This window comes from Cebidichthys violaceus, unplaced genomic scaffold (assembly GCF_023349555.1).
Source record: "Cebidichthys violaceus isolate CVI_PGR_0920_01 unplaced genomic scaffold, fCebVio1.0.p SCAF_22, whole genome shotgun sequence".
Taxonomy (NCBI): Eukaryota; Metazoa; Chordata; class Actinopteri; order Perciformes; family Stichaeidae; genus Cebidichthys; species Cebidichthys violaceus.
The window spans coordinates 2,604,554-2,747,778 of record NW_027176395.1 but is presented as its reverse complement, the minus strand read 5'-3'; the positions used below and the strand labels follow the sequence as shown (position 1 = coordinate 2,747,778).

The 143,225-nt window shown below is 42.7% G+C and overlaps 7 protein-coding genes, 4 long non-coding RNA genes and 2 gene segments (V, D, J or C); 9 read left to right on the top strand and 4 right to left on the bottom strand.

The window, feature by feature from the left end:
- The first annotated feature begins 1,260 nt into the window (after positions 1-1,260).
- On the top strand, positions 1,261-2,315 carry LOC137877608 (uncharacterized). Its single transcript, XR_011103559.1, has 3 exons — positions 1,261-1,326; positions 1,479-1,910; positions 2,025-2,315. It is a non-coding gene; the product is annotated as an uncharacterized lncRNA (long non-coding RNA).
- An 888-nt stretch (positions 2,316-3,203) lies between these two features.
- LOC137877610 (uncharacterized) lies at positions 3,204-4,233 on the top strand. The gene is made up of 3 exons (XR_011103561.1): positions 3,204-3,250; positions 3,394-3,828; positions 3,943-4,233. It is a non-coding gene; the product is annotated as an uncharacterized lncRNA (long non-coding RNA).
- A 904-nt stretch (positions 4,234-5,137) lies between these two features.
- Positions 5,138-6,263, top strand: LOC137877609 (uncharacterized). Its single transcript, XR_011103560.1, has 3 exons — positions 5,138-5,184; positions 5,328-5,801; positions 5,900-6,263. It is a non-coding gene; the product is annotated as an uncharacterized lncRNA (long non-coding RNA).
- A 2,831-nt stretch (positions 6,264-9,094) lies between these two features.
- On the top strand, positions 9,095-19,516 carry LOC137877606 (T cell receptor beta chain MC.7.G5-like). Its single transcript, XM_068717612.1, has 7 exons — positions 9,095-9,167; positions 9,311-9,614; positions 15,839-15,915; positions 18,454-18,810; positions 18,920-18,940; positions 19,040-19,146; positions 19,323-19,516. Exons 1-7 carry the CDS (start codon positions 9,122-9,124, stop codon positions 19,347-19,349), a joined length of 939 nt encoding a protein of 312 aa, XP_068573713.1. The 5' UTR covers positions 9,095-9,121; the 3' UTR covers positions 19,350-19,516.
- Positions 19,517-48,410: 28,894 nt separating this feature from the next.
- LOC137877611 (uncharacterized) lies at positions 48,411-49,472 on the top strand. Its single transcript, XR_011103562.1, has 3 exons — positions 48,411-48,482; positions 48,635-49,066; positions 49,182-49,472. It is a non-coding gene; the product is annotated as an uncharacterized lncRNA (long non-coding RNA).
- Positions 49,473-54,559: 5,087 nt separating this feature from the next.
- On the top strand, positions 54,560-55,302 carry LOC137877945 (T cell receptor alpha variable 8-6-like). The segment is given in 2 exon segments: positions 54,560-54,719; positions 54,998-55,302. Coding segments are annotated over 2 exon segments (465 nt in total).
- Positions 55,303-56,252: 950 nt separating this feature from the next.
- LOC137877607 (T-cell receptor beta-2 chain C region-like) lies at positions 56,253-69,764 on the top strand. The segment is given in 8 exon segments: positions 56,253-56,293; positions 56,439-56,735; positions 57,633-57,641; positions 65,256-65,315; positions 68,639-69,001; positions 69,108-69,134; positions 69,234-69,340; positions 69,459-69,764. Coding segments are annotated over 8 exon segments (921 nt in total).
- A 3,097-nt stretch (positions 69,765-72,861) lies between these two features.
- Positions 72,862-95,119, bottom strand: paplna (papilin a, proteoglycan-like sulfated glycoprotein). The gene is made up of 27 exons (XM_068718050.1): positions 94,860-95,119; positions 92,554-92,616; positions 92,233-92,336; positions 89,112-89,172; positions 88,876-88,978; positions 88,571-88,701; positions 86,786-86,909; positions 86,538-86,618; positions 86,246-86,418; positions 85,235-85,358; positions 84,984-85,110; positions 83,138-83,342; positions 82,198-82,374; positions 81,907-82,057; positions 81,691-81,771; positions 80,402-80,597; positions 80,090-80,174; positions 79,846-79,972; positions 78,741-79,266; positions 76,770-76,928; positions 76,526-76,653; positions 75,335-75,389; positions 75,000-75,146; positions 74,603-74,730; positions 74,292-74,400; positions 74,009-74,184; positions 72,862-73,594 (listed from the first exon to the last, which is right to left on the bottom strand). The coding sequence occupies exons 2-27, from the start codon at positions 92,608-92,610 to the stop codon at positions 73,434-73,436; spliced, it is 3,696 nt and encodes a 1,231-aa protein (XP_068574151.1). The 5' UTR covers positions 92,611-92,616; positions 94,860-95,119; the 3' UTR covers positions 72,862-73,433.
- A 4,459-nt stretch (positions 95,120-99,578) lies between these two features.
- psen1 (presenilin 1) lies at positions 99,579-117,987 on the bottom strand. Of its 3 annotated transcripts, XM_068717608.1 has the most exons (12): positions 117,901-117,987; positions 114,969-115,069; positions 112,135-112,220; positions 108,830-109,224; positions 108,260-108,401; positions 107,494-107,561; positions 107,179-107,399; positions 106,183-106,281; positions 102,934-103,029; positions 102,674-102,844; positions 101,857-101,975; positions 99,579-101,633 (listed from the first exon to the last, which is right to left on the bottom strand). In XM_068717608.1, the coding sequence occupies exons 3-12, from the start codon at positions 112,168-112,170 to the stop codon at positions 101,478-101,480; spliced, it is 1,503 nt and encodes a 500-aa protein (XP_068573709.1). In that variant the 5' UTR covers positions 112,171-112,220; positions 114,969-115,069; positions 117,901-117,987; the 3' UTR covers positions 99,579-101,477. The 3 variants fall into 3 exon arrangements, with proteins under 3 accessions (XP_068573709.1, XP_068573711.1, XP_068573708.1); XM_068717610.1 differs by lacking the exons at positions 114,969-115,069; positions 117,901-117,987 and adding an exon at positions 112,756-112,888; XM_068717607.1 differs by lacking the exons at positions 114,969-115,069; positions 117,901-117,987 and adding an exon at positions 112,760-112,888.
- LOC137877605 (enhancer of rudimentary homolog) lies at positions 113,105-115,858 on the top strand. Its single transcript, XM_068717611.1, has 4 exons — positions 113,105-113,185; positions 113,859-113,946; positions 114,611-114,731; positions 115,589-115,858. The coding sequence occupies exons 1-4, from the start codon at positions 113,183-113,185 to the stop codon at positions 115,689-115,691; spliced, it is 315 nt and encodes a 104-aa protein (XP_068573712.1). The 5' UTR covers positions 113,105-113,182; the 3' UTR covers positions 115,692-115,858.
- On the top strand, positions 117,480-130,525 carry si:ch211-168d23.3 (BRD4-interacting chromatin-remodeling complex-associated protein). Of its 5 annotated transcripts, none has more exons than XM_068717605.1 (14): positions 117,480-117,573; positions 118,614-118,796; positions 119,634-119,679; positions 119,893-119,935; positions 120,166-120,231; positions 120,462-121,979; positions 123,020-123,253; positions 124,375-124,978; positions 125,101-125,234; positions 125,707-125,768; positions 126,945-127,093; positions 127,556-127,650; positions 127,804-127,906; positions 128,963-130,525. In XM_068717605.1, the coding sequence occupies exons 3-14, from the start codon at positions 119,639-119,641 to the stop codon at positions 129,682-129,684; spliced, it is 3,771 nt and encodes a 1,256-aa protein (XP_068573706.1). In that variant the 5' UTR covers positions 117,480-117,573; positions 118,614-118,796; positions 119,634-119,638; the 3' UTR covers positions 129,685-130,525. The 5 variants fall into 5 exon arrangements, with proteins under 5 accessions (XP_068573706.1, XP_068573705.1, XP_068573703.1 ...); XM_068717604.1 differs by having other exon boundaries at positions 118,614-118,800; positions 127,807-127,906; XM_068717602.1 differs by having other exon boundaries at positions 118,614-118,800.
- Positions 130,526-133,611: 3,086 nt separating this feature from the next.
- Positions 133,612-140,294, bottom strand: exd2 (exonuclease 3'-5' domain containing 2). Its single transcript, XM_068718063.1, has 10 exons — positions 140,063-140,294; positions 138,952-139,022; positions 138,423-138,856; positions 137,925-138,181; positions 137,621-137,747; positions 137,065-137,378; positions 136,734-136,840; positions 136,412-136,547; positions 135,703-136,071; positions 133,612-135,013 (listed from the first exon to the last, which is right to left on the bottom strand). The coding sequence occupies exons 3-10, from the start codon at positions 138,813-138,815 to the stop codon at positions 134,797-134,799; spliced, it is 1,920 nt and encodes a 639-aa protein (XP_068574164.1). The 5' UTR covers positions 138,816-138,856; positions 138,952-139,022; positions 140,063-140,294; the 3' UTR covers positions 133,612-134,796.
- A 1,635-nt stretch (positions 140,295-141,929) lies between these two features.
- numb (NUMB endocytic adaptor protein) overlaps positions 141,930-143,225 on the bottom strand; it is a 28,744-nt gene continuing 27,448 nt past the window's right edge. For all 3 annotated transcript variants that reach the window (XM_068717921.1, XM_068717922.1, XM_068717923.1), the window contains one exon: positions 141,930-143,018. In XM_068717921.1, the coding sequence (XP_068574022.1) occupies positions 142,270-143,018 (749 nt within the window). In that variant the 3' untranslated portion in view covers positions 141,930-142,269. The remainder of the gene's footprint in view (positions 143,019-143,225) is intronic.

Genomic DNA, 143,225 nt, shown 5'->3' with positions numbered 1-143,225 from the left:
TTGACTGTCACCATGGCGACAACAACTACCCCTACATGCTTTGATACCGGCACCAGTCAGCAGCCATGGAGCTGATCGGACTGCTTCATTATGAAAACTCAAACCTGGAGAAGAACTTTGAAGCCCGTTTCAACATCACGGGCCACTCAAAGGGCCGAGCTCAGCTAGTGGTCTCCAACGTGAACCCAGCAGACAGCGGCGAGTACTTCTGTGCAGCGAGTCAGCACAGTGGTACAACTCTCTCTGGCTCCTTCACAAAAAGCTGGTGAACCAGAGTATCAGACATGCAGCTGCATCCAACCTAAGCTGCTCCGTAAAGACAGCAGCGTACTTCAGCCGCCATAAAAGTGATGAGGGAGACAAGCAACGGCGTACGAATCCAACAGGAGATCGACTGAACACTGACGTAGAGATCACAAACACAGCTGCTCCCTAATGCTAATGAGTGTCGTCGACTCTTTCCGCTATTCAACACGGCAGAAACTATGATGTCATTTCCTCCACACAGAAGTGTTGGCTCTTTGTCTTGTCATTAATTTCCCCTTCAAACATTAAATGATTCCAGACCTTGACTTTCTTCATGCTTTGGGCTGCAGGTAAAGTTAATATCTATACAAAATAAAAACTTCCACTCATCAATTTTGTGATGAATAAAAAAAAATAGGTAAAGATATAACAATGATTGAAGTGTTTCAGCAGATATGGTTGTGATGCTGGTAACAGCATCACAACCATAACAGTTTCTCAGTCTCTGCTGATCCCTCAGTGGACCCACTGCATCTCCAGTCTTCCCAGCGGTTCTGCAGAAAAGCACCGCTGCCAGAATGACACCGATTATGAATATCTGTTCAAATCTGGTTTTTCGGGCAGCGGAGTGGAAGGAGAAGCTCTGACGATAACCAGCGTTCAGAAGACAGACGAGGCTGTTCATCTGAGAGTCAACCACACTGTGGAGGAGATCATATCAGTGACTTTAACTATAGATGTTAAAGTTAAATCAAATGGAAGTGAGGAAGGTGAAAGAAAGGATATAATGAATAACCTGCTCTAAAGAAAGTAATACAAATGTATTATTGATCGTGTGCTTCAAAAATCTACCTCTGTGTTTTGATGAAAAGCGATGACCTGCAGTTGTGCAAATGACTGTCCTGAATAGATTCCACCAACAGGTGGAGGTACAGCACCTGGCATGGAGCTGTTAGAGGATACAGTGATGCGCCAACAGACGCCTTCCCTCATTACTCTGACAAGTACTTTACTCACAGTAGTGTCTGACGATGGTGGCGCCTGTGCACACATTGGGGTTTCTCTCCATCTGCTTTTCATGTAAGATCTCAAATTTGATCAAGAATCTGACAGGGGAACTTGTTTAAATTGCTAAAAATCATGTTGCATAAATGATATAGATACTTTATGGTCTTTTTGTCTGTTGCTGCCATTACAGTTCCGTCCAAAAAAAAATCTGCTTTTCTCCACAGGTCAGGTGAGCGCCGTTACATTTCAACAATCTCCTCCTCAGATAGTGGAGGAGAGCACTGAGGTCCAGATTAAGTGCAGCCATGATGATACTAACCTTCCATTAATGCTCTGGTACCAGCAAAGACAGGACACTATGTCCATGACCCTCATTGGGTACGGATACGTGAACAGCCCAAACTACGAGGGTCAGTTTGAAGAACAATTCAAGCTGACAAGAGAAGACACAGTGAAAGGAGCTCTGATCGTACTCAAAGCAAACCCGTCAACCTCGGCTGTTTATTTCTGCGCTGCTAGTACACAGTGATGTGGTTTGATGCCACTCCCTCACTAAAAACCCTCTTCACATGAGTGTGTGTCTCTTTACAGACTCTCACTGAAGGACGGGAGGATGTCTCCAACTGTGATCGGATTTCTCCTCATCTTGCTTCCATGTAATGTAATTAGCTGCAAGAGTAGCAAAAGAAATACGGCAAATATGTGAATGATTTTTTCCACTGTGGCTTCTGTATCAACTGCTTTTTTAAATCTGTGTTTTTTCCCCACAGATCATGCAGAGAGTGTGACGTTTGAGCCATCTCATCCCAGAATAGTCAACGACACAGCCGCCGTAGAAATCAAATGCAAACATAATGACAGTAATCTTAATGTAATGCTCTGGTACCAGCAAACACAGAGCGGTCTGATCCATTTAATTGGATACAGCTACACTGGCAGTGACCCCAACTATGAGAAGCAGTTTGAACATCGGTTCAAGATGACAAGACAAGACGTCCAAACAGGAGCTCTGATTGTTCCCAGTGTGAATCTATCAGACTCTGCTGTGTATTTCTGCGCTGCCAGAACACAGTGATGTGGTTTAATGTCAGCCCCTCACTAAAAACCCTGCTCTCTGTTTCTCTCTCTCATGTTCTCACGTTTAAGATCCTGAGAGGAAGGCTGCATTACAGATACATGACCTCTGACATAAACAACAGACCGATTTTAAAACCGACTGAAAACAATAATATGCTTTCTCACAGTCAGACTTTCTCAAAGAATCATGAAAGTGAGATGGATTTGATGATTGCAACATGCAGGCAAAAATGTAATTCATTTCATCAGACAAAATCAATTTCTGATTCCCACAATTTATACAAAGCAGCTGCTGCAACTTACAAAAAAATAGCTGACAATAAATAAAAACAACAAATGAATCTTCAAGAAAGTGAACAGACCAGATGTTGAAAATAAATTGTGAGTTTTAGTGAACACCATTCTTGGTGATGTTAAATCATGTTAAGAAATGAAAAGCAAAGCAGTAACAACCTAAACAAACACCAGTTCAGCCTCAACACACTCGATACAATGTATTCATATTTCACCAAATCAACAGCATGAAAGGATCATAAAAATACCAAACAACCAAAAGAAAAGCTCAGTGAAAAATAAATCAATTGAAAGAGTCCCAAGAAGTGAAAAGCAGAAAGCTAGCCAGCGTAGCCAAATGCACTGAGGAAGTCAAGACATAAATTAAATTAAATTTGACCTGATGATGGTGCTAGACTCATTTCTACACGTCATACTGTGGAACAAGATGCAGAAGCAACAGGAAGTAAAGAAAATACTACTGTATTTGTATGTACACACACACACACACACACACACACACACACACACACACACGCCCTCTTTCACCATGAGCCTAATTTTACTCTCAGGGAAATCCTTTTCTCACATCAGTGCTTGATGATGTCTTCATGTATGCTGATCTTTTTCTTCATCTGTTCTCACTGTAAGATCTCGTCCTGACTGACATAAAAGTAGTCACTATTTATATTAATATTTATATAACATGCTAAACAATCAAGATAAAAATACTTTCTTGTTTTGTTTTTTAGCATCATTAACATTTTCTAAATCTGCTTTTCTCCACAGGTCAGGTGAGCGCCGTTACATTTCAACAATCTCCTCCCCAGATAGTGGAGGAGAGCACTGAGGTCCAGATTAAGTGCAGCCATGATGATACTAACCTTGTAGTAATGTTCTGGTACCAGCAAAGACAGGACACTATGTCCATGACCCTCATTGGGTACGGATACGGGACCAGCCCCCCAAACTACGAGGGTCAGTTTGAAGAACAATTCAAGCTGACAAGAGAAGACACAGTGAAAGGAGCTCTGATCGTACTCAAAGCAAACCCGTCAACCTCGGCTGTTTATTTCTGCGCTGCTAGTACACAGTGATGTGGTTTGATGCCACTCCCTCACTAAAAACCCTCTTCACATGAGTGTGTGTCTCTTTACAGACTCTCACTGAAGGACGGGAGGATGTCTCCAACTGTGATCGGATTTCTCCTCATCTTGCTTCCATGTAATGTAATTAGCTGCAAAAGTAGCAAAAGAAATCCGGCAACTATATGAATGATTTTTTTCACTGTGGCTTCTGTATCAACTGCTTTTTTAAATCTGTGTTTTTTCCCCACAGATCATGCAGAGAGTGTGACGTTTGAGCCATCTCATCCCAGAATAGTCAACAACACAGCCGCCGTAGAAATTAAATGCAAACATAATGACAGTAATCTTAATGTAATGCTCTGGTACCAGCAAACACAGAGCGGTCTGATCCATTTAATTGGATACAGCTACACTGGCAGTGACCCCAACTATGAGAAGCAGTTTGAACATCGGTTCAAGATGACAAGACAAGACGTCCAAACAGGAGCTCTGATTGTTCCCAGTGTGAATCTATCAGACTCTGCTGTGTATTTCTGCGCTGCCAGAACACAGTGATGTGGTTTAATGTCAGCCCCTCACTAAAAACCCTGCTCTCTGTTTCTCTCTCTCATGTTCTCACGTTTAAGATCCTGAGAGGAAGGCTGCATTACAGATACATGACCTCTGACATAAACAACAGACCGATTTTAAAACCGACTGAAAACAATAATATGCTTTCTCACAGTCAGACTTTCTCAAAGAATCATGAAAGTGAGATGGATTTGATGATTGCAACATGCAGGCAAAAATGTAATTCATTTCATCAGACAAAATCAATTTCTGATTCCCACAATTTATACAAAGCAGCTGCTGCAACTTACAAAAAAATAGCTGACAATAAATAAAAATAACAAATGAGTCTTCAAGAAAGTGAACAGACCAGATGTTGAAAATAAATTGTGAGTTTTAGTGAACACCATTCTTGGTGATGTTAAATCATGTTATGAAATGAAAAGCAAAGCAGTAACAACCTCAACAAACACCAGTTCAGCCTCAACACACTCGATACAATGTATTCATATTTCACCAAATCAACAGCATGAAAGGATCATAAAAATACCAAACAACCAAAAGAAAAGCTCAGTGAAAAATAAATCAATTGAAAGAGTCCCAAGAAGTGAAAAGCAGAAAGCTAGCCAGCGTAGCCAAATGCACTGAGGAAGTCAAGACATAAATTAAATTAAATTTGACCTGATGATGGTGCTAGACTCATTTCTACACGTCATACTGTGGAACAAGATGCAGAAGCAACAGGAAGTAAAGAAAATACTACTGTATTTGTATGTACACACACACACACACACACACACACACACACACACACACACACACACACACACACACGCCCTCTTTCACCATGAGCCTAATTTTACTCTCAGGGAAATCCTTTTCTCACATCAGTGCTTGATGATGTCTTCATGTATGCTGATCTTTTTCTTCATCTGTTCTCACTGTAAGATCTCGTCCTGACTGACATAAAAGTAGTCACTATTTATATTAATATTTATATAACATGCTAAACAATCAAGATAAAAATACTTTCTTGTTTTGTTTTTTAGCATCATTAACATTTTCTAAATCTGCTTTTCTCCACAGGTCAGGTGAGCGCCGTTACATTTCAACAATCTCCTCCCCAGATAGTGGAGGAGAGCACTGAGGTCCAGATTAAGTGCAGCCATGATGATACTAACCTTGTAGTAATGTTCTGGTACCAGCAAAGACAGGACACTATGTCCATGACCCTCATTGGGTACGGATACGTGAACAGCCCAAACTACGAGGGTCAGTTTGAAGAACAATTCAAGCTGACAAGAGAAGACACAGTGAAAGGAGCTCTGATCGTACTCAAAGCAAACCCGTCAACCTCGGCTGTTTATTTCTGCGCTGCTAGTACACAGTGATGTGGTTTGATGCCACTCCCTCACTAAAAACCCTCTTCTTGCTCCTGCACACACGAGAGGTGGCGTCTCTCTTAAAGCACCATTGGAGGAAGCTGTGTTCCTCCTGCTACAGCATTAACCTGAAGGATGGCACCAGTTGTGATCGCATTTCTTCTCATCTTGCTTCAATGTAAATCATTTAGCTGCAACACAACAATATATGAATGATTTTTTCACTGTGGCTTCTGTATCAACTGCTTTTTTAAATCTGTGTGTTTTTCCCCACAGATCATGCAGAGAGTGTGACGTTTGAGCCATCTCATCCCAGAATAGTCAACGACACAGCCGCCGTAGAAATTAAATGCAAACATAATGACAGCAGTCTTAATCTAATGCTCTGGTACCAGCAAACACAGAGCGGTCTGATCCATTTAATTGGATACAGCTACACTGGCAGTGACCCCAACTATGAGAAGCAGTTTGAACATCGGTTCAAGATGACAAGACAAGACGTCCAAACAGGAGCTCTGATTGTTCCCAGTGTGAATCTATCAGACTCTGCTGTGTATTTCTGCGCTGCCAGAACACAGTGATGTGGTTTAATGTCAGCCCCTCACTAAAAACCCTGCTCTCTGTTTCTCTCTCTGATGTTCTCACGTTTAAGATCCTGAGAGGAAGGCTGCATTACAGATACATGACCTCTGACATAAACAACAGACCGATTTTAAAACCGACTGAAAACAATAATATGCTTTCTCACAGTCAGACTTTCTCAAAGAATCATGAAAGTGAGATGGATTTGATGATTGCAACATGCAGGCAAAAATGTAATTCATTTCATCAGACAAAATCAATTTCTGATTCCCACAATTTATACAAAGCAGCTGCTGCAACTTACAAAAAAATAGCTGACAATAAATAAAAACAACAAATGAATCTTCAAGAAAGTGAACAGACCAGATGTTGAAAATAAATTGTGAGTTTTAGTGAACACCATTCTTGGCACAGACAGGTCATGTTAAATCATGTTATGAAATGAAAAGCAAAGCAGTAACAACCTAAACAAACACCAGTTCAGCCTCAACACACTCGATACAATGTATTCATATTTCACCAAATCAACAGCATGAAAGGATCATAAAAATACCAAACAACCAAAAGAAAAGCTCAGTGAAAAATAAATCAATTGAAAGAGTCCCAAGAAGTGAAAAGCAGAAAGCTAGCCAGCGTAGCCAAATGCACTGAGGAAGTCAAGACATAAATTAAATTAAATTTGACCTGATGATGGTGCTAGACTCATTTCTACACGTCATACTGTGGAACAAGATGCAGAAGCAACAGGAAGTAAAGAAAATACTACTGTATTTGTATGTACACACACACACACACACACACACACACACACACACACACAAACACACACACACACACACACACACACGCCCTCTTTCACCATGAGCCTAATTTTACTCTCAGGGAAATACTTTTCTCACATCAGTGCTTGATGATGTCTTCATGTATGCTGATCTTTTTCTTCATCTGTTCTCACTGTAAGATCTCGTCCTGACTGACATAAAAGTAGTCACTATTTATATTAATATTTATATAACATGCTAAACAATCAAGATAAAAATACTTTCTTGTTTTGTTTTTTTTAGCATCATTAACATTTTCTAAATCTGATTTTCTCCACAGGTCAGGTGAGCGCCGTTACATTTCAACAATCTCCTCCCCAGATAGTGGAGGAGAGCACTGAGGTCCAGATTAAGTGCAGCCATGATGATGCTAACCTTCAATCAATGCTCTGGTACCAGCAAAGACAGGACACTATGTCCATGACCCTCATTGGGTACGGATACGTGAACAGCCCCCCAAACTACGAGGGTCAGTTTGAAGAACAATTCAAGCTGACAAGAGAAGACACAGTGAAAGGAGCTCTGATCGTACTCAAAGCAAACCCGTCAACCTCGGCTGTTTATTTCTGCGCTGCTAGTACACAGTGATGTGGTTTGATGCCACTCCCTCACTAAAAACCCTCTTCTTGCTCCTGCACACACGAGAGGTGGCGTCTCTCTTAAAGCACCATTGGAGGAAGCTGTGTTCCTCCTGCTACAGCATTAACCTGAAGGATGGCACCAGTTGTGATCGCATTTCTTCTCATCTTGCTTCAATGTAAATCATTTAGCTGCAACACAACAATATATGAATGATTTTTTCACTGTGGCTTCTGCATCAACTGCTTTTTTTAAATCTGTGTTTTTCCCCACAGATCATGCAGAGAGTGTGACGTTTGAGCCATCTCATCCCAGAATAGTCAACGACACAGCCGCCGTAGAAATTAAATGCAAACATAATGACAGTAATCTTAATTTAATGCTCTGGTACCAGCAAACACAGAGCGGTCTGATCCATTTAATTGGATACAGCTACACTGGCAGTGTCCCCAACTTTGAGAAGCAGTTTGAACATCGGTTCAAGATGACAAGACAAGACGTCCAAACAGGAGCTCTGATTGTTCCCAGTGTGAATCTATCAGACTCTGCTGTGTATTTCTGCGCTGCCAGAACACAGTGATGTGGTTTAATGTCAGCCCCTCACTAAAAACCCTGCTCTCTGTTTCTCTCTCTCATGTTCTCACGTTTAAGATCCTGAGAGGAAGGCTGCATTACAGATACATGACCTCTGACATAAACAACAGACCGATTTTAAAACCGACTGAAAACAATAATATGCTTTCTCACAGTCAGACTTTCTCAAAGAATCATGAAAGTGAGATGGATTTGATGATTGCAACATGCAGGCAAAAATGTAATTCATTTCATCAGACAAAATCAATTTCTGATTCTCACAATTTATACAAAGCAGCTGCTGCAATTTACAAAAAAAAAATAGCTGACAATAAATAAAAATAACAAATGAGTCTTCAAGAAAGTGAACAGACCAGATGTTGAAAATAAAGAGTGAGTTTTAGTGAACACCATTCTTGGTGATGTTAAATCATGTTAAGAAATGAAAAGCAAAGCAGTAACAACCTAAACAAACACCAGTTCAGCCTCAACACACTCGATACAATGTATTCATATTTCACCAAATCAACAGCATGAAAGGATCATAAAAATACCAAACAACCAAAAGAAAAGCTCAGTGAAAAATAAATCAATTGAAAGAGTCCCAAGAAGTGAAAAGCAGAAAGCTAGCCAGCGTAGCCAAATGCACTGAGGAAGTCAAGACATAAATTAAATTAAATTTGACCTGATGATGGTGCTAGACTCATTTCTACACGTCATACTGTGGAACAAGATGCAGAAGCAACAGGAAGTAAAGAAAATACTACTGTATTTGTATGTACACACACACACACACACACACACACACACACACACACACACACACACACACACACACACACACACACACACACACACACACACACACACACACACACACGCCCTCTTTCACCCTGAGCCTAACTTTACTCTCAGGGAAATACTTTTCTCACATCAGTGCTTGATGATGTCTTCATGTATGCTGATCTTTTTCTTCATCTGTTCTCACTGTAAGATCTCGTCCTGACTGACATAAAAGTAGTCACTATTTATATTAATAATTATATAACATGCTAAACAATCAAGATAATAATACTTTCTTGTTTTGTTTTTTAGCATCATTGACATTTTATAAATCTGCTTTTCTCCACAGGTCAGGTGAGCGCCATTACATTTCAACAATCTCCTCCCCAGATAGTGGAGGAGAGCACTGAGGTCCAGATTAAGTGCAGCCATAATGATACTAGCCTTCTAACAATGCTCTGGTACCAGCAAAGACAGGACACTATGTCCATGACCCTCATTGGGTACGGATACGGGACCAGCCCCCCAAACTACGAGGGTCAGTTTGAAGAACAATTCAAGCTGACAAGAGAAGACACAGTGAAAGGAGCTCTGATCGTACTCAAAGCAAACCCGTCAACCTCGGCTGTTTATTTCTGCGCTGCTAGTACACAGTGATGTGGTTTGATGCCACTCCCTCACTAAAAACCCTCTTCTTGCTCCTGCACACACGAGAGGTGGCGTCTCTCTTAAAGCACCATTGGAGGAAGCTGTGTTCCTCCTGCTACAGCATTAACCTGAAGGATGGCACCAGTTGTGATCGCATTTCTTCTCATCTTGCTTCAATGTAAATCATTTAGCTGCAACACAACAATATATGAATGATTTTTTCACTGTGGCTTCTGTATCAACTGCTTTTTTAAATCTGTGTTTTTCCCCACAGATCATGCAGAGAGTGTGACGTTTGAGCCATCTCATCCCAGAATAGTCAACGACACAGCCGCCGTAGAAATTAAATGCAAACATAATGACAGCAGTCTTAATCTAATGCTCTGGTACCAGCAAACACAGAGCGGTCTGATTCATTTAATTGGATACAGCTACACTGGCAGTGACCCCAACTATGAGAAGCAGTTTGAACATCGGTTCAAGATGACAAGACAAGACGTCCAAACAGGAGCTCTGATTGTTCCCAGTGTGAATCTATCAGACTCTGCTGTGTATTTCTGCGCTGCCAGAACACAGTGATGTGGTTTAATGTCAGCCCCTCACTAAAAACCCTGCTCTCTGTTTCTCTCTCTGATGTTCTCATGATCATGAGAGTGACAGTTGACTCAGTAGCTCTCAGTATGAAGGAGATACATTTGCATAAGTATACAAAACAAACAAAAGTTATAAACTAAGCAAATAAGCAAACTTAAACATACATGTAAAAAGGCATAAGTAAGAACTATGCACTGTGTAGGCCTATAAAGGTCATTTGTTCTACACCTGCACTGGACTATTATTTACATATTGCACAGTGTGTGTTAAATTATAACATTCATCTATAGAGCGATCTAATATTTTCGTATTGCAGTGCCAAACCATCACCATTCAAGCCAAATAAAAATGATGTTCAGCAAATCCACAATCATTGTCAATTCCAATACAAATGTTGCACGTAGATCGACAACAGCGACCTCTAAGGGCGACAATTTGCAGCTTTAGATCGGCCCAGCAACTGTTAGCTCAGCCACGTGTTAGTTAAACCAAGAATACAAAGACAGTAAACAAAGTCCAAACATCAACTCACGTGTCAGCACAAGAAACAAAGGCTTACCTTTGGCCAAGTCTGTGAGGAGAGAAGCGACAGGAGAACTGACTCACACTAACTGTAGAACATGTTTATGGCGGACTCTTTGGCGGCTTAATACACTAAATGATTCCTTAATTGGTTCTGTTGAGAAGTGGACGGCCAGCGTGGCGGAACAGAGTGGGCGGGGCAAAGTCAGTGTAAAAAAACCCGCCTAATCAGGATTGACCAATGACGTTCCACCAAGGCCCACAGGTGTGTTCATCGAGCCTCATTCATGCCATACACCAGAAAGATGCACATTAAAGCAAAGTTAAGAAATAATTGTTCACATTATCAATCAATGCACAATTTACAACGCAGTCGATCCTCATGTTGAAGAAGCTGGAAGTGAAAAATGTTTGGCATTTTTTCTTGATCATTAAATCAAAAATGCTCCTTTTGATTAATTGTTTTAGCTACAATTGTTACATTCAAACTATTTGACTATATAATAGCAGTTAAAGATGGAGCTGAACTATCTATTAATGTAAGATAGAACTTAATTTATCCGGAGGGAATTTGTTATAAAACAGTTGCTGTACAAAGTAGGAAAATATTTTAAAAATTACATTAAATATGCACAATAAATAAAACAATATTTTCATTATCAAATAGTCTGTAATTTATTTTTTCGCTTCATTAATTGTCAATTTCGTACCGACAGTCGAAAACATGAAGCTATTTAACTATGATACAGCACTGAAAAATAGTAAATATGAATCAATTATCAAAATAGTTGTCAGTTAATTTTCTGTCGATCAATAAACAGAGAAGTTGAATGTTTCAGCACAAATAAAATCATGTTTAAACATTCTTTTATGTTTATCAAATAGATTCCTGGAGAATCGTCGCTACATTATCTTAAACAAAAGTACAACACAAGAGATTAGAGCACATAAGACAAGAAAATATTGTTTATTGTTTGTGATAAATTCATGATTTAAAAAGCATTTATACATTCCAGTTTATCTTAGCACTGAGCAGAGAAGCACCACCCTACCATAAATACTATCAACAAAATGCGTCTCAGTTTTAAAGGTAGAATGTACATTGATGAAGATGTTCTGAATACCGTTTCAGATGCTGACAAAACAAAGTACTGGCAACCTCAGTCTAAAAGCACAAGACAGCCTCCAAAGTCTCATTTCATAACCACTGATTGGGAATAACAGTCAGTCCCAATTATGTCATGTGATCACGTGACCTCGTGGTATATGTGTGCCGAACAGAGTGATGCGTGACTCATTCAGCTGGGAGGAGGCTCATCGCCGACACGTTTACCACAGTCCTTTATCTGTCGCTTCTCTTACACTCAGGTGGGTTTTGTGTGTTAACTCACTATGGATGTGCTCACTAACACACACTTCCCACCCGTCGTATATTTCTGGGAGTTCACAGTTCTGTAGGTCGAGGTGAGGCACAGTAAAAACATCATCCTTCGTTGTGCCGCAGGTCTCACGGTTGTTGTTCTTCAGTCCGGAGATCAGACGTCCCACCCGGGACTCACGGTGAACTTTGAGTGCAACATGGGTCCAGGGTTGAGCATGGGCAGCCAAACCATGTCGTGGTACCGACAAACCCACCACGGAGGTCCACTGGAGTTCCTCACCAAAGAGCACGACCGAACCGCGGGGCGCTTCCAGTCGTCCATCGACGCTCCCAAAAACAGCTTCTCTCTCAACATCACTGAGCTGCTCCTGAATGACAGCAGCACCTACTACTGTGCTGCCAGTCACAGTGATGCACGCGGGCCAGACAGTCATACACAAATCTGTGTGGGTGGCTGTCACAGACGGCTCACAGGCAGGAAGGAGCTGTGGCTTGTTTGGTTTTTTCTATTAAATTAGTGGAACAATAAAGAAAAAAAGAGCAACTGATCCAGTAGGGCAGGGTACGGCACACTGGGGCTACTTTATGTATGCATACAGTATAAGGGCTGCATGATATGAGGAAAATATTAAAGAACGTTGTTGAATATCGTGATAATGATAAATAAACAGATCTTAAAGTCTTCTCAGTTCTGCCTTCTTCAAACTGCTAAAAGGCAACAATTTGCTTGTTGAATTAAAAAATATAAAAAGGGAATTCATTTCCAACATCTTTTTAAACAAATTGATCTGAACACAAAAGGAACCAATACAAATAAAAACAACGACAGTGACATATTAAAGTGCAGATGAGTGCAATCATTGAGTGTGTATTGAGAAAGTTGACATTGGATGGCGAACTAATGCATGACTCATCATTATTTCCTCATGTAAAATCCATGACACCAGTTTGTTTCTCTTGAATACGTATTATTATATATGTGATAATAAGAGAGGAGTTCAGGAACTCTGAACCTGCAGTTGCTGCTCCGTGTCCACTAGAAGCCTGAGGCTCTGTATGAACCTGTGAAACAACATGAATGAGTTCCTGGTGAAAAGGGGAGGATCAGAGCATATTTCAGAAGTTGTGATTGTAGCAGGACGGCGAGTTACACCTGCAGCCGGTCCGCCTGATAGAAGGCAATAGAGTCCGATTTTATTTACTCTGAACAACAATAAAATCACTGCAACAATGACACGCTTCTGGGTTGCAGTTCTAATCTTCTTGAGTAAGAACATTTAAATTAAGTTAAATGAAAACTGTTTTTGTTTTTTTTAGTTATGGTTTGTTTACTTCTCTTTTTTCTTGTTTTCCAGATTCCTCCTTCTGTGTAAAAATTCAGCAGCCTCCATCTTTATTCAGCCGTGAAGGAGACCCGGCTGTAACTTTGCAGTGTGAACAAGATACCGCGGATAATTACTACATGTACTGGTACAGACAAGGCAGCAGTGGGAGAATACAGCTGGTGACATTTTCTCACGGCAAAGACACGGGGAGCATTGAAGCTCCTTTCAACGACTCCAAGTACACCATGTCCAGGCCTGCGCTGCTTCGCTCCTCTCTGCAGATCCACCCTGTTGAGGCCGGAGACTCAGCTGTGTTTTACTGTGCCTCCAGTGCAGCACAATGGTTCAGGAAGCCTGAGCAGCTCCACAAAAACCTCAAGAAGAAACCAGGAAGAGAGGACAGGGAGGAGGGATGAACGAGGAGGGTTAATGTCTGTAGCAGCATGACAGGCGACTTACATCAATGTGACAAGAATATAATGAAGGGGAACATCAGCCAGAAATGAAAACAGCATGAGAAACTCCACTAGTTGATGAAAGGTATAAGGAACCGCCTCTCCACAGATCAGTGACGTTCCTGCAACACCACAAAGCTGATCAGCTCAGATAAATGAGCAGGTGTTCACATTTTAAGGCTTGTACATCCCGCACCAACACCGTTTTCCTCTACAGTGTCTCATCTGTGTCGCTCTGTGCTCAAGTCTACACTCTCATATTATACACATCTGTGTGCAGCTTATCAAGTAGAGGTTATCGCGCACTGACCTCTACAGGGTCCGTGTGGGATTGCACTGAGACGCGGTCGTTAAAAGCGAGGTCATCACAGAACGTAGAAGGGGAGGTCGGTGTTGTTATAGTCAGCTGCTCGTGATGACTTTCAGCATGGTTACGTTCATTATTTCTCATTTATTGGTTTATTTGATAAGGGACAGTTCACATTCATAAAAACATTGCTGTAAATGTGCCAGAGTTAAAGCCAAGAGGCTATTTTTTTTCATCTGTCGTCCCAAAGCAGATGTTACAAAGTAAACCTAAAAGCAGAATAGAAGTTATGCAATATTGACCCTTTACAATGCGTGCAGAAACAATGAAAGAAGTGAGAACATTAATATAAGTAGTATCATCATTCAGGAGACTCTTATACTACTAACAAGACATGCAACACACACAAAGCAAATACAATGAGGGACAACTATGTTGAATAGAAACATGGACTAAAGACAGGATTATGCTAAATTGTTAGACACTAAAAAACTTCCATGTTAAGTAGAATTAAAGGGACACAAACCATTATTGATATTCATGTAGTTTAATGATACTATTAATTAAAGGTCAGGTTTTTTAGGGAGTGATACAACACAGTGAACAGACCCATGCTACATGTCATAGCATTTAAGCTAAATGTTATCTGCAAAGATTGTCCTTAGAGTAAAGTAAGAATTATCTGTAGGTTCATCACGACAAAGTGACACTTTTCACATTACACAATGTTCCTCAGTAAATCCTCTACGTAAATGTGCGTCTCCTCAGCTCACTGGTTCCTGGGTGGATGAAGAGGTGTGACCAGCAGAGACGTCACTCCCTCTGAACACCTCCAAACAAACAAAGACCAGTTTCCCTCTTCCTTCCCAGCGCTCTTGCTTCTTTTCTTAGCCTCCCCAGAAATAGCAGCAGTCAGGGTTGGAGGCCGCTCAGCCGCCAGTCAGCCCGACCCGAACAGCTGCTCTCTCACACGGAGAGAGATGGAGGCTGAGATACGGAGACGCTGGGTGGGGGAAGGAGAGAGGAGGGAACGAAAGAGACTTCAGGTTTTTGTGTGATGCTTTTTCACCGTGGGGACAGGGGGCCACGGTGATACAATCCTATAGAGCCGCTGTACAAAAACCTCCTCCCATTGACGCCCATTGTGTAGACTGCTACATGCTACCTGGGACACTTGGAAGAGCAGAAAAATCAAGAATCTGAAGGTGTGTAAGCTGTCAGGACACACTGGAACTGGAAAGTCAACATTAATTGAAAAATTGGTTGAAAATGAGCTTAAAAAAAACAAGTTTTAAATCATATGTGGAGCACTGGGATGCTTCTTTTATTCATCCTGACAAAAGCAAGATATTTGGACATTATGAAGCTCATCCTGCATGTTGAAGCCTTCTTCATCCTCTGGATTATTACACTGTGCTTCACCATGAGGGTTATGGAACGTTTTGAGACTTTTTGGTAGAGGAGACATTCAGTGTGACACTGGATCTGAAGCTTACTTTGGAAAGGGAACAAAACTCACTGTTTTGGGTAAGTAGCATCTGTCACTGCTGCAGTTCACTGGTACAAACTCACAATAGTTGAAATGTCGGTTTGAAAGTGAAGACACTAAACTGTTGTTGTTAAAAGCTGAAATATTGAGCTGAAGTGAAAACACTGTGACCTACAATGATCCTGCTTACTTTGGCCAAGGAACCAAACTGACTGTTCTCGGTAAATACTTCAGTTTATTACTGAGTTGTGTTAAATGTCACATTGCTGTGGAGTCTTAGTATAAACAGAAGTATTGGTAAAAACCTTCCAAAGATAATTGTGGTAGAGAAAGACTCAGGAGTTTCATGCTCAGTATTTCTGCACTGTGACAATGCAAAAGAGGCTTACTTTGGAAAAGGAACCAAACTGACTGTTCTGGGTGAGTCAAGGATGGTTCAGATGGAACCAATGTAATAACATGTGTCATTGGGGTCATGCATTAAGAAATACATTATTATTAATGTACCTTTTAGTTCAAGTTCAGCTCAGTGGTTTTTGATGTTAAGCTTCACCGCTGTGCCAATTCTGAAGCTTATTTCGGCCAGGGAACTAAACTGACTGTTCTCGGTAAGTAAGACTTGTAATACAATAAAGAACATTTGAAAGCAAATAAATTCAAAGACGCAGAGTAAAAGCAGCATGTTGTGCTGTTTTGAGCACTGATCAAGCTCACTGTGACTCTGGTAGTGGTGAAGCTTTCTTCGGTGGAGGAACTAAGTTAACAGTTTTAGGTAAGAAATATACTTTCTATATACAGTCGTTGATAAAGTCTACGGCCAGACAGCGGAACAAATGTAACAAGCTCTGTAATTGGAGTCGTTCCTAAACAAACTTTATGTACCCGACCTTCTGTTCGGAGCTTTTTGCTCCTGAGCTTAAACACTGTGTCAGTACGAAGCCTATTTCGGTCAGGGAACTAAACTAACTGTTCTCGGTAAGTAAACCGTCAAGGTAAGAAAACATTCAAAGTTCATTAAATACTGCTCAGGTAGGATATTGCTGATGTGTCTTGGATACTGTTAATTCACTCTAAAGCTCGACTGACTCCTAACAAGCAGAGATTAAACCATGATTATTGCTGTTCCTGGTATAAATCATCCTAAAATAGTCACAAATGCATGTAGATGTTTAAGAGGTGAAGGTCAGTAGAGGAACATTTGACTCTTTTGCAAACTAAAGTAGATTAAATTCTTGAAGTTGTCAAAGAGGGACAGCGTTGGAATAGTGGCTCAGATAAAGAGGCAGCTGGAAGAGGTTTTGTATCAGTGGAAAGTCTCTGTGCTCCTACACCGAGGCTTACTTTGGAGCTGGAACTAAACTCACCGTTTTAGGTAAGAAAACCTGCACAGAAACGTCCCAGACGAGACGACTATCGGCCTGTTTGTGTGTTAAGATTATAGTCAATACTAAGATTTGATTCAATAGACATATTTGATAGTAGTGAACAAAAGTGTACAAAGTGTAAAATGTGAAAGAAGTTATCTTAGTAAGTTAGTCTGTGCCAGTAGAAACCAGCGTTGTCTATGTTCTCCAGTAAACGTACAGCAGCAAGAAAACATTTGGCTCTACGCCCAGATTATTCCTCTAAAGCCAGTTCTTATCAGCGCTGTGAAACACTGTGAGTTCACAGTCGGAGGCTTACTTTGGAGCTGGAACTAAACTCACCGTTCTAGGTAAGACAGTTAGAATGATTTGATATATACAGACGTATCCTATCAAAAGATATCACAGAGAATGATATCAAAATAAATTTGCTACCAGTTATGTTTGTTTAATCTCATGCTCTTAAATGGACCTTAAATTAGCAGTTCAATAATATTGAGATTTCATTTGGTGGAAGCCTTTCTCTTAAGTTTTGTGCACACAGTTAAACGTTTTTAGCTAAGCTGAAGAAAAGAAAAAAGAGCACAAAGTCAGTGGACAGCGTTCAGCGCTGAAGCCTGAGCAGTTTTTCTTGTATAGCCTCGTATCAGTGTGAACTACGACCCTGCTTACTTTGGCAGTGGCACCAGACTGACGGTGTTGGGTAAGAAAATGACAAAAATAAAATAAAATGACATGTATAAATGTTTGTTCCTGAGCTTCATTGATCCTAAATCTGCTGATTTACTGAGTAAATAATGTTAAGTATTGTATTCAGTGACTGCTGTGTAGGTTTGTTGTCAAAAGTGCCAAAGAAAATGTAAAAATCGACGCAATACGATAAATCTCTCAATTGTACAGCAGAAAAAAAGTTGCATTAGCTCCAGACGCCTACTTTGTTAGGTTAAGTCATTAGTGACTAAACCTTTTGCACTAAAAGTATCCTCGACAGCCAACATTGTCTCACTCATACAACAGTGCTTCTTTACTTGGTCAAGAAGTAAACGGAAAAAAAAAAAAGAGTATTTTTTTGAATATCTGTGACATACATGGTGATTGTTGTACTGTATGTGTACTTGTTGGCAAAAGAAAACCAGCCAAGCTAAGTTTAATCAGCTGCTGTAGTCAGTTTTTCACACGCCAGTCAGCGGTGTGCTCCAGCAGCTTGCCTGCTTATTTCGGAGAGGGAACCAAACTGACAGTTCTTGGTAAGATAATAAAGAATTGTTCATTGCTTCGAAGAGAACAAAAACAGCCATGTTGTTACTGTTGTTGTTAGATGTAAGATGTTTCAGGTTTCTCTTTGGATCTGCAGGACTTTGACCGTGCAGCTTTAATTTAGTGTTTCATGTCCTTTTGTCCTTGCAGAACCAGGAATTAATATCACCGCACCAACAGTCCAAGTGCTTCCACCTTCACCAAAGGAGTGGGAGAATAAAGACAGGAACGACAACACAAAGAAGAACAAGACCATTGTTTGTGTGGCCACTGGATTCTACCCAGACCATGTCAGTGTAGACTGGAAGATCGACAGGAAGAATGTCACCGACGGTGTGGCAACCGACAGCGCTGCCCTCCGGAAAAACGAGTCTTACATAATCACCAGCAGGCTGAGGGTCCCTTTCAAATACTGGTTCACACTCAACAAAGAGTTCACCTGCACCGTCAGCTTCTTCAATGGGACGCATAATGAACTTTATTCAGACTCAGTCTATGGGGTAGAAGGTAGGTTTCATTTGAAACTCAGAAATGACCTCAACATGTTCTCTTTGCAACTGGAACTACATCAACAACCATCTGTGTAACGCTTTTCTTCTTCTTCTTCTTCCATCAGCTAAAGGAGTCCTGACAAGAGGTACGTATCATTCTGTGTTTCTGAACACCTCACTGCCTCACTATTCAGAGTCCTGTTTGGTCTTTGAATCGTGTCACTAAATGTTTGAACTTTCTGCAGAGAAATATTTGAAGATCACACAGAATGCCAAACTCTCCTACGCTGTTCTCATCTTCAAGAGCAGCATCTATGGAGCCTTCGTGGTGTTCTTGGTGTGGAAGCTTCAGGTTTGTTCCACATGATCTCCATGTTGTTTCCCGTCCCTTCACCTTTTATCCAAACATGCACACATTCTATTATTCGTCCTGTAAAAACAGGCTTTGTACATTTTAATATGTGAATGAAGGAGTAATAAGAAAGAGCTTGTGACGTTATGACATTGTGTCCTTTCTGTCGGTTGCAGAGTTCAGCCGGGAAGCAGAAGGACTGAGAGCGGAGCTGAAGCCTGAACGGACTTCATCTTTCTGTAAATAGAATTTATCGATGTATTTGCACAGCTTTTTATGTCACAGCATATTTGCGTTCATAAAGAAATTAGCCAATAATATGTTCCTAACATCTTGATTTTCTTCTCAATAAAAAGTACGTCAGATTGAATGACTTATTGATTTTGATCTATATTTGTCCAAAAAAAAATGACGATCAAGTTTACATACAGTATCAATCTAAATCAGAAAAGTTTACGCAATAACCTTCATTTCAGTGTAAACTTTTACACGAGCAGATCTTAGGATTAAGCAGATCTATATCGACATCAGTCAGTCGCTCCAAACTGTGCTGATGTGCAGCTGTGCTGCTCTCACATCTCCTCAGACACCGATCATCACTTTTTCCACAAATGGTTTGAGATATTTTTAGCCGAACGACCTTTTCTGCCTCTTTTCTGAGAAATCCGTTATTTCTCATCTACATAATGTTGAAACGTCTCAGCTCAGGGAAACTTCAAAAGCAGCTTCATTTGAGTCATGACCTTTTCCAACAAGCAAACAGAGAGGTGACTTCAGTCTCCGGTTACATTTACTTCATCAATTAAATGGACAAATTGATTTTCTAGAAATCATTTGACTTTATCAAAGTCGTAGATCTAGTGAGAGAAGCTTCTGAGGGTTTACGTTCTCTTCATGAATAAAGAAGTTGTTCTTTTAGTTGAAACACGTTCAGCAGGAACGTGAATGTGAGAGTGCGAGTCGACCACACGACAACAGGAAGTCAACGTCCTCCTCTGACAGCAGAAGGAGGTCAGAGCTGTTGTTGGTGAGGGAGACAAAGCGGAGCTTGAAACCCTGCAGAGGAGCAGAGAGCGACAGCAGAGGAGAGGATGTGGTCACAGAGCAGCCTGCACATCGCCCTCTGTGCCGAGAAACGACGAAGGTGCAAACCTCCACTTCACCGCAACCTCCGGCTCTCAGAGCGCAGCTGCACCTCTGCACCGACACCCCCCCCCCCCTCACTGCAAAGCTAGTCTCTGAGCAAACAGCTGGAAAAAAAACTCCATTTCTATGTCAACTGAAGCTACAGAATGAACATAAGTGTGTGTTATATCTGTTACAACAGCTGTTTGCTTCTGTTTACAACAATCTGGTGCAGAAATATGCATTTGAACCTTTTTGCTTTGCAGTAGATTAGAGATGTGAAATACAGACTAAATTACCAGAAAAAAACCCTAAATAATTAAAAAACTAACTGTGTTTCAAAGTCAACCCCTCTACAAATCATCTTCATATGAATCACTACAATAAGACACAATAGAACATATTTGAAGCATAACACGGCATCATTTACAAGAGGCTTCTGTCTAAATACACATATTATATATATATATATATATATATATATATATATATATATATATATATATTTCTTTTTTTTTACCGGTTAAACTGAGGAAGAACACGTTTGACTTTCTCCACTTGTTTCCTTGTTTAATCAGGTCACATAAACAGGAAGCGGTGTGTGTGACGATGCAACAGAAACATGGTGTGTGTGACGATGCAACAGAAACATGGTGTGTGTGACGATGCAACAGAAACATGGTGTGTGTGACGATGCAACAGAAACATGGTGTGTGTGACGATGCAACAGAAACATGGTGTGTGTGACGATGCAACAGAAACATGGTGTGTGTGACGATGCAACAGAAACATGGTGTGTGTGACATCTGTGAGCCGGATAATTATATCTCCTCCTGCAAAGCCTGAACTTTAGAAGCTGCTGCTTTCCATCCGTTAGTTAGAAAATAGGATTTCACACTCAAAAAAAGCAAAAGCACCAGTGAATTTAAAGACTCTGACCTCATGGGTTCATAATAAAAGCTATAAACCAGATTTGAATCTTCTGGGTTTCTTTAATATTGTCTATAAACACAATAGTGATAATTAAGTCGATCAAAACAAAAACGTTTGATGACATTTTAGTAATAAAGTATTTTTTTAGAAAAGATTTCAAAAAAATATAATCATAGTGGTCTGAAGTTTGCAAAGAAAAAAGGTGTGCACATATTTGCATGAGGGTTAAGTGCTGAAATATAGAATAACAATAAAAACATCTGAATATGTAAAATAGCTTTAATGAAATAATACAAAATTATAAAGTTGAACAAACACACACACACACACACACACACACACACACACACACACACACACACACATTTATATATATAATCTCTATATGTGTGACATCCTCAACTGACACTGATCGTCTGGCACACCTGGTATTATCAGCAGTAGATTAGAGCAAAAGCAGAACTTTAAACAGCCACCATGCCTCTGTCATGATACACAGTAACCACATCTGTACTTTAGGAAGTTTAAATACGAGGCAGGAAGGTCTCTCTTTAAGGTGGATGTTAACTTCTATGACTGGAAAGATGATGTGTAGTACAGGAGATTCAAACTTGATTAAACAGGTGTTAGATTTTGGTGATTTAACTGGTTTGTTTATACACTTCAGCAACTAAACACAGCAGAATGAGACATTTCATTCGTCATGGTGAACAACCCTTTGTAGTGCAAACCGAACATCAAGTCATGTGTGGGATTCATGCAGTAATTCAAGCATAAACTGGTTTTGTATAAAGGTTTTTTATTATAATATAATGACATAAAAGCTGAATAATACAGAGTTAAAATAAAAAAAACAGAATCAGTGAAACGTCAGAATACTGAGGTTGAGGTCGTACGGCAGATTATGGAGAAGAGTCACATGATTTACATCGTGTTTAGTAACGTGAACGATAAATCTTTATGATTCTACAGAAGACAGAACAGGTCCACTAGACGCAGTGAATAACTTCATGTGAAAGATGGCTGATGTTGGTTTTATCACATTTAATAGACTTCAGAACTTTACTCCAAAATCTCTTCAGCATCATACCATCAGTTCACGTTTCACAATTATTCACAGTTAATTCAATATTCATCAGTTTCTGTATGTCCAGGAGGAAGTGAACCTCTCACACTCACACAGTTTTATACTGAGGTATGCAGACATACAGGGACATATTTAGTGATATACAAAGAATGCATTGTCTCTTTGTCCAACATGTGAAGCAACAGACTGAAGGGAGACATCTGCTGGACAAACCTGGAACACACAAGTCACAGCTTTAACGCCATCGAAGGTACAAACCAGGGAGCCTGACTTTACAGTGAATCACAATCAGACATAAGAGCAGAATAAGAATCTTACTTTATGATTGCATCAAGTCAGCAGCTGTACATATAATAAGATAATCTGCAGGTCATATCCAGAGAGTAAGAGATCCAACTGTCTATTGTTTTAGAAGACAATACAATAGAATTCCTTTATCATCACTGCACAAAGTACAACCAGTAATCAAAACAAAGAAGAATACAAATGTATACGAAATACATATTTGCTGAGTTCTGATGAATTGAAGAAAACATAAATCAAGCGATGCATTTTAAGTTTCATGCGACACAAGTTACTATCAGCAATCGTTTCTGCAGCAGCAGGGGGAGACATGCCTCAACAAACAAAACAAGGAGAACAACTTCCACTGGAATGAACATCATCAGCCTCACTGTTAATCCCTTGTGATAAAGTCAGCTGTGGTGTAATACCATGTCGTGTTAATACTAGGCAATCGAGATGCTCCAAATCTGGTATTATGCACCTTTAAGAGCGAATCTGTTGCCAGTGAGATCAACTCTTCACAAAACATAACTCGTGATCACATTCTTTGGTACGAACAAGATGAACGCAGGCCTCCAAAGCTCTTGTCTACATATACATATACATATATATATACATATATATACATATACATATATATATATATATACATATACATATACATATACATATATATATATACATATATATACATATACATATATATATATATATATACATATATATATATACATATATATATATATATATATACATATATATATATACATATATATATATATATATATATATATATATATATATAATAACACTGTATGATATATATATATATATATATATACATATATATATATATATATATATATATATATATATATATACATATATATATATATATATATATATATATATATAATAACACTGTATGATATATATATATATATATACGTATATATATATATATATATATATATATATATATACACACATATATATATATATATATATATATATATACGTATACGTATATATATATATATATATATACGTATATATATATATATACATGTATATATATCATACAGTGTTATTACTGTTAACATAACGTGAAGCGACTGAAATGGAGAACAAGACAACACTCGATTTGAAAGGTTGAAAAAGAAAATGCATTTAAGAGCATTTCAAACCCTTTGATAAGAAAATAAACAATAACTTCTAGTACACTCACGTTTGGTTTTATCTGTTTGCAGCCGACTACAGTTTTCATTATTGATTCACAATCAATTATTCATGTTGTTGATGTTAAAGATAAGTGAAAATCTGCAATCATCAATCTCCAGAGCCCAAAGCAACACCTTTAATTAATCTGCAGGTTTTACAAAGCAGATCTATTCACACCAAACATATTGAAGTTAAGCAGATAACAAACAGCAGAAAGTCCTCACAGTGGACGTGTGGCTTTTTTTTGTTCTTGATAAAAGAATACTCTTTTGATCAACTTATTAATAAAATAAGAAATTGATTTCCAGGAGGAAGTTGCCATAAAATAATCACAATCTCCTCCATGTCTCCTCCCCTCTAGGTTGATCCCATAACATCTGTTCAGTCTGTCAGTCGCTGCAGAGACGGAGGACGACAACGACATCATGATCAGGAACAGCGACAGGATCACTCTGCTGCTTCTCTGCCTCTCCTGTAGGCTTCACTTCAAACCGTTTGCCAAATGTCAAATCTCTTGTTGCCACTCCTGTGTTCTCACAGCGTTTTCTCTTTAAATGCAGGTCGTTCCCTGAGCACTGACGTTCATCAGACTCCGTCGTCGATATTAGGGAGTCCTCATGTTCCAGCGACAATCAGCTGCAGCCATTCAGTCAGTTCATTCAATGTAATATTGTGGTACCAGCAGCCGATGGGTGACTCTAGCCTGAAACTCATCGGACACCTTCTGTATACGAGCCCAACCATCGAGGATCAATTCTCCACTCAGCATTTCAATCTGACTGGAGACGGCTCATCAAAATCTCAACTTCAAGTGCTGAAACTCAGACAGCCTGAAGACAGCGGCGTGTATTTCTGTGCAGCTAGTAGACACAGTGACTCAAAGTCACTCCAGCTTCTACAAAAACCCGCTCTGATAATCAGCCACATAAATTCACTCTGAAGACGAGCGCACCTGCATCTAACTGCAGCCTGTGGCAGGAAACCAACACCAATATCATCAGGATATATAGGTACACTGTTCATATACACTGATGAAGACTCCTCCTCCTCCTCCTCCTCCTCCTCCTTTACCTCCAGGCAGCTCAGTTCAGTTTGCACTGATCATAGTTTCGTTAGGATCATGATTAGACTTCTCGTACATTTAGCAGCTCTGCCGTTCTGTTTAACAGGTAATATCACATTAACTCATGAAGAATTTGACCTAAATATTTCCACGTTTATTCTTTAAGCTCATAAAGTTTATTTTCTCCACTAAAGCTGTGTGATTGAAATGTGTCTTGCAGAACTCTCAAAGAACAGTGTTCATCAGAGTCCCGGTGCTGCGATCAAACATCCTGGAGAAGAGGTCCAGATGAAGTGCAGCCATTCAAACACTGATTTTGATATGATCCAGTGGTACAAACAGTCTGCTGGGGAGAATGACATGGTCCTAGTCGGCTATGTACGATTCTCTTCTGCAGTCGTTGAGGCTCAATTCAAAGACTCGTACAATGTGAGCGGTAACGGGGGAAGTCTGGCACGTCTTGATATTCCAAAGTTGAGTCGCTCAGAGGACGGAGCGGTGTATTTCTGTGCTGCCAGTAGAGCACAGTGCTGCACCAACCCTGTGTCTGTGACAAAAACCCTCTGTGACACGACGACACCGAGACGAACGACAAGTAAACCGCACTGTGAGAGAATCACTAAAACATGTGATCATGTAAAGTTAGTAGCCTGGTATGTGAAGTAATAATAAGGGATATATATGTATGTATGTATGTATGTGTTTAATAGCTGCACAATATGATGTGATCTACAAGGGTTAAAAAAGGCTTTTTCCATTTCATCTCTACTTTCAAAGAAAAGTTCGGAATATTTTCTCATTTTATTAAGAACTTCAGTGCAAAATGAACATAACGGTTTATAAAAAAAGGAAAAAAAATTCCGACACCACAGACTAATATGCAGAGTGATCAGATTAAAACAATAGTTTGACTTAACAATACTGGTGCATTACTATGAACAGAATTGTTATCAATTCAGATTGATTTGTTTTTAGTTTAAATGATAATTAATCGGTTAGTTAATGGGTGGAGGGCTATAAAAAGCTAAATTAACCGAAACTCAAATCCCTAATCACGATATCTCAAAATATGATTTCATCCTGATACGATCATGTAGTCAAACATGTATTAAACATATACTTTATTATTATTTTCAGGTCTTTGTTATGTGTCACTATTAATATTGCTATTTATTGCTTGATATTTGGTGAGCGTTTTAGAAACCAAACGTTGACTATTGTTACTGTTCCAGTAGGTGGCGCTGGAGCTTCAGAAATACTCTTCAGTTGGACACAAGCGGCACTATGACACATACACAGTATATGATGGAGCGGGTGTAGATTTGATTGTAGTGTTGATTCAGCTCATTGATACTCACGTTCACCATTCAGTAATACCACTTCATCTTCAGTTTGATTTGATCTTTTCTTTTCTAGGTGGTTTACAGCAAAGCACAGTGATTGTAGTTTCCTTCTAATTCAAATAAAAACGACGCTCGTCATCAGAACCTACGGTTATAAATTACACCTTGTACAAACCCCTCCCACCCAGCTGCGTGTTCTGAGGAGCTTTCGTCTTTGCCAGTTAATGTACAGTGATGCTTCTTCATCACTTCCTTTCCCTCTTCTGACCTCACAGTCAGCTCAGTGGTGTGAGATCACAGAGACTTGCATCTGAAAAGCTCTCATACACAGTCTGACATGTCATGAAAAGGGTTTTGAGTATCTCTATTTTAAAAATGATCTGCTTTCTCCTCTTCTCTTGTCTTGCAGGTAAAACGCCTTTTCAAATAGAATTGGCAGATATGTGGGTGGAAATATTGCGTTCCCTCATAATCATTACGTATTGATGATTGTTCTCCATTCTTGTCTTCGTCCAGGTGGTTGTCTGGGTCTAGACGTCCGTCAGTCTGCCTCTGATCTCATCACTAAACCTGGGGACAAGGTGCAGATCTTCTGCAGCCATGATAAGACTGACTACAGGGTGATGCTCTGGTACCAGAGGTCACCTGGAGACACAGCTATGAAACTCATTGGATATTTGTACTTCAAAGACGTCACAATGGAAGAGCCATATAAAGAAGATTTTAACTTCACTGGAGATTTGGGAGGAAGTACAGCAAAGAATGGCTCTCTAATAGTCAAAGTTAAACAAGAGCACAGTGCAGTTTACTACTGTGCAGCAAGAGAAGCACACTGACAAAAACCTCTGAACTTTACAAAAACTCTGCAGCATCTTTTCTCATCCGTGGTTTATAATAAGACATGGAATAAACTGCTCCCAGACACCTGCTTTTGCGGTTGCACTTTGGTTTGATGCAATCACATCATCAATAGCTGATACAACTGTGTTTCTCTTTTACTGCTTTAATCTATTTTAACGAGGCATTTTACTGCAGTAAAAATCATCATCTGATGAAATCTGTCAAAAGCAGAACATCTTTTGTGGGGCAATCCTGTTCAAGAAACAGCATATATATTTAAATTGATATGCAAATACATGAAGTCACTCCTCCTTTCTACATCCTGTTTACTTCCTGATTAAAGGCGACTCAGTTTAGAGAGAAAGCACCGACAACGAGAGCCTGTCACAACTTTCACTAATACTGCATTTCATCCGTGACTTTAGAGTGACTCACGCTCCATGTCAGATATCTCTACATGATGATGAGATTTCTCTTTGGCTTCATCCTCTCAGGTAACAACTGACTCGTATCGAAGTAAGATGTCCTCTACTTCTAAAAGCAACAATCTGTCCAATTCTGTTTACAGCAGGTCTTTCTCTGGGGGTTCAGGTCCATCAGACGCCCTCTGCTCTCATCAGAGAGGCTGGTGATGACGCGCAGCTCGTCTGCAGCCACGGACAGTCAGACTACACCGTGATGCTGTGGTACCAGCAGCCACATGGAGACAAGGCTCTGAAACTCATCGGATATGTGGAATACAGCAGAATATACCACGAAGAATCGTACGGAGAGCATTTCAACATCACTGGAGATTTAAGTCAAAATACGGCAAAGAACGGCTCTCTGTTCATAGTGAACCTGAGCGAGTACGAGCACAGCGCAGCGTACTACTGTGCAGCTCGGTATGCACGTTGAGGCAGATCTCCTTTCAACTACACACAAAACTAAACGGTCCTTCGTCAACTGTGGTTTGGAGAAGTTACGAAAAAAGACCTCCGCCAGCCCCCTGCAGTCAAGTTTGGTGTCATGTGATTTCTACCTCACTTCCTCATGTCTCTGCTGGGGGTTTTCCCCCACATTCAGTCTAGTCATACAGCCATAACCTTCATCATCATCATCATCCTTTTTACAGAGAATTCCATCTGCATGGGACAAAGAACTAAAATGTTTTGCTTACTACTTTCTTGTCATCTTATAGGTAATGTAAACGGATCTCCGGATCAACAAGTGTGTAGTTTTATATTCAAAGCAGATAAACTGAGGTTGTGTCTCTTTTTGCAGGTCTTTCTCTGGGGGTCCAGGTCCATCAGTCTCCCTCCGCTCTCTTCAGAGAGGCTGCTGATGACGCGCAGCTCGCCTGCAGCCACGGACAAGCCGACTACAGAGTGATGCTGTGGTACCAGAAGTCACCCGGAGACAACGCGATGAAGCTCATCGGATACGGATATGCGCAGTTCACGAATGACAGCGTGGAAGAGCCGTTTAGAAAGCATTTCAGATTAGCCGGAGATTTGAGCGGAGACAAAACAAAAAACGGTTCGCTTTCCATAATCAATCTAAAAGCACGTGAACACACCGCAACGTACTTCTGTGCAGCCAGTCAGGCACAGTGCATCAAACATCCACCTGCTCTTGACAAAAACCTCTTTACCACTCGATGTGGGTTCAAGAGGACATCATGTCCCCCATGTGATTATTTGAGTTTTTGCTTTGTTTTGACAACTTTTCACACTTTTTTTTTGACGTTTATTATCTGTTATGATTAAGATCCCTTTGTTTCAGACAAATGAGCAGCTTGTCATTAATTCTTCATACTCAGCAGCAGCGACACTCGTCGACAGAGCTTCCATCAAACCTTTCTGGATCAAACCTACAAAAAGTATTTTAGTCCGCACAGCTAAAGCCTTAAATATTCTCAGCTAGTGGTCTCCAAGTCATCAGTACTGAAGAAATATTTGCTACTCGGCTGAAAGGAAACCATAATTCAACAAAAGCAAAAACCCTTCATAATAATACATTTTAAACATTTGAGTTTTCCTGCCTTTCAGGAAAAGTCACACTGACTGAATGAAAGAAAGTTTCTCGATGTCAACTTATTCTGACTTTCTCTACATCACTTCCTGTCCCTCCTTCTGATCCACAAAGCTCAGAGACTCCAGCTGGTTCTTCACACTCAACATGATGCCGTCTCCTGTCGTCGTTTCCATCATCGCCGTGTTCTGGATTAAAGGTATTGCACATTCATGGCATTTAATCAAAGTAACCCTAACATTATAATCCACCAGTCATTGATTGACTATTTCTTACTGCTGTTTTTCCCAGTAGTTTAATCCACTTAACACTGTTCCTCCATCTCTTTACAGGAGTTTACCTCAGCAAAGAAAAACAAGTGTTTCAGACTCCAACTGAACAGTTTTGGAAACCAAATGATGAGGTCACCCTGAGCCTCACACATGAAATCCCGAGCTATGACACTATTCTCTGGTATCAGCGCTCAGCAGGAGACACTTCCCTGAAGCTCATTGCCAACGTTTATTTTAAAACTCCTACGGTTGAGACAGCGTTTAAAAGCCGCTTTAAAGTGAGTGGAGATGGAGAGAAAACAGCTCATCTTCACCTCCTGAACCTCAGTCACCCTGAAGACAGCGGAGAATATTTTGGAGCAGCCAGTAGGCACAGTAATGAAGACAGTGACGCTCTCATACAAAAACCTCCATAATGATCCAGCAGATATCATCACACCAACAGGAAACCAGAGAAACCATGTGACACTGTCTCAAACTGCTGAAAGATGCCTTCATTTGAACTGGTATTTTCCTGTACTGAAGAGAGGTAGAAATGAAGTAGAAAGAGATCATAATAACACAGATCATGATGATACATATATTTACAAAATGTAATAATAATGTAATATAAGCCATCAACTTTCACAGTCACACATAAAGGTCTTTAACTGCTCCACCGTGAAGATAAATCTATTGAACTGCAGAACAACTTTTGTTTCTAGACTAATTCTACTGTTAACATTTAAGCTCCCACATTTTGTTTCTTGTTGACTTCGCCTTGTTTTCCTGATGCGAGTTACAATAAGGCTGCTTTTCAGTTGGTCTGTATCAAGGAAAGAAAGTCACACATTTTGAGTTCTGCTCTGTTCACTGTTCACATCATAAAATGTCTAAATATGGTCCGAGTGAAAAATGATTAACTATAAGTATGTTGTTTTCCACCGACTACTCAATTGATCAGCAGTTGGTAACTCGAACAAACAAAGAGGTGTAAACAGGAAGTGTACCTGGACACACAGAGTCTGCTGAAGCTCAAATCAGTATAATTAATATAATTAAGAACGCCGAGTGAAGAACAGCAGGGTCCTGACAAACAGACTCAACCAACAGGTGGAGGCACAGCACATGATATGAAGCTTTTATCATGAGGATGTGACGATGAATTAACACACACACACACACACACACACACACACACACACACACACACACACACACACACACACACACACACACACACACACACACACACACACACACACACACCGCTCTGTGTGACGATGATGTATTGACCGTCACGGTTCATCTCAGGTCTTTGTTATCTTGTTTCCTGTCATAAGGTGGCACTGCAGTACGTCTGTGGTGTGTAGAGGCAGTTCACGGAATATTATGCAATACACCACCTCCCAACAAAACACATGTTTCCTGATGGGAGGGCCTACAGAGATATTCAATAAAAACGGCAGACACAGTGATAAAGAACACAGTACCAACAACACAGATGTTCAGTCATAAAACAAGATGATCACTGTCTTCTGCATAGCCCTTAATGTCATAGTGGTGTCAGGTAATTCTCACAGGTTCATCATCTTTTACTTTTACATTTATGAGGACCGTGACTGTAAATCGTTTTTTGTTGATGCGGTTTCCACAGGTTCCTCTCTCAGCGAGCAGGTCCACCAGAGTCCAGCCGACATGTTCAACAAACCTGAAGAAACGGCCACAATCAGCTGTTCACACAGTATTCAGAACTACAATCGAATCCTCTGGTACAAGCAGCTCAACAATATGCAGCTCCAGTTCCTGGGCTACATGATTGCAACTTCTGGAAACCCAGAGGCTGGACTGAATGTGAAGATAGAAGGGAGTGCAAATAAAGACCAGACCTGCACATTAACAGTTGAAGGACTCAGCCTGAACAGCAGTGCCGTCTACTTCTGTGCTGCCAGTCAGCACAGTGCTGCAGGTTCCCCTCACTCCAATACAAAAACTCTCCTTTATCTGTCTGACTGACAAACATGTTGAGTCTCCTGAACACCTGCAGACAGCCGACATCTAAACCAAGCCTTTGAACATTTTATTTTACACGATTTTGACCCCATCTGATTTCATGTTTTAGGCCCAAAGCTCAACAATATATATATTTGTTGCAATCCTATCATGTGCAGAACATAATGTTTGTGATATCGTCATGTTATATTATGACTGATGGGGCCTGAAACTACAGACAGCTGCAAAGCCACACATCCAAACCACTGTGCTTCCTGCAGTCTGCCTCAGTTCTACCTCTCAGTAAAAACAAAACATCTTTATCAAGAATTTAATATTGATAATAAATTAAAATATAAATTATAATTTTAAAGATCATCACAACATACATGACGTCATAAATCAGTCTGTGTTGGCCTTGTCAGTGTTGCTGATCTGACTTACAGGAGCCGTTCATGACAGTGATGACCTGTAGGGGGACTCTACCTCAGTACCACTAATCCTCCCATCTGTACCTCTACTGTTACTAGACTACTGACAGTGTGACTGCAGTGACACTCACACCTACAGCTCTTCATGTCTCTGTAGCTACAGGAGACTCAGAGACACAGAACATGGATGTTCTCATCAAACGAGACCTCCTCGTATGGTCAGTCTGTCTGCTGTGGACTTCAGGTGATTTTACAATAAAATCAACTGTTAATAATTACAACTTGACGTTAAATTAAATCTCACTATAACTGTTGTTTTGTTGGAAGTGATTTACGATAACAGTGCAATACAGAAAGAGTGAAAGAGTATAATTGGTAACTATTATACACACAGGTCTTATTGATGGGAGCGATGTCACCCAGACTGCGTTGCTGTGGAAACACAAGGGTGACAACGCAACAATGAGCTGCAGTCATACAAAGGGTAGCGGCTACTTCCAGATGTACTGGTACAGACAGCTGCCAGGAGAAACCATGAAACTAATCGTGTTCACAACAACGGGCAACACAGATCACGATTTTGGAAATTTCACGAAAGACAAATTTTCAGCCACCAAGCCTGACGCTCACAGCGGGACGTTCACGGTGAAGAACCTGCAGCCAGGAGATAAAGGCTTGTACTTCTGCGCTGTGAGTGAACACAGTGATACAGATGCTCTCAATAGCTGAACAAAAACCCCAGTGCACTGAAAACATAGCTGTCACAGTGATCTCATGTGCTGTAGGGGGACCTCGAGGACCACAAATACTCCCAGTGACACTCTGATTCACCGTGTGGGTTTTGATACAGCAGCTAACGGGATCAGAGAACGTCACAGGAGATGATGACGCTCCCTCCTGCAACATGTGCTTGTGTCCACAGGTGCTGAGCTGAAAGGACCTGACAATACAGCTGATAGTGGATCTCACATTTAAACGTCTTCATGATGTTTCTGGTCTTTATATTGTGTTTCCTTCATCTGCCGGGGAATGAGTGTGAGTATTCCAAACAAACGGAGTGAGACGCTGCCCTGTTAATAACTTTCAGATTTGAAAATAGGATCTGCTCTTTCACCACAGGTTCCTCTCTCAGCGAGCAGGTCCACCAGACTCCAGCCGACATGTTCAACAAACCTGAAGAAACGGCCACAATCAGCTGTTCACACAGTATTCAGAACTACGATCGAATCCTCTGGTACAAGCTGCTCAACAATATGCAGCTCCAGCTCCTGGGCTACATGATTGCAAGTTCTGGAAACCCAGAGGCTGGACTGGGTGTGAAGATAGAAGGGAGTGCAAATAAAGACCAGACCTGCACATTAACAGTTGAAGGACTCAGGCTGAACAGCAGTGGTGTGTATTTCTGTGCTGCCAGTCAGCACAGTGCTGCAGGTTCCCCTCACTCCAATACAAAAACTCTCCTTTATCTGTCTGACTGACAAACATGTTGAGTCTCCTGAACACCTGCAGACAGCCGACATCTAAACCAAGCCTTTGAACATTTTATTTTACACGATTTTGACCCCATCTGATTTCATGTTTTAGGCCCAAAGCTCAACAATATATATATTTGTTGCAATCCTATCATGTGCAGAACATAATGTTTGTGATATCGTCATGTTATATTATGACTGATGGGGCCTGAAACTACAGACAGCTGCAAAGCCACACATCCAAACCACTGTGCTTCCTGCAGTCTGCCTCAGTTCTACCTCTCAGTAAAAACAAAACATCTTTATCAAGAATTTAATATTGATAATAAATTAAAATATAAATTATAATTTTAAAGATCATCACAACATACATGACGTCATAAATCAGTCTGTGTTGGCCTTGTCAGTGTTGCTGATCTGACTTACAGGAGCCGTTCATGACAGTGATGACCTGTAGGGGGACTCTACCTCAGTACCACTAATCCTCCCATCTGTACCTCTACTGTTACTAGACTACTGACAGTGTGACTGCAGTGACACTCACACCTACAGCTCTTCATGTCTCTGTAGCTACAGGAGACTCAGAGACACAGAACATGGATGTTATCATCAAACGAGACCTCCTCGTATGGTCAGTCTGTCTGCTGTGGACTTCAGGTGATTTTACAATAAAATCAACTGTTAATAATTACAACTTGATGTTAAATTAAATCTCACTATAACTGTTGTTTTGTTGGAAGTGATTTATAACAGTGCAATACAGAAAGAGTGAAAGAGTATAATTTGTAACTATTATACACACAGGTCTTATTGATGGGAGCGATGTCACCCAGACGGCGTTGCTGTGGAAACACAAGGGTGACAACGCAACAATGAGCTGCAGTCACACAAAGGGTGGCACCTACTACCAGATGTACTGGTACAGACAGCTGCCAGGAGAAACCATGAAACTAATCGTGTTCACAACAACGGTTAACACAGATCACGATTTTGGAAATTTCAGCAAAGACAAATTTTCAGCCACCAAGCCTGACGCTCACAGCGGGACGTTCACGGTGAAGAACCTGCAGCCAGGAGATAAAGGCTTGTACTTCTGTGCTGTGAGTGAACACAGTGATACAGATGCTCTCAATAGCTGAACAAAAACCCCAGTGCACTGAAAACATAGCTGTCACAGTGATCTCATGTGCTGTAGGGGGACCTCGAGGACCACAAATACTCCCAGTGACACTCTGATTCACCGTGTGGGTCTTTAATACAGCAGCTATCAGAAGAAGTCACACACTGAAGAGACACTCCCACCTGCAGCTCTTCATATATCTCTGTCACCACACTGACAGACATGCGAGACTCTGACTTCCACAACATGGACGTTATAACGCATGGACTCGTCACATTTTTAATATCTCTAATCTGGATGAAATGATTTGACACAGACACATGTGGAAGCTGAATACAAACCTCAGTGCACCGTTGACACATCTGTTAGTGAGTCTATTTATCAGCTGTACTGTAGGAGGACCTCCAGCACAACCACTGAACATCATACAGTACAGAGACACTCCCTGCTGTAGCCTCTCACATCTGTAACGTCACACAGACTGACAGTGACTCTGGTCTCTGAGTTCATTTGGTTCAGAACACGATCATGATCACAGCTGGTCTGATCCACCTCTCTGCAGCTCTGCTCTGGATTCTAGGTACTGTACATTATGAGGAGAAGCTGTTACTGTATCTCTACATTCATGCTCATGATTGCATGTTGTTGTTGGTGGTCCTGTAACATGACATGTGATGTTTTTTTACCCTCACAGGTCTGTCTGATGGGAGTGATGTCACCCAGACCCCTCTGCTGTGGAGGGTGGAGGGTCAGTCTGCCACGATGAACTGCAGTCACACTAAGGACATCTCATACCGAGAGATGTACTGGTTCAGACAGCTGCCAGGAGAGGGAATGAGGCAGATAGTTTTCACGACTCCAAGTCCTCCACATAAGTATGAAAGCGGCTTCAGCGAGGACAAATTTCCCGCAACAAAGAGCGACGCTCAGACTGGATCTCTGACAGTGGAGAAGCTGCTGCCTGAGGACAGGGGAGTGTATTTCTGTGCTGTGAGTCAACACAGTGATGCAGGTGACTTAGACAGCTGCACAAGTACTCATGTGAATAGAAGAGGAGTGTTTCTTCAATGCTCTACAGAGGGAGCTCTGGACTAACACCGAGGCTGAACACTGTTACTATCACTGCACCTAAAGACTTTGTTAGCATTGTATTATTAGGAGCTAATTCAACATGTGGCCGCTAAATGTTTTTTTACAGAATTGATAATGTCCTAGTGAACATAACACCACATGTAAATTATCGTAAATATCGTCACGAGTGACTTGAAAAGCTGTCTAGCTCACCATCATGGTTGAGAAGTGAAAAATAAAGCCTACTTTAAAAAATACAGGAATTATCACGAAAGAAATAAGTAACTCACACAATGTATATTATATATATTTATTCACCTTTTACGTATGCATGGATACCTTTTGATTTTTATTATTATCTTAATTGTGAAGAATTTAATGTTAAAAAGCAATGTTAGTGTGTTTAATAATCACTCCTAGTGGTGGATATAATGTTATAACATGTTTGTTTGGAAAAGTGTTAAATCATAAAAGTATAATCATTCTATGTATCAAACTATAAAATACAGTTACTGAATGTTTTGAGGGAAAGAGAGAGACCTTTGAGACAGGCTTTTCAGATCCGAAAACAACTGTATGATAATGAGATGAGTTTGGTGAGCTGACTTCAGGAATGTGGGGTGTTAACAGTGGGGGAAGGAGATGTATTGATCAAACAGAGATGTAGATGAAGACAGCCCTAAGAAAACATGGGGGTCGGGTACATGCTGTTTTATGAGGAGGAGGACAGGTCGGACCAGAGGACACTATTCAGACATTATGCGGATCACTTAGACCAATGGAGAGCATTGTCCGAGGACAGGAGGAGACAATCGGATTCCAGCCAATCACAAAGCTGATAATGGACTTTTGAAAGTAAACTACTGACTTTTGGGTATAAAAACATTGTTCGGAGAGATGTTGTTCAGTTCTTGGCGATCCTCTTTACTGTAAACTGGCGTTTGTAGGCCGGTAGGGGGGGAGAGTCTTTGAACTCGGTTTCGCGATTCCTTACTGTCGACAGTGTAATTCAGTTTGTAACTGTCTTTTAGCATTTGTGAATTATAAATACTTTTTCATGGTAAGCCGGATCCAGCTGATTTTTCTTAGCGTGACTTCGTTGCTCAAACAACAACGAAAGAGCGAGAGGTCCGCGGCCTCCTGCGAGCAGAAGTCCCACTTCACCACATAATTAAGATTGTTAGATTTGTTTGTGTGCTATCTGTGACAAACATAATGTTAAGTGATTCCAGTATGTTCAAGTGTCATTTCAAATGTTTTTATTCATATTTTGATGATTAAAAAAAAGATCTTATTGTGATAATATTTAAATTTTGACCCAGGCCGACTCTGTACTCTAACTGAACATGTTCCCTGACAAATCCTTCATTAACTTTTCAATTCGTTTCAATTCCAATAAACATTCAAACCTATACCTACATTTGGGCTGGGTGGGAATGGAGAGTGCTGGAAAAGCGCAATGTCAAAAATAAAATAAATAAAGATAAAAAGTTGATTCTTGACAATGGAAAAAACAGACTCAAGGTCCACTAACTGGACCCTCGGTACCAAAGACCATGAGATATGGGTCAAAGCTCCAGAATCAGCTATTAAGTAACATTGAGTTAAGATTATTATGTCAAACTTCATGTCATCATTCCTTATTACTAAAATAATTTAAACATTGCCAAATATGTATATAAAACTGTTCATAAGAATGCAATTAATACAAGCCAACATCAGAACAACACAACAACAATCAGAGATTTGTGATTCTAATGAACCATGTTAATGTATGATAAATGTATGAAGAGGCATAAATATGAAATAAATATGAAATGTGTTTGGCATTGGTGACGTTTTTAAATGCAGGAGTCATACAGGCCAATATTTTGAATTATTACCAACATTTCTTACCTTCATACATACTATGTAAATACAGTATTTGTGCTTTGTTCATGTGATCAGACTGACTTTGATAAAATTGAGTGCTTCCCTCCATTAAAGCCAAACGTCTGCTGTACTTCCAACACACACACACACACACACACACACACACACACACACACACACCGCTCTGTGTGACGATGATGTATTGACCGTCACGGTTCATCTCAGGTCTTTGTTATCTTGTTTCCTGTCATAAGGTGGCACTGCAGTACGTCTGTGGTGTGTAGAGGCAGTTCACGGAATATTATGCAACACACCACCTCCCAACAAAACACATGTTTCCTGATGGGAGGGCCTACAGAGATATTCAGTCAAAACGGCAGACACAGTGATAAAGAACACAGTACCAACAACACAGATGTTCAGTCATAAAACAAGATGATCACTGTCTTCTGCATAGCCCTTAATGTCATAATGGTGTCAGGTAATTCTCACAGGTTCATCATCTTTTACTTTTACATTTATGAGGACCGTGACTGTAAATAGTTTTTTGTTGATGCGGTTTCCACAGGTTCCTCTCTCAGCGAGCAGGTCCACCAGAGTCCAGCCGACATGTTCAACAAACCTGAAGAAACGGCCACAATCAGCTGTTCACACAGTAATCAGAACTACAATCAAATCCTCTGGTACAAGCAGCTCAACAATATGCAGCTCCAGCTCCTGGGCTACATGTATGCAGGTTCTGGAAACCCAGAGGCTGGACTGAATGTGAAGATAGAAGGGGGTGCAAATAAAGACCAGACCTGCACATTAACAGTTGAAGGACTCAGGCTGAACAGCAGTGCCGTCTACTTCTGTGCTGCTAGGTTACACAGTGCTGCAGATCACTGCTCCTCAGTACAAAAACCTCCTCCTCACACATCGCTTCTTCTCACAGCTGTGCTCCTTCCTCACTACATCTACACTCAGATCTTTACACTGAACCGGGCCCAGTGTTGTGTAAAGTCAGTCGACAATTCGTTATATGCGCAATGGCACCGCCCACTAATGACTTGGGAGGGTTTACTCAAAAGGAGGAGGTATGAAATTATGAAAGTATAACTGCTTCAGTCATTGCAAGATCAAATTGGGGGCTCTTATTTATTTAGATCTAATATTCTGCAATATCACCAAACATCCAGAAAAAACACAAAATGTACATCGTCTTCCTTTGCTTTGCTTTTAGATCTTTTCTGGTGTCAGGTAACGCACTAATCATTTATTCACAATGTGTTTACGTTCGCTTGTGCTGTTTTTTTGCACCGTTTCACATTTTATATGATTCCATTTCACCACAGGTTCCTCTCTCAGCGACCAGGTCCACCAGACTCCAGCCGACATGTTCAACAAACCCGAAGAAACGGCCACAATCAGCTGTTCACACAGTATTCAGGGCTACGATCGAATCCTCTGGTACAAACAGTCGAGAGATAAAAAACTGCAGTTCCTGGGGTACATTTTTAAAACCAGTGGAAACCCAGAGGCTGGACTGAATGTGACGATGGATGGGAGCGCTGATAAAGACCAGACCTGCACATTAACAGTTGAAGGACTCAGCCTGAACAGCAGTGCTGTCTACTTCTGTGCTGCCAGTCAGCACAGTGCTGCAGGTTCCCCTCACTCCAATACAAAAACTCTCCTTTATCTGTCTGACTGACAAACATGTTGAGTCTCCTGAACACCTGCAGACAGCCGACATCTAAACCAAGCCTTTGAACATTTTATTTTACACAATTTTGACCCCATCTGATTTCATGTTTTAGGCCCAAAGCTCAACAATATACATATTTGTTGCAATCCTATCATGTGCAGAACATAATGTTTGTGATATCGTCATGTTATATTATGACTGATGGGGCCTGAAACTACAGACAGCTGCAAAGCCACACATCCAAACCACTGTGCTTCCTGCAGTCTGCCTCAGTTCTACCTCTCAGTAAAAACAAAACATCTTTATCAAGAATTTAATTATCAGACTTCATAGTAAAATGTACTTTACTGCCATGCCGGTACAGACATATATTCTATTTTAAAGATCATCACAACATACATGACGTCATAAATCAGTCTGTGTTGGCCTTGTCAGTGTTGCTGATCTGACTTACAGGAGCCGTTCATGACAGTGATGACCTGTAGGGGGACTCTACCTCAGTACCACTAATCCTCCCATCTGTACCTCTACTGTTACTAGACTACTGACAGTGTGACTGCAGTGACACTCACACCTACAGCTCTTCATGTCTCTGTAGCTACAGGAGACTCAGAGACACAGAACATGGATGTTATCATCAAACGAGACCTCCTCGTATGGTCAGTCTGTCTGCTGTGGACTTCAGGTGATTTTACAATAAAATCAACTGTTAATAATTACAACTTGACGTTAAATGAAATCTCACTATAACTGTTGTTTTGTTGGAAGTGATTTACGAGAACAGTGCAATACAGAAAGAGTGAAATTGGTAACTATTATACACACAGGTCTTATTGATGGGAGCGATGTCACCCAGACTGCGTTGCTGTGGAAACACAAGGGTGACAACGCAACAATGAGCTGCAGTCATACAAAGGGTAGCAGCTACTTCCAGATGTACTGGTACAGACAGCTGCCAGGAGAAACCATGAAACTAATCGTGTTCACAACAACGGGCAACACAGATCACGATTTTGGAAATTTCAGCAAAGACAAATTTTCAGCCACCAAGCCTAACGCTCACAGCGGGACGTTCACGGTGAAGAACCTGCAGCCAGGAGATAAAGGCTTGTACTTCTGCGCTGTGAGTGAACACAGTGATACAGATGCTCTCAATAGCTGAACAAAAACCCCAGTGCACTGAAAACATAGCTGTCACAGTGATCTCATGTGCTGTAGGGGGACCTCGAGGACCACAAATACTCCCAGTGACACTCTGATTCACCGTGTGGGTTTTGATACAGCAGCTAACGGGATCAGAGAACGTCACAGGAGATGATGACGCTCCCTCCTGCAACATGTGCTTGTGTCCACAGGTGCTGAGCTGAAAGGACCTGACAATACAGCTGATAGTGGAGTCTCACATTTAAACGTCTTCATGATGTTTCTGGTCTTTATATTGTGTTTCCTTCATCTGCCGGGGAATGAGTGTGAGTATTCCAAACAAACGGAGTGAGACGCTGCCCTGTTAATAACTTCAGATTTGAAAATAGGATCTGCTCTTTTTCCACAGGTTCCTCTCTCAGCGAGCAGGTCCACCAGACTCCAGCCGACATGTTCAACAAACCTGAAGAAACGGCCACAATCAGCTGTTCACACAGTAATCAGAACTACGATCGAATCCTCTGGTACAAGCAGCTCAACAATATGCAGCTCCAGTTCCTGGGCTACATGTTTGCAACTTCTGGAAACCCAGAGGCTGGACTGGGTGTGAAGATAGAAGGGGGTGCAAATAAAGACCAGACCTGCACATTAACAGTTGAAGGACTCAGGCTGAACAGCAGTGCTGTCTACTTCTGTGCTGCTAGTTTACACAGTGCTGCAGATCACTGCTCCTCAGTACAAAAACCTCCTCCTCACACAATGCTTCTTCTCACAGCTGTGCTCCTTCCTCACTACATCTACACTCAGATCTTTACACTGAACCGGGCCCAGTGTTGTGTAAAGTCAGTCGACAATTTGTTATATGCACAATGACACCGCCCACTGATGACTTGGGAGGGTTTACTCAAAAGGAGGAGGTATGAAATTATGAAAGTATAACTGCTTCAGTCATTGCAAGAACAAATTGGGGGCTCTTATTTATTTAGATCTAATATTCTGCAATATCACCAAACATCCAGAAAAAACACAAAATGTACATCGTCTTCCTTTGCTTTGCTTTTAGATCTTTTCTGGTGTCAGGTAACGCACTAATCATTTATTCACAATGTGTTTACGTTCGCTTGTGCTGTTTTTTTGCACCGTTTCACATTTTATATGATTCCATTTCACCACAGGTTCCTCTCTCAGCGAGCAGGTCCACCAGACTCCAGCCGACATGTTCAACAAACCTGAAGAAACGGCCACAATCAGCTGTTCACACAGTATTCAGAGCTACGATCAAATCCTCTGGTACAAGCAGCTCAACAATATGCAGCTCCAGCTCCTGGGCTACATGTATGCAACTTCTGGAAACCCAGAGGCTGGACTGGGTGTGAAGATAGAAGGGAGTGCAAATAAAGACCAGACCTGCACATTAACAGTTGAAGGACTCCGGCTGAACAGCAGTGCTGTCTACTTCTGTGCTGCTAGTTTACACAGTGCTGCAGATCACTGCTCCTCAGTACAAAAACCTTCTCCTCACACGTTCTTTTATCTCCGTATTAAAGCTCACAGCCCTGTGCACCTGTGTTGCTTCCTCTAATAAGGTGGCGGTATATCCGAGTGCTGTTGTAGTTGACATGATGGGTATAATGTGAAGAGGATGAGGAAGCACTAGGACACCTGATGACTTCTTGTCTATTTTCTGAGAGGAGGGTTTACTCCTTATTAACACAATAATGATTTCAGCATCATCAAATTATTTCAACAAAATCTGTTCATCCATTTGCTTATGTAATGTGTACAGCCAGTCTCACATACTGCTGCTTATTTAGCGTTCTTGGTATATTTTGGATTCATTTCGTTCCTCAGTGGTTCTGCTCATGTTGTATTTTGTCCAATGCTTTGTTGACCCTCCACAGGTTCCTCTCTTGGTGACAAATTCAACCAGACTTCAGCTGACATGTACGGCAAACTGAGAAACATTAAAAAAAAAATAAAATTAACTGTTCACACAGCATCAACAACCACAACCAAATCCTGGCAAACAACTAAAACTAGAAATCCTCATCATCATTTCCATCTCTGTATTACAGCTCTGTGCACCTGGAATAAACCAGTCTAACTCTAACGTTGGTCTTTCTTCTGATTGAGATCAGAGAACATAATGGGAGGTCCTTTAACCTGCCACTATAAAAAGAGAGTCATCATGTCTGCCGTGGCTGCTTCTCATGCTAACAGCATCACTACGATGACTCAAGCTCTCATCACATTTGTGGTCTCGTCTCTGTTGCTTCAAGGTACAAGAACACAAATGAACATGTTTGTACGGTGTTGTAATGGTTTATTGGTATCTGGTGTAATTACTACCATGGACCTGTGGGCTGATGGAGACATACTGTGTTTATGCGGCTGACTATTAAACGGGGATGATTGTCTTTCCGTGACAGTGGAGCCAAGTCAAATATTTGTATGTTTTTAGCTGGTTTTGCATACATGCGATTCATAAAGCAAACTATTCAAAAAAATACAGAAAAAGGAAATTCTGACTAAAATGTTTCACCCTGTAAATTACTAAAAATGTCAAATGAAATTTTTGTATTTTCTCCACACAGGTCACTGCCAGGATGTGACCCAATACCCTGAAATCAACTGGAGTTATGTTTCCGAATCTGCAGAGATGAACTGCAGCCACACCAAAGACGCCAGTCACACCCAGATGTACTGGTACAGACAGCGTCCAGGAGAGACCATGACCCTCGTGGTCTACACAGCTTTCGGTGGACAGCCGGACTATGGGGGGCTCCCTCAAACCAAATACTCGGCCGTCAAAGACAGCATAGCGAACGGGGCTCTTATTGTGAAAGACCTGCAGCTCGAGGACGGCGGTGTGTATTTCTGTGCCGTCAGCAAACACAGTGATGTGAGAAGTAAAAGCAGCTGAACAAAAACTGGTTGCCAATACATTCAAGTGTATCAGAAACCAAATGTTGAATTTGATATCATTCCAGTAGGTGGAGCTGGAGCTGCAGAAATACTCATTCAACACTGTGAGACTTAATGTAGCGGGTTGACAGAGGAGGGCATTGATAAAAGAGTCCATGGTAAACTGTGTAAGTCAGGTTTCTAAAGCCACTCAAGTGTTCTGTGCTCATTCAGACAGGAGGTCAACATGCCAACATTATTCCATTTATCTTGGATCATCGGTAATCTCTTCATTCCTCCAGGAATAATCATGGTATCCATAGTTCCCACCCGGTTTACTCATCCTCTTTCTTCCTAGGTGTTTGTCTGAGCGTTAAAGTCGACCAGACTCCTCCAGAACTTCTCAGAAGACCCGGAGACAAAGTCCAGCTGGTCTGCAGCCATGAAAAGACAGACTACACACAGATGTACTGGTACCAGAAGTCCCCCAGAGACCGAGCTCTGAAACGCATCGGACATGTGTATTACAGCACCATAGAACAGGAGGAGTCCTTCAAAGAACATTTCAATATCACCGGAGATATGAGTGGAGAACGAGCGAAGAACGGTTCTCTGTTCATAGACAAGCTAAAGGCCCCCCGAGCACAATGCAGTGTATTACTGTGCAGCTAGCTACGCACACTGACTGCAGGGCCCCTCTACGCTATACAAAAACTCTGAACCAACTTTAATCAACATTTATGGCTTTGAATAGGAAACCTGAGCAGACCCCTCCCAGCCAGCTGCTCTTGGTCTGATGCCGTCGTCTCTGCCAGTGATGCTGCCTCATCTTTACTTCCCTTTTCAGACCTCAGTAGAGGAATCAGTTCGATCTCTGTCGCTCACAGCAACAGTCATCTGAACATCAGCTCCTTAAACTTCTAAAACTCTTTGAGAAACACTTTGGATAATCTATTTAAAGGCTTTTGAGTAACTGCTTTAATTCAAAATGATCGCTTTTCTTTTTTTGTGTTGCCTAACAGGTACAAACTAGTTCAAATACAATTGGCTCTTATAAAGGTGACGAAGACTTCGTCTTTTTAAAATGCATAACCTATCACGATGCACCGTTTCCTTCTTTGTCCAGGTGGTTGTCTGGGTCTAGACGTCCGTCAGTCTCCCTCTGATCTCATCACCAAACCTGGGGACAAGGTGCAGATCCTTTGCAGCCATGATAAGACTGACTACAGGGTGATGCTCTGGTACCAGCGGTCACCTGGAGACACAGCTCTGAAACTCATGGGATATTTGAATTTCCAAGCTGTTCAAATGGAGGTGCCATATAAAGATAAACATTTCAATATATCTGGAGATTTGGGCGGGAATGCGGAAAAGAACGGCTTTCTAACCATCCGAGACATTGGACTTGAGCAGGGTGCAGTTTACTACTGTGCAGCTAGCAAAGCACACTGACAAAAAAAACTTCTGAACATTACAAAAACTCTACACAACGTTATCAGAGAAGCTCCCAAACACCTGCTTTTGTGGTTGTACTTTGGTTTGATGCAATCACATCAACAATAACTACTGTCAATCTGTTTCTACCTTATTGCTTCAGTTTAATTAGGTGTGTTATTTATAAAAAAAAAAAAAAACAGGAAATAATTCTATAATATCAACTTACTGAGAAACCACTATCATCAGAGGCTGTCCTCCAGCCTTTACACAAGACAACATGTTCTCTTTTCTGCCACCAGGAGTCGCACAAACATTCTTATCAATACACAGTGTTGGTTAAGTAACCATAACCTGTTACACACATGAGTTTATCTGTCACATTGTTTGTTTTGCAGCCAACCAATTAATCTATTTTGCATTGCAGTGTGTAGACTGTTAGCTCCACAAGCCACAGAAATATAAAGATGATTCTTTACTCAGAGGGAAACTCCTCCCAGTGAGCTGCTTTTACTTTGAAGTTCTCATGTTTGCCAACTAGTGCAGTCAGTGATGGTGTTTCTTCATCACTTCCTTCTCCTCTTTAAACCTCAGTCCTCTCAGAAGAGCCATCAGTAGATTCTCATCACAAACAGTAACAATCAGTGTGATCAGAAACTGACGTCTACAATCTCTTCACACATTTTGGATGTGATCTAAAAACATGTGTCAAGCCACATGTTCTAGATGTAATCTATAGACTTGATATCCTCTATATTAACAAAGATACAATTATCTGCCTTCTAGTTCTCTCCATTTCCTCTAAAATCTCATCTGAAATTAAACAAATTGTCTCATGAATGTGATTTGAAGTTAGCTCATGAAGGAGATTTTGAAGGGCTTTAATTTTGAAATGCGACATCAGAATGTCCTGGTTCTCTCTGAGTGACACCTTGAGATGGTCTGTTATTAACCTGCGTTAAAGTTAAATGATGTTGTAACTATGCACCATTTCCTCTAAAATCAAATCTGAAATTAGACTAATTGTCTCATGAATGGGATTTGAAGCTAGCTCATGAATGAGATTTTGAATTGTGCATAGTTACAAAATCATTTCACCTCAGGTTAATAGCAGACCACCTCAAGGTGTCACTCAGACAGAACCAGGACATTCTGATGTAGCATTTCAAAATTAAAGGCTGTCTGTCAGGTAATAAACTATTTTGAATATGGAAAAGGTTTTAACTTTACTTTTCCATCTATCCTAATGTAAATAACATCTCTTTCTCTTCCCAGGTGGTTGTCTGGGTCCTGATGTCCGTCAGACTCCCTCTGATCTCATCAGTTACTTTCACAGGTTCCTCCTCCTCCTGTTGTTCAGGGAACGACAAAGAGGAGGATCTCTCCTCCTAAAACACAGACAGGCTGAATGAAGTGATGATCTACGCTCTGACTTCCTCTACATCACTTCCTGTCCCTCCTTCTGATCCACGAAGCTCTGCAGAGAGACCCGTTGGTTCTTCACACTCAACATGATGCCGTCTCATCTTGTTGTTACCGTCATCACTGTGTTCTGGATTAAAGGTATTGTACAGTCATGAAGACACTTTTTCTTCTTCATTTGGAATTAACTCTCAAAAAAATGTTAATGTTTTTTTCCAATAAATAAACTATAATCAATTCCCAGTGCACAATGATTCAATACCGTCTTCATCTCTTTACAGGAGTTTACCTCAGCAAAGAAAAACAAGTGTTTCAGACTCCAACTGAACAGTTTTGGAAACCAAATGATGAGGTCACCCTGAGCCTCACACATGAAATCCCGACCTATGACACTATTCTCTGGTATCAGCGCTCAGCAGGAGACACTTCCCTGAAGCTCATTGCCTACGTTAATTATAAAACTCTTACGGTTGAGACAGCGTTTAAAAGCCGCTTTAAAGTGAGTGGAGATGGAGAGAAAACAGCTCATCTTCACCTCCTGAACCTCAGTCACCCTGAAGACAGCGGAGAATATTTTGGAGCAGCCAGTAGGCACAGTAATGAAGACAGTGACGCTCTCATACAAAAACCTCCATAATGATCCAGCAGATATCATCACACCAACAGGAAACCAGGGAAACCATGTGACACTGTCTCAAACTGCTGCAAAATGCCTGTGATGAAGGTTAATTCATTCAAATATTTTAGGGTTCCCTTTACTATGTGCAGTAAGAAGCAAAAGTTAAAGAGAGAAATATCCCAGCCATTGATTAATGTCATCTTCTGCTGATCAGCTCTCTCTATTCTACAAATGAAGATTTCATATAATATAGATTTTTCACCATCATAAGAGTGTTTTACTGGATTCCCTCAGGTCATCTCTGCATGAATGACATGAAGATAGCGGTAAGCTCCTCCTTCCTCATTACAAAACGTACAATAAAAAGGCAGATTTCACACTCATGTATTTCCATTGATGCCTCTGCATGTCTCTGCTTAAGTCACAGCTAAGATTTGAGTCTCCACAGAGAACATTAGGCTTGTGAGGATTGTTCAAAATGCTCGTCTTTTGGTTCTTTTCTCTGTCTTTGCTCTCAGGTAAGAGTCATAAGAAGTTTGTAATTCCTCATGACACCAACACAACCTTTCTGTTCACCTTCACTTTGTTTCTTTTTGTACTCCAGACATTGTGATACCATCACTTTTAATCCAACAATCACCAGCAAATCTTTTGACGAAACCTGAACAAGAAGAAGCCCGTCTTGACTGTCACCATGGCGACAACAACTACCCCTACATGCTTTGGTACCGGCACCGGTCAGCAGCCATGGAGCTGATCGGACTGCTTCATTATGAAAACTCAAACCTGGAGAAGAACTTTGAAGCCCGTTTCAACATCACGGGCCACTCAAAGGGCCGAGCTCAGCTAGTGGTCTCCAACGTGAACCCAGCAGACAGCGGCGAGTACTTCTGTGCAGCGAGTCAGCACAGTGGTACAACTCTCTCTGGCTCCTTCACAAAAAGCTGGTGAACCAGAGTATCAGACATGCAGCTGCATCCAACCTAAGCTGCTCCGTAAAGACAGCGGCGTACTTCAGCCGCCATAAAAGTGATGAGGGAGACAAGCAACGGCGTACGAATCCAACAGGAGATCGACTGAACACTGACGTAGAGATCACAAACACAGCTGCTCCCTAATGCTAATGAGTGTCGTCGACTCTTTCCGCTATTCAACACGGCAGAAACTATGATGTCATTTCCTCCACACAGAAGTGTTGGCTCTTTGTCTTGTCATTAATTTCCCCTTCAAACATTAAATGATTCCAGACCTTGACTTTCTTCATGCTTTGGGCTGCAGGTAAAGTTAATATCTATACAAAATAAAAACTTCCACTCATCAATTTTGTGATGAATAAAAAAAAATAGGTAAAGATATAACAATGATTGAAGTGTTTCAGCAGATATGGTTGTGATGCTGGTAACAGCATCACAACCATAACAGTTTCTCAGTCTCTGCTGATCCCTCAGTGGACCCACTGCATCTCCAGTCTTCCCAGCGGTTCTGCAGAAAAGCACCGCTGCCAGAATGACACCGATTATGAATATCTGTTCAAATCTGGTTATTCGGGCAGCGGAGTGGAAGGAGAAGCTCTGACGATAACCAGCGTTCAGAAGACAGACGAGGCTGTTCATCTGAGAGTCAACCACACTGTGGAGGAGATCATATCAGTGACTTTAACTATAGATGTTAAAGTTAAATCAAATGGAAGTGAGGAAGGTGAAAGAAAGGATATAATGAATAACCTGCTCTAAAGAAAATAATACAAATGTATTATTGATCATGTGCTTCAAAAATCTACCTCTGTGTTTTGATGAAAAGCGATGACCTGCAGTTGTGCAAATGACTGTCCTGAATAGATTCCACCAACAGGTGGAGGTACAGCACCTGGCATGGAGCTGTTAGAGGATACAGTGATGCGCCAACAGACGCCTTCCCTCATTACTCTGACAAGTACTTTACTCACAGTAGTGTCTGACGATGGTGGCACCTGTGCACACATTGGGGTTTCTCTCCATCTGCTTTTCATGTAAGATCTCAAATTTGATCAAGAATCTGACAGGGGAACTTGTTTAAAATGCAAAAAATCATGTTGCATAAATGATATAGATACTTTATGGTCTTTTTGTCTGTTGCTGCCATTACAGTTCCATCCAAAAAAAAATCTGCTTTTCTCCACAGGTCAGGTGAGCGCCGTTACATTTCAACAATCTCCTCCTCAGATAGTGGAGGAGAGCACTGAGGTCCAGATTAAGTGCAGCCATGATGATGCTAACCTTCAATCAATGCTCTGGTACCAGCAAAGACAGGACACTATGTCCATGACCCTCATTGGGTACGGATACGTGAACAGCCCAAACTACGAGGGTCAGTTTGAAGAACAATTCAAGCTGACAAGAGAAGACACAGTGAAAGGAGCTCTGATCGTACTCAAAGCAAACCCGTCAACCTCGGCTGTTTATTTCTGCGCTGCTAGTACACAGTGATGTGGTTTGATGCCACTCCCTCACTAAAAACCCTCTTCACATGAGTGTGTGTCTCTTTACAGACTCTCACTGAAGGACGGGAGGATGTCTCCAACTGTGATCGGATTTCTCCTCATCTTGCTTCCATGTAATGTAATTAGCTGCAAGAGTAGCAAAAGAAATACGGCAAATATGTGAATGATTTTTTCCACTGTGGCTTCTGTATCAACTGCTTTTTAAAATCTGTGTTTTTTCCCCCACAGATCATGCAGAGAGTGTGACGTTTGAGCCATCTCATCCCAGAATAGTCAACGACACAGCCGCCGTAGAAATCAAATGCAAACATAATGACAGTAATCTTAATGTAATGCTCTGGTACCAGCAAACACAGAGCGGTCTGATCCATTTAATTGGATACAGCTACACTGGCAGTGTCCCCAACTTTGAGAAGCAGTTTGAACATCGGTTCAAGATGACAAGACAAGACGTCCAAACAGGAGCTCTGATTGTTCCCAGTGTGAATCTATCAGACTCTGCTGTGTATTTCTGCGCTGCCAGAACACAGTGATGTGGTTTAATGTCAGCCCCTCACTAAAAACCCTGCTCTCTGTTTCTCTCTCTCATGTTCTCACGTTTAAGATCCTGAGAGGAAGGCTGCATTACAGATACATGACCTCTGACATAAACAACAGACCGATTTTAAAACCGACTGAAAACAATAATATGCTTTCTCACAGTCAGACTTTCTCAAAGAATCATGAAAGTGAGATGGATTTGATGATTGCAACATGCAGGCAAAAATGTAATTCATTTCATCAGACAAAATCAATTTCTGATTTCCACAATTTATACAAAGCAGCTGCTGCAATTTACAAAACAAATAGCTGACAATAAATAAAAACAACAAATGAGTCTTCAAGAAAGTGAACAGACCAGATGTTGAAAATAAAGAGTGAGTTTTAGTGAACACCATTCTTGGTGATGTTAAATCATGTTATGAAATGAAAAGCAAAGCAGTAACAACCTAAACAAACACCAGTTCAGCCTCAACACACTCGATACAATGTATTCATATTTCACCAAATCAACAATATGAAAGGATCATAAAAATACCAAACAACCAAAAGAAAAGCTCAGTGAAAAATAAATCAATTGAAAGAGTCCCAAGAAGTGAAAAGCAGAAAGCTAGCCAGCGTAGCCAAATGCACTGAGGAAGTCAAGACATAAATTAAATTAAATTTGACCTGATGATGGTGCTAGACTCATTTCTACACGTCATACTGTGGAACAAGATGCAGAAGCAACAGGAAGTAAAGAAAATACTACTGTATTTGTATGTATGTACACACACACACACACACACACACACACACACACACACACACACACACACACACACACACGCCCTCTTTCACCATGAGCCTAATTTTACTCTCAGGGAAATACTTTTCTCACATCAGTGCTTGATGATGTCTTCATGTATGCTGATCTTTTTCTTCATCTGTTCTCACTGTAAGATCTCGTCCTGACTGACATAAAAGTAGTCACTATTTATATTAATAATTATATAACATGCTAAACAATCAAGATAAAAATACTTTCTTGTTTGTTTTTTAGCATCATTGACATTTTATAAATCTGATTTTCTCCACAGGTCAGGTGAGCGCCGTTACATTTCAACAATCTCCTCCTCAGATAGTGGAGGAGAACACTGAGGTCCAGATTAAGTGCAGCCATAATGATACTAGCCTTCTAACAATGCTCTGGTACCAGCAAAGACAGGACACTATGTCCATGACCCTCATTGGGTACGGATACGTGAACAGCCCAAACTACGAGGGTCAGTTTGAAGAACAATTCAAGCTGACAAGAGAAGACACAGTGAAAGGAGCTCTGATCGTACTCAAAGCAAACCCGTCAACCTCGGCTGTTTATTTCTGCGCTGCTAGTACACAGTGATGTGGTTTGATGCCACTCCCTCACTAAAAACCCTCTTCACATGAGTGTGTGTCTCTTTACAGACTCTCACTGAAGGACGGGAGGATGTCTCCAACTGTGATCGGATTTCTCCTCATCTTGCTTCCATGTAATGTAATTAGCTGCAAAAGTAGCAAAAGAAATACGGAAACTATATGAATGATTTTTTTCACTGTGGCTTCTGTATCAACTGCTTTTTTAAATCTGTGTTTTTTCCCCACAGATCATGCAGAGAGTGTGACGTTTGAGCCATCTCATCCCAGAATAGTCAACAACACAGCCGCCGTAGAAATTAAATGCAAACATAATGACAGTAATCTTAATGTAATGCTCTGGTACCAGCAAACACAGAGCGGTCTGATCCATTTAATTGGATACAGCTACACTGGCAGTGACCCCAACTATGAGAAGCAGTTTGAACATCGGTTCAAGATGACAAGACAAGACGTCCAAACAGGAGCTCTGATTGTTCCCAGTGTGAATCTATCAGACTCTGCTGTGTATTTCTGCGCTGCCAGAACACAGTGATGTGGTTTAATGTCAGCCCCTCACTAAAAACCCTGCTCTCTGTTTCTCTCTCTCATGTTCTCACGTTTAAGATCCTGAGAGGAAGGCTGCATTACAGATACATGACCTCTGACATAAACAACAGACCGATTTTAAAACCGACTGAAAACAATAATATGCTTTCTCACAGTCAGACTTTCTCAAAGAATCATGAAAGTGAGATGGATTTGATGATTGCAACATGCAGGCAAAAATGTAATTCATTTCATCAGACAAAATCAATTTCTGATTCTCACAATTTATACAAAGCAGCTGCTGCAACTTACAAAACAAATAGCTGACAATAAATAAAAATAACAAATGAGTCTTCAAGAAAGTGAACAGACCAGATGTTGAAAATAAAGAGTGAGTTTTAGTGAACACCATTCTTGGTGATGTTAAATCATGTTAAGAAATGAAAAGCAAAGCAGTAACAACCTAAACAAACACCAGTTCAGCCTCAACACACTCGATACAATGTATTCATATTTCACCAAATCAACAATATGAAGAAAAAAAAAATCCAAACAACCAAAAGAAAAGCTCAGTGAAAAATAAATCAATTGAAAGAGTCCCAAGAAGTGAAAAGCAGAAAGCTAGCCAGCGTAGCCAAATGCACTGAGGAAGTCAAGACATAAATTAAATTAAATTTGACCTGATGATGGTGCTAGACTCATTTCTACACGTCATACTGTGGAACAAGATGCAGAAGCAACAGGAAGTAAAGAAAATACTACTGTATTTGTACACACACACACACACACACACACACACACACACACACACACACACACACACACACACGCCCTCTTTCACCCTGAGCCTAACTTTACTCTCAGGGAAATCCTTTTCTCACATCAGTGCTTGATGATGTCTTCATGTATGCTGATCTTTTTCTTCATCTGTTCTCACTGTAAGATCTCGTCCTGACTGACATAAAAGTAGTCACTATTTATATTAATAATTATATAACATGCTAAACAATCAAGATAAAAATACTTTCTTGTTTTGTTTTTTTAGCATCATTGACATTTTCTAAATCTGCTTTTCTCCACAGGTCAGGTGAGCGCCGTTACATTTCAACAATCTCCTCCCCAGATAGTGGAGGAGAACACTGAGGTCCAGATTAAGTGCAGCCATGATGATACTAACCTTGTAGTAATGTTCTGGTACCAGCAAAGACAGGACACTATGTCCATGACCCTCATTGGGTACGGATACGGGACCAGCCCCCCAAACTACGAGGGTCAGTTTGAAGAACAATTCAAGCTGACAAGAGAAGACACAGTGAAAGGAGCTCTGATCGTACTCAAAGCAAACCCGTCAACCTCGGCTGTTTATTTCTGCGCTGCTAGTACACAGTGATGTGGTTTGATGCCACTCCCTCACTAAAAACCCTCTTCACATGAGTGTGTGTCTCTTTACAGACTCTCACTGAAGGACGGGAGGATGTCTCCAACTGTGATCGGATTTCTCCTCATCTTGCTTCCATGTAATGTAATTAGCTGCAAAAGTAGCAAAACAAATACGGCAAATATGTGAATGTTTTTTTCACTGTGGCTTCTGTATCAACTGCTTTTTTAAATCTGTGTTTTTCCCCCACAGATCATGCAGAGAGTGTGACGTTTGAGCCATCTCATCCCAGAATAGTCAACGACACAGCCGCCGTAGAAATTAAATGCAAACATAATGACAGTAATCTTGACATAATGCTCTGGTACCAGCAAACACAGAGCGGTCTGATCCATTTAATTGGATACAGCTACACTGGCAGTGACCCCAACTATGAGAAGCAGTTTGAACATCGGTTCAAGATGACAAGACAAGACGTCCAAACAGGAGCTCTGATTGTTCCCAGTGTGAATCTATCAGACTCTGCTGTGTATTTCTGCGCTGCCAGAACACAGTGATGTGGTTTAATGTCAGCCCCTCACTAAAAACCCTGCTCTCTGTTTCTCTCTCTCATGTTCTCACGTTTAAGATCCTGAGAGGAAGGCTGCATTACAGATACATGACCTCTGACATAAACAACAGACCGATTTTAAAACCGACTGAAAACAATAATATGCTTTCTCACAGTCAGACTTTCTCAAAGAATCATGAAAGTGAGATGGATTTGATGATTGCAACATGCAGGCAAAAATGTAATTCATTTCATCAGACAAAATCAATTTCTGATTCCCACAATTTATACAAAGCAGCTGCTGCAACTTACAAAAAAATAGCTGACAATAAATAAAAACAACAAATGAATCTTCAAGAAAGTGAACAGACCAGATGTTGAAAATAAATTGTGAGTTTTAGTGAACACCATTCTTGGCACAGACAGGTGATGTTAAATCATGTTATGAAATGAAAAGCAAAGCAGTAACAACCTAAACAAACACCAGTTCAGCCTCAACACACTCGATACAATGTATTCATATTTCACCAAATCAACAGCATGAAAGGATCATAAAAATACCAAACAACCAAAAGAAAAGCTCAGTGAAAAATAAATCAATTGAAAGAGTCCCAAGAAGTGAAAAGCAGAAAGCTAGCCAGCGTAGCCAAATGCACTGAGGAAGTCAAGACATAAATTAAATTAAATTTGACCTGATGATGGTGCTAGACTCATTTCTACACGTCATACTGTGGAACAAGATGCAGAAGCAACAGGAAGTAAAGAAAATACTACTGTATTTGTATGTACACACACACACACACACACACACAAACACACACACACACACGCCCTCTTTCACCCGGAGCCTAATTTTACTCTCAGGGAAATCCTTTTCTCACATCAGTGCTTGATGATGTCTTCATGTATGCTGATCTTTTTCTTCATCTGTTCTCACTGTAAGATCTCGTCCTGACTGACATAAAAGTAGTCACTATTTATATTAATATTTATATAACATGCTAAACAATCAAGATAAAAATACTTTCTTGTTTTGTTTTTTAGCATCATTGACATTTTCTAAATCTGCTTTTCTCCACAGGTCAGGTGAGCGCCGTTACATTTCAACAATCTCCTCCCCAGATAGTGGAGGAGAGCACTGAGGTCCAGATTAAGTGCAGCCATGATGATGCTAACCTTCAATCAATGCTCTGGTACCAGCAAAGACAGGACACTATGTCCATGACCCTCATTGGGTACGGATACGTGAACAGCCCAAACTACGAGGGTCAGTTTGAAGAACAATTCAAGCTGACAAGAGAAGACACAGTGAAAGGAGCTCTGATCGTACTCAAAGCAAACCCGTCAACCTCGGCTGTTTATTTCTGCGCTGCTAGTACACAGTGATGTGGTTTGATGCCACTCCCTCACTAAAAACCCTCTTCTTGCTCCTGCACACACGAGAGGTGGCGTCTCTCTTAAAGCACCATTGGAGGAAGCTGTGTTCCTCCTGCTACAGCATTAACCTGAAGGATGGCACCAGTTGTGATCGCATTTCTTCTCATCTTGCTTCAATGTAAATCATTTAGCTGCAACACAACAATATATGAATGATTTTTTCCACTGTGGCTTCTGTATCAACTGCTTTTTTAAATCTGTGTTTTTTCCCCACAGATCATGCAGAGAGTGTGACGTTTGAGCCATCTCATCCCAGAATAGTCAACGACACAGCCGCCGTAGAAATCAAATGCAAACATAATGACAGTAATCTTAATGTAATGCTCTGGTACCAGCAAACACAGAGCGGTCTGATCCATTTAATTGGATACAGCTACACTGGCAGTGTCCCCAACTTTGAGAAGCAGTTTGAACATCGGTTCAAGATGACAAGACAAGACGTCCAAACAGGAGCTCTGATTGTTCCCAGTGTGAATCTATCAGACTCTGCTGTGTATTTCTGCGCTGCCAGAACACAGTGATGTGGTTTAATGTCAGCCCCTCACTAAAAACCCTGCTCTCTGTTTCTCTCTCTCATGTTCTCACGTTTAAGATCCTGAGAGGAAGGCTGCATTACAGATACATGACCTCTGACATAAACAACAGACCGATTTTAAAACCGACTGAAAACAATAATATGCTTTCTCACAGTCAGACTTTCTCAAAGAATCATGAAAGTGAGATGGATTTGATGATTGCAACATGCAGGCAAAAATGTAATTCATTTCATCAGACAAAATCAATTTCTGATTTCCACAATTTATACAAAGCAGCTGCTGCAACTTACAAAAAAATAGCTGACAATAAATAAAAATAACAAATGAGTCTTCAAGAAAGTGAACAGACCAGATGTTGAAAATAAAGAGTGAGTTTTAGTGAACACCATTCTTGGTGATGTTAAATCATGTTAAGAAATGAAAAGCAAAGCAGTAACAACCTAAACAAACACCAGTTCAGCCTCAACACACTCGATACAATGTATTCATATTTCACCAAATCAACAATATGAAGAAAAAAAAAAATCCAAACAACCAAAAGAAAAGCTCAGTGAAAAATAAATCAATTGAAAGAGTCCCAAGAAGTGAAAAGCAGAAAGCTAGCCAGCGTAGCCAAATGCACTGAGGAAGTCAAGACATAAATTAAATTAAATTTGACCTGATGATGGTGCTAGACTCATTTCTACACGTCATACTGTGGAACAAGATGCAGAAGCAACAGGAAGTAAAGAAAATACTACTGTATTTGTATGTACACACACACACACACACACACACACACACACACACACACACACACACACACACACACACACACAAACACACACACACACACACACACACACACACACACACACACACACACACGCCCTCTTTCACCATGAGCCTAATTTTACTCTCAGGGAAATCCTTTTCTCACATCAGTGCTTGATGATGTCTTCATGTATGCTGATCTTTTTCTTCATCTGTTCTCACTGTAAGATCTCGTCCTGACTGACATAAAAGTAGTCACTATTTATATTAATAATTATATAACATGCTAAACAATCAAGATAAAAATACTTTCTTGTTTTGTTTTTTTTAGCATCATTGACATTTTATAAATCTGCTTTTCTCCACAGGTCAGGTGAGCGCCGTTACATTTCAACAATCTCCTCCCCAGATAGTGGAGGAGAGCACTGAGGTCCAGATTAAGTGCAGCCATGATGATACTAGCCTTGTAGTAATGTTCTGGTACCAGCAAAGACAGGACACTATGTCCATGACCCTCATTGGGTACGGATACGGGACCAGCCCCCCAAACTACGAGGGTCAGTTTGAAGAACAATTCAAGCTGACAAGAGAAGACACAGTGAAAGGAGCTCTGATCGTACTCAAAGCAAACCCGTCAACCTCGGCTGTTTATTTCTGCGCTGCTAGTACACAGTGATGTGGTTTGATGCCACTCCCTCACTAAAAACCCTCTTCTTGCTCCTGCACACACGAGAGGTGGCGTCTCTCTTAAAGCACCATTGGAGGAAGCTGTGTTCCTCCTGCTACAGCATTAACCTGAAGGATGGCACCAGTTGTGATCGCATTTCTTCTCATCTTGCTTCAATGTAAATCATTTAGCTGCAACACAACAATATATGAATGATTTTTTCACTGTGGCTTCTGCATCAACTGCTTTTTTAAATCTGTGTTTTTTCCCCACAGATCATGCAGAGAGTGTGACGTTTGAGCCATCTCATCCCAGAATAGTCAACGACACAGCCGCCGTAGAAATCAAATGCAAACATAATGACAGTAATCTTAATGTAATGCTCTGGTACCAGCAAACACAGAGCGGTCTGATCCATTTAATTGGATACAGCTACACTGGCAGTGACCCCAACTTTGAGAAGCAGTTTGAACATCGGTTCAAGATGACAAGACAAGACGTCCAAACAGGAGCTCTGATTGTTCCCAGTGTGAATCTATCAGACTCTGCTGTGTATTTCTGCGCTGCCAGAACACAGTGATGTGGTTTAATGTCAGCCCCTCACTAAAAACCCTGCTCTCTGTTTCTCTCTCTGATGTTCTCACGTTTAAGATCCTGAGAGGAAGGCTGCATTACAGATACATGACCTCTGACATAAACAACAGACCGATTTTAAAACCGACTGAAAACAATAATATGCTTTCTCACAGTCAGACTTTCTCAAAGAATCATGAAAGTGAGATGGATTTGATGATTGCAACATGCAGGCAAAAATGTAATTCATTTCATCAGACAAAATCAATTTCTGATTTCCACAATTTATACAAAGCAGCTGCTGCAATTTACAAAAAAATAGCTGACAATAAATAAAAATAACAAATGAGTCTTCAAGAAAGTGAACAGACCAGATGTTGAAAATAAAGAGTGAGTTTTAGTGAACACCATTCTTGGTGATGTTAAATCATGTTAAGAAATGAAAAGCAAAGCAGTAACAACCTAAACAAACACCAGTTCAGCCTCAACACACTCGATACAATGTATTCATATTTCACCAAATCAACAATATGAAGAAAAAAAAAAATCCAAACAACCAAAAGAAAAGCTCAGTGAAAAATAAATCAATTGAAAGAGTCCCAAGAAGTGAAAAGCAGAAAGCTAGCCAGCGTAGCCAAATGCACTGAGGAAGTCAAGACATAAATTAAATTAAATTTGACCTGATGATGGTGCTAGACTCATTTCTACACGTCATACTGTGGAACAAGATGCAGAAGCAACAGGAAGTAAAGAAAATACTACTGTATTTGTATATACACACACACACACACACACACACACACACACACACACACACACACACACACACACGCCCTCTTTCACCATGAGCCTAACTTTACTCTCAGGGAAATACTTTTCTCACATCAGTGCTTGATGATGTCTTCATGTATGCTGATCTTTTTCTTCATCTGTTCTCACTGTAAGATCTCGTCCTGACTGACATAAAAGTAGTCACTATTTATATTAATAATTATATAACATGCTAAACAATCAAGATAAAAATACTTTCTTGTTTTGTTTTTTTAGCATCATTGACATTTTCTAAATCTGCTTTTCTCCACAGGTCAGGTGAGCGCCGTTACATTTCAACAATCTCCTCCTCAGATAGTGGAGGAGAGCACTGAGGTCCAGATTAAGTGCAGCCATGATGATACTAACCTTGTAGTAATGTTCTGGTACCAGCAAAGACAGGACACTATGTCCATGACCCTCATTGGGTACGGATACGTGAACAGCCCCCCAAACTACGAGGGTCAGTTTGAAGAACAATTCAAGCTGACAAGAGAAGACACAGTGAAAGGAGCTCTGATCGTACTCAAAGCAAACCCGTCAACCTCGGCTGTTTATTTCTGCGCTGCTAGTACACAGTGATGTGGTTTGATGCCACTCCCTCACTAAAAACCCTCTTCACATGAGTGTGTGTCTCTTTACAGACTCTCACTGAAGGACGGGAGGATGTCTCCAACTGTGATCGGATTTCTCCTCATCTTGCTTCCATGTAATGTAATTAGCTGCAAAAGTAGCAAAACAAATACGGCAAATATGTGAATGTTTTTTTCACTGTGGCTTCTGCATCAACTGCTTTTTTAAATCTGTGTTTTTCCCCCACAGATCATGCAGAGAGTGTGACGTTTGAGCCATCTCATCCCAGAATAGTCAACGACACAGCCGCCGTAGAAATTAAATGCAAACATAATGACAGTAATCTTAATGTAATGCTCTGGTACCAGCAAACACAGAGCGGTCTGATCCATTTAATTGGATACAGCTACACTGGCAGTGACCCCAACTATGAGAAGCAGTTTGAACATCGGTTCAAGATGACAAGACAAGACGTCCAAACAGGAGCTCTGATTGTTCCCAGTGTGAATCTATCAGACTCTGCTGTGTATTTCTGCGCTGCCAGAACACAGTGATGTGGTTTAATGTCAGCCCCTCACTAAAAACCCTGCTCTCTGTTTCTCTCTCTGATGTTCTCACGTTTAAGATCCTGAGAGGAAGGCTGCATTACAGATACATGACCTCTGACATAAACAACAGACCGATTTTAAAACCGACTGAAAACAATAATATGCTTTCTCACAGTCAGACTTTCTCAAAGAATCATGAAAGTGAGATGGATTTGATGATTGCAACATGCAGGCAAAAATGTAATTCATTTCATCAGACAAAATCAATTTCTGATTTCCACAATTTATACAAAGCAGCTGCTGCAACTTACAAAACAAATAGCTGACAATAAATAAAAATAACAAATGAGTCTTCAAGAAAGTGAACAGACCAGATGTTGAAAATAAAGAGTGAGTTTTAGTGAACAGACAGGTCATGTTAAATCATGTTAAGAAATGAAAAGCAAAGCAGTAACAACCTAAACAAACACCAGTTCAGCCTCAACACACTCGATATAGATATTCATATTTCACCAAATCAACAGCATGAAAGGATCATAAAAATACCAAACAACCAAAAGAAAGCTCAGTGAAAAATAAATCAATTGAAAGAGTCCGAAGAAGCGGTAAGCAGAAAGCTAGCCAGCGTAGCCAAATGCACTGAGGAAGACATCAACTCACGATACATTTCAGCACAAGCAGCAACATGTTACCTTGGTGAGCTGAAGCTGTGATTTCAGTCCAAAGCAGACAAAAACAGGACAGGAAAAGTCCTGCGCACAAGAGTCCCCCAAAACAGTCGGAGTTCGCGCGTGCATCAACTGGCGTGGGCGGAGCTAATCAATTAATTCATTAATCAATCAGCGATTAAGTGATTAAGTGGTGGTTCACGCGGAGCACAACGCTGTACTCAGAGACAGAGGTTGATTTCTCTATATCCCTGGAGTGGGTTTATTAGAGTACTTTGATTTCCTTTACAGGTTTATCAAGCAAGTACGATTTATTTTACAGGCTTATTCAACAATCAAGCAAGTAAGTAAGCAAGCAAGCAAGTGTATTTACGTCATATCCCGTAGGCTATGAATCATATCCCGAAGACTTATGAGTGTACTATCATGTCCCGAAGGCTTATGGCTTATTCCAATAAGGCATTGACTAATATGTACTATTCTGTCCAATAAGTCAATTGACTAATATGTCCAGAGAGCCCAGGCTAAGTGTCCGCTGAGAGTGTCCTGCTATCGATAAGCTTTAATACATGTACGTTGCAAGCGAGCGCAATACGATTTTGTGTTTACAATTTTATACGTTTCTCTCAACGGTATTAATTTGTGATCAGAGAGGAAAGTGCACCAAAGAAGAAGATGAAGAAGCAGAATATTTTTTTGGATGAGATCAGTTGCAAGCAGAGGAAGAAGGTGGAGAAGAGGAGGTGTGATGTGTGGAGAAGGGAAGTCATCTCTCCATTTCATCTGCAGCAGGTTTGTGAGCAACATGTGAATGCTCCACCTCTGATAGCAGATCTCAGTAGGCCTTTATGCTGAAATTGCACATTTAAGATGAAAACAATGTATTGATTTGTCACTTATGCACAGATCTTGATTTAAGGATGTCTCCAGCTTTATACACATTCGGATCTTTCATGCTTGTGCTTATAAGTAAGTCTGATTCAGTGATGTGTGGCCTTTCTTTGAATGTCGTGTTGTCTCTGTAACATCAGCACCACAGTGAGTTTATGGTACTTCTTGAATTCAAACTTTACGACACTAACGAGATGAATTCTCTTTATTCACAGGACAAGCGGAGAGCGTTTCCGTTGAGCAGTCCTCTTCTCAAGTCGTGAAGGTCTGGACTGAGAAGGTCGCGATCGACTGCAGCCATGATGACAGCAGCCTCCCGGTTATGATGTGGTACCAACAGAGACAGAGCGGTGGGCCCGTGAGCCTCATCGGGTACACGGTCGAGCAAAGTCCTCCGAGCTACGAGGAACAGTTCAAAAAATCCTTGTTTCGGATCAGGAGAGACGACACATTGAGAGGATCTCTGATCATCCTCGTAGTGAACTCGTCAGACTCAGCTGTGTATTTCTGCGCTGCCAGCACACAGTGATGTGGTTTAACACCACAGCTTCTCTAAAAACCTGCTACGACTTACAACAGCTGCTGCTCGGGGGTTTGTTTGAGAACATGATGCGGTTTATTGTTCAAGTACTGCTTTGCGAATAAAAAGTAACTGAACATGTAAATGTGTTCGCTGTAAAAGACACATATTTTTGAAATCATAAAAATAATCATGCACCAAAATGAAATCATGTATAAATTAAAGTTGCATTTAAAATAAATAAATTCACTTTAACACAAATAATGTGAGTCACTTAATTGCATGTTATGTTATCATGAGAGCGGTCACATATTATAACTAATAACACCATAACTGCATTTAATAATGAATTGTAAAGGATACAATGTAATTGATTACATGACTTCATTTATTGATCGTTTAACATTTCATAGACTAAACAGTTAATAGAGAAAATAATTTCCAGATTGTCTGATAATGAAAATCATTTATTGGAGCCCTAAACCAAAGTATTCTAAAAAAAAAAATTTAATTTGACCTGATGATGGTGCTCGACTCATTTCTACACTTCATGTGGAACAAGATGCAGAAGCAACAGGAAGTAAAGAAAATACTACTGTATTTGTATGTACACACACACACACACACACACACACACACCTGCAGCAGGCCAGAATTGTAAGGAGGGAAACCAAAGGATGGACAAACAATGGAGACGAGAGCGTGGAAGGCATTGGTGAATTACCATGTCATGCCCAGGGGCCCTTCATCTCATCTTATGGTGGTGGGCAACAAGACAGGTGTGCAGGGGACAATGAGGCTGCACACAAGAGGAACTCAAGTGATACAAACTTTCTGGAAAAAAAACCAATGCAAAGCAGTGAAAACAGAGCATCCACAACAAAACCTCAAAATCAAGCGAGAAACACAAAAGCAGGTAGAACTGGAACTAAAGAGAGTCCAAAAACCATGAAAACAAATAGTCGTCCTGACATTGCACTGAACAAAGTCAGGGAACAATAAAAGTCATGAGGATGAATCCAAACATCATCTAAGATCCACTGTCACAGTGCTCTTGAGCAAAGACCCGCATCCTGCAGTTGCAGCTCAGTGTCCACTAGGAGACTGTGACTGTACTCAGAGACTCCTTCACACTTCTGTTTGTCAGATGTTTGGACTGTGGCGGAACAGTGAGGTCCACCTGAAGACAGAGTTGTGATTGTAAAGGTTTGTTTTCACTCTGAATCGTCTGATCGATGTCTAAATGAAGCTGCTCCTGGTTGCTGTTCTCATCTTCACCAGTAAGAACATTTAAATTCAGTTGAAAGAACATTTTGTTTCTCCTTCTTCCTCGATTAAGTTGTTAATTTGTTTGTTGTTGTTTTTTCTGTTTATCCAGATTCCTCTGTTGGTGTAAAAATTCAGCAGCCTCCATCTTTATTCAGCCGTGAAGGAGACCCGGCTGTAACTTTGCAGTGTGAACAAGATGCCACGGATAAGTACTACATGTACTGGTACAGACAAGGCAGCAGCAGGGGAATGCAGCTAGTCGCATATTCTATCAATATTAACCTGGCGAGCATTGAAGCTCCTTTCAACGACTCCAAGTACACCATGTCCAGGCCTGCGGTGCTTCGCTCCTCTCTGCAGATCCACCCTGTTGAGGCTGGAGACTCAGCTGTGTTTTACTGTGCCTCCAGTGCAGCACAATGGTTCAGGAAGCCTGAGCAGCTCCACAAAAACCTCAAGAAGAAACCAGGAAGAGAGGACAGGGAGGAGGGTTAATGTGATGAACTCTGCAGGATTCTGTGTAAAATCAACAGGCCGACATCAACGTCACATTCAAATATGAAACTTGTTTTATTCAAATCTATTAATTCATTAAAAAAAGGGTACAAGAATGCTTCCCCGTAAGTCACGATGCTCCTCCAACACCACAGCACTGATCAGTTCAGATAAGTGAGCAGGTGTTAACGTGGTAAACATGACTCGTCACATCCAGTGTCATTGTCCTACAGAGCGTCTCTAATCGGTGTCATTTGGTGCTTTGGTCTCGGTTATTTTATTTTATTATAATTCAGTGTGCAGCCTGGCAACGCTGAAGCATATCAAGGTTATCGTATGCTTCCCTCTACAGGGGTCACGTGGGATTACACTCACATAAAAATAGAAATCACTTTGAGCTTTTCAGAAGTCAGGATATGTCAACGTGAAGCCAATTGAAATATTTAAAGTTGTGTTTGAGATGGAATTAGGCTGAATGAGCTGCAACTTACATTCAACACAGACATAGGGTGATACGACATCATAGAAATGCTTCATCTCACAATTAAGTAGATATAAGATCATTAAAAGGTTGTATTTTGAATATGAGCACTCTGGTTATTCTACAGATGCATATCATTTTTATTGAAGCGCACTTGTCTAACATTTAGCTCATTTGCATTGGTTTAATGTATCTACGTTTATGTATTCATGTACTTAAGAACAATTTTGAGGTACTGGCACTTTAGTCGAGTATTTCTGTTATTAGCTACTTTATACTTCAAAAGGGAAATGTTGCATTTTTTTATTCCACTATATATTTATTTGCCAGCTTTAGTTGATTTGAAGATTTACATTATAAATAAAATAAAATAAAAATAATTGAATTACAAAGTATTGTTGAGATTTAAAAAGTAGGAACCAGCTGCAACACTAAAGTGATGCTCATAATAACGCCTCAATAATTATGAGCCACTAATAAAACATGATTCTGAAATGGGCCGTTCTGCATGAAGAGTATGTTCACTTTCTTTTTACGTTATGTATATTTTGATGCTAATGCTTTTTGCTTAAGTAACATTTTGAATGCAGGACTTTTACTTATAACTTTTAAATAACGTTGCACTGTAAAGTTGATATTATGATTTGTTGTTGAGGAATACATTTATTTCATGACACTTGTGAAAAATCTGGTAATATATATTTTACACGATACCCTTTCAAAGAGTTATGTTGAAGAAAAGAAGAACAATTCAAGGATCACAGTCACATCTGTCAGTAAATGTGCGTCTCCTCAGCTCACTGGTTCCTGGGTGGATGAAGAGGTGTGACCAGCAGAGACGTCACTCCCTCTGAACATCTCCAAACAAACAAAGACCAGTTTCCCTCTTCCTTCCCAGCGCTCTTGCTTCTTTTCTTAGCCTCCCCAGAAATAGCAGCAGTCAGGGTTGGAGGCCGCTCAGCCGCCAGTCAGCCCGACCCGAACAGCTGCTCTCTCACACGGAGAGAGATGGAGGCTGAGATACGGAGACGCTGGGTGGGGGAAGGAGAGAGGAGGGAACGAAAGAGACTTCAGGTTTTTGTGTGATGCTTTTTCACCGTGGGGACAGGGGGCCACGGTGATACAATCCTATAGAGCCGCTGTACAAAAACCTCCTCCCATTGACGCCCATTGTGTAGACTGCTACATGCTACCTGGGACACTTGGAAGAGCAGAAAAATCAAGAATCTGAAGGTGTGTAAGCTGTCAGGACACACTGGAACTGGAAAGTCAACATTAATTGAAAAATTGGTTGAAAATGAGTTTTAAAAAAACAAGTTTTAAATCCTATGTGGAGCACTGGGATGCTTCTTTTATTCATCCTGACAAAAGCAAGATATTTGGACATTATGAAGCTCATCCTGCATGTTGAAGCCTTCTTCATCCTCTGGATTATTACACTGTGCTTCACCATGAGGGTTATGGAACGTTTTGAGACTTTTTGGTAGAGGAGACATTCAGTGTGACACTGGATCTGAAGCTTACTTTGGAAAGGGAACAAAACTCACTGTTTTGGGTAAGTAGCATCTGTCACTGCTGCAGTGCACTGGTACAAACTCACAATAGTTGAAATGTCGGTTTGAAAGTGAAGACACTAAACTGTTGTTGTTAAAAGCTGAAATATTGAGCTGAAGTGAAAACACTGTGACCTACAATGATCCTGCTTACTTTGGCCAAGGAACCAAACTGACTGTTCTAGGTAAATACTTCAGTTTATTACTGAGTTGTGTTAAATGTCACATTGCTGTGGAGTCTTAGTATAAACAGAAGTATTGGTAAAAACCTTCCAAAGATAATTGTGGTAGAGAAAGACTCAGGAGTTTCATGCTCAGTATTTCTGCACTGTGACAATGCAAACGAGGCTTACTTTGGAAAAGGAACCAAACTGACTGTTCTGGGTGAGTCAAGGATGGTTCAGATGGAACCAATGTAATAACATGTGTCATTGGGGTCATGCATTAAGAAATACATTATTATTAATGTACCTTTTAGTTCAAGTTCAGCTCAGTGGTTTTTGATGTTAAGCTTCACCGCTGTGCCAATTACGAAGCTTATTTCGGCCAGGGAACGAAACTGACTGTTCTCGGTAAGTAAGACTTCAAACCTTCTTCTGATTCATTCACCCTGTAAAAGAAGTGAAACTTGTACAAACAGGTGGGTTTTTCAAGTTTAATGTAACAAAAAAAGTTCCTCAACAATCAGACTACAGTGAAAGAAATATAGTTTTTGGGATTTAAAGACAAGTGACATTAACATAATAAACATTTAAAAAGTAACTAACAGAAGGAAGCAGAGTAAAAGCAGCATGTTGTGCTGTTTTGAGCACTGATCAAGTTCACTGTGACTCTGGTGGTGGTGAAGCTTTCTTCGGTGGAGGAACGAAGTTAACAGTTTTAGGTAAGAAATCTAAACGTTTAAAAATACAAAACGTAATTCAAGTGTTTCTTTAAGAAATGTGCAGCACTGAAGTCCAGATTAAGTTCTGCTCCGAGCTTTATATTCTTAAGCTTAAACAGTTCAAAGCCTCTTTCAGCCAGGGAACTAAAACGACTGTTAATATGAAGTCTAACAGGGAGGTTAGTAAAAGATTGATGTAAAGAAAAAGCAGGCTGTAGTCATCAGCTGTAAGGAAAAGTTGCATTTTCTATAAAACTAAAAAGTAAAAGCAGCATGCTGTGCTGTTTTGAGCACTGATCAAGTTCACTGTGACTCTGGTGCTAATCAAGCGTACTTCGGTGGAGGAACTAAGTTAACGGTTTTAGGTAAGAAATCTAAACTTTTCTTTAAATTGTGGATTTATGAAACTTATTTCACTCAAGTCTAGTGTAACTGTAGCTCAGTGCTTTTAGTTGTGAAGCTTGAAATATCGGTTTAAGCCGAGGAACAAACCTGACTGTTCTTGGTAAGTTAACATAAAGTCTAACAGTGAAGTTATTGAAAAAAAGAAAAGTTGCATTAATTATAAAACTAAAAAAGTGATGAAACAAAGTAAAAGCAGCGTCTGTTTTAAGCACTGATGAAGTTCACTGTGACCCAGACTGCAGAGGCTCACTTTGGTGGAGGAACAAAGTTAACAGTTTTAGGTAAGATATCAAAACAAATGGGAAAAATGAATTGTCACTAAAGTCTAGTTTAAGTTTCTGCTCAGAGCTTTTTGTTCTTAAGCAGTTTGATTATTTCAACCAGGGAACTAAACTTGGTAAGTTAACATTCATTCCAACAAGAAGATAATTGAAGATGTTCGTATTGCAAAGAACTTGTTTGTTTTAAAAAAAAAGGAAAGGAAATCTACTTTTATTACAAAGCTAAAGTAAAAGCAGCATGTTGGGCTGTTTAGAGCACTGGCCAGGTTCACTGTGACTCTGGTGGAGCAGCAGAGGCTCACTTTGGTGGAGGAACTAAGTTAACGGTTTTAGGTAAGAAAACATTCAGATTCATTAAGTTCATTAAATACTGCTCAGGTATGATTGTGCTTCGATTTTTTTTTTTTTATACTGTTGAGATACAGTAAGAATCAAATGACTCCCAAAACAACAACGTTTTACCCAATATTTCATTAGATAATGATAAAATAACCAAAAGCACACATAGATTTAAATGGAGACAGTAAGTCTAGTAGGATTTGACGGTTTGTGAAACACGAGTTAAAGTCTTCACATGTCAAAGAGGGACAGCGTTGGAATAGTGGCTCAGATAAAGAGGCAGCTGGAAGAGGTTTTGTATCAGTGGAAAGTCTCTGTGCTCCTACGCCGAGGCTTACTTTGGAGCTGGAACTAAACTCACCGTTTTAGGTAAGAAAACCTGCACAGAAACGTCCCAGACGAGACGACTATCAGCCTGTTTGTGTGTTAAGATTATAGTCAATACTAAGATTTGATTCAATAGACATATTTGATAGTAGTGAACAAAAGTGTACAAAGTGTAAAATGTGAAAGAAGTTATCTTAGTAAGTTAGTCTGTGCCAGTAGAAACCAGCGTTGTCTATGTTCTCCAGTAAACGTACAGCAGCAAGAAAACATTTGGCTCTACGCCCAGATTATTCCTCTAAAGCCAGTTCTTATCAGCGCTGTGAAACACTGTGAGTTCACAGTCGGAGGCTTACTTTGGAGCTGGAACTAAACTCACCGTTCTAGGTAAGAATCACAAAACTGAACATGATCTATGAGAATAGTGCATAGGATAGAACGGTAAACTAGTTGGTAACTTTCAGGTTACAGGTGAGGGTCGTTTTTTTAACATCATGCTCTTAAACAGACCTTAAATCAGAAGTCGAATGCTGTTTGGCACTAATTTAATTTTGTATGAGTGTGTATTGCCTCTACATGCATGTGTGCATAAAAGGTTTCCTGAAAAAGAAAAAAAGAGCACAAAGTCAGTGGACAGCGTTCAGCGCTGAAGCCTGAGCAGTTTTTCTTGTATAGCCTCGTATCAGTGTGAACAACTACGACCCTGCTTACTTTGGCAGTGGCACCAGACTGACGGTGTTGGGTAAGAAAATGATAAAATAAATGACATGTAAAAATGTTTGTCTTGTGACCTTATCTCAACTTAAACCTGAGCATTACTCAGTTTAGTGTCGTTTAAATGTCTTGATTCGTTTTTTGCTGAAGCAGCATCGTGTTGCCGTGCGTCAAAAGTGCAAAAGAAAATGTGACATTTGAGATTATTAAGATGGATCTCTATGTGGCATTCAGAGGATTGTCATTACAATCATTTTCTCAGATGCTAAGCAGAAATTTTGTTTTTCCTTCCTGCATCAAAAAGTGAATGAAAATGGATTCATGTGATATTATTATTATTATTGTAGTTTCTACCTTATTTGTGAGAAACCCACAAATGCTGCGGAAAAAAATGAGCTGGACGTCATCTCAGTCGGTTCTTGATCATGTTTTATTTGGTGCAAATGTTTGTGGAAAGGTCTTCTTGTCATGTCTACATTCTTGTGTTCAGAGGTCACGTGGATGATGGAGGATCCAGGTTTGCTGTCGATCTATAGGCAGCTTTAATTCATGGTGCGTTCGTTTGTCGTTGCAGAACCAGGACTTAATATCACCCCACCAACAGTCAAAGTGCTTCCACCTTCACCAAAGGAGTGTAAGAACCCGAAAGACGACACGAAGAAGAAGACCATTGTTTGTGTGGCCACTGGATTCTACCCAGACCATGTCAGTGTAGACTGGGAGATCGACGGGGAGAAGGTCGACGGGGAGAATGTCACCGGCATTGTAGCAACCGACAGCGCTGCCCTCCGGAAAAACGAGTCTTACATAATCACCAGCAGGCTGAGGGTCCCTTTCGAAGACTGGTTCACACTCGACACAAAGTTCACCTGCACCGTCAGCTTCTTCAATGGGACGCATAATGAATTTTATTCAGACTCAATCTATGGGGTAGAAGGTAGGTTTCATTTGAAACTCAGAAATGACCTCAACATGTTCTCTTTGCAACTGGAACTACGTCAACAACCATCTGTGTAACGCTTTTCTTCTTCTTCTTCCATCAGCTAAAAAAGTCAGAGTCCTGACAAGAGGTACGTATCATTCTGTGTTTCTGAACACCTCACTGCCTCACTATTCAGAGTCCTGTTTGGTCTTTGAATCGTGTCACTAAATGTTTGAACTTTCTGCAGAGAAATATTTGAAGATCACACAGAATGCCAAACTCTCCTACGCTGTTCTCATCTTCAAGAGCAGCATCTATGGAGCCTTCGTGGTGTTCTTGGTGTGGAAGCTTCAGGTTTGTTCCACATGATCTCCATGTTGTTGGGCATTTTACAGAAATTAGGCTGTGAATGAAGGAGTAATAAGAAAGAGCTTGTGACGTTATGACATCGTGTCTTTTCTGTCTGTTGCAGAGTTCACCCAGGAAGCAGAACGACTGAGAGCGGAGGTCAGAAAAAAATGAATCTAGGAGATCAATAGTGTTGGCTTCTGTAAATAAAAAGTTTTTTTACACACACACACACACACACACACACACACACACACACCGTTGTATGTTGCATTTACACTCTGCTGAAATAGAGAAACAGTTCTGTGCATATTGTTAAAACTGCCATACAAATATTTTGTGTATCACATTTTTACAAGTACTTATAATAATGTTGTGTTATGTAATTTTGGTTGCTTGAGTTTCTTCTAAATAAAAGTATTTCAGAGGAGCTTTGTCAATCATGTGCTTTCATTTCTCTATAAAAAAGGTTTGTTATTATTCTCATGACATCTTCAGACAGTTCCATTCAGTTTATGGGTTCATCCTCATATCAGACGTCGTTCATATTATAACGGTTGATTTAAATCAAAGAATTAGACATTACTCTCACATTTCATTCGACACTGAAAATACTTTTTTTTTTTCCACAGACAGTGGGAGGTATTTCTGTCCGCTTTCTGAGAAAGAAAGTATTTTTCATCTACATAGATAATGTTGAAACATCTCAGCTCGGAAAGTCTTCACAAGCTGTCATTTGGGTCTCGACAAGTTTTTCCATTGAACAAACAGAGGTGACTAAAGTTTCTCCAGTGACATTTGATCTGATTAAATTCCATCAACTGATCTGAGTTTTAACATTTTAAAAGGAAACATTTGACTTTATCAAAGTTGTAGATCTAGTGAGAGAAGCTTCTGAGGGTTTACGTTCTCTTCATGAATAAAGAAGTTGTTCTTTTAGTTGAAACACGTTCAGCAGGAACGTGAATGTGAGAGTGCGAGTCGACCACACGACAACAGGAAGTCAACGTCCTCCTCTGACAGCAGAAGGAGGTCAGAGCTGTTGTTGGTGAGGGAGACAAAGCGGAGCTTGAAACCCTGCAGAGGAGCAGAGAGCGACAGCAGAGGAGAGGATGTGGTCACAGAGCAGCCTGCACATCGCCCTCTGTGCCGAGAAACGACGAAGGTGCAAACCTCCACTTCACCGCAACCTCCGGCTCTCAGAGCGCAGCTGCACCTCTGCACCGACACCCCCCCCCCCCCCCCCCCCCCTCACTGCAAAGCTAGTCTCTGAGCAAACAGCTGGAAAAAAACTCCATTTCTGTGTCAACTGAAGCTACAGAATGAACATAAGTGTGTGTTATATCTGTTACAACAGCTGTTTGCAACATGCATTTGATTTTGTTGTAGGAAGAGCAGTAAATGTAGTTGTAGTCAAAGAGATTCAAACTTTAGAGTCTGTACTAGTGTTACTGTAACTGTAGTCTTATTTTAATATGAACCATTATTTGAGATATTATACTAACTATATTTAAAACATGAATGCTTCTGACCCAACTGTCCCTCATCAAGAGTAGTGATCAACAATAAAACAGTAGAAGTACTCTGCTTCATGTAAAAGTCATGCATTCAAAATTGTACTTCATTAAAATCAACGTATAAAAGTAGTCAAATTAAAAATATAGTTAAAGTACCTAAAGTAAAAATACACAGTATGCAGAATGGACCATTTCAGAATAATAACAGCTGATGCATTCATGTGTTCATCTCTTTAATGTTGCAGCTGATGAAGGTGGAGATCATTTAAACTAGTTTATATTCATGTGAATCCCCCCCCCCCCCTTATCTTTGATAATAAATACAAATTTGAAGAGGTAATTTGAAAAAACAGACCAATGAACCAACACCATTGTGGTAGACATTCTCTTGAGGGCACAAAGAAAAGACATTATTATTATTTTTAGATACATTATGGAAAATTTAAATTTAAGACTATCAAGATTTAGGGAAATAGTTCAAAAGGAGACATCCGCTTTTTGCAAATGTGCCCTTCATTTATTCTTTGGTAGTATTTTGTATTATTCATCCGACTCTGCAGTAATACATAAATGCAGTGCAGTAAATAGTACAATGGAGTAAAAGTTGCAGAAATTGTTAAGTACAAGTAGCTCAAACCTATAATCAAGAACATTTCTTGACTAAATGTAGTAGTTAGTTACTTTTCCAGCATTTCTCATCAAACTATAAATGTATTCTTCATCAGTTAAGACCCCATCACATCACTACAAACACCTTCTATTTCCTCCATTTGTTCCCTTAAAAAACATGTTTGTGTTCATTGTCACATAAACAGGAAACAAAGTGTGTGAGACCGCAACAGAAACGTGGTGTGTGTGTGTGTGTGTGTGTGTGTGTGTGTGTGTGTGTGTGTGTGTGTGTGTGTGTGTGTGTGTGTGTGTGTGTGTGTGTGTGTGAGTGTGTGTGTGTGAGACATCTGTGAGCTAGATAATTATATCTCCTCCTGTGAACCCTGACCTTTAGATTTATCTAGAAGCTGCTGGTGCTTATTTATAACTCAGTATTTGTAAGTCAGTATATTCATATCAGTAAGTATATTTCCAAAGTTAGTTACAAACTGTCTGATGAATTGAAACACACCTGTACTCTTTTACATCATCAGCTTATACTAACGTAATACATGAACTGTATCATGGGAAGTAAAACCAGAGGACAAAACACAAGCTGAGACACAGTGAATGCACACATTTGGTGTTGAAAGCTTCCAGTTTCATCACAAAAGATCAATACATGAAGCTAATATGTGACATTTTATTTCTTAAAGACGGATTTTCCAACAGACATAAACTCTATTTGAAACTTGGCCTGAAACTTTTAAAATAAATTAAGTTGCCCTTTTCCCACTGCGACGTGTATAAAAATGCAACCACTAATCTCCAAACAAAGCTCCCAGTTTCACCTTCAATACTATTTATGAAAAAACATAAAAAAAAGAAGTCACGTCATATGTCAGTATTGTCTTAGTTTGTTGTTTTCAATGGTACTTTATCTGAAGTACCTTCAGGCTGATTCTTGTGCTGCTGTAACATGTGAAAGTAAAGTCTTACCGTCTTTTCTCTCATCTCAAAGCTAACATTAATCCTCTGAGGAGGCATTTTAACAGATCACTTTTGAAAGCAATGGAGTTGTTCATGTAATCGTGAGTGAAACAGACCACCTGTGTTTAGACCGGTGACATCATCTGGTACACCTGATGTCAATCATCGAAAACACCTGGAACCTCCTGATGAAGGTTTCAGAGTCAAATTGAGAACTTGTAAACGACCACAGAGAACAATAAAATATCAGCCTGCTGCCATAAAACAATGGAAATACATGAAGGAATGTTAGCTGAGCGATATTCAATGACCGTTAACACAGTTCACAAACTACATGAGGCTGAATGAGACGTGTCATTTGTCACGTTGAGCGCCTCCTTGTGGTTCAAACATCCAATCACACAATAATCCAAACCCAACAACCGCTTTTATCAAAATATTATTTTTAATATCAAATAATTACATAAAAATAAACATTAGGAAGAGAAAATACAAGCTCTTTTTTTTTTATCAGTGAAATGCCAAAAATATTCATTAAAAACAGAGCAGTGGTCAAAACAGTTTAATTTCACTGGATTTACATGTCCAATCCTTTAAATGAAAAGTAGAAGAATTCTCTAGAAAACAGAGAACACGTACAGTAGGTCCAAAGAGAAAATAACTTATTTTAAAGACGTGGCGGAGGAAGAACGACAAAGAAAGTTTGATCACATTCAACAGACTCTCCAGGTTTACGTGGTGCGTTTAAGGCCCCTATTTAGTGTCTCCATATTCAGTGTTTAATGCAGCAGTGTACGAACAGACTCCCTGAACTCCAGGTTCACAGATTTAACAACATCTACTAGTAATCGGTCCCTTTTTCCGTTGCAGTTTTGAGTACTTTTGGCAAAAGTTCAGTGTTGGAAGTTTTTTTGTTTATAAATGCAGCTTCCATGTCTCAAACACTAGCCCTCGGTTGTCCCCTCTCCCACCCATCCCACAGTTTTTAAAAACCCTCTGCAGCTTTAGCCCAGACGACCGAACCTGTCTTTGCTCTGCGAGTGCCTGGTACAGCTGGCACAGCAGAAGCTGGAGTAGTACGAGTTGGAGCAAAGTCGGGCGTAAACTATCAGGTCGCAGTTGGCAAGATCAGGCTGGTCCACGCATTCTGGAGGCACATTGTCACCTGCAACAGAGACAAAAGACATTTAGTTTCGTACATTAAGGTCAATGACTTCCTCATGTCAGTCTTTTACACTTTTTTTGTTCACCTGCGTGGAACAGATCTGAGCTTTTTATGTTGTGTTGGCTGAAAAAGATGAGTTTTTTTTGTCCCCACATCACTGAAAATATCACCCTCGTTGGTCCGGTTCCAGATCAATAAATTGCTGCCCACATCTCCAATTTCTTTCAGAGATTCAAATAGTAGAAGTTGTAATAATGAAGGGAAATGAAGTGGCAATTCAGTCAGAGTTTAAACCGTCTTTCTTTTCTAATAAACCAAAAACTAATTCTCATCTAGGTATGAAAGCTCACAAACAGCCTCTCGATCACATGATGTATATTCTGGAGGACGGCTGCGTCAGATGATCGTCCTCACCTTGTTGCGTGTCTTTAATGACTCTAACTTCAGCCGTGGCGCTCACAGAGTAGATGCCGGTGTAAGCGTTGCAGGTGTACGTGCCCTCGTCTGAAGGCTTCACGTTGTTCAGGATCAGGCTGCCGTCAGAGGACGTCAGGATGTTACGACCGTCTGGACGCACTGGTACACCGTTTCTGTGGTAAAGACAGGAGAGAGACAGTTAGAGGCCCGTGAGCGTTGTGCACCTTCTTTTACCAACTCAGCTGTTGAAAAAGTCAGACAGATTATACTTATGATTTACCTGGACCAGCCTATGTTGACGTTGTCTCCTGACACCACGCAGGGGAGCAGAGCTCTGCTGCCTTCAGACACCTGGATGTTATTAGGAGCTGTGGTGATCTTCAGGTCGGCTGGACAACAGCAACAGAAAAAAAAAAATCTGATAAAAGGGATTTTTTTCAAAAAAAATCCTCACAAACACCCAGTGAATTATGCTGCATATCCTTCGTCTATTTCACGACGTTCACAAATACCGACCTCTGCTGGTGCTGAAGTGAAATTACAGCAGCATCAGAACAGAGGGCCAGTGATCCATAAAACAATAAAAGTCACCTTGGACTCTGAGCTGCAGCTGTCGCTGCTCCAGCTGCTGCTGAGAGGAGGCCGTGCACGTGTAGACGCCGGCGTCTGCAGACTTCAGAGAGCCGATGGTCAGAGTGCCATCGGAATGTTGGGTGAACCTGCAACGACGCGGCAGCGAGTCAAGACACCTGTTCGCACTGCCGACCACGACATCACAGCACAAAACGTCCGTATATATACGTCTACAATAGTTTCTAGATGAACCTTAGGCGAAAATACTTAAATACAAATAAATGTCCTGCATTCAAAAACCTTATTTTAGTATTATTACACGTTGCACATCACACAACTCCCATTATCCTTCTCTCTAGAAAGTTCCTTGGAATCACAGTCGGTGCATGAATCAGCGGAGCAGTGTGACGGTTACCTGGGGTCACTGAGGGCGAGTCCATCTTTGGTCCACTGGATGCTGACGGACTGAAGTGCTGACGGAGGGACGATCGTGCAGGACAGTCTGGCAGTTTGTCCGGCTCGCGTCTCCAGCAAAGACGAGCTCGACCGCTCGATACTGAAGCTGAGAGGAAATGACAGAGACAGTTTCATCGTTTAATGCAGCTACATGTTACAGAGGACATTGGAAAGACTACAAATGTTAAGCTTTACTGATTTTGGTGTTTTGTATCTTTAATCTTCAATTTCTCTTCTTTATATTTTCAGGACGACAGAGTTTTGTGTCTACAGAGAAAGAGGGATTGTTCTTACCGAGGGAAAGGACCGTCTCCGGGCAGTGAGGTAGGAACCGGCTGAGATGATCCCACTATGACACACACACACACACACACACACACACACACACGATTGGGTCAATGCTCCTGTCATAATTCACTTACATAATGACACATTAACACATCATGCATAAAGACTGGCTAACTTTTTCAAGGTCAGCATGTTCTGACACCACCTCTGACATCATCTATGACATCAGCGTCGCCCTGATCTTCGGGATTTCCGTGTGACGGACTAATTGGGGTTAAAGTCGGTCAAATTAAGGTTTTGACCGAATCTGGCCCCAATTAGCCGAATGCACACCGGGAGAACGTTTTTTTCCTCAGAAGCTTTCTTTGAGTCCTCCGTTTACACACTGTTTGTATTCATACATGCCTAGTATTTGTAAAAAAAAAAAAAAATGTCTTTAGTGATTAACAAAAAAACAAATGAGGAATGATTAAAACAAATGTTGACAAAGTAAATTACTTCCATACTGCAGGTAAAAACTGCAGATTTCTGCTGACACTTTAGAGGAATTCTTGTAAAATGAATCTCCTGTGGTTTTATTAAATAAATGAAATGATCTAACAATGAAGCAAGGAATCTGTCTGTCTGTGTGTCTGTCTGTGTGTCTGTCTGTGTGTCTGTCTGTCTGTCTGTCTGTCTGTCTGTCTGTCTGTGTGTCCTTCGCATATCTCAAGAGCCGCTTATCCAATCTACTTCACACTTGGCGGGTGTATCGCTGGGGACCCAAGGGAGTGCTTTCTCAAATTTGGTGCAATTTGGACACGTGGCACGTTCAATATTAATACACTTTGAATAAACAAGCAAACAGCGCTCTGTGCAGCAGTGTGTGTGGAGTTTTAGGGCCCCTCGGACTGAGTTGTGGCAGGCTGGACTCAGTAAAATCTGCCCCTCGTGTTTTTTCTGTAAACCAGAGTGTATCATCCCGGTGCTTTTCTGATCGTGAGTAGCTGTGACTTGTGTGTGTGTGTGTGTGTGTGTGTGTGTGTGTGTGTGTGTATTATGTCATGGCATTACTCAAGACTCAAGAAAAACACAGTGTTGAGGGTGAAGTTGTTTGTATGAGCGACTCACGAGAAAGCAGCAACACCACAGGCCGAACTGAACAGGCATAGTTTTCAACTAACGCAACACTAGTTTCATACAAATGCACTGCTTCACCTGAGACAGACAGGTAAATGTAGCGGTGGTCTCTCTCCTGTTCACGAGTAGCCACACACAAGAACCAACCAGAGTCCAACTTAGAGAGAGGACCAACTAACAGGGAGCCGTTGGGCTGCTGGTGATGCCTAAAGAACACAGAGATAAAGAATAATCACAAACATTGACAGAAAAATGAAATATACTGTGTGTGTGTGTGTGTGTGTGTGTGTGTGTGTGTGTGTGTGTGTGTGTTTCTGCAGACCTGTAAGTTGACAGAGGGACGCCATCTCTTCTCCACTCGACATTGACAGTGGAGGACGGCGGCGGGCTGACTCTGCAGGGCAGCACAACTGTCTGGCCCACTAACGCTTCCACTGTGGAGGGGTCGGACTTATCGATGGTCACTTCTCCAAGGGTCAAACTGAGGAAACGGGAGGATACAAGCATAGAAGGAAGGAAGGAAGGAAAGTAGGAAAAAATAGGATGGAGGATCGGGAGGAAGTTGGAAGATTGAAGGGAGGGAGAGAAGGAAAGAGTCACTTTATGCTCCGCTGTTGGTACTTTTATTAGTAGTCACCAAAGCAAGCATAAAGATCGGCCCACAACCTGGCTTCAGAAGTTTTTCAGAGAGAAAAGACAGAGGGGAGACCCAGCTTTGGCACACAAAGGGCCCATGCAAAGTGAAAAGTGACGAGACAAAACAATGCAACCTTCACCCGCAAAACAGCTAATTATGCGCGCCACAAATCAAAGACAGATTTCCCAGAAAGAAGTGGACTAACAATGCCCCCCCGCCCCCCCCCCCCCCCCCCCCCCCCCCCGAAGACGTAGCTAATACACCAAACTACACGGATGTGGAGGTGGAGAAAGACAGAGTTTAGTGACAACACAAAACCAACAACATGGAGCGTCACAGCAGAACCTTTATTAGTTTGATCTAATTGACATCAAGGTGACAACACGAAGCACGAAGGTGGTGGACACAGTGAGGTAGCGGGAACAAATAAGCACAAGACGACGACCAACGTGAACTCCAGACAGACAGTGGAAAGTCCCAGAAGCATTGAAACAGAGGAGACGTCCATTTTAGGGTCGCTGTGAGGTTGTCGACTTCTCCAGACATTTTGTCGAGGTTAAAGGAAAAACACAAGGCGTTGCAAGCGTGAGAGTAAAAGCCTGTGGAGCTCAAGGTACAGTAGCACGGGTGTGGTTGAACTTTACAAAGCAAGGGGTTTAAGATTATATCAGCGTCACAAGAAGTCTGTGCGTTTACATACAGTGGAAAGAGCATGAAGCATAAAATAAAGCACATGTATAGAATACAATATAATAATATATAACGGGTTTAAAGAGTAACTTAACATCAGACTGTTTCACGGCCCTTCCTGGTTGAAAGTTTTGGGTTTGTTGCACCTGTTACGACACTAAGCGGTGATGTCATGATGTACCGACACACCCTGAAGTACTCTTCTACATCACTGCAGCGAAAACGAGCCTGTGGCTGTGTTTGAAATGGCATACTTACGTACTACATACTTACATAGTACACACTCAATCGGTGTGTACTGCATACTGCCTACTAAATGATGAAAAGGTGTGATTGTAACAGCAGACTGTTCACTGATGTATGATCAAGCGCACCCATACTTCGTGAGAGTAATATGTTAGTATGGGATTTTAAACGGAGCCATCCAGGAGCTGTTAAGTTACACTTTAAGTTTGTTAATTTAGTCTTAAAAGCTTGTTAAAGAAAGCAAGATTGACTATTTATCAAGTCTTCACTTTGATTTCTCAAATTACAGATGCTTCATTAGTAATTGATACATTTCACTGCAGAAATTAAAAAATAAGATTTAGTTCATATAATTAGAATTATGTGAACTGGTATCCTTCATTTAAAAAAAAAAAAAGTTGTATTTTTGAAAATATCATAATAATATCAATTCTGGATCTGGTTTGTATAAATTTGTGGTGCATGTAGGCTGGGAATATTTAGCACAATGATAAAAACAACTTTAACATTGATTCATCATCTTATTTTGGGGGGGAAGAGAAGGATGCACGTGATTTGTCTGCGGATGATGTTTCCTTCAGCTCACTCTTTGGCCCTCCTCACACTCACAGCAGGGCTGAGTGGACTGGGGCTCCGTCAGCAGGGGGAGGAAGGCTGTAAACGGCATTCTGGGGCCAGTGGAGGCGGTGCTGCGGCTCCCTGGGTCTTTCGGGGTCTTACCTCGCTGCTGGGCCGGTGTGCTGTGCATCGGCAGCAGGGAAAGGTCGGCGAGGGCGCAGGAAGACTCTGCCTCTGTGGGCATGGTTGGCGGCGCTTGTGGCCTGTCTGCCGGTGCTGCTGGTCGATCCTCCCTGGACCGTGAAAATCCTCCCCATGCTGCGTGACCCTCCACCTGTTGACCCTCCAGACGTGAATCCACCTGCTCCGGATGCTGTTCCTGCTCCAGATCTGGATCCACCTGCTCCGGATGCTGTTCCTGCTCCGGATGCGGTCCTTCCAGCGGTGGACTCTCTCCTAGAAGTCGGCTCCGCGGCGGAAGCGACCGGCCCCGGGCCCTGCTGGCTCGTTGCAGCCCCCCGGCAACCCCTCTGGCACTCGGCCCGGGTCATGAAGTTGTTGCTGTTGCCGTGGCAACCGCCGTACCAGAAGTGCATGCACTTGGAGGTGATGACGTCGTAGTAGTAGCGTGGCACCCAGCCGCTGCAGGAGCCGGCGGCGCGAGGCAGCGAGCAGATGGAGCGCTCGACTGCAGCAAAGAAACAGAGCAACATGAAGTCTCCAGGACTCACCGCTAACTTTTCCTGCACTTTCAGCTCTATCACATGGTCTTCATCAATGGACAGAGTTTGCTCAGTTGACATCATCGTCTGATGAAGAACATATGATTCAATTTAAAGCTACAGAACAAGCTAGTGAGGGGACCTGAGGTGGGATTGTTTTGTTAATAAACTACGACTTTTAAGATGAAGAATTCATTTTTTTACAAATATACATTAGATCCAAGTCCATGACCCGACAGACTGTAGACGAACAACACTTCTCTAACGCAACAGCTTTCATTACAAATTGGCACGACCAAGACTACAAATAGAAAACTGAAGAAGCGTTAACTTGAAAACTAGAATTCCTGGATCAACTGGGGATATTTGTGCAGGAAAAGTGAAGAATTTATATTTCCCCCTGCTTAAAATAATATTACTCATTTCTCATTTCCTGTTTTTTTACGTTAGTTGATACCTTTCTCTTCACAAATACAAGTTTAAGAACACACACACAAACTTAGATCAATGTGTAATAGTGTATTTGCAGCTGCTCAGTCTCTTACTGTGGTTGGGTGGGTTGGGGCAGCTCTCCCCGTTGGGTCCTCCTGCAGGTGTGGTGCGGTCATAACAGCACCCGTAGGTGGTGATGCGGCACTGCGCTGCATTCTCAGTGGGAAGAGAAGGAGCGGCCTGAGAAAACGTGACATCAAGAGATCAGAAGAACGGTTTCAGAGCCCGTCCGGTCACCACAGTAAAGAAGAGCTCGTCAGCGAGCATGTGACATAAATGAACTTGATGTTTGCTTACAGTGGGTGCCAGGGCCACGTACTCCATGCAGCCCTCCCTGTTGGGGCCACGAGCCGCCGTCACTCCGTCTTGGCAGCATCCGTAACTGACGGGAACAAACAATAAAACACTTTGTAATGAAGGTACAAAAATAACAAAAATGTGCAACTCTGGCATTTCTAAGAAAACCTCTGGTCACTTAGTGGTAACCGCTGCGATCACTTAGCGGTAACACCAAACAATCTGTGGTTAGAGGGCCATAAAAGTGACACCCGGACTCCAAAACAGGATCCATACGTTCCCTCGGCCAAATGACAGGTTGGAGCTGGATACCTGGTCTGGACGCAGTGTGGCTGGACAGGAGTGGGAGCTGGGACATGTGGGCAGCCCAGACCCTGGGGGCCCCCGGCTGAAGTGCGTCTGTCCGGGCAGCAGCCATAATAGGACTGGCTGCAGTGGAGGGCCGGGGCGGAGCCGTGAGGGTCGTGGACTGTGTTGGTCTGGCTCGGGTCCGTCTCCGGCCTGCGGGCTGCGATGAAACCGAGCGGGAGGCGAATTAACATACACACAAGACGACGCAAAGCGAAAGAGAAGTTCACACATCGCTTTGGAAATGTACAATGGAGTCTACGCTTTTGTGCTGGAGGCCACACAGTGAGGAAGCTGCAACACAAAAGACCAGAAAAAGGAAAAACACATACATACACAATTAACCAGAAACATTTGTTTATGGAAAGATGAAGCAGGGGTCAGAGGAGAATGAATTTGGGACAAGAAGTTCCAGCCGTCAGAATAAACAATCTCACAGGAAATGAACACACACAACTTGAAATTCTTGCTGCAGAATGCCAGAACATACCAAAAGCACAACAGCCGGCACTCGCACACTTCAGTGCTTCGGAAATATTTTAATCAGGCCAACAATGCCCACGGACCCCTGAAAACATGTCAATCAGGCCTGGATAATTAGTGCTGGGACAGGGGCTAGGATGGGGAGGGGGCTGATGGGCACAAAGTGACAGGAGTTATATCAGCAGAGAGGATGGGGTTCAGGGGAACTGAGGGGACGCAATTATTAGGGTGCAAACACACTTTTCGCTTTTTTTGTTTGGTTTTAACTAAAATGGAAAAGGTTGTTTTTTAAAATAAAACTTGCTGTTATAAATATCTTGTTAACACATATATCACTTGGTCTAAAATGCTTCATATGTTTTTTTCCAGAGAGTCACTGGTATAACTGTCATTAGAGGGATATTGCCGATGAGTTAAGCTTGGTCACGATCACGCAAAAAAAGGCGTTCATGCTCAACGCGCTGCCCGTTGCAGTATTGTCCAAAACACTAGAGGGCGTACAAACATGAACCAACCTCCACTATGCCGAGGAAGAATTGTATTGAACTGTAAACTTATATCTCATATTCATGGACTACTTTATTGCCTTCATATGAGCCCTGTAAAGTAAGAAGTCAAATATTAAATGCATTTTAATGAGACAAAGACAATTTGATTTGGCTGCTAAAATATTTACTCAAATGTAGATTTTTTGAAGACCTCCTATTTTGAAAGCGAGTATAAAGCAAGCTTTAAAGAGAAACAAATCGTTTCCAAAATTTGAGTCCAACCTGTCGCGTGGTCTGGCACATAAGGCTGGAAAACAGTCTGTGTGTTGTCGTGTCCTCGTGTGTCCTGGATGCTGGGAACCACTGCACCAAAAAAACACAACAAACACAAAACAATGAGAGCAGCTCAGCATACGGGGAAGGTGAGTGGTTGAAGTGTCTCTGTGAAGGCTGACGGTGACAGAAATGAAGATAGCGTGATGTGTTGCATGTTCTCACCCTGTGGGCTGTAGCAGGACTGGGCGTTGCAGCGCTCCACGGTGGAGGGTTTGGGGCTGGCGTTACATTGAACCACAGGGTACAGGTTCCTCTCTCGGTCGGAGCAGATCACCTGTCGCTCTCGTGAGCCGGACCCACAGCTCTTAGAGCACTGGAGGAAAAACCGAAAGAGATTCTAATCAGTGGAAACCGTCTACCTGAGAGAGACACGCATGCTTCACATTCAGCCGCAAATAACTGCACAGAGGCGCCCCGGTGTTGTTTGTGTCTGCCGGTCCCTATCGCACTCACCAGGCCCCATTCCCCGACGTGCCAGCTGATCTGTCTCAGGCAGGCCGCCATCTCACAAGGTCGGACGGCGGTCGGGCGGAGCAGCGTGCTGCAGGATGTTTCCTCCAGCCGCATTCCTCCTGAACCAACACAGGTGACTTCCCTGGTCTGCTCGCCTGAACCGCAAGTCACCGAGCACTGCAGACACGACAGCACAGAGTGCTCTTCAATGTGGAGTCGGAATGTTTGATAAAGTTTAAATAAAGTGCAAGAAAAGAAACTTTATGTGAAAAGACAAATCTGGACTTAAATCTGCAGCTTGTGTTTCTTAAGAGTCTGTAATTCTATCCGGTGCATCGAGTGTTTTATGCTTATAGGATTTTTCTGGCTTCAGTTTAAGAAACTGATGTAGTCTTGGCTTTACATCTAAGACGTTTGCATTTATGATTACAGTCAAGTCACAGAGCTAAGCATCTGATCTTCCTTATAGATAAATATGAGACAGACTAAGAGAAAAAAAAAGACATTTTCAAATTCTTCTTTGCTGCTGAAGTGATGGATATTTACTCTGCTGTATAAATTGGATTTTTGACCTGTTTTACACAATCTTTAGAACCTTTAAAAAGCTAGTAGCAAACTCACACATCTCATTGTCACGTGACCCATTTATTATCAGGTTCATTTTTCGATTTTCACTTATCTTCACTTTTACTTGGTCAACCACCTTTTAGCTGCATTCTTTTTAAATTAAACTTAATAAAAGAGTTAAAAAAAAAGTTCTTTATTCTGCAGCAGATTGAATATTTTTTTCACTCCAGTTGGAAGAAAAGAGCTTAAACTGTGATCTTAATATGCTAATAAACGTAGGTGTAAGTGCAAATAAAGCTCGCTGATCTTAGAATCTTGCGTTTGGCTCAAATTGTCTCATTTCATTTGACCTCCGGTCTGGTGTTTCACTCACCGCGCTCCATCTGGTCACTTGATACTCTGCACACTTCTGCATGTTGCAGGTCTGCAGAGAGGGCGGTGCCTCGGCGTAGGCGGCGCAGACGACGTCTTCCACCACGCGGGGCCCCGCGGCATCATGGGAGACGCACTGCACGCTGCGCACCTGAGAGCCTCCGCCGCAGGTAACGGAGCAGGTGTTCCACTCTCCGGTTTTCCAGCTGGGAAAACCCCACGTGAGGAAGAGGAGAGAGAAGAATAACAGGAGGGTCAGAAAATGAAGAGAGCTTCAATGAGTAGTACAATGTGGGATGGAAATGTGAAACTCTGGGCAATCTAAAGCATCTCAGCCCCACTTCGTATTCTTCTTGTCAATGACTTTCACATACAAATTCTTGGCAGACTGCAGCATTAAAGAGCAACTTAACCAACAGTCAAACTTATTTATTACGATGTAAAACAAGAAACAGCTCTTAAAACTGGAGAAGCTGGACGCAGATCAATTAGTCATTTTGGCTCGATTAAAAACTTTAAATGATGGATTGAGAACTAAAGATGTATTTCACTTCCTATCAGCAAATTGATGAATCGACTAACGGCCCCGGTTACAAGCACTCTGTGGATCTGATACACATCAGTGGTTTTGGAATAAAACCCTCTAGGGTATAAAAGGATGCATCGTTTTAACAAAGCTACTACAATAACTTCTAAACTACTAGACGCGATCATGTTAAAAACAACACATCCTTTTTTGGAGATTGCAGCGGAGAACACTCCAGACCAACAAGCTCACGTTGTACCTCTGCCCCAACTGTTAGCGCACACATACACGAACCTCAACTGTTCCTGGTCTATATCTTTCAATTGAGGGATAAAGAGGGTGCAGTCAGCGTCCCCCGAGCTTCTTAAACATCTCAGGTTTCTGAGCAGCAGCATCAAAGAAAAGAAGCAGGAAATACCAGAGAGTCACTGACTGAAGCCCCGGCTATTTACTACCACACTCACTGCTGCTGTGTCCCATTCAGATGTACACAATCCCCAACACCACCACCCCCCCGCATGACGACCTTTAACCTTTAACGAGCATGTCACAACACACCAGCTACGCTAACGCACAGAGAGCTTTTATACGGTTTGCTAAAGCGATCAGGCAGCAGCCCAGCTCAGCGATCAGGTACAGGGGCCACAGGTTGGGAGGTTAAAGGAGGAGGAGGAGGAGGAGGAGGTTTCTTTGATGGAAATCGCCTTGTCTCCCTGGAGAGAGACGTCAAGTGTGTCCAAGACGAATGAGGATCATTAAAAGGCTGAAAGGAGATCTCTGAGCTGGACAGTTGCCTTCGTTCTCACCCCACATGGAGGAACGAGGTTTTGCGCTAAACACAGATGCTATAGAGTCAAACACATCTGAAGGGGGAGAGTTCTGAATTTTTTTTTGGCACATAGCTAAAGATTTTTTTCGTTTTCCAGGTGTCAATATGAAGTGTAGAATGGATATTATTGAAGAGAAATACTAAATGCATGCTCTGAAAATGAGAGAATATAATGACTAAATGATTAAGATCTCCCCCTGTGTTTGCTAAAGCTCTAAACACTACGACTACAGAGCCCGAGTTACCTGAACACATAGGCTCTGGGCCTTTTTGAGGATCTCCACAACTGTGGTGGATACAGGTACGCCATCCTTTCAGACAGTCACAACACACCAACAACAGTCAACAAGCTGCTGCTTTTTCCACTTTTACGAGCACAAACAACAAAAAGCAACACTCCCAAAGGAACAAAATGAAATCTGGATGCTGTTAAAAATTCTGCCGAAGTCCACTGAAATGTCCCATTTTTACAGGTGAAATTTGAGTGTTTACCTGCGGATCTGTGGGCACGCATGAGGGTTGCATGTACGGTTGGTCTGTGGTCTCGGCAGAGATGCACAGAGATAGTCGGGGTAGGACTCGTTGTCGATGGTGCAGAAGGACAAACGAGACTGGTAGCCTGGCGACGGTAAAGAATGAGAACTGTCATTTTACAAGACGCAGGTGAAGAAAAGCGTTAAACAAGTTCTGGTCTGCATTCGTAGATGTTCAAATTATTGACTGTGTTTATCTGAGACTCTGACCTGATCCACACTCTTTGCTGCAGGAAGACCAAGATCCAAAACTCCAGTAGTAGCCCTGTCTGGAGCGTCCATTGGGAAGATAAAATTCATACTCCACTCCTTGGTTTGGCTCCTGGCTGATCAGCTGAGAGGAGAGGGTTGGGACATAAAGATTAAACTCCATTGATAAAGATTGAGATCAGTCGCTTCTGATTGTTTGCTAGTCTGTCCAAAACTTTGGTCCAAAGGCCAGATTCCTGGTCCTTAGAGGACGAACCCTCAATGTCACCAACGTCTTGAAAAATTCTCTTTGACCAAGACAACGTATTTATCAGGTCTCCCATGAGTGTACTAGGTATATTATTAATTCATGGTCCCCAGAGGTTGAATCCTAATGTTTTTTTAATGTTTCTGAAATTAGGCTCAAATTCCTACTTGTCCATCGGATATCAAATAATAAATATATCGCAATAAAATGTCCAGAAGGATGAATCCATTAGATTTGAAAGACTCAACTGCAACCAATATGTTGCTCAATCTGTCCGAACGAATGAACGATTTGTAGCTTTTGCAGGACATTAACTCTGCTTCAGAGATTTGAGTTAAACAAGCTGTGAACACAACACTGGAATGTTGTCACCTTTCAAGTTCATATGGAAAAATGTTAGTTGCCTGCAATGTTTAAAAATCCAATAAAGCAACAATTTGTGTCCAACTGATGAACGTCAATTCAATATTTACTCTCCTGTTAGCTCTGTTGAGCTCTCCACTAACTTCCGAGTTGCTAACTTTGTCTATATTCTGTTTGTTGCTGAGCAGGTAGCATAGGATGGTTTTAAAAACTTCTTTAGCTGCCGGCTGTGGGCGAAAACTGGACTATTTGAACAGTGAGAGTGAAGAAAAACAGGAAAGTTGCATTACATTACATGGTCATCTGGTCCTTTGTTATTCTAAAAAAATATTGATTATATCAGCTTTAAGGAAAGATTTTGAGCTAAACATTTGACAGACAAAGAAAATAATCAATGTTACCTCAACAACCAGGGGTTCGGTGGTGGGGCCGCGGCCGATGATGGTTTCGGGGACGTTGTCACCCTCAGCTCCCCGCTGGTAGTACAGCACAGTCCCAGCGATGGGTGTCGCCCTGGAAAACTCAATTACCCAGTGGCCATTGAGGTAGTACTCACCACGCAGGTTCTTGATAGCTGGCCGTGCACAGAGGTCACAGTCATTGTACGTACAGAATACAATCAGAAAAGTGCGTACAGGCTGTAAACTATTCCTCCCGGTCCTCTAATAGTCCGTTTTCTGGAAACAAACTCACCAATATAGTTGCGAGTGGCCACTGTTTCTCTGATGCTGATGGTGGTGGCTCCAACAGGGATGATGAACATCTGGTTGTAGCCTGAGATGAAAATGAGATGCAATTCATTTCACACACACACACACACACACGATCTACGAAATGCTGCAAACTCAGATGAAAGAAATCAGAGCTTTCTGGTACCTCAGCGACAGATAAATCAAATGAGATGATTGAAAACAGCTGGTAGTTATGAATGTGCAGCGTACCGGTTGGCAGGTCGCGTACAGAGAAGCTGTTCTTGACTTGGGAGCAGGACTGTCCGTTGCCCCCACACTGCAGGCAGGGGTCTTCCTGCTGAAGAGACTCCAACGTGTTGTCACAGCCGAGACGCTGAGGAGGGAAGAAGAAGGGAAACATTTTATCAGAAAGAATGTTGGTGCCAGAGACTTGTAGAGAGGTGGGGCTGATATTGGCCTTTTTGAAAAGATGATCTAAACAATACAAGACCTGGTTTAACAAGGTGAAGGAACCTGTGTGGAAAGCATGACTATGCAGACATGTAACACAGATAATCCACATTTTCAAAGTTTGCAGAACCTTCAAAAAGAATTGAATTCATCTTTCGTTCCTCTTCACTGTAACAAATCCAACAGCTGTGCACCTGTAGGTATCGTAATGATAACACACACGGTGGCTTTTTTTACATCGAGTAAAGAATATCAACTCTAAAAAAAAGAAAAAGTGCAGATAAAAAGTGTGCTGAGACAACTTTACTACATAAACCCTCAGAAAGGCAAGAGTCCAGTCCCAGAATTGCCGGTTTTCGCAGCCAAACCAAACCGAAACAAGACCTGATTTAACAAGATGTAAGAACCTGCGTTGCACGCATGACTGTGCAGATATGTGCAGATATGTGTATTTATATCGGTCTCCAGAAATCCAACAGCTGTGCTTTTACAGGTATGATAAAACCCACATAATGTTTATTTAAGTGCGAGGTGGCCGAGCAAAGAATATAAACACAAAAATAAAAAATTGCACATAAAAAATGTGTTGCATCAACTTTACTACATAAACATCTCAAACGGGCAAAAGTCTTAGCCACAGAATTGCCGGTTTCAGTCGCCAAACTAAACCAATACAAGACCAGGTTTAACGAGGCGTAAGAGAAAAGTAGACCTGTGGGAACACAATGTTTCTGTGAAAGTATCAATCCCAAAAACCACGCAGCAAAAATCTGGAGCTGGAGGTTAAATACGTGAAGGTTTAAAAAGCAAAGGAACAATAAGGTTCAGAAATAAGACATGAGAACAGAGTGGGTTTGGGACAGCTGCTCCCCACAGAGCAGGTGATGAAGACATGAAGTCAGAGGTTAAATAGTGGAGGTGTTTCATGAGGAAAAGGTTGCTGCGATAATTACATGAGATCAGAACAAGTGTTTGATATTACCACATAGTGAAACTAATCCTTCACCCTGCTGCTCAGCTCCTCTCACTGTGTCCACTCTGGTTAGTGAAACCCTGTAAACCCTCTGAGCCCCTGACATGTTTCATTCCTGCGACTTTGATTCAATAATAAAATGACGGATGGACACACTGATCGGGTCGTTGGATCAAATCCGCAGCGCCGATGAGACGAGCGGTTGCATTTCTGTTCGAAACGGAGCGTAATCGTTGAACATGCACTGCTTCACCTCGGCGTTTCAGCGAAGTTCTATCCGAGGACGGGGTCAGACGGAGAGCAGCATGCGTGGAACTAAAGTTCTGTCACAAAGGTCTACTGATTAATAATAATGATATTTATAAGGAGATTAAAAAAACCTAGAAAACTCCTTAATCAAATTATTGGTCAAGGGTCACGAAATAATGATGCGCTACTGAGAGTTTGCTCTTTTAGCCACAAACTAGCTTTAGGGAGCTGTAAGGATGATGCATTGTTGTAGCCAAACAGTTGGCAGCAGAAGTTGATAATGGTTCAAACTGAAAAATAATGATGTTAGAAAAAGGTGGAATTATCATTAGACGTCGCTCGTCTCATTTTTAGCAGCCTACCTTGCAGACTCCCTCCACACAAACGTCCCTCCGTCCTGGGTGACAGGGCGTCCCATCCACCACAGAGCTGCGGTGACGATAGAAGAAGTTTTCTCCTCTCGGCATGCAGTTCAGCTCACAGGGGTTCTCAGCTGTCAGGAGACACAAGCTTCAGTTTAGAATGAAGTTCATTTACCAATTTGACCTCAATTCATTGATGTTACACGGCCGTGGCACCTTAGTATATGTGTGTTTATATGTGTCTAAGCGGGGTTTTGGAGCCCATTATATGCTCTTGCAAATACTACTTTTACTTTGCTTCTGACCTCCATAATAAGGGAGCCACTTGTAGAGTTTCCCCTGGAAGTTAGTGCCATCAAACTGGGAGCACTGCTCTTCACGGAAATCCTTGGATCCCTCGGGACAGTCCTGAGCGGAGAACAAAGTTAAATATCCTTCAATCAAATATAATCAAAACCAAATATATCTGTTTTATTTAATTAAGGAAGACACACAATTAAAAAAAGTAATACATTGTTTCAGGTTTGTTTTATTTGTTCACCTGGATGTTGCAGGTGCGGTAAGACTTGTCTGGTCCCACACAGTTGTGTCCTCCATCAGCCCTGTGTGTAGAAAGCAGAGCGTCAATATGAGACTCTATGATGTTTTTACAGATTAAACCTGAAGCTTGACCTGATGTGGAGGCAGCATTTTCCACATTATCGTCTTAAAACACAGAGACGAGAGGAAAAGTAATCTGTGATGTCTTGTGTGATTTATCTTTGTGAGCTTTAGATGATTTAAAGAGGTACTCCAGAGATTGAGTATTGCACTTTGTATACAGTCGGGGGATCTGTTAGAGACATATTTAACAAAGGAGGGTGAAAAGTGAAGCAGATCTCCTGACTGTTAGTCCCTAAGATAGAAAAAGCTCTAAAAACGCTGGATCCTACATGTCCAATAATGACTACAGTTTGTAACTCAAGCTTTCTGTGTTTTTTACTTTTTTAGGTAAGATGACATTAGCATGGCGACATTTTACAACTGCTTTCACGAGGAATGCCCCTTTAAGCCACGAATATGTGTTTGCATTTGCCTTATTGGTGCTGTAGAAAATCCCCTTTTGCGTTCGTTAAAACTTCATGGGTCATCACTGTAACACAAACAGATAATGACTAGGCGAGGCACGTATAAAAATGTCAGCTCAGACTTTCTAAATGACAAGTTTCAGACATTAAGTGGCATTCCTCTTTAATCTCTCTGCATGTAATAAAAAGAAAACGAGCTCTCAGCATCAGGAGAAGCCTCAACATCGTCACCGTTGAGCCCAAAACTAGCACAAACATCCGTGCGTGCGTTGCTGAACCGTGAGACAGCGGATTGTTTCGCCATCCTCCCTAGCAGCCGCGCTGATAACTCATGATTAAGTCGCCTCAAAAAGTACCTGCCCTTAAGCTTTAAAAACAAGACACGCTCCTGTCAGCACGCCAAACCCAAACTAAAACGTGTCCAAACACTCTGCGGCAGCATCCAGCCTTCAACTTTTCAACTTTGGACTGGAAAAATAAACATTCGGAGCATCAAACTGTATTTATAAATTAAAATGGCACAAAACAGAAAAGCTACATTAATGATCGCAGACAATTGAAATAGATTATATCCCATGAGGTGAGGTCATTTTATGCTAAAATGGGAGTTCCTGTAAAGCACCCAACGAGTCAACAGAAGTTTAATCATAGTAGTTAAAGGTGTGATTCTGGCAGACAAGATATGACAGAGTTCATCCAAATAGGTAGCAGTGGGCGGGACTTCTTCCCTGTTATTCATCATTGAGCTACAGACGGGAAACAGACTCACTGACAGACAGTCTGAGTCATCAACTGACTGACTGGACATGTTGGAAACCATGCATCTTACACAGATCAGTGGAAAACACCAAACATCACCAACCCTACAGAGATCTATCAGGACAAAACTGCATTGTCCTGCAGTTTCTCCTTCCCATGAATGCAACACAATATGAATCAGAAAACTGTTTGGACACGTTAAAGAAACAGCTCATTATAGAAACGTTCTGCCTGGTGGGCAAAACAAATCAAATATGTCCTGTTATTGCTCAATAAGACACACCCATATTTAAGTGAGTATTTTAGGGACACAGAGATTGTAAACACAGCAAACACAGAGGATGAAGGATGACAGACGACATGTATCTGAAATCTGTAGTTACTGCTTACATCACATTCAAAACACATATTTAAAGATACCAGAGACTCCCAAACTAAAAAATGAATGAGCCTCTGGTCACATTTCAGATGTCTATGAGTCGTTTGCAGCTCCAGAATTCTCCTTTAAACTTCTCTGGTTGTTTCATTTATATTAACAGTTTGAGTTGCAACATTTTACAACAAAAGCACAAAAAACATTAAATAGAACATGTTTTTTTTTTTTTAATCTTTCAATCATGTCTTCACCCTTCAGAGTTAACTTGTGACCCACTGGAGAGAGCAACTGGACCAAACTACCAAACTGTATTTGAAACTATAACTACATAACAATAAAAAGCATTAAGTCATTAAAATCTAATAGTGCCATAATTAATCATATATCAAACATAATTGGACATTTTTCTGCAGAATGAGTACATTTACTTTTGATGATTTAAGTAGATTTAGCTATTCTCTTGTCTACACTACAGGATTTTGAGAGACTTGAACACAGCGCTTCCCCCCTCATGAGCACAGATCACTTTATGGGTTACATGAGGCAACACGCCGGCTGGATTCCAGCTCTGAATATCTACAATGTAAGCTGACAACAACACTCCTCACTCGGCCCTGTGCAGTCAGAGGTTACAAAACAGCCTATAAATGGACAAAACCATATTTAAAGAAATTATACTTAAATAAAAAAAAAAAGGTGTGCGGCAGAGTGATCCTCACAAGCAGCCAACACCCAGGAAAGAGAAGTCCTTTTAATATTAAAGGGCCCCTCCCTGCAGTCTGCTCTGCATGCAAGACAAGCCCAGGTCCTCCTGACTTCAAGGCATTCTTTTACGATCAAGATACAGTCTGTGAACCATGAACCTCTCAATTAGCTTCATTCACAACCTGTGTGTGTGTGTGTGTGTGTGTGTGTGTGTGTGTGTGTGTGTGTGTGTGTGTGTGTGTGTGTGTGTGTTCAGGGACTCACAATGAGCTGAGAGGGTCAAAGAGAGGCAGACTGGGGGTGCATGTGTTTATACAGGCATGTTTCTGTAAATGTAGGTGCATTAAAGATAGGAAGGCAGGTAGGTAGATAGGTAGGTAGGAGGGTAGGAGGGTAGGTAGGTAGGTTGGGTAGGTAGGTTGGTAAGTAGATAGGCAAGTAGATAAGTAGGTGGGTAGGTAGGCAAGTAGCTAAGTAGGTAGGTAGGTAGGTAGGTGGGTAGGTAGGTAGGTAGGTAGGTAGGTGGGTAGGTAGATAGGTAGGTAGGTAGGTGGGTAGGTAGATAGGTAGGTAGGTAGGTAGGTCGGTAGGTAGGAGGGTAGGTAGGTAGGTGGGTAGGTAGGTAGGTCGGTAGGTAGGAGGGTAGGTAGGTAGGTGGGTAGATAGGTAGGTAGGTGGGTAGGTAGGTCGGTAGGTAGGAGGGTAGGTAGGTAGGTAGCTAGCTAGCTACTTAGCTAGGTAGGTAGGAGACGTACCTGAGTGTGACACAGCGTCTGGTTCTCATGGTCACTCCGCTGCCACAGCTCCGGCTGCATTCTCCATAAGGACCCCATGAGTCCCAGTGATCCACACTGGGCACCTGGACACAACACACCAGTTATACACTCATCATAAAGTAAACAAACAACAACATGAACCTTGTAATAATGCTTTAACTTTGCCTTCAAACCAAATCTCATTCAGACATTACATTTTTTGATTGTTTTGTCAACCAAATGTAACTGATAATACTTGTATATTTTCATTCATTCAGTGTTTGTTATTAGAGTGAATTTCTTCATCCACTGGGAGTTTACCATGAGCACTGGAGCCAACAGCAGCTGGAGGGTTACCAGAGGCAGGAGCATCTTCATTGTTCCCTGGAAAAGAAAAAAAAGAAGAAGAGACGTCAAGAGTTAGTCACTGTGACTAATCGAGGCTTTTACACATTGAGCAACAAGCCGGGGCAACAAGAGCGGAAACTGAAACTGATGGGAGACAGGATAACAGGACCTATGAGGGCAGAAAGACACTTCTCCTCATCTGAACCAACAACACAAAACAATAAAAAAAACACAAAGTATCAGCCTCAGTTTTGGCTCACAGTCAGTTTTGTTGCCCTGCAGCGTTTCCTGAAATATCGTCAAGTATATAAATCAGTTCTAAATCAGAGTGTGGTAATGGTTTTGTTGAAGCAGCTCATCAAGCTGAAGGTACACAGAGATGGATGATTCAACAGTGAGTTCTGTGGTTTGGTCTGCAGCCATCGACCACAGCAGGTAATCAACAGCTGCATCTGTGGTTGCAGTTAGTAAAGTTTATGTCTGATGATGGATTTAACGCTCCAACAAATATAACACAGCATGTACAATAAGTCCTAATGATGTGCTGAAATGTATCATCATCAACGCTTAATTTAAAGCCACACCTCTGTAAGGAAAAGCCTTTATGTGAGATCACTAAACAGCAGCCTTATGACTTCCCTCCGCTGTCTCATCACTTAATTGCTTCACTGAGCTAAAAACGTCTCCTTTGTTGCATGTGGAGAAGCTGTTTGTTTGTTTTCTTGCACCCCTGAGAGAGAGAGAGAGAGAGAGAGAGAGAGAGAGAGAGAGAGAGCGAGAGAGAGAGCGAGAGAGAGAGAGAGAGAGAGAGAGAGAGAGAGAGAGAGAAAGAGAGAGAGAAAGAGAGAGAGAGAGAGAGAGAGAGAGAGAGAGAGAGAGAGAGAGAGAGAGAGAGAGAAAGAGAAGGGGGTCGGCTGGAGCAGCCAAACCACCTCTGACCCCGTCTGCCATGATGACCGGATGTCCCAGCAGTGAGGACCGTTAAACCCAACCGTCAACAGCCAAGAAGTCAGAGGAGAGGTTATGTCAGACAGAGAGGAGAGAAGACAGGCAGTCAGCATGTCTGATCCGTCTCAAACACAAACACACTCGCTGCAACAAACGCCCAGAATTGAGCAACATAATGGAGTCATCATCACTGAGTGGTAATCCTCTGTGAGGGCATCTCAATAACTTTACAGATACAGTATTAAGGCTGCTAATGACCAGAGCTGCCCTAATACTTAACACTGATACATAATGAATCTGTTGGCTGTTTTCTAACATCAATCAATGAATCGTTTAGTCCATAAAATGTCAGCAAATTGTGATACATGCATGTTTCCAGAACTCAAATTGCATGTTTTGTTTGGCCAAAATCAAAAAATGTTAATTACACAATTGAAACACAAACAGAGAAAAGGTGTCAAATCCTGATATTTGAGATGGAAGATGTGACATTTTTGCTTGTTTAATGACTTTAAATTAAATTGAAGGCCAAAATTGTGCATTGTATGCCCATCAACAAATGCACTAACTGAAAACTGTCCTTAAATGTCTGAGTTATGTGTTTTAGTTCAGATACAAATCAGTGTTTGGCCCTTAAGAAGACGCTGAAGAAAAGCTCCTGAACTGGTGCTGCAGACATGTTGAAGTCATCCCATACTTTAAAGAATACATTAAAGAAAGTCGTGCTAAGCAGGAACACCCCATCAAAGTCACCAGCTCGTCACATTTTAGGCAGGAATCAGCAAACTTTTTTTTTTTGCTAGATAAATGACCTGCATTAATAATCGCCTATATTCATCTGTCCTCTCATTTTGATGATATTCTTCACCCTGAGCATAATCAACATCTAAATAAATCATTTTGGAGATTCCTGCATCTCTCACCAACTCATAAAGCCTTTCTCCTCAGGCTATACAAGCTTTATTCCACACAGATTACCAATTATTCGTTAGTCAGTGAGGGCAAGCAGAGTCTTGTGTTCTGTACACTGGCACCTGGTCAGTTTGGAAAATCATCATGAAAACAATCTATTAAAAGTAAAAGATGTATGTTGTATTGCCTGCGTTATTTCATTTCCTCCCCTGAAGTTGTGGTTTATTCTAACTTTATTAAATCTCTATAATATTCTAGATTAGGTTTTTTTTTCTATAAACTATAAACTTTCTTATTTCTCATCTCCTCTGATGAATATTTCCGTCTTCCACAGAGAAAAAAGAAAGGATTAGTCCTCCAAAAAAAATGCTGTTATTTAAAAGAAATGAGACTTAAGAAGAATCATCGGAACTACTCACCGTGTTTGGTGGCTTTAAATGCGGTTTCTTGGAGTCCAAAACCGCCGGTGGATCCTTGCGGAGGACCGTGCGTCACGCAGCAGGACTGACAGCTGGTTTCTCTCCGGGAGCTTTGACTTGAAGTCTGAAAAGTTGTGCAGAGTCCTGGATATATGAGGAGGGTTATCTGGCTGCGACCCTTTGTCTCTCTCCCTGCCTCTCTCTCTCTCTCTCTCTCTCTCTCTCTCTCTCTCTCTCTTTTTATCTAGAGCTGTCTTGCGTCCAACAGGAAACCGACCAGGAGCAGCAACAGAAGAGAAAGTCCTCTCGGGTTGAACCTCCTCCGCGGCGTCAGAGGCGCGCTTTTTTAACCAGCAGCTCCCGCGAGCCCCTCCTGACAGCGATGGGGTTCCTTCACGCGCAGCCTGTAATTTAAGCCTGTAAAAATAACAGTTAATCAACGTGGCCGTTTGTTGTAAGGTCCCCGTGAGCAAAATGTCCTCCATGGTTTATTCCCACTTTGCTATATGTCATTATAATGTTCTCCCACTCTATACGTCCATGTAATACCAGGGTAACCGTCCAAAGACATCTCCTGTAAAGCTTCTGGGTCTAATGTGAAAGGAAAGGTTGTAATCTTTAGCTGAAATGGACCCCAAATGTTAAATGACTTTGTCAGAAGAGAAGATTGTATGTTCGGTAGCACTCAATATGATGATTTAACCCTTTTGGTTTTACTTTCTCCTCATTTATAGGTGTTCAAACAAGAGAATACACCTGAAAAAGTTGTAGTTTTGTTGTGTTGGACAAAGTGAAATGTGTACCTGATGAGTAGGGCATCGGCATGTTTTAAAATTCATCATAACTGCACCAAATTTCACAGCAATCCATTCACTAGTTGGTCAAATATTTTGATGAAAATCAAAGATTGTAGTCCTAATAGAGGCGCTAGAGGAAAAGAGCTACATCTGTAGGATTCATCCTCTGGGGACCATAAACCCTAACCCTCATGACAGCGGTGGACCAACCATCAGACATCGCCGTTCCTGGAGACAATAACAATGATAATTGCAAAATCAGCATTGTTTATCCCTTTTTAAATATTCTTTCTTTTCTTTTTACCGTATTAAAAAGCACAAGTAGATTCTTCCCTTTGACACAAACTGGGTGTGCTAACTGCGCTAACCGTGCTGAGAGAGCTAACAGTGTTTAACCTGAGCGGGAACTGGAGGGTCGGTGTTATACGCTTCCGCGACGACACCGTCGGTCCGGATGGTGTTGTAAGCCGTAGCCGCCGCATGAGCACAGTGCACTGCGGCGGCCATCAGCTAGCCAGAGGCACAACAGAGAACATGTGGACCAAAATGCATTCGGATCGGCTCCATCATGTAAGCGAGGCACAGAGAGTTCATTCTCTTCGTTTGCTGCAATTCTAAAACCAAAAAAATGTGGGTTCAATTAAAAAAAAGCAAAAAATAAACGAACACATTAAATCAATCCCTGAAGTTAAATCTTTAATTTAGTTTTCTCAATAATTTAAAAGACTGATCTCAAATACACAAAGGCTCTTTGAAGAATTTGGCAATTTAATTGCTGCGTAACCCCGAACATGTTTGAGAACAACATAGAAAAGTGATTATTTTGGGTTTTAAAGAGGAAACCGCCGCAGCCACTACCAAAGCTGTGTTTAAACGTCTGCCTATGTGTTTCCCCAAACACATTCAACCCCTCCTCTCTCCTCTCTTTTGGGGGTGAGGTTTTAAAACAGCTTCTAAAAACGGACACACAAAAATGCTGAAATTGTGCAGCGTTATGTAGTTATGGGCTCATGTTAAAAAAAAAAAAGAGCTCATCTTGGGTGTAATGTGTCACTTTCTACTGTTTCATTCATTCTTAAGTGTGTGAGTGAAAGAGCCAGAGAGCCACGGTGGCTCCAAGGCTTTTTCTTTTCTTCACGTGAGAATAAAGCAAAGAAAAGCTTTAACGCCACCAAAACCCATTCAAGCCACATGTTTGCTTATCTGGTTACACTGAAGGATAATGTTCCATGTTTGGGCCAGACTGCATGACTCAGTCAGTATAAATGTTTAAAATCACAGAACAGGTAACTATAACCTTTCCAAAAGGGAAGGAAAGTCCAAACCAAACGCCACTCGAGTTCAATGGACCATCAAACACAAACTGAGCCTCGGAAAGGAAGATAATAATATGTCTCGCTTATTTTAGATCTTGAATATTAAGATTTTTATACATGTTGTCAAGAAAATGTAAACCCACGTTTAAAGGCCTTCTATACGATTCAGTAATTACATTCAATAATGGATTCAGGTTCAATGAACATCAAGTCACAACCTTCGTCTTTGTACGCGGTGCAAAAAGCCAACACGAGTGATCGTCAGGCTCAGAAATCCACTGAGCATTTAACGTTTATTGGAGCACATGAATAATACACTATGGTCTGCGTGTGAAAGGAGGCACCTTGAAGTCTCGAACCTTACAAGATTAAGAGCAGGGAGGGATAATCAGCTATTTTTAGCACTTTAACTCTACAAACACCAAAAATAGGGAACTAGAAATAACACATCATCGAATAAAATCTTTACAGGGGCAGCGCAGCCTGGCGTAGGCATGCTGTTGTTTCAATTATAGAAACCTAATGAGCACAATGCCTTTTGAACCCCCCCCCCTCCTTTTTTTTTTTTTTCCAACCAGAGTCCACGTTCTTCCACATCCAGAGACTTCCAGTTTTGATTCCTGGTCATTAAGTCTAGCCGTGGCTTTAAAAGGAGGCCCTAAGCCACAGGATTTAAGTTAACATTCAAATTACTAAGCTTTACATTCATCCCCCTTCCGAACCTAAAATGTACACATATGCAGACGGAAAAAAAAACACACTTTCTATATGTTAAAGAAAACAGCTGTGCCCAGTTTAGCCTTCATGCCCACCCAGTATTTAGAAATCTGCAACAAGCTGCTTTTTCTTTCTTCTTCTCCATCCGCCGTGTCCGGTGTCGTTTCTCTCCGGGACTCCAGCAGGTCACATCCACCGCCGGGCCGTGTCTTCATCGTCCTCGTGGGCCTTCAGAGCTGCCGGCTGAGCTTCTGCGCCTGCCTCTCTTTTGCATTAAAGGCATATTTTGTGTCCATGAGCTGTTCTATGATCTCCTTGGCCTCCTTCATCTCCACAGCGAGCTGGCTGTACTTCTCCACCAGCTCCTGGTTCTCTCTCCGGAGCTCCACCACCAGCTGGCTCAGCTCCTCGCTCTGCTTCCCGCAGTGCACCTTCAGCTGCTCCATCTCCGAGAGCGTCTCCTCCATGCGCTGCACCAGGCCCTCCAGCTTGTCCTTAGACATCTCTCAAATGTTTTTATTCACCTTTTTCAGGAGGGGTTGCTTTTTTTCTTCTTCGTGTCTGAGCTTTAGCTCCTTTCTTCTGTGCCGTTGAGTGTCTGCGCCTGTTGCCAGCGATTATTGAAGTGTAATCCTCAATTCCTTACATGTCTCACATGGAGCAGACGTCCCTCCCATGCTCAGTAATCCCCTTAGCAGAGCTATCCTGGGAAACCTGTAACGCACAAGGTGTGACACACACACACACACACACACACACACACAGCCACATCGTCTCCTGCTTAAGTCCACCTCATAAAGAGGATGACAATGATTGACACACTGCATCAGTTCACTCTGTAGCCTCATCAACTCCTCAGGGAACGAGCTTAAAGGCCTACAGAGAAATGCAACGTCTAATTTCACATCTGCAAGGAAACAAAAACAGAAGGTTCAAATTTCTCTCAACGGGGATTCTTCTCTTTGGGAAAGTCTTGAGATGGGGTTAATCTATTTCTGGGAAAGCAGCCCAAACAGCTTTAAGTGCTTGGTGTAAACTAATCTGAACAGAACAGGTGTCTGGAGTCAATGCAGGAGAAGCCTTATGGAATTAACTGTGTAGTTCACCGGCCGAGCAGCAGCAGGAACCGCATGAGCCAGGAAAGAGGCCTCGCTCGGGGCTGGTTAGGTAAGTCACAGTGTGAGGCTAAACATTCTGGGTAAACTGCCATACTGTGCCACTGTCCCCGGCCGACGAGGCCAAAACGGTCCCCATGGCGACAGCTAATGCGTCCGGCGCGCCGGGGCAGAGAGCTGCCAGTTGGCATGGAAGGGACGACGAGCGCGGGATACCGGCGCATCGGCACGCCGAGGAATGTCCGCAATGTTCCCACCGTCCAGCAGGGATGCTCTGCGTCAACATCCGGGAGGACGAGACGGTGAGACGAGTCCAGCTTTACAGAAGTAAAACCTCTCATCAGACAGGTTCAACTTCAGTGCTGTACATCAACTATCCAGTGGTGGAAAGCAACTACATGCATGTATTTAAGTACTGTACCAGTAGTACAATTTTTGAGGTGTTTGTACTTTGAGTATTTCCATTTTATGCAACTTTATACTTCTACTCCACTACAATTCAGTCTAGTACATGTAATCAGTATATATAATACCATCACACTGTACATTTACTTAGGTCCAGCACCTTTTAATAAAGAATTTGCAGTATTTTAAAGACACTTGTGGTGGAATAGTTTTACATTGTTGTACTGATACTTGTACTACAGTAAAGGATATAAATGGTTGAACCGTCTCTCCAGGCCGAAACCTTGATGACATCATCGGGGTTATTTTAAGACACTATTCAACTGTTGACTCCGTCAGACTCAATCAAAAAAACAAACAACAAACGAGCACTTTAACTTTCATTATTTATTAAAAAACAAAATCTGAATTGAATAACCTTGCATAACACACATATGCATGTGAAGGACAGAAAAAAAAAAGCCAGTCACCCAACATATTCCCTAAAAACAAAAACAAAAAAAGTTTCAGGGCAAACTGAGTTGCTCCCTCTTGGTTTCTTCTCTGAAAGTGTGGAACTCGAGTGCAACAAGGAAAGAGCAACCAGAGCCGCTCGTCCTGCTCCATCTATCTGCATCATCTCATATATGAGGTGTTCATACACACCTCAATGTTTTACAAAACCATTATTTAACCATTTGGCTTTGTTTTTAAACCTGATTCAAATAGAGAATCAAGCAAATAACGCTTGATAACTGGACATTGTTTTCCAGAAAATGTTCACAAATTCCAGTATGAAGTCAAACTAGATTCACTGCTCCCTCGTTCATCAGAGTCATCTCAAAACATGCCCATCAAATATGTGGAAGTTCCCCGTTAACATTCACCCTTGTGTTTCAAAAAGTACAAAGTCCCTCTTATGCATTGCTTGAAGAAAAAAAACAAAACACAGCAGGTATCTGCGTATAGTGGAAATAATCGAAGCGTTTGGATGGAGCATAGTTCCAGACAGCACCAGGCGAGCGTCGTGTCGGCAGCTAGAGCCTAAAGGTTCGGAGCTCGTGACCAGATGATCACAGGTTACAATCCCTGGACAGACTGAAGAACCAAAACAAATCAAATCTCAGTCAGGGAAGAGAATGAAAAGCACATTTCTGTCCCACAACAACAACAACAACAACAACTACTACTGAAATGCCCTTGAGCAAGGCACTGAACCTCCGACCGCTCCAGCAGAACTGCTCAGCGGCCGACGGCACGCGACCGACGTGGCGGGCGAGTCTCAGGTGTGAGCGTCCCTCCCTCTGCGAGGCTCCGACTTCAAATGTGATTTGACGTACAAAATGAACGGCGGGAAACGCGGTGACGAGTCAGCGCCGCGATTACACTCGTATCTTAAATTCTAGAGACGATAAACGTGTCCTCTTTTTTATCCCCCCCCCACCGTGAGAAAGATTCACAAGCTGTAAACATCCCCGCTCGGTGTAAATCTTTCAGGGTGTGAATCGCTCTCCGGCTTCAGAGTTTCGGTTCTCATGTGTCCAAAGTGGGAAAACCAAAAAAAGACGCCGTGACCATTCTTAACAGCGGTGAGGAAAGCACGTCTGGTGACTGACAGCTCAAACACAATCAAAGTACACATTTACCATCTATTATCAACATCATCGCAGAGTGTCCGTTAGCTTGACGAAGGCTTTTTAATCTTGGGTTTACTTTTAGGAGAGGGGGTGTGGCAGCTCAGAAGTCGAAAAAAGAAAAGAAAAATGAAGATGTTTGATCAAAGTCTTTGAAAGGAGATTCGATGAAACCGTCTCCCTTCGCTCAACAGCTACCACCGAGGTGTCCCTGAGCAAGGCACCTACTGTAAAGACCGTGATGGGCGACTCCCAGATATGATTCTGTGTGAATGTGGCGCAGGGTGCTGCTGAGCAGGGTGCTGCTTGTGAAAGCTTCCCCTGGATAAATAAAAAAAAAGGTAAAACACTCCGACTGACTTCTCGGTTTGGATCGAGGTTTGAAGATGACTTCACAGGAATGTCACTTCTTGGTTTAAAACCGAAATAAAAGATCTAACAACAGCTGCGGTGGGGAATACCCTCCCTTGGCGCCGGAAAAGGAAAAAAAAAGGCAAAAACAAAAACAACTTGTGTCCCGTCATCGTGAGTTCTTAGGAGGGACCCCTTTGTTCCCCCGGCTGCGAGAGAGAGAGAGGGGGGGGGGGGGGGGAGACCGCTGTCGTGTTGTTGGCCGGAGGGCTATGTGGGTGAGGGTTATCGGGGCAGCGTCCGGCTAAATGTAGAACTGGTGTAGCGCCAGCCTGTCCATGAAGGGCTGCACCAAGTTGTCTGTGGCGAAGTAGAACACTAGGCCGAAAAAAATGGAGATGGGCAGAGCGGGGAGCGCTTTCTTGAAGATGGCGAGGAGGAGCAGGGTCAGACACAGGCCCTGCGGGGGCAGAGGAAGACAAAATAAAACACAAGAGGAAATAGCACACTGAAGGATTGTGTACCAAACAAAAATCAGCCCCGAGGGGGGGAAGGAAGGAAAAAAATAAACGGCCTGTTATACAATCAAGCGGTCGTCGTAAAGCGAGGGGTTAGATATTGTGTGCTGAGAGACAGAGGAGAGGTTTGCGGTGACACCAAAATAAGCAGCTGTGGTCACTCACGATGAGGATGGCTACGAAGCAGGCGAGCGTGGTGTTCCAGTCGCCGCTGGCTGTGGCCGAGGCCTTTCCCACCAGCATGCTGTAGAAGATGAAGTCTCCGAGGCCCAGCTTGACGCCCCCTGAGAACACGGGGAGGACACCACATTCAGGGTGGAGTCAATTCAAAACATGAGAATTTGCCTCGGCTGCTCCACGCCCGCCAACCCCCATAGAAATCTTTTTTTCTCGACTGTAATTACAGTACAAACAAGAGCTCCGACCCCGTATTTACCCAAGCTTTGACTCCCAGAAAGAGAGCGCGGCCTCCCAAATGGTACGGACGTGAAACCTAGCAATTGCCTATGAATAATCGCTTCCTAATGTGCTCGGACTAAAAACGGCCGAGGGGCCAAACGTGTTGTCGCATTCACGTACGCACTAATTCCACAGAAAGGGGAACGCATAAAAGCATTCCCAAAAGGTTTTATGTGTTTTGAAAAAAAGTGAACTGAAAGATGATGATTACACACACTGAGTCAGACGATCTGGGAATTCACAAGTTTGAATTACAGAGCTCGGCCTCGTATTAGGGCTGTGAGGAACATCTAAACGGATCATAATGCAGTTATTACCCTCGTATTTGATGGGTTAACAATACACGACACTGATGATAATGCTGGATTTCTAGTGTATGAAGACATAAGACAGAAGGACTGTTGTATATGAAAATTAGTAAAATAAAGCTTCAATATTCCATGTTATATATATATATATATATATATATATATATATATATATATATATATATATATATATATATATATATATTTGTACTCACTCTCCTCATCGTCGTCTTCAACAGGAGGGCGATCGGAGGGCAGCTCCTGGACCTCCCGTCTGGTCTGCTCGGTGGACTGAAGCGGCCCCAGCTGGTGCTGCTGCTGGTTGACCCACGACGGGTTGAAGCCTCCGTCGTCCGACAGAGTGGTGGGAGCCGGAGACGCCACGGCTGCAGACAAGCGACGCCAGTTAGACTGAACGACGCGGTTTAGAAAAGGTAACCGCTCTAGGACCAGACGGCCGCGACCACACGCTCACCTTCTGGAGCTTCTTGTTGAGGAGCCGCCGCTTCTGTCGAGTTCCTTTTCGGTGGCCATTCGGTGTCGGCCATGTTGACGAGCCACACCATTGTGGCTGTGGAAGGAGTCACAGAGTGAACATTGAAGGTTTTATTGTTTGTGTTACAAACGGAATGCAAGAAAAATAAATCCCACCTCCTCCCAAAAAAAGAGTGCTTGCTTCTACTAAAATTAAACTGCCACTTCAACTTCCTTCAGTGTTTCTGTTGCAACTTCCAATTCAACTCATCGGAGTACTCTGAAACTTTTGAAGTTCAAACATTTGAAACAGTTTAAATGACTTTTGACACATACAGTATACATTTATGGCACTATCCTCCAACTTAGACCTTGATTTGAAGTAGGAGTTGAGGTGTCATTACTGCACCGAAAGAAGATGAAGTGTCAATTAAAGAGTATATGCTGAGAGGGGTTTAAGAGTTGATTGAATTGAAAGCCCTGAGAGCATTTTATGTGTCTGAAAGGAGGCGAAGGGTCAGTTAACCTTTAAAGTAGCTGAAGTGATATGCACTAAAGGTAATTGAAGTGCTGAGAAGGTTTAAAGAGTCACTTAAAGTGAACGTGCTGAACGGAGCTGAAGTCAAAGCACTGAGAGGTTGTGTTGTTTTAAGTGAACGCACAGAGAGCAGTTGGTTTCTGAAAGGATTTGAAGGATGTTCAACCACTGGGGAATTAAAGTGAAAGCACTTTTTTTTAGCACTGATAGCAGTTGAAGTGGATATTTAATGGAGAGCACTTAAGCGTTTAAGCACGAGTTCAGTGCTGACAGGAGTGGATTTGTCAGTTTAAGTGAAAGTACTGAAAATAAATGATGTGTCAGCTTGTGAGCACAGAAAGCTGTTGGTTTCTGAAAGGAGCTGACGCCTCAGTTGTAAGTAAGGACTTCTAAGCACTGATAGAAGTTGAAGTGGCAGATTAACGGGAAAGCAATTTTAGCTTCTTTATGTCTTCTTCTGGTGTTTAATTTCCCCATCTCTGTTTTATTACAATGAAATGTTAATAACGTTATGAATAATGGAGAAAAGGCAAAACTCCCGGAGGACCTTCTTAACTTCCAAGCTCTTCTTTCCACTTTTTCCTCCTCTCAATCTACTGCTAAAGCTGCGTTCTTCTGCTCTAAAATCCTAACCTCTGCTTCCAATCCTAAAAAACTCTTTGAAACTTTCACTTCACTCCTCCAACCCCCACCCCCTCCTCCTACTTCCTCCATTCTCCCTGATGATTTTGCCAACTTCTTTGACAAGAAGGTAAACGATATCAGATCCTCCTTCTCTCAGCCCCTCTCTCCCTGTCCAATCCTGCCCCCACAGCTCTCCCTCCCATCTCCACGCCCCATCTTACCCTTTCTGGCTCCTCTCTCCCCTAACGAGGTCCTCAACCTTGTTACGTCTAACTGCCCCACCACGTGCTCCCTTGACCCGATCCCTTCCCCTCTTCTTCAGTCTATTGCGACTGAACTCCTTCCTTTCCTCACCCACCTCATCAACACATCTCTTGTTTCAGGATGCTTTCCCACGGCCTTCAAGACCGCCAGAGTCACCCCCCTTCTGAAGAAACCATCACTTGACCCCTCTGATGTCAAGAACTTCAGACCGGTTTCTCTTCTACCCTTTCTATCCAAAACACTTGAACGTGCTGTCTTTAACCAACTGTCTTCCTATCTCCACCAAAACAGCCTTTTGGACCCCCACCAGTCCGGGTTCAAAGTGGGTCACTCGACAGAGACGGCCCGCCTTGCGGTGACACAGAGTCGCTTCACGCCGCGAGAGCCAACTCTCTCTCCTCTGTCCTGATTCTCCTGGACTTGTCTGCGGCGTTTGACACTGTGAACCATCAAATCCTCCTCTCATCCCTCGAGGGGATGGGCGTCTCAGGCTCTGCACTCTCCCTGTTTGCATCCTACCTGACGGGTCGATCCTACCAGGTGACCTGGAGGGGGGCCGTGTCGGAACCACGCATGCTGACTACGGGGGTTCCGCAAGGGTCAGTCCTGGGCCCCGTTCTCTTCTCGCTCTACACAACATCTCTGGGTTCTGTTATTCGCTCGCATGACTTCTCCTACCATTGTTATGCCGATGACACCCAGCTGGTCTTGTCATTTCCCCCCGGTGACACCCAAGTGGAGACGCGCATCGCTGCGTGTTTGGCTGACATCTCGAAGTGGATGACGACACACCACCTCAAGCTCAACCTGGACAAAACTGAGCTACTGTTCCTCCCGGGGAAGGGTTGCCCGCACCGGGACCTGTCCATCACCATTGATGATACCGTGGTGACGCCAACTCGGACTGCGAGGAACCTGTGTGTGACCCTGGATGACCAACTGTCATTCTCGGCAAACATTTCATCCGTTACACGCTCCTGCAGATTCCTGCTCTACAACATCAGGAGGATTCGTCCCTTCCTGACTGACGAAACGGCGCAGGTTCTCATCCAGGCTCTTGTCATCTCCCGCCTGGACTACTGCAACTCTCTACTCGCCGGAGCCCCGGCGTCAGCCATCAGACCTCTGGGGCTTGTCCAGAAAGCTGCAGCTCGCCTGGTGTTCAATCGCCCCAAGTTCTCCCACACAACTTCCTTTCTCCGTTCTCTACACTGGCTACCTGTAAGAGCTCGCATCCAGTTTAAGACTCTGGTGCTAGCCTACAGGGCAGTGAAAGGAACAGCTCCTTCCTATCTCCAGGCCATGGTCAAGCCTTACACCCCCGCCCGACCACTTCGCTCTGCTGCCTCGGGGCGATCGGTTGCCCCGTCGCTCAGAGGTCCTGGCGGCCGATCGACCCGGTCATGTCTGTTTTCTGTCCTGGCCCCACAGTGGTGGAATGAACTTCCCACTGACGTCAGGACAGCGGAGTCGCTGCCCATCTTTCGGCGCAGGCTGAAAACCCACCTCTTCAGGAAGTGCTACCCTGAGCCTTCCACTTAGCGCTTATTGTTTTCATACTAGCTTGTTGCACTTATTGTATTCGTATTACTTATAGCACTAACTGTTTTTCTTGTTTCTGCACTGTACTTTGGCTCTGAGTTATGCTCTGCTTCATGCTCTTAGATGCTTGGTTGGAAAAGGAAATGTACTTACGACTTTTGGTGACAAGTAGTTCTTTTGATTACCAATGTTGAATGCACTTATTGTAAGTCGCTTTGGATAAAAGCGTCTGCTAAATGACTGTAATGTAATGTAATGTAACACAATCAGTGTCCGTCTTACAGGAGTAGATGAGAGCTGGGAAGATGGGCTCATTCCTCTCCTGAGCCGTCTCCACCAGGATCCTCAGAGGCCCTTTGGGACAGAGCACCGCTAACAGATCTGTGAGAGGAGAGAGAAGCCAGACGGGAGAGGTTAAGTCTCCGGACAGAGCGCTCTGCGAGAGACCAAACGCAGAATCTCTGAGAGCGACATGACGACTGTGATGACAAGAAGCAGACTGCAGGGGAAACAGAGATCCGGTCCACATGTTTCATCGCTCTTTGTTCTCTAAAGGGTTTTCTTCCACCAACAATTAAATAAGTGCGCCGACAGAATCACTATGATCTAGTATCTATCTCCACTAAACTCCAGTCGCCAGATATTTCTTCTTGGGAAAAGGAACTCAACAGCAGAAACAAAAAAAATGTCACGACCATTTTAATTACAAACTGATGGTAATGATGTGGTAAAAACTGTCTTTGTCCCTGATGGCCGGTGTGCACCTTCTTCTGATGCCTATTCTATCTGAACCCCTTTCTAATGTGTCAAGAGTACAATCCTCAATATAAAATAAAGTTATCCCCAAGAACACAGCTTATAGAATATAAACTGCTGTGTTTGCCGGCCTGGTGGAGCATTACGTCCAGCTTTCATCACCATCTCCCACAGACTTCCTCTTTTTCCTTATTCCTTATTTACGTTTCAGGTCTTCAGATCTTCTTTTTAGGACACCAATGACAACACTTATCAACACTTGTTTCATACATACAGTAAAGAATAATAACTCCTCACAATAAATAAGAATTGGTGTTTATGTTAAGTTTCACGTCATTGTTAATAAGTCTGGCTTGGGCTCCACATCCATTCCTTTCTTTAAGATGTTGAAAGAAAGAATGTTGTCTTCAAGCACTAAAAAAAAGGTACCAGATGATTGAATATTGGTGCACTAAATAACATCTTCAAAGGGCGGGTAAAACGTTTCTTCTTAAAAAGAGCAGCAGAGAGAGGAGGATTTACCGTAGACGGATATGACGGCTAATATGAGCCAGGCGGTCCACTCTGGCAGGTACTTGATGAAAACCAGGGCCATGAGGGCGCTGATCATGATGAGGTAGGCCTGCTGGAGCCGCAGCGGTCCTTTCCAGTGAATGCACATCATGCCCACCACTCCGAAGTTCCATATTATTATCGCCAGGGTGAAGTAGTCCATCGCCAAATTGTAGGTCTTGAAAACCTCTCTGACAGAGCGCGGACAAAGACAGACATCGCTGTTAAGAAATGAACGACGGCACATTTACGAGAGTGTGTGGGAACCTTGGATTCCCGGCTTACTTGAGGTAGATGTAGGAGAAGAAGAACAGCAGGAGGAGGGAGGAGAGGAAGAGCCAGCCTTGGATCACCTGTGAACGCAGAGATCAGAGTCGTGGGGATTTCATGTTCCAGCAGATCGGTACATGCAAACACTTAATAGTGCCGGTTTCAAACTACCTGGGCAATCAGGTTGGGTGGAGTTACAACAAATGGGAAAACACAACAAGCGTCACAGTTTGGACAAAGTCAAAATCCATTACACTGAGGACGGTGTCTTCATTTTACTGACAGCTTTGTTGCAGCTATTTGTCAAGAACAACTTTCACACATCTGTCTCTTCTCACAGCAGACGTTTTTTTTTTTTTACATGACGGGGGGAGAAAAAACAAACACAGATGGAGCTAATAATACGATGGCTCCGTTACAATGAAGTGTCCCGGTAAGCCATGACTGCAGACAGAACAGGAGAGAACAGGGTGTTAGAACACACCTTGCTGTAATGAAGCCGTTTTAAATGGCAGGCACGGCCGTGTTCGGCAAGACAAAGCCTCGAATGATTGAGAGGGGGAAACACCCTGGCTGCGTTCGAAATCGCTCCCCATTGACTAAATAACGCATTGTATTGCATGCAGGCAACATGTGCTTCTTCCTACCATAGCGAGTCACAATGTCTGCTGTGAAAAGGCCGTTTGAACCTAGTTCAAAACAAACACAACGCCGGTACGTTCCACCGCTGGGGTGCGCAGTGAATGGGGCCGCGGCATTTGTGACGGGTTCCGGCGCGTACCTTGTAGCAGCGGTACTTGTACAGCAGCACCAGCACCAGCGTCATGACGATGATCACGGTGATCATGATGGTGGCGTTCAGGATGGAGTTGAGGGCTCTCTGACCGACTGTGTCCGTGTCTTCGGGGAACGGCGTGTAGATCCTGTGAGGAGACAACGCGGTCCAAACGGCAAAGAATAGAAGACATGATGAACGCAATGAAGAAAATACTGGGCTGAATCATAACAGCAATGGTCTCAGGGCACTTTTTATACAGAGCAGGTCTAGACCGTTCTCTTCAGAATGTAATAGAAGCTCGCTGCTATTTCAGGGAGGTTAGGGTTGGAGAAGAGCTGAAGATATCAAATGTTGTGTTTAAGAGCCCTCGGCCAGATTCAGACTCTGCTTTAATGATCTCATGAAATGACAGTATTCCAACCATGCAGGTGTGAGATATATATATATATATATACATACATATATATATTGCGTTAACTCCACCTAGTGGCTGAGCGGCTGCACTGCATTTAATTCAAACACCAGAAATAAATGAGCTTTTGGATCCTTCCAATAAAGAGTTAGAACACTCACAATCTCTGCCCGTCATTCTGGGTGTAGAAGCTGACGGACTTTATGGTGGCCACCACCACCACCATGCAGAGGGTCACGGGAACGAACAGCATGATGACGTGCTTCGCCCCGTACTTCAGGGTCAACTCTTCGTCCTCGTCCTCCTCGGTCTCCACCACGCGGGGAGGCCGAGCAACGGGGGGCTGTCCGTTCTGCTCCGGGCCGCTACCATTGCCACCTCCGCCTCCGCCTCCGCCTCCGCCATCACCTCCTCCTCCTCCTCCTCCTCCTCCTCCTCCTCCTCCTCCTCCTCCTCCTGCTCCTGCTCCTGAGCCTCCTCTGGACCGGGCTCTGGTCACCGCAGCCTCCTGTGGCTGCTGGGTGGGTTCAGAGGCCACATTGGTCTCCTGCTCGTCCTGAATGTTGAGAGGATTCACTTTATTTATACGCTAGGAATTTGTAATATAATACATACAGACATTAATTAGATTACAGTTCAAAACATGCAGATAGTAGACCGAGCAGAGCGCGCACAACTCAGGGATGTCTCAGAGTCAACACGAACAAGCCAGTTGATCAAATATGTATTCTAGGCGTGGTCCAATAATCACACCAGTGATAAACTATGAGTAATATGTGGATATTCTGACGATCTAAAACATACAGTAAGATCCAGAGTACATAGTAGCTGTGATGCTGATCAGCTGTCTCCAGTGTTTACAGACATCTTCAACACCTCCCTGGAGACATGCCGCGTACCAGCCTGCTTCAAGGTCTCCACCATCACCCCCGTCCCCAAAAAACACCCAAGGATCACAGGACTTCATGACTACAGGCCCGTCGCCCTGACCTCTGTGGTCATGAAGTCTTTTGAACGCCTGGTCCTGTCCCACCTGAAAACCCTCACCGACCCACTCCCCCCTGCAATTCGCTTACAGAGCCAACAGGTATGTAGACGAGGCCGTCAACATGTTCCTTCATTTCATCCTCCAGCATCTGGACTCCCCAGAAACCTACGCACAGAATCCTGTTTGTGGACTTCAGCATGTGAAGCTGGGAAAGCACGTCTCAGCCTCCCCGACCATCAGCACTGGTCCCCCCCCCCCAAGGCTGCGTTCTTTCCCCTCGTCTCTTCTCCCTGTACACCAACAGCTGCACCTCCAGTCACCAGTCCGTCAAGCTCCTGAAGTTCGCGGATGACACCACCCTCATTGGACTCATCTCTGGTGGGCATGAGTCCGTCTACAGGTGGGAGACTGACCATCTGGTGACCTGGTAGAGGTCTGAACAACCTAGAGCTCAACGCTCTAAAGACAGTGGAGATGCTTGTGGATTTCAGGAAGAACGTAGCCCCACCTGCCCCCATCACCCTGTGTGACTCCCCCGTCGACACGGTGGAGTCCTTCCGCTTCCTGGGCTCCATCATAACCCAGGACCTGAAGAGGGAGCTTAACATCAGCTCCATCACCAAGAAGGCTCAGCAGAGGATGTACTTCCTGAGTCAGCTGAAGAAATTCAACCTGCCAAAGACAACGATGGTGCACTTCTACACCGCCATCGTTGAGTCCATCCTCTGCTCCTCCATCACCGTCTGGTACGCTGCAGCCACTGCCAAGGACAACAGGCAGACTGCAGCGCATCATTCGCTCTGCTGAGAGGGTGATCGGCTGCAATCTGCCGTCCCTCCAGGACTTGTTCGCTTCAAGGACCCTGAAGCGAGCAAGAAGGACTGTAGCCGACCCGTCTCACCCTGGACATGAACTGTTGGAGCCCCTTCCATCTGGCAGGAGGAAGAGGTCCATCAGGACCAAGACCTCACGCCACATGAACAGCTTCTTCCTGTCGTCAGTCGGGTTCATAGACAAAGCCCGGGACCCCCACTGACTCTGTCATCCCCAGGACCATTTTCTTCCAGACACTCCCCTGCTCATTCCTGTTTAAAATATTTTTGAAGTATTTTGGGGGCTTTTAATGCTTTTATTTGAGACTAAATAACATGGAGATGACAAGAAGTTGTTGGGGAGACATCAGAAATGGCGTTCAACAAAAGACACCCGGCCCGGAGCCAATTTCACCAAATTTGCCAAAGTGCAATCAGTGATTTGCAACACAAGACCATTTCTTGTTTCTCTCATTGAGATCAATTTCACTAAAACAAAAAGGCACACTTGTGACTCACACATGAGCACGCGAGAGCATTCTAGGACTTGCAAATTTACCAATTTGTTTCATTTGTAAACCGTGATGGTGCCACACACAAATTTGTGTTAGCGGTTCTTGCAGACAATGCTCGCTTTTATGAAATGAGCCCCGGACTCAAAACGGGGAAATTGTGGTTCACTGTCGGCCCCTTAATTAATCTCCACTATAAAGTCTATCTTTACAGACCATGTGCTCTTGAGAAACCAGAGATCTTTCTGAAAGTCTGACACTAGAATGTCAAAAATTCTAGAAATCAAACAAGCGCCGAAGCAAAGTGTTTTCAGACGATCCATGTATTGCATTTGACGCTCACTTGAGCAGTTCCCCCAAGGATTACAACACTGCACTCCTTTCCACTCACCCAGAGGATCTGTCTCATCGGGACTAAATACAAATCAAGGAGACTGTGTGAACTAAAGCTGGTCAGGCGAGTCAAGACACGCAGCAGCCCAGACGTGAAGCAACCTCACCGGGTTCACTGCTGTGAACGGTGAAAGCTGCCTCCCGCTCTTAAACAGCGCCGCTGTATAAAATGACCTCACTGTGTGCTACGCCACAGCCAGGAGCATTAACATGTAGAGCACTGCGGTCACAGGAGATTACTAGTGTTGAGATCCTGTAGTTATGTATTAAACTAAACATGTCATACTGGCCTGACTGAGCTGTCTGACCTCATTGATGACCCAGCTGATAATTTACAGACCATAATATGCAGTTCCAAGACAGAGAAACGTTGCTGACATCTGTTATGGAGTAAACAAGGCTTATGGGTGTAAAGTTGCCCGTGACAGTAAAGGGAGACTTTGACTAGTGGACTAGGCGAGGCCACGCCTTTGATTACAGTAAGAGACAAACGCAGACAGCAAAGCATTCTCCTTCCTCATTCAGAGGTCCAACATGTTCCCTTATCAGAACATAACCATCCATAATTATGATTTATTGTATGGATGAAAGGTCAAGTGAAACATCAGTCCTCCGCAGTGCGTGTGGCGTCACACACACACACACACACACACACTCTGTGGAGGAAACAGACGACTCTTTCATCACTGACTAGGCAGCCATTTCCCAATCGATCGACACGGACAGGCACAGATGTTCTGCTCCCATTCTTTCATACTGACCATATTGTTTTCGATATCTTCTACATTGTTCGCCATGGTTGGCTCGGCAGACACTTGTCCTCACATGCAAACCAACTTATTTTGCCCTGATGAAAGAGAAAAGAAGACAATATTCACTTTAAATGCACATGAAATGAGTACAACAAGTATATCAGTGACAGCAATGAATCAAAATCGGGTGTTTCCTGTGTTGTCCAGATTGTAAAGCCCTGTGGGGACTATTTTTTTTTTATGTTTGCAATAAAATATATCATTAGGTATCATTTTATTTACATTAAAATGGCAAATACAGATCAGAAGTAAGATTGGGGATGTAACGTTCACGGGAAATAATTAATAATTATTATCTGGTGAACTATTGATTGTTAAATATGATTTATAACTAACGTTTCTTGGTAACTACTTGAAAGCTCGTCCGCGGTAACATTATTTAAATAACTGGTTTTATTACTCATAGAGGTATTTCATCATTAGAGAACGGCTAAAATAGCTAGTTAGCCAATAATGGCACATAACGGCAGAGCAGGCAGCGGCCGCGCTGGGTGGCTAACGGCTACATTACTGGCATAACTTAAACTAAATATAGTTCCTGAATAGCAGGTTTGAAATAAGTAAATTCACCTACTGTGAACGACAGCTAATTTCCTTGATTTTGGTGTTCAGGTGTGTTCTCAAGTAGGTTTAAAACCCGGGCGCTTTCTCCTCTTTGTTGTTCCTGTCTTCACACAGAACATCCGGTCGCTGCTGTAAACTACTTCCGGTTCTCGCTATCACTCGGGGAGCGTTCAGGATCAAAACGTTGTCGGAGATTTGTTTTTTTATTTAGTTTACACTATAACACTATTGGTGGTCTAACGATGTATAAATCTATTTTATTTCCGATTCAATGTTCCCTTTAAGACACCGCAGATCAAAAAAAGTTAAAGACAAATAGAAGAAAAACGGAAGTTGGCAAGTTGTTCTTCCGGTGTCACAGGTCAACTCGTCCCCGAAGAAGCAGGGATCTAAGAAAATCGACGGACACCGACTGGAAAAAACAATTAAAATCATGGTTAGTACGTCGTGATACACTGTTTATACTACGTATGTTTGTGTATTCATGAATACCATTAGCAGTCGAAGCCGTGTGTCGGTTTTATTTCTGCGGATTAGGTGTTTTGATAGCTCTCTGCTAACGTTAGCATGAATGTGCGGACGTTTACAGTCGAGCAGCTGCAACCTGACGGACCGACTCGGACAAATAAAAGACAGATGTACCGCTAACCCCGCAGCTATGAGCATTTTTGTTATTTAAACCACTGGACTACTTTTGTTATCGCTAAAATAAACCTTAATAAACATTCAGCTGTAGGCTCAGGGTTTGCGTCTGTTTGCACAGTATTTGATTTAAGACTTCTTTGTAGATGCTATTAAAACTATTATCTTACAAATATAGCTACATGTTAACAGAAAGAGATATTACAACGAAATCAGACTTAGTGAGACTTTACTACTTATCTAATATTCCACCATCATACCTTAAACATCATGACAGTCACCCATCATTACTGGTTAGTGTACAATCATCTCAAACTACTATGTTTATGTATATTGATATAATGTGGAGTAAAACACGCAGGTCACATCTGTGACTGTGCGTTTCATTATTTGACTGCGTGACACATTTTCTGTCACATCTGGAAGCAAGACGACAACATGAATGTCTCGTGTCTCTTTGTCTCCAGTCTCACACCATCCTGCTGGTGCAGCCCACCAAGAGGCCAGAGGGAAGGACGTACGCCGACTATGAATCCGTCAACGAGTGCATGGAAGGTGAGCTGATGGATTCCTCACGCTCCGTTCATCCGAGGGACCGAAACACTCCTACGACTTTGTAGATGTCTTCCCTGTATTAACATGGGTGCTGCATGTCCCTCTATTGACACACTAGCACTTGTCACTTACAGGCATGCACTTCATTACCTGTCCTTTAAAGTCAGTCTTACTGTAACATTTTCATTCTAGTCTGTTACGGTGAAGACTTGACTGTTTATATTCACTGTTGACATGCATGCAGTTTGTGCATACGAATGTCAGGAAAATTATTTTTATTCAGGGTAAGACGGTATAAATAAAACCACCCACCATTATTCTCATTACTTCTAACAGATATTCCTCACAAACATTACCAATCTAGTAGTAATTAATTGAAGCTCGTGCAATATGAAAGATGACAAAAACTTATCACTATTAAGACAAAATTATATGAAATGCCTCAGATGTAATGATTATTGGTTATACACATTGTCATCAACAGAAAATCTGCCTGATCATAGAGTTTAAACTACATTTGCCACATACTTAACAATAAACAGCACAACAATTTAAACTTCCTCAGCGTTATGTCTGTTGTTTCTCTGATTTATTGTAGATGATTTGGGTTAACATGTTTCACATCGATGAGTATAATTTACCGGATCTTCCGTCTCCTGCGCAGGTGTGTGCAAGATGTACGAGGAGCATTTAAAGAGAATGAACCCCAACAGTCCGTCGATAACGTACGACATCAGCCAGCTGTTCGACTTCATCGATGACCTGGCCGACCTCAGCTGCTTGGTGTAAGTTTGACGAGGAAACTAAGTAATGTCGTGAACGGTGTAGAAAAGACTGTGTGCCGCGAGTTAAATGGTGTCCCAGAGCGTTTTAGGAGGTCTAAAGATGGTTACATTTTACACAAAGTCCTCCATTATTAGTCAAAACATGTCCAATCAGAATACTCTGCATTTTGTACAGAAGCTCATTATTTAATTACATCTCCTCACTGGATACATGAATAAGTATAAATGATACCTTACAGAGGTTTGAAGTCTCTGCCTCCACATAGAGGGTTCACCATGTGGGCCGTCCCAGTAGACCAGTAGAAGTTCACTTACAATCCTCTGACAGCGTCACGGTCCTAAACAGGAGCACACATGCAGAACACTTAAAGTTCAATTCAATTAAGTTGTGCACATACATCTTTGCTCCATTGTCATTACACTGCATTTTGTGTACTAATACAATAGGAAAATATGTTATGTGTGCATCAGTTTTTTGTTTTTTTTCTGGTGGTGTATTCTAGATCTACCGTTGCATTATTTTTACCAATATTTCTGCTTTATCATATTGTTCAAACATATGATGTATTGGGGAGGATAAACCCCTCGTAATGCACCAGCAGGTTTGCAAGAGGGTCTTGTTGTTGTTGTTGTTGTTATTGTTGTTGCAATGATGCAGAACATCGATCTCGTAGAACAAGGATTCAGCCCGGAGCCCCGTTAATGTGGGTGATCCCGTTGGGAGGTTCAAGCCCCTGTGTATACAAGCGACCACTCTGCTGAAGTGCCCTTGAGCCCCTGGAAACTGAGCTTCCAGAGCAGCTAAGCCGAAAAAGGAACCTGAAACTGAATGTAGTTTTTCATCATGTCTGTCTCAGGTATCGGGCCGACACACAGACGTACCAGCCGTACAACAAGGACTGGATCAAAGAGAAGATCTACGTTCTGCTCCGCCGCCAGGCCCAGCAGGCAGCCAAGTGAAGCCTGGTGGGGGGGGGGGGGCAATATGATTTACGATCTGCAACTTGTGTTCAAATGGTTTGAGTAACTTGTTCTAAGAAGTTTTTGACAACGTTTTTGTTTTTTTTACTCAAGAGGGGTGGTGTGTTTTAATGTTTGCCTTATTAATAAAGTTTCCTTAAAAAACATTTCTGAATTGAGTTTCTCTTTTTCCTAAAAGAAATTTAAAGATTTCTTCTTTTTTTTTAATAGCTGGGCCTTGTAAGAATGAAATTATCCTTCCATTGGTTTCCTTTGTTTTCTGTGGTTTTTGTTTTTCTATCGTCTCATTCGTCATTTCTGTATTTATATTTTGTCTCATCTTTTTTTAAATTTCTGTCACCTCCACTGCAGAAAAGTGCTACGAAGGATAACCGTTTGTTTTGCCGTCTCGCTCAAGCTAATTTCCAGTTTTTGAAAAAGAGCATTTTGAACCATTGATTATTTTATTTGACTCCCTGGATTCATTCTTTCCAGTTTCCTGGACATTAAACCTGAAGCATGACCGGGTCCTCCCTCCACATGTCCCTCTGTGTTCGGTCTTGTCCCTCCTCAGTGTGCTGTTGACTGTAAAGTGTTGCTGAGGATGTCAATTTGCTTTGGTGTCGTGCACGTTTCCTCATTTTTCCATCAATACAGCGGCAAACAAGCGTGTCTCGAAATATTGATTTTATTTCTTCTAACTGTGCCTTGGAAGAATATTTTTTTTGGTTCGTTCAAAACAGACTGTCAGTGTGAGAATGAGATTAAACATGAAATTGTCTTTCTTCCTTTGGTTTCTTGATTTTTCTTTCACCCTTTCTTCCTCTTTGACAGTTAAGTGCCGACTATAGAAACTCAGTTTTCACTCAATACAGTTATAAATAAGCAAGTCTGGGAATCTTGTTTCTTTTATATAATTGCCTGGAAAAAAAATGTTTGTTTACCACCATGACATCTCAGTTAGTTTTTTTATTCTTTAAAGTATAGGCTAATTACTGTTAAAAAGTGCTTAGTTTGCTTTATATAGTGCACATGATAATCTGCTCGTTAACACTGATGAAGTGGTAGATTACCTGGAAATATTTGGTTGCCTTGACTTGTGGGATTAACATTTAAAACATATTTATTTTTCTTTCCGAGCTGCCTCTTTTCTCATTTCATTTTTTTTCCCTGATTACTATTTTATATCTCATTTCACCCCCCCCCCCCCCCAAGCAGTTTCCTTCTTTCTCCCTGTTTAACAGCTTACAGTAAAGTGTCATTTAGGATGATAATGTGCTCCACATGGTAATTTCCTCCTTTAGGCACAGTACAGTGGCAAATTAGCACGTCTCTAGATATTGATTTTTTTTTACCACCAGAAAGTATTCTCAGTTCTCTAGAGGAAATCAATAAAGTGTAGGCAAATAAAACATCTGTATCGGGGATTAAAGAGCTCCACACACACACACACACACACACACACACACACACACACACACACTGAAGTGCGGGGACATGTGCGGAGTGTGCCGCCTGACGCAGCGCAGGAGGCGGCCAGCTTCCTCTTCTGAATCTGGATCCTCGCCTCCTCTCTAGTTGTTGTTTTTTTCTCTCTCTCTCTCTCTCTCTCGCTCTCTCTCTCTCTCTCTCTCTCTCTCTCTCTCTCTCCACCTTTGTGTTGTGATCGGCTCTCCCAGTCTGTTTCTCACACCCACTCCGGTACCCCCCCCCCTCCCCCCCCCCCCTCCCTCCTCCTCCTCCTCCTCCATCCCACCCTACTCTACCCTACCCCATCCACCACCACCACCCCCTCTCCTCCTTTTAGCATCTGAAAAGACCACTGAGTGAGAATCGATGGCGCAGAGGCCCGCTTGACAGGACAATAAACCACAAAGAAGGGGTGAGTTTTTTTTCTCTCTCCCTCCTCTTGGTTGTTTTTTTTTGGGGGGTTGAATTGCGGAATTACTCTAATGGCACAACGATAAGGGAATCGCTCGGGGGCTGGCAGCGTGGAAATGATATTTTTAACACAAGGCATCTTTTGTTACCGCGATATGATTTACAGCAGGCGTCAGCTGCCGTGGTCCCGCTCAGGGAGGAGGAAAAAATAATAATAAATAATAAAATAAATAAAAAATAAATCAGAAAAAAAGGACCACAAGGAGCAAACAGCGGCTCCGCGTCCCGCATCGTCTGGGACATTCATTTCACATGAACACACATTCACCTTACGTAACCTGCGAACCGCATCAGTGGATCCCGGTCCTGTTATCGCCGGAGAATAGCATGCACTTTGCCGCTGCAGGTTTAGATGAGGGTCGTCTGCCTGGATTTCATTGGGCGATGCGGTACCTCGAGGGTGTTAATGCGGTTGTCGTGTTGTAAACAAAATAATAATAATAATGTCAGCGGGATCGGAGTGGGAGGTTTGTCTTGTTTATTTAAAAAAAAAAAAAAAAGGTACCTCCCCTGGAGACTGAGCGCGAGGCAGTGAGTAATGTTATAATTGGCTTGAAGTGTTCCGAGCTTTCTCCTCCACATCGCTTCTTGTTTCTCTCTCTCAGCCATGAGGAGAGGACGAGTCGCATCCGAGACGCAGGGGGAGCCGTCTATTTACAGCCGAGGCGTTCAGGTCTCATGTCTGCGATAGACACAACAATAGCTTCCATTTTTCTCCTCCTCATCGGCATCATAATCGATGCGATTATTGGTAGAGACCCCCCCCCCACCCCTTCCTCCTCCTCCTCTTCAGTTTGTCCGATCACACCAGCAGCAGCGCTGCACAGCCGGAGGAGAAAACTGATGAATCATGTATTGATCTTGTGTCTCACCGCTGAGATGAGAATGTGTTTTGGCTGCTGGTAACCTCAAGTGACCTGACAGCATGTGGTGGTGTGTTTGTGCCTCCCCTCTCCTCACCCCTCTCTCCTCACCCTCCAGCCTCTCCGCCTTGAAGACGCAGCAATGCTCCAGCAGCAGAGGGAGGACCCGTCTCCGTCTCCGTCCCGCCGCCTCGGTCTGGCATCCCTCCACCTCCAGACACTGAAGCCCGGCCACGACTTCCCATGAGGCCACCACCAGAACTCAGCTCGACCGCTCTGTATGGGGCCTCTCACTTATGAAGTAGGTTCGTGTTGCGGTCTGGGAAGTGGACACACGAGTCACGAGGAGAGAGAATAACAAGCCGATTCATTCTTTTCACTTTAAAATGTTCTGTCCAGGGATTCTCTTCCTGTGGTTTGAGACCCACAAGTTTCATAATTCCACAAAATATAAAATAGATTTTAAAGATTCACCTCTTACTTCAAATGAAACAATGAGAGAAAATCACTCTTTTGAACTTCTCAAGTGGCTGTAAAGGTCAAAAAGGTTGGGAATCACTGACCTGAACAAAAGTTAATTTCTGATAATCAATCATCTCAGTCAATTATCAAGCAAAAACTCGAATCAGTCCCCGCTTGCTGCTTCTCAAACGTTTTACATCATCGCATACTGAATTTCTTTGGATTCTGGACTGTTGGTCAAACACAACCAGCCATTTAAAGATGGTTTTGGGAACTATGTGACGTGCATTTTTCACAACTTTCTGGGTTTTCATAGCTCAAACGATTGATTAATTGAAGACATTTATACAGAATCAGTTTAGCTTTAGGTCTATAGAAGAGAACAGAAGGGCAAATATTGTACAAACCTCAATAAGCAGACATTAATAAGACACAAGTAGATGCTTTAGAAGACTGCTAATCCAAATCCAGATGTATTTAAGTTGTTTTTAAATGAACTTTGTGTCAGTGCAGTCCAGAGAGCAACGGGTTCGCCGTCTGTAATAACCAACATAAAGATCATTTCATCGATGATGGAAGTAGTTGCAGCCATAAAAAGGTGTGGCTTTCCTTCACTGATTCATCCTTCATCCTAATAATTCAAACGTGATGACATTTGTCCTCCTCTTCTTCGTAGTTGACATGGAGGATGAAGATGGGACTTGTCTACTTGATGTTTTGTGGTGAGTCTGTTTGACTCGTACTTGCATCCAACAGAATCAACTTTGTCCAGATGATCAAAAGTAATTATTGTTATTAAATAAACTGGACAGGGTCTAGGATTTAATGCGCTCTAATGTCCTCTTATTCTGCTATTTGACGTGCAAAATACTTGTTTTGGAATATTCAAAAAGTATTTCACCAATTTGAATCGTGATTTCTCTTTGTCTTCGCAGTGACCCCCAAGCCCTGAACGACTTCCTTCATGGGACCAATGAGGTAACATAAGAGTCTGAAATAGAGAGGGACTCAAATCCTGTTTAAAAAAAAAAAATCAATAGTGCAAATAATAATTTCGAGGTGGGAATCTTTCTTGGCACACAGTGGTGTGAGATGAGTGGAGGAGGGCCGACAGAGTGAAAAGAGAGTCGTAATGTAACACTGCGTTCATTTGTCGCCGCGACTTTGTGAGCCCAACCTAAAAAAAACGACTGATTTCATCCCACCAGCTGCAGACTGAAGACCTGCTCATTAGCTCCTCCTCTGGGGAGCCCTCCCTCTTCACAGATGCCCCGGTGAGTGTCTGGATCCACAGCCAGCAGCGTCACAACAACCAGCGTCCCCCCCCCCCCCCAGGAGAATGATTTTTTTTCCCTTCTTTTCTCTCCTGTGCCTGAAACGGCTTCCTGTTAACTCCTGATAATCACACAATTCTCCCCTCGTTTTCACTCTCTCTCCTTCATCCTGCTTTCTTCACCTCTCTCTCTCTCTCCCCCTCTTCATCTCCCGCTGTTTCCTCCTCCAGAGCCCCGTCTCTCTGCTGGGAGACGGCAGGGATTCCCCAGACACACCTCCACCCGAGTGTGTGGACCTGTCCTTCCTGGAGGAGGCCCTCCTGTCGTCGCCGGAGGGAGGAGAAGACCAACAGGTGGTGCGGGGTGGGACGCCCGTGGAGGCCGCATTCGAGCCAAAGAAGGGGGAAGCGGAGGAGGCAGAGGTGGCATGTGATATCCTGCAGCAGAGCCTGCAGGAGGCCGAGATCACCGAGCAGACCATGGCTCTGGAGGCAGAGCTGGCCCAACCCGGGGACAGCCTGTCCCTGTACTCACCTGCCCCTCTCCTCCCCCCACCCACCGTGCCATTCATACCCAAATCCGTGACCTTGCCCATCACTCAGGCGTTGCCCAGAGACACCCAGGCAGCGGTGGAGCCTCCCCAGCCCTCCCTCCTGGCTGTCGGGCCAGGCTGCCCTTCTCTAAAGCCCGCTGCCCCTCCTCAGCTCATGGGGCTCCTGCCTGGGAACGTGTTCCCCGCCGCTTCACCAGAGACCTCCTTCTCTCTGACTCCTGCCCAGGCGTCCAGCATGATCATCCACAAGGCCGTCCCCAGTGTGACCAGTCGTCCCCTTATCACCCCGACCCTGAGAGCAGCAGCCGCACCGGGCCTCATCCTGCAGCGCGCCCCTCTTCCCATTCAACCCAAGCTGCCCATCAGCATTCAGCCCAGACTGGTTCAGATTAGCCCCAAGCCTTCTGGGCAAAAACACACGCCAGGTCTTACGTTTCTCCCTGGGACTGCCTCACCAAATATTTTACTCTCCCAACCTCCAGGCCAAAAGCCTGCGGCTCCACCAGCGCAGCCCTCCCAGCAGCTCCACAAACAGGTCAGCCTGCAGCTGGTCAACCAGGGTGGCTCCTTTGTGCTCCAGCCTCAGGGACTCTTCCAAGGCCAAAACCAGTTCCTTCTTCCAGGCCAGTCCCCCGTTACCATCTCCCAGTCTGCCAGTACAGCTCGACCGCTGCTGACCCCCAGTCACCACGGCTCGTCGCTCCACAGTGTGAACGCCTCCACTGGGCAGCTGGTAGAAGGCTCTCAGATCCTAACTGTGCCCCAGAGACAGCTGAACTTCAGCCCCGTCTTCACCACCCCTTCAGGGCAGCTAGCGCTCCGCCAGGCCACTGTGCTTTCAGGACCTTTGCAGCTACAGTCAGCGCCCCCTACTGTCTTCCAGATGCCAGCACAGCTGGCTGGAACCTACACTCCAGGAGGGCAGGGGCAGCGTACCACCCTGGTCCACAGTCCCGCTCTCGGAAACCACATTACCTTGATCAACAGTTCAAGGGTGCTGACCCCAGATCTCACTTCCATCTCGATTGTCAACGGCCCCTCAGTAGTTCAGGGTCTGCCTTTTGCCGCCCAGGCTCAGACAGGAGTGACAGAAGGACAGCTGAGCCTCCAGCAGGCCTCCGTGGTGCTGCTGCCAGAGAGAGCCATGCAAGAGGAGAGGACCGGCTCAGAGGAGACGTTCCACCAGCTATCGCAGGTGAGCTGCCACTTCTGTCCCGGCAAGTCGTTTTACACGGTGATGACAAACCATGCTGCTATTTCAGTGGTTTCAATCTATTTTTGCTCAATGCTGCAGGCAAAAGGTTTCCTTTTATTTCTGTGCAGCATTAAAATCAGGTGAAACTCATGAAACTTGCTTGGATGATGCAATCCAACGCAGTGAACATCATTGAAGTCTGCACTAAAGGCAGGGTTGGTATAGCAAGAGTACACTAGATAAAAAAATCCAGCCCAGTGTTGTCAACTCTTTAGTTAGACAGACAGACAGGCTGTCCAATCAATACATTCAGGCCGGATGAAATGATTGGACGAAGCTTATTACAGTCCTGCGACATCTTTGCTTAAACTTGAAGAAAAACAGTCAACAGAAAGTCTGTTACAAACTGAGAACACAGTGTTTGAAAGACGTGGGCTTCTAACAGTGAGAAAAGGTTGAAAGGAAAGTTGGATTATGGGAAGTGTAGGATCCAATGTTTTTAAAGCTGGAAGTCAGGATATCTGCAGATTCAATTTTGACTGTTCTTTTTGTTTTATCTGTCTTTATGGAAAGGGCAACACTAGATCGCTGACGTTCCCTCGTCAAATCCGTTGCCTTACCACGCTATGATAATGCAATGTTGACAAAAAAATAATCATGCAGACTTGATGTCCACTATGATGGAGGGATTACACAAGTTTCAAGTGTCAATTAAGGGATTTTCATTCTCAGAGGAAGTCTCCAATGGTGGAAAAAAACGTCCAAAAACTCTAAACTGTACAACGTGCATTTACAAGTGGACAGAAAAACACAAAATACACTGGATTTGTAGTTAAATAGCTGAATCTCACTAAATATACTGGTGGTGCCTGTGGCTCAGCGGATATAACAGGCTGTCCTTTAACCTTAAGCGAAGGAAGTGTCTCGAGTGTCCTTCAGAAGCACGTTGGACCTCAGTCTGTGATGTTAAAACAGGCGTTTTGCATGTACACTCAGCTTTAACGACTCCTCTCTGATGTCTATTTGTTCGCCTGCCGCAGCCCTATGGACATGTCCTCCAGCACGTCTCGGTGCAGCCCGCCTCTGCGGGGCTGCAGTCCTCCCCTCCTCCCGTGATCACAGTCCTGCAGCCTCCCCCCGAACCACCTCTGGCCCCCGATCCAGCTGCGGAGATCCCTAAACTCCTGATGCCCCCAGCAGACATGACCCAAGCAGTGGAGGAAGTGACCCACTCCATGAGTCAGAACGAGGCCTTTATGCAACATCTGCAACAGGTCAGAGCTTCGACACATTCCTGCATTACATTTGTATGTCGGTAACAGTGCTCCTCCTTAGTGTTTCTAATAGTATCAGTAAGATTTCATATCGAGAGGATATGATTCTTCTTCCGCCCACCCTATGTGTGCAGTTTCACAGCTATGCAGCAAGCTAAACACACTTCTAATAAAGGTTTAGGGCGGGAGTTTTTTTACTGGAAACAGCTGTGAAGACAACACAACTTAAATGTTAGTGTTTCAAAACTAAAAAGGTTGAGATACCATAAACAAAAGTTAGAAATAAATTACTACAGCTCTACATTCACAACTTTGACAGCGCTAGTTAGAAACAGTAGAAAATCCTCACACACCTCAGTGAAGGTAGAAGTTCCTCAGCAAGCAGCATGATTGCATGCACCTGTTTGGTCACTGTTATCGAGGGGTGTGTTTGATTTGGGTCCCTTTGCGTGTTTGCCGGGTGGTGCATTAAATCAGTAATGGAGTTAGATGTCACCCCCCCCCCCCCCCCCCCCCACACACACACACACACACACACACACACATCACAGACTCCCCTGTGCATGTACAGAGTCAACATGCATCACTTCCTGTGTCACCTCTCTGGAGCTCTGCCACACCAGCAGCTTCACAGTTTCACTTTAACGCTGACAATAAAGTGTCACTGGTGTGAAAATGACATGTGCACGAAAAACTTGTCTCCAAAGAGATGCGTGACAGTGAAACACAGTTAACTGCACTGAACTTTATTCGACTTGGACTATGTCTTCTCATTTTATCAATTAAAACAGTGATATTTAAGAAGATAAAAGTTGTTTTTTTAGCAACTAAATGTTTCAATCATATTGTCTTATGTACTGTGGCTTTTTCCACAGAAGACATTTAGACAAGTCACAGGTGGAAATGAAATGAACAATGGCTGGGTTCCATTTAGCTTTGCTTTGATTTCATCTTCCTGGTATTGTGCATGCTGGCTCACAGGGACACTTGAATAGAAACGTCACTGTTATGAGTAACACCTGTGCTTTTCCTGCTATGACAAGTTCAGAAGAGAAACACCATTGATTAGCTGACCTCAATGAGATTGATCTAATTGTTGTTATTCCTTATTTCTACCACAGCAAGCACTTAGTTCTCCTATCACATCTGAACTGTTGGTCGGATCGCTGCCAGTGGTGCCGATGGAGTCGCTCGCCTCCCCGGTGTCCAACGAGCGAGAGACTCAACCACAGACCCACGCGGTCTCGGGTCAGGACGCCCGCACCGCGATGTCCGACCAGTGCGTCGAGGCTTCTCCGCTTCGCTCGGACTCGGTGGACACTCCGCTGATCTGCTCCCCGTCTCCCATCCGGGACACGGAGAGACCAGCTCCGACCAGTTTCTCCCCTCAGATCCCTCCGCCTGGACCCGAGGGTTCGGTCACAGCTCCCCAGACTCGCATCGAGCCCCAAGTCCAGTACCAGGTCCCTCACCAGCTCCGGGTCTCACAGGCCTTATTTGCCCAGAACCAGGTGCAGATTGAGCCGTCTGTCTCCCAGCCTCCGCCCCAGCTCCAGGTCCAGCCGTCCGTCTCCCAGCCTCAGTCCTCGGTCAACGCTCCAGTCCACAGCAGCCCCCCCACTCTGCGTGTCTCGGTGCCTCAGCAGCAGTCTGATCCCACAGCTGCGTCTGCTTGTCTCTCCAAAGGAGGAGACGAGTCCGCTGTCCAACAGCACACACAAAACAGTGAGTGTCAATTCAAGCCCGACACTGAGCGGTTCATTCAAACAATGATCGCTTTACTCTTCACCATCACATTATTATGATCTGAAAATCAATCACCGTCCCTGCGTCCCCCTTTTTTTCAGAGCCAACAGCTGCCTTGGTCGTGGAGAGTAAAGCGTTTACTCTCGATGTCCATCCACCCTCTCCTGCAGCCCCGGGTGTCCAGGGCCACGGGGCCCCCGGCCCCATCCAGACGAGCCAGAACACTGGCACCAAGGTGAGAAACGCAACATGTTGTCCAAAATGTAATTATGTATTTTAATCATGTCATTTTAAATGTTGTAAAAGAAGTCCTTTATATCAATGTAATCCAAAAAAGAACAGACTATAATACATGTTGTAAAGATATCTTATTGTTTGCTTTGTCCGACCAAAAGTTTAAAACCCAAAGATATTAAATTTACAATCATAGACAGCAAAGAAAACCAGAACATATTCACGTTTTAGAAACTACAAACCTGTACATTTCACGAGTGCACTTTGTCTTCCTCTGAGAATAAACGGGTTTTAAAATGTTTTGTAATGAGTCAGAATGATTTCCCCTCCGGATGAAACCTGAATTGGCTCCGGTATTGAAAGCGTTGAAGTGATTATTTGTTAAATGCAGCAAACGCATCATTAATGACTTGAAATCGCAACCCCTGTCTCCGTCCTTTGATCTCATCCAAAATGTGTTTTCTGGCTGCCAGCTGGCAGATCCTCTGGAGCAGCAGACAGAGGAGAGGCTCACACCAGCAATGCGCAGGCACAGGTAAGACCTTCTGTGCTGCTGAAGGACACCGTGGAGGACGAGTCTCAGACTCACATAATCTCCTTTTAAGGAGTAGAAAAGTAGCTGAAACGGAAGCGGTCCAAACAATTCAACATATATTAGAAAGAAAGTGTGTGATAACATGCGTACAGAATACTGTTAACCACTACATTTAAGAGCTTTTGTAAATCAAAAGAAATGTGAGAAATAGATTGTCTGTCTGTCGTAGCAAGTAGGATTGAAAGTAAAGGATTTGTACTCATGCTTCCCATTTAGCAGTAAAAGATGATGAATAAGAGCCCAAAGCCGACCTTCCATTTCATTTAAAACACAATGACTCTTCAACAACTCGAGGGATTATTCAGTATTGTACTTCTGGATATACTACAAAGAAGCTTTCTGTCCTCAGTAAGACTACTTTATTAATGTATCAACAGCTGGCTGGTTTCACACACATGAATTCAATCTGATCCTTTAGTAATGTTTTTTTAATCCGAGTCGTTGAGGAGAGGATTCATTTTACCGTTTCTACACCTGCTACTATTTACTGCTACTACTGCTACTGTGGGTACTACTACTACTACTACTTTGAATTTGAATAGATGTCCCTATCTATTGAGAGTATTACAATATTTATAGATTGGCAGTATTACAAACTAGGCGTCTGTGGCAACATTGGAAAAATAAAATGTATTTACAGTTTCAACATATTCAGACAGATAGTAAGAGAAAAATATACATATTTTTAAAGCTCGATCTGTCCCCTTTAAGGATTGCCAATTAAATAAAGAGCTTTTTTTTGGAGTTTTGCAAAACTGAAAGTACAAAATCAGATGGCACGTGGATTATTACATAATCTTGTGTCAAAATGTATTTCTAACACCTTTATTATTTTATGTTGTGCTCTCCTAAATAAAGTTGTGTCTCATCAGACTGACTCTGAGGCTGAAAAGCTTTCATGCACGGTCCTGGTTGTTTTCTGGCTCTCTGTGGAACAAACACAGAAGCTGCCGTCTACATTGTGATCGGTTCCTCTGTATTTTAAGAGAACTCGGAGGCCAACAAAGGACCAGCGGTACATTTCTGCCCAGAATAACCGTTGCAGTCAGCAATAGAGAGTAGACGGGTGTTTGATTACCCGTCTGTAGCAGAATCCTTCCGTTGTGTTCCTTGCAGGTTCCAGCAGCAGATTTGTTTGGACCACGCAGCGGTTCAGACCCCCTTCACCGGCCCGGCCTTTTCCACGCTGAAGGACGCCGTTAGACGCATGCTGCCGTACCACAGCTGCGCCGGTCACCTGCCCACTCAGGAGGACTTCAATTTAGGTCCGTGAGCTTTGGTTGATGGATGACAATGATTTATAAATAAATGAATTCATTCCAAAAAAATGAATTATCTGTTGTTAAAACAAGTGACAGCAGCAACTTAGTTGATTAAAAAAAAAGATATTAAATTACATAAACATCACATGAATTATAGACATGGTTCATATCACTATTATACCCTGGGTGATACAGAATATATCTAGCTTTTAATTAAAAATTGGTGCCAGTCAAAGTGTCCACCTCTGATATATGATGGCTAGTGTTACGAAACAAATGATTATCAAAAACCAGGATGTATTCAGTTTACCATCACAGATATAAAGCTTCAAATCCTCACATTTGAGAAGAAGATATTTGGTATTTTTGCTTGAAAAGTAACAGTTGATGATGACGACGATGATGATGATGATGATGATGATGACGATGATGATGATGATGATGATGATGTTTCTCTGCTCACAGTGGACCAGGAGTTTGACACCGTGTCCGGTTTCCTGCTGAAACGCACCAAGGACATGGTCAACAAATACAGGCAGCTACTGGTGAGAGAAGCCCAGGTGAGAATCGACACACAGCTTTCTTCCTCTGTCCAGTGAACTACTTCTGAGAGCAGGCGTGTTCTGTTCAGGAGGCAGCATTGATTTGTTAGTGTGTGTGTGTGTGTGTGTGTGTGTGTGTGTGTGTGATGGGAAATTCACTGGTTTCCACAGCAGGAGAGTCCGTCAGCAGAGATGGTGATGCTGGAGCGTCTCTTCCTCCAAGCTGAGCGATGCGCTTTAGCAGAGGACAGACGGAGAGTCCGCAGAGACCCAGGTCAGTGTAGACCACCACCAACGCCTACTTCATCACGTGTGTGTGTGTGTGTGTGTGTGTTTTTTATGCCTTTTCAAATCCCAGGACAGAGACAGAAAATGAATGATGTGAATTAGCGACACTCCCCTAAATTCTTTTCGTGGGAATTAATTTATTTGTGCCTCGGAGCGCGGCACTTAACCCCCATATTTGCTCCGGAATAGCTCCCAGGTGTGAATGTGTAATTAAGCTGTGTAAATGTGGAGCGGGGGTCATGCTGAGTGAGACTCTGCATGGTGACGAGAAAATTACATGCGCGAGGTTAAGATCAAATTAAAGCAGGGCGGTTATGTTAATTAAAACAAGTTGGAAAAGGGGAGGAGAGCTCTTGAAAACTGTTAAATGTCAGGCTGAGCTGCCGCTGGACGTCTGAAGGAATAATAATTATACGAATGGCAAATGATAGTTAACGCGAGCATTTATTTCACTGTGCAGTGCACATTAATAGACATTGGTGCAAATGTGTTTCTTTTGTTGCATAGTCATTCTAATATAGAGCATGGAAAATAACAGTTTTGTTGAAAAAAATAAGAGGATTTGAGAGCAAAATGCTAACAGAACAGGACTCAACGTACAGAAGCAAGTTAATCCTCATCCACAGCAGGAAGTAGAGGCGACAGAGAGAGAGCATTTTATTATGAATTTAAGATTTTCTGAGAAAAATCACAATATCGCAATATTTGATTTCATTACAATATGATTCACTCAAGGGTTTGAAAATATTTATATTTAAAAAAATATATAATAAATATTAGATTTGAGTCTTTTACCCTGAAGATGCTTCGGCATTACATAAAAAATAATTTGACAAAAATCACACATTTTCTGTCTTTTTTTAAACACATTTGGCTGTAATACAGCCCGACATATGTGAGATGGTGACTGACCTCTCTGCATGGCTAGATTAGGGGATTTTAGAACCTGCTTGCTCAGCGTGTTTGTAATGATGACGGCTTTAGAGCATTAAAAATGAGCGACGTTGTTTCATCTATTCTGTGTTTTTTTCCCTCACTCCAGAGTCTTTTATGACGGCCCTGGCTACATCAGCGTCTTCCCCCCACGGTGCCCCCTCCTCCGGCTCCTCCCAGCGCTGCGCCTCCGGCAGCCCCTCTCCTCCACCAGCCTGGACCAGACTGTCCGACCGTCCCCCGGGACTGAAGACGTACCGCTCCAGCTCCCGCGGGGCTCTCAGGCTCACCATCAAGCAGGAGTCCGGCTCCCGTAAGGTGGTTCACAACTCGGCCTGCGACCCGGGACTCAAGAGGGACCACACGGGGCAGCTGACCAACGGCGGCGGAGCTGTGAGCGAACGCCACTCTCAGGCACCCAACGGAGCGCCGCCGCGTCCTCAGCGCGACGAGGAGGGCTCCAACGGAGCTCTGCTCTGCAACGCTGCAGAGGACGTCCCACAGACAGCACCCTATTCCAAAACAAAAGCCCCAAACCCTCTTTCTATGCCAGAGCCACAGGTCGGTTGCTTCGAGTTGCCTCCCAGAGATGTCAGCGCCCCCAAACTGAAATGCTACAGGTTGGACGAGTCGCCTCGGCCGGAGCAGCGGTTCAGCCCGCCGCCTCCCCCCCTCCAAGAGGACAACATGCTCAGCGAACATCTACAGAGTGCCATCGACAGCATCCTGGAGCTCCAGCGCCTGCAGGGCCCCTCAGCAGCCCCGACCAGGGCCACGTCAGGCCCTTCACTGGACCAGGCTGTCACCAGCATCCTGGAGGGACACCTGTGAGGTAATCCGTCCTGACGAGACGTCCACACAGACGCAGAAACATCTGTCTGAGGTGGGATGAAAATGAAAAAAAAACGTTGTATCTGTTCGTAGGAACTAAAAGAGATTTTGTTTCTGGGTTCCAGAGATTACTTTTAAGGGACTGATTGTTTGAAAGAAGAGAGAGGAGGAGGAGGAGGGGGGGGGACGAAGAGGCACTATAAAGAGATGCATACCAGACCACAGCACTATCTGTAGTCCGATAGATGTTAGATACTTCATTTCGATGTACGTTTGTGGAAAAAAAAAAAATTCTATTTGAATAGGAGCATATATTGTTTCAGTGGTAGTTAAGTCATTCAGAGGTTTACGACACTGGTGTAACCTTCATCAGCATATAGTATATAAGTAATAGTGAGGATAACGACAACGTGGAGTAGACTGAGATTATTCAATAGTTTTTTATAAGATTTCTTTCAAAAATGTGAAGTTTCTTTTGCATAGTGCCAAGCTTCCAGGGTATTTATTTTGATAATCTGTGCCAATCGTGTTTTGCATTGAGACAGGCAGCGAGCGTGTGCCGACGAGTGTGTGTGTGTGTGTGTGTGTGTGTGTTTGTGTGTGTGTGTGTGTGAGAGAGTGTCTTTATTTGGATCTGAAGCGAGTGTGTGTGTGTGTGAAAACATTGCATCCTGCGACGGGACCGTACATAAAGATCCCGCAGGCTCCATCATCTCGGCTTATCGAATGAAACTCCAAAGAATTTGTGACTTGCTACATCCTGAATACACCAGCAAACGTCCACGTCGTGTCTCTTCCCACAAACTGGAGTCTGTCCTCGTTAAAGCAGAAAGAAACCCGAGGGGGGGGGGGGGGGATTAGGCAGAGTCGTGCTGTTTTTGTTGTTTTTTAAGTTTGGACCCTTGTTGTCATTCATGCTGGAGTCTGACTGTGAAATTATTCTAGTTTTCAGAGAATGTTTTTCTCATACTTTATGTATTAACAGGCAAGCAATAATGAGTTGGGGTTGTTAGGAGCAGTGGTGCAGTGAGGAGGAGGAGGAGGAGGAGGAGGAGGAGGAAGAGGAGGGAGATCTTTTGCCTGTCTTGCTTATCGACGGGAAGATTGTTTTTCAGCAGAGAGAGATGCTTGTTTTCTCATCGATGCCCGCGTAGTTTAGGAATTGTGTTTCAAACGTGTCCGAGGGTCGATTAACGACATAAGTGATCACGCAAATGTCCAGTTTGAGAAAGAAACTGTTCACTGTACAGCCTCTCTGCATCATCAAACAGCCTTTGACCAAAAAAAAAACAACCAACAAAAAACTAGAGGAATCATCCGCTTCACGTTTAAAATTCCCTTTATTTATTTATTTATTTATTTATTAATGTATCGGTTTGAAGGTTTATTTTCACGCAGCCATTGTGAAGCAATATGATTTTTTTGCAACATCTTACGTTAATGTGACAATCTTATCGGTCTGTGTGAAGATGTGAATTCTGTTCATGTGAAGAGAGAGAGAGAGAGAGAGACGAGGTCATTCGTATCTCCCTCGTGAAACGTGTGCAAAACATTCTTTGTAGATGGATTTTTACCTTGAAGGTCAAAAACGTTAAAGCTGCAAAATGTCTTTCATTTTTGTAATGTAAATTGAAAATGCGCTTCAAAGATTTTAGCTTTTGAAGATACCGTTAGTGGTCAAGGTTTGACCTGCGAATTGGAAATGTTTAGAATATGCCTTATTGTTAATTCAGTGTACCTTTAAGGAAATGGAATCTGCAAAGAAAAGATCCATAATGTGATGTTTTAAATACTGTAACATCTGGTGTTCTGAAATGTGAAAGTAACCCGTCCCTTCAAATAGAAAGAAGAAAAAAAAATGACTTCTAGAGATTTGGGGCTAAATCAAACAGGCCTTCTCATTTCTTTGGATGGCATTGTCATGTTTTTTTATATGTAAAATTGTCTTTTGTTGGAATGAACAAAAGGAGTTATAATATGCAGTAATTTTAGTGTTGAAATCCTCTGCAGTAGTCCGGGTGGACACACACTAGAAGATTTATGAAGCATTAGTTTGATATTTTGGGAAGTAAACTCTGAGACCACTCTCATGTCCGCATGCTAGATACGAAAGCTAGCAGCTAGTTAGCTTAGCATAAAGACTGGAAACAGGTGGAAACTGCTAGCCTGGCTCAGTCCAAAAGGGAATCAGGGCTGCATACTTTTTTTATTTTACTTTTAGTGCGCACTGTTGCATGCAGTATGCAGACAGCTGGGACGTTACACTCTTATATTTGTCACGTCAGACCGGCTGGTCTCTCTCGGCGGCTCAGCTCATGGGACGCATCTTTCGCTGCGTAGAGAGGATTGTGGGCCAAAAAAAAAAATGCTGGCTTGCACACTGCAAAAAATGTGACCGGATGCAGCAGGACATCCTAGCCTTTTTGGGCACATGTATTGTGACACTAAATCTTTTTTCTGGCACATCAAATAGTAGTATGGGTTCTGGAATGAACCCAAATCTGCCAACCAGCACCTCTAATGGACTCAATTTAACTATAAAAATGACACAATGCGACGTTACAGGGAATTATGTTCCACATCTTGGCTGGAAGAACTGACTTCCTTTAAAAAGGTGCAGTGGTTAGCATCAGGCGCCATCTAGTGGTGACGTTGCAGATTGAGTCAGCGTTTAGTTTGACCTTTCTGGGCTACTGTAGCAATGTGGCGTATGTAGATATAAACAGCTATTTCTAAGCTAAAGCTAAAGTCATTATACACAAATGGAAACATACTTATTATATTCCATTTCTGCCAATAGATCCCCTAAATGCTACTCACTGTACCTTTAAAACAGCTACAATCCATATTTTTGAATGTATCAATAGTTGTGATTGTATTTATTGTTCAAAGGGGATTTTAACATGGGAGCTGGGGGGTGGATTTATTTTCCTCTTAGCCTTTCGTTAAAGCTGTTTCCAGTCTTTATGCTAAGCTAACCAGCTAGCAACGGGCGGTAACGTTAGCTTCACATTGAACGGACAGACATGAGAGCGGTTTGAATAAGTATTGGCAAGAAAGCAAATTAGAATATTTCCAAAGTTGTCTATTCCTTTCGCAGAATTTGTCCTATAATACATACATAGTTTGAAAACATTAAATCTTCACGTGTGTTTCCACACAAAGAGGTTTCTCTGTAATGCAGTAAAGATGTCAGAGTGTCTTTCACAACACAGGATTGCACTCCTCGTCACCGCTAAACTTCTTACAAGGGGAATTCCACCAAAATGTTTATTTTTTAGAAAGTATTTCCCAACATATTTCTCAACACTTTAACAAAAAAAAAAAAGACACTCAAGAAGGAAAAATTAATTGTCCAGTTGATGGAATCCCCTTCGATGAAGCAGCCTCATGTGCCATTGTTATTGATGCATTTTATCTGCAGTGTCAAACACTGACTGTTAGAAATGTGCTTCGTTTTGTCAGCGTTTTAGGACAACGGGATTACATCTGCATGTTGAGCCATTTCGGTATTTATTTGTAAATGTTTTTTAATTTATTTTTTCCTGACTGAACTGTGAAACCAGGGGAGCTCATAACTCTACACTAATTCAACTTCAGATAAAAAAAACAAAAACATTTGAATGACAGATTGTTCTGATGCCAAAATCAAGAGGCCTTAATTCAGCAAAACTAGATTGTAAAAAAAATGAAAAAAAAGAAGTCATTCCTGACAAAAAAAAAAAAAAGTCCAACTAAAGACTCCTTTGACCTGAAAGTCACGAGTGATTCATATATGAAATGTTAAGAAAACCGCTTTTGTACTCATTTTTACAGACTATTTATTAAACTGTGATTTTGTAAGAAATAAAAAAACAAACAGTGAACGTGGTTGTGTGTGTTTTTTTTTTAACTCGATGTGAAAAAAAAAGAACAAGTCACAGAAAATTAATACAAACATGACTTTTTATTTTTTTTGCATCATTCACAATTTAGGAAAACTGAACAGCTCCAGGGCTCACATCCAGAAAAATACGAAGACAAAGCAGCTGCATTGTGAATAAATTCATCACGCTCAAAAAGATAAATCTGCCTCGCAAAAAAGGGTTTACGGTCATTTTCTAAAATCAATAAAGTTGGCATCTTTTCTTCACTGTGCATTTTGGGTTCTGTAAAAACGACGTCATGGGCAAAAACGGCTGTAAAGTGAAAACGAGACGCTGCGACGCGTCTCCGGTCAGGTTCGGGGATTAAGAGGCTCATTAAAACACGAGCCAGGAGGACGTCCCGACCGTCAGGAGGAGCGGCAGCAGCAGGACGCTGACATCACGAGTCTGAAATGATGAACCAAAGCAGCCAACTTTACTGAGATTAGCGGTCGTCTCCACTCTGCAAAAAAAAAAACCCAGAGGAAATGAGATGGAACACATTTTCACCCCAGAAGCATCTGGAGAACTTTTCATCTATTGACTTAAAACAGACAATAGACTGAAAACAAACGCAGGGCGGAGCGCCAGAAAACGTACGGTCACGTTAAGATGACCCTCTCTGCAAAGCTCCGCATCTATTCTCAGACCGCCAGCTGCAACCTGCACGGGGGGGGGGGGGGTAGTTCAATTTAGGGGGAATTAAGAGCAGGCTGCACCAGCTTCTTCTTCTAAAAAAAAAAAAAAAAAAACACTTCTTAAATTTAATTATTTTTAACCTTTCATAAATAATTATACATTTTTCTTGATAAAAAAAGTGTCCATATGCAATCACATTATGTTTAGTGTTCTTCAGATTCAGTGCTGGGTTTCCTTCCACCGGTGGAGTCTCAGGGTGGCAACCTAGCAGCATCACACCGGCACTAGAAGGAAGCGTGAAACGGCGTCCGGCGTCCAGCAGAGACCGAGCGCATTTACACACACGCACTCGCCTCGGGAGCTTCAACACGCCGGCACCGTTTCCGTCTCCGCTGGTAGATTAGTTCATTCATCTGCTCACTAAAACAAAAACAAAAAAAAAAAAGCGATTTGGCTTGTAGAATTAACGGGACGGCTGCAGGAGTCTCAAATCCAACCGGCAGGTTAACCGGCAGATGAGAAAGTCCCGTTTCCCGTCCTGGTCGGTAGCAGCAGCAGCAGCCTGTGGTCAGTTGAGTTTAATGGGCAGGTCCTCTCCGTATTTGCGGAGGAACTTGCTGTGGTTGTGGTTGACGGACCAGAGAGGAGGCAGGTGGCCGGGCCGCATGGCGGTGAGGAAGTGATGCCTCCAGCGGCGCTCCAGGTCGATCAGGCCCCGCAGGCCCTGCTCGGCACCGGCTCGCACCACCTTCAGACCGTGAGGCACGTAGGTCTCGTTGAAAATCCTTCAGAGGAGAGAGGAGCAGTCAGAGGGAGGCTCTCCGCCGGACTCGGCTCTTTAAAGACCACATGCAACGATTAAGAGCTTCACGGATGAGCTGGCCGATATGGTTATCCGGTATTCGCCATCATCGATGTAATGATCAAACAAAAAGTATCAACACGTGGAATGAATGAAGGAATTAAGAAATGTAAGGAATTTGTGTCAGAAATGTGGAATTTGATGGATTTACATGAATTAATGATAAAAACAACTAACAGATCCGCCTATTTTTATTTACTCAAAATATGGATATTGGTATTTTCATAAATAAATAAATAATAAAGTAATTCAGTATCAGACAGGATCACCAACTGCAGCGAAGTTTATGAATTCAGTGCTGCTCTGATGTAAACCAACAGTAAACAAGTGACTTGTTACATTTTTGTTACACAATCTTTTTCTGATTAATATTCGATCCTGCAGTTTTGAGCCCCTCCTGTTCTGTTGCATCAAGCAACGCTGCTTGAGGGTACTTTGAATACACTCAAACCTGTGTTCCCAGTCGTATCTCTAGAGTGTTTAAAAGGTTCAGGTAGTTTTGTTGAGTGGGACCAAATAACCCCGCTGCTATAAATGAAACACTAAATAATGGACCGGTTCTGTTGCGTCCGAGTGGAAACGTGTCGTCCAGCAGCTCGAGTGGAAGCTCACCTCGTCTCCAGACCGGCGGCCTGCTGCAGCGCCTCGTCCGTCAGCTCCTGCTCCTCGTCACGGCCCAGGAAGCTCTTGATCACGGCCTGCAGCTCTTCTCGCCGCTGCTCCGGCAGCTCGTCCCTGGCGGTGAGCAGAGCCCGAGCCGCCGAGCGCACCCGCCGCCGACCCGAGTCCTCCAGCAGGCGGACCCCCTCCTCGCAGCCCTGAGGGGCGGCGAACTCTTCGGCCAAGCGCTGCTTCAGGACGCCGTCGTGCACGTTGGAGGCGGCGTGGCAGGCGGTGCAGAGCAGCAGGATGTCGTGGGAGTTGTGGTCCTTCATCTCGGTGGGAAAATGCCGCCTGTACTCATGTGGCACTATGTTTTTCCTGTGGGACCAAAAAGGGAAATATGAATTAATCATGTCCGTCATGTAATTAAGTTCATAATGAATTATTCATCTTTAAAAGCATCACATTTAAAGTGGTTTTATGGTGCTGTTGGCAACTCAGTTTAAGGAACTTAACACGGCTAACGGGCCTTTTTCAATAATTTATCAAAAAATAAAAAGAACTGGTTCAGGGTTCAGAAATGTGACGATTCACAGCTTTTCTATCACTGGAAATCGTTGCATGTGGACAAAAGATAACCGATCAATAAAAAATGAAAGTAACTGTTAATTTAAAGAAAGCGTTTCAGATGAAGTGACGTGAGTGAAACTCGTCAGACCTGATGTAGGAATCCGCTTTGCCGCAGACCACGCAGAGGTTCTCCTTGGCGGTGAGGTAATAGTCCTGTTGGGAGTCGGGACGTCCCGACGGCTCAAACAGCAGCCTCACCGCAAAAGGCTCCTCGCTCTGGAGCACTGGGTCACAAACAGAGATTAAGTCTCGATCGCATCTTCACAGACTCAGAAAAGATCACAAGCTAAAAGTGGAGAGCAAACGCTTGTCAAATGGATGAATGACGGAGACATTTCACGATGCTGACACCATGAAGACTTTGAGACATTGCGTTTTAATGTTGACACGTTGGGAGTTATCCAGTGTACCTCCTATTCCTTTATCTAGGTACCATTTGGCTTTCTTCTTGTCACAGGTGCACAGAGGCTGCCCATCAGGAGCATGGAGGAAGCAGTTATCATAGAGAGGAGACTTCCTGTAACAGACAGACAGACAGACAGACAGAGACAGAGATGAACCAGAATCCTCAGTTTCTATTATTCAGATGACAGAAATACAGAAGATTGTAATTGGCATCTAGTCTTTGACATTTCATTCCCAAAATCATGCCCTGCAGGGTTGGAACTGTTTACAGACAACAATAATCAAAAGCAGATTCATTTCCAGCTGTTTTCTTCTCTTCATTAGCGTCGGGCTCACCTGGCAGAATAGCCCACACCCAGTGGTTTCCTCTTGTTGTTCTTTCGAGGGTCTGGGACTTGCTGATCTCCAGACTCCGGGCTTTCAAACGTGGGCGTTTTCCGCGTCCTGCGCCTCCTCTCTCCGTCCGACGCCCTGTCTTCTGCGTCTCCTCGGCCCCTGAAGGGCACGTCCACCAGGCCCTGGCAGCGGGCGGCCAGCTCCGAGTGAGAGCCCCCCCCGCTGGAAGAGTCGGGACCGGCTTCAGCGCGGAGGCCGAGGAGGTGGAAGAAGAGAGCGATGGAAGCTTGGGCATCTCGGGCAGCGTAAGTCATCTAGAAGGAACGGATGACACACAAAAAAAAAAAAATTAGAGGAATCTCCCGGATAAAGTCACGATGCTTTAAGTTTATTAAATATGTCATTATTTCAACTTATATTCAACCAGGACAGTTTCATGCTAGTCTAACTCGAGGCTGCTCTTTCCTTTCTTAAAGCGCATTCATCCTCTAAAGCAGATGTGAACAATGAGCCGTATGAAGAATGTGGAGCTCTCCGTGTTATAATGAAGCACCACCTGCTTCAGCGTCAGTTGATCTGCCTCCCAGTCGCTGCAGCGCAGCTCCAGAGATTTATCCAGAGACACGTTCAACAGATCTTCTGCCAGAGACTTCAGGCTGAGGCCGTTATTCACCGGAGTCTGCCTGAAAATGGAGACAGACTTTGAGAGGATCATTTGCATTTTACATTCATTACATGTCAGTATTTTATCAGCAACAATACGAATTTCCAGGATTAGTAAAATCTCATCTTACATAATCATAATGTCTATGATCTTCTGCTCTCTCTGAACATGTGAGACAGAGACAGACAGACGGTACCTTTGTCTTAAGGCGAGGTAGCGCAGGTCGACCGTACTCGTCAGCGACAGACCGAAGTCTCTCGTCAGACGCTTGCCGTCTTCGTAACAGCCGACGCCGACCTTCAGGACGTGCGGGTCTCGCAGGACTTCCATCAAGCTGAGCGGGAACGGCTGCTGGCCGCTGCGAAACGCCAGCAGCCTCACGAGGACGCACAGACCCGAGTACGTGGCCATCTGTAACAGGGAGACGGCGGACGCTCGGCCTTTCACCGACACCTGCAACGGGAAGCGGCAGCCGGGTGAGACAAGAACCACGAGAAAGACATCTTCATGTTCTACTCAGACTGCATTCTTCATTAGCCGACAATGTCTGTGTGATTGTGTGTCGTCTGTGTGAAGCCCGTTACCAACAGGAATAAGCTCAATATGTTAAACAATGTTGACTCATTCAGGGTGGACTTTTCCTCGTCTTATGTAAAAACATGCAAAAGGTATTTCTTACGCCTTTGATCTTTACCCATTCACAGTCGAGCCCCAGCACGGGGAACACCGACAGCTCCTTCTGCATCAGCGGCCAGAGCTGCTGCCACTCCTCCTCGGAGCTCACCGTCACCGGCTTCACAGCCAGCAGCTGCTCAGAGGACGGGATCTGTACGGGAGGCAGCGGCTGCGTGGTCGGACGCTCCGCAGCATTAAACTCCTTCTCCAGAAGACGTGGCGGTTGCTTGTTTTGGTGCGCCACAGCAGTGAGGTCCTTTACCACGGGACACGGAGCCTCCACGGGATCGGCCGCCTTCTGGACGGAAGGCAGCCTCTTCCTTTTGGTTCGGTAGACTCGCCATATGAGCAGCCCGCCTAAGGTCGCTCCTAGTACTGTTATGACAGCAGTTAAATGCCCTCGATGAGACATGTTGGCTTGAAGTGATCCTCGGCTGGCAGAAAAGTGAAAATCTAGAGCCCCAAAAAAACAGACACAAGTGGCTGGATCTAAGTCTAAGATGTCTAAAACCTTTAGTTTGTTGATGAAAAGCTGAGTGGCATTTTACCTTTCCTGTGTCAGTGGGATCCCATGTAAACCTGACTCTGTTTCTGGGATCTGGACAGGCACTGCATCGCTCTGCAAGAGACCACCACCACCACCACACGTCATAAATACATCAATAATCAAATCAAGTTTTATTGTCATAGATAGAATGCACACAGTCAGACAATGCAACATATAGTGAAATGCTCGTGTGTCACCTCTGTGTCATGTGGTCAAAGCTTTTCTGTAACTTACAGCTATCAATACATTACAAAATTGTACATACTATTCATCCTACAAACAAATGTGTCTCAAGATTTGTAGTTTTAACAATAACAAACGTGAATATTGTAAAATTGAACGTCTAAACATCTAATTTATTAAGTGTAACACCAGTCACAGAATTAAGTGTAACATAACACCTGGTCACAGAATTAAGTGTAACACCGTTCACAGAATCAAGTGCAACACCGTTCACAGAATTAAGTGTAACACCGGTCACAAAATTAAGTATAACACCGGTCACAGAATTAAGTGTAACACCGGTCACAGAATTAAGTATAACACCTGATCACAGAATTAAGTGCAACACCGGTCACAGGTCAAGTTGTCACGTTAGCTACTTCGTTAGCTGGCTTGCAATTAGTCGTTTCGCCAATGCGGTCTACTTTATTCTAATTTAAAAGGCTGACTATTCAGTGATTCACGTTTAATTGAAGACCGAGCTGCTACATGTATAAGCTGTAGGATTCATACGAGTTCAACCAGTTCATACAACTCTTGCGCGAGCTGTCATTCAGTTGAGGAGGTAGCGTCAAAGCTAGCGGTAGCTCACAAATTCTGCTAGCTTTGACCGTTAGCTGCGTCATAAACTTAACAAGGTTATACGTTTTCACCTCAAATGGAAATAAGCTTTTAAGAAAAGACTGATTAAATCATTAATTTATTCAATTATTCTGGTTCTCTTTCCTTGTGAAAGTTAAACCAGCGTTAGCCTGGTTAGCCACTACAGCTAGCCGGTTAACTTGCTAGCATGTTAACTCTTCTTCTGTCGTTGGGCAGAATTAGAGACGTTACTGCATAGCAGCAGAACAGTACGTCGGTGTACTAAGATATGAACCTTGAAGTCTTACCTCTACGTGTTTAACCAATACACCGCTAGTTTTACGAACATCTTATTCTTGCTTCATTTGACTGAACTGATCCATGTCTTCCGTGCTGTATTTATAAGGACGCTGCTGCACCGGGACGTGGCTCTTCAGCCAGCGCCACCTGCTGGACGGGCGGATAACAGGAAAGACCAATGCAGAAGAATCTGCTTCCAACAAGACCACATTTGTTCCACTGGGGAAGTTACAGCATTGTTTAATCTTATGGTCTAATATAAATGCATCCTAATACACGTTTTGTCTTTGTTTATTGTATAAGTGCAAATAATTGTCAGTAATGTCAACAGTCTGCTGTAAAATCTCCTGGAACCTGCTATTCATTCTTTTATTCATAAGCATAATATGCATGCATTTGTACTACGGCTGCAACTAACCATTTTTTTAAATTATGAATAATTTGACTAATTATTTTTTCAATTACAATTTTGCCTATTAAATACAATAAATAACGTCCAAGGTGACATATTGAACTTTTGTCTGGCAAAATATATTAAAAAAAATAACGGCAAATTCTCACATATGAGAAACTGGAACCAGTGTTTGTCATTTTTGTTGGATAAATATAAAAAAAAATGTTATGCTGACCAATTAATTGTCTAATTGTTTCAGCTCTAGCTTGTACCCAGATAACTAGCTCCAGTTTTATTATTATTATTATTATCAATGTTAATGGCTTTCATGACAGTATTTACTCAAGAACACAAACTACTTTTTCCTTTACCACCATCAATTTATTCAATCTTTTAGCTTCAATATTTCTCCAAAGAAGTGGAATAAAGTAATGAAATAATTACAAAATGGAAAAATAGATCAGATAATAGATCATATTCACAGGTTTGATTTAAAAAATAAAAATAAAAACATAATCAGACAGTGAGAGATGAAACGGTTTTTTTTAATCTCCCTTAGTTTTCTGCTGACAGTCAAAACCACGGCAGGCTAACAGAGGCCGGGGCGGGGTCACCTGACTAACTGATCACGGTCACCTGTGAGGTCAAATCATCTACTTTAGTGCTGGTGCAAAATAAAAATTAAGAAATCTACTTCTTTTAAAAAAAATAATATAAGAGGTGGAGAGACAGGAGATGACATCCTACTGTGTTAAATAAAAAACAAAACAAAGATCATTACCACACAACAAAAAAAGAATGACAATGAAGACAGAAGAAGTCAAATGTGAAGTACTGATGTGTACTATAAACTAGTAAAAACTGAGCACAGGTAAGAGAGGCAACCAGTTGGGCACCACCACCATTGCTAGGTCCACATTGATTGTTGCTGCAATGATACCCTATTTACAGTGAGATGCTTCACATCCAATCACAGGATGCAACAGACGGCAATAAAGAGATCTCTCTTCAAAAATAAAACAAAAACACAAAAGTAAAGCAGCTGTCCCTTCACAAAATCTCTTTACATCACATTAAAAATTAGCACTGCTGTGAGCTGTGTGTACAGTATAGATTCTTTATAGATATATATATTTATGTATAATATATACGGTCATTTCTTGTATACACGAACATAAACTTGTCTCATCGTAGCTAGCCTGTGCCTTTGGCACGATTACTTACAACTCTTCTGTTAAGATTCCAAAGCTATTTAAAATATACTTAATGCATAAAAATAAAGATTTTGGCATCGTCTCACTTTATCCTTCTGACTGGGAAGTTATTAATGAGAACGTCTCATCTGGAAGCTGAGTTCTCTCAGTGCTGCAGTTCCTCTGCCAGGTGAGGGAGGTCTCGTCCTGTCAACTGGGAGCGCCGGGAGCTTGACCGAGCAAATGTAGGCCGGCAGGGGGGGGCTGACGGGGGGGGGGGGGGGGGGGGGGGGGCAGATATTCCACCGGGTAGCGACGAGCTTGTGCTGCACAGCACAAACAAAACTATACAGACAATGTTAATGAAATGCCTGGGGAGCTGCACCCTTTGTCAACAGCAACTGCTCTTGTTTTTTGTCCTCCCCTCACTGCTGTGCAGAGTTGGGCTCCCTGTTGGTTTTCACCGGCTCCCAGTTCTTATCGGTCCAGCTGAGTTCGTCCACTGACACCGAGATGAAGAGAGGTAAGGGGGACATTCCCCTCTCTTCTTTAGTCAATCATCCCGTCTGCTCCCCCGGCTAAAATGGCCTCCCTATTGTCCAGTACTTTCTAATCTCAAACACAGTCTTCAGAGCTGGATCTCAAAGGTCTTGTGCAGCTCAGTGGAGAAGGGATTTGTCGGGGAGGGTGTGGTGCGCTGGCGCGAGCGGCCCTCCAAGGCTGCCCACTGGGCCTCAAAGGCATCCTCCGGCGGGTCCGGGGGCGGCTGGTTGAAAGGGGAGGAGGGGGCGAGTTGGGACGAAGCGGCCCAGTTGTCTGCCCCGTTAAAGGTCGCACTGCCGTTGGACGGCTGGACGGGAGCGAGGGTCACCGCGTTGGATTGCGGGGGTTTGATGAACGGGCTGATGTGGCACACGGCCTGGGGATCGTGTTGGGGCGTCGTGGAGGCCGGGACGGGGAACGGCTGGGGCTGCGTGGCCGAGCCGAACACGTTAGCCACCATCTGTGAAGGAGTGATGCCGACCACGGGCACGCTGGGCTGAGGGAACGGCAGCCCGTTGGGCATCGGGTACGGGGCCGGAGCGTGGAAGGCGGGCTGGCGGGGGGGCAACATGGGCACCGTGGAGGGCAGAGAGGACATGAAGGGCACCGGGGTAACAGAGGGAACGGGCGCCACCGGCATCGCCACAGGCATCGCCACAGGGGCAGGGAACTGGGCGGGTGGCATGATTGGATTGGGCAGCGGGCCTCGGACAGACATGGTGACTTCTTCTAACCAGCGGTCGGCCTCTGATGGGGTGCGTCTGTGGGCGGACATGGACGGGGAGGACGTGGGCGGGACCACTATCACCGGAGCAGGCGATGACCAGTTACTTCCTGTTGGTGGAAAGTACACAGAAAGGCAAAACAAAGTGAGTGATTACACATCAAACAGAAATACTGATGACGTTTGCAAATACCGGTCAAAAATCATCGTCCCAGTTCATAGCTATTGCTGGTTTAAAGGAATAGTTTGATTTTTCAGAAATCGGCTTGTGGAGAATGAACTCTCATATTTATCTGATAAATATGAGGCTACAGGCA

Coding starts and splice junctions, on each gene's coding strand:
- exd2 (XM_068718063.1), bottom strand. CDS start 138,815: ATGTCTCATCGAGGGCATTTAACTGCTGTCATAACAGTACTAGGAGCG. Junction 138,182..138,422: donor TGGGGCTCGACTGTGAATGG/GTAAAGATCAAA, acceptor TTCCCGTTGCAG/GTGTCGGTGAAAGGCCGAGC. Junction 136,548..136,733: donor CCTAGATAAAGGAATAGGAG/GTACACTGGATA, acceptor TTTGTGACCCAG/TGCTCCAGAGCGAGGAGCCT.
- psen1 (XM_068717608.1), bottom strand. CDS start 112,170: ATGGCGAACAATGTAGAAGATATCGAAAACAATATG. Junction 107,562..108,259: donor ACAAGTACCGCTGCTACAAG/GTACGCGCCGGA, acceptor CTGCGTTCACAG/GTGATCCAAGGCTGGCTCTT. Junction 103,030..106,182: donor CCCAGCTCTCATCTACTCCT/GTAAGACGGACA, acceptor CTCCTTCCACAG/CCACAATGGTGTGGCTCGTC.
- LOC137877605 (XM_068717611.1), top strand. Junction 113,947..114,610: donor CGTCAACGAGTGCATGGAAG/GTGAGCTGATGG, acceptor TCTCCTGCGCAG/GTGTGTGCAAGATGTACGAG. Junction 114,732..115,588: donor GCCGACCTCAGCTGCTTGGT/GTAAGTTTGACG, acceptor TGTCTGTCTCAG/GTATCGGGCCGACACACAGA.
- LOC137877606 (XM_068717612.1), top strand. CDS start 9,122: ATGATGTCTTCATGTATGCTGATCTTTTTCTTCATCTGTTCTCACT. Junction 9,168..9,310: donor TTTCTTCATCTGTTCTCACT/GTAAGATCTCGT, acceptor TTTTCTCCACAG/GTCAGGTGAGCGCCATTACA. Junction 18,941..19,039: donor TAAAGGAGTCCTGACAAGAG/GTACGTATCATT, acceptor AACTTTCTGCAG/AGAAATATTTGAAGATCACA.
- si:ch211-168d23.3 (XM_068717602.1), top strand. CDS start 118,776: ATGGGGCCTCTCACTTATGAAGTAG. Junction 119,680..119,892: donor TGTCTACTTGATGTTTTGTG/GTGAGTCTGTTT, acceptor TTGTCTTCGCAG/TGACCCCCAAGCCCTGAACG. Junction 124,979..125,100: donor CCAACAGCACACACAAAACA/GTGAGTGTCAAT, acceptor CCTTTTTTTCAG/AGCCAACAGCTGCCTTGGTC.
- paplna (XM_068718050.1), bottom strand. CDS start 92,610: ATGAAGATGCTCCTGCCTCTGGTAACCCTCCAGCTGCTGTTGGCTCCA. Junction 83,343..84,983: donor GCGTGCCCACAGATCCGCAG/GTAAACACTCAA, acceptor GGGTTTTCCCAG/CTGGAAAACCGGAGAGTGGA. Junction 80,175..80,401: donor CCACACTGCGTCCAGACCAG/GTATCCAGCTCC, acceptor TGTTCCCGTCAG/TTACGGATGCTGCCAAGACG.